This window comes from Pipistrellus hanaki (genome assembly GCF_964339955.1).
Source record: "Pipistrellus hanaki genome assembly, chromosome: 1".
In the NCBI taxonomy this organism is placed as follows: domain Eukaryota; kingdom Metazoa; phylum Chordata; class Mammalia; order Chiroptera; family Vespertilionidae; genus Pipistrellus; species Pipistrellus hanaki.
The window spans coordinates 21432976-21574281 of record NC_140503.1 but is presented as its reverse complement, the minus strand read 5'-3'; the positions used below and the strand labels follow the sequence as shown (position 1 = coordinate 21574281).

Below are 141306 nucleotides of genomic sequence, written 5' to 3'. Positions count from 1 at the left end.
ACCCTTTCCCTTTCCAGCTCCTTGAAACCTCATTCAATTGCTTGTCTCTTATCTTGCATTTCTTCCTCTCTGCTGCCTCCTTCTCATTAGCATTTAAACATGTTTGAGGTTCACTCCTTGAAGACAAAACAAAACAAAAAAATCCTCCCCCTTATTCTCAGTCTATCTCTATCTATGTTCCTCATCTATTGCTTGTATAACAAATTTGCCACAACATTCCAAAACTTAAAACAGCCAACAAAAACAATAAACATTTATTATTTCCTCGGGTTTCTGAGGGTCAGGAATCTGGGATCAGCTAAGCAAGATGGCTCCCTCTCTCATGAGGGTGCAGTCAAGATGGGCAGCAATTATCTGAAGGTTTGACCGGGGCTGGGGGACCTGCTTCCTTTGGGTTCACTCCTTTGGTTGTTTGTAGGCAGCCCCTTCCTTGTCATGTCAGCCTTGCAACATGGCAGCTAGCTCCCCCCAGAGTAAGTGATCTTAGAGAAAGTGGTTAAAATGGAAGCTGCAATGTTTCTTTTTATTTTTTTAAAATGTATTTTATTGATTTTTTTTTTTTTTTTTTTTTTTTTACAGAAAGGAATAGAGAGCCAGAAACATCTATGAGAGAGAAACATCGACCAGCTGCCTCCTGCACAGTGTGGATGTGCCCACAACCATGGCACATGCCCTTGACCAGAATCGAACCCGGGACCCTTCAGTCTGCAGGCTGACGCTCCATCCACTGAGCCAAACCAGCTTTGGCGTGCAATGTTTTTTATACTAGAATCTTGGAAATGACATTCCATGACTTCTGCTATATTCCATTGGTCCCGCAGATCAATCCCTGATACAACGTGAGAAGGGACAGCAAGGGTGAGGATACCAGGAGGTGAGGGTCATTGGGGGCCAACTTGGAAGCTGGCCACCGTACTTCACAGCCACATGTATTTGAAGAGTTGTGTGCACTGCTGTCTCCACATTTTGCTGCCATCTTTTCATCTCTCCTTGGATGTGAGTCCCCAGGGACTTCTTATTTTGAAATTCAATGGCTACTTCTCAATCCTTGTCTTAAGTGACCTCTCTGCAGCATCCCTCCTTGGGGAGCCCCCTCCCTCTTTCTTCCTTGGCTTCTGATACTGTTACTGAAAAGGGCACCTGGCCCTGGGGGTCTGCCTTGGGTTGGCTGGTAGTGTGTGGGTTCTCCAATGAAGGAAAATGTCACGAGTCCGGGTGAATTTTAGAGGACATTTATTAAAGCTGGGGACAGTGAAACGGGGAGGGGCCTAGGATGATGGGAGAGGCACTAGATGGGGAAATGAGTCTTGGGCGGGGCTGCTTTGGCTCACTGAGAAGTTCAGAAAAGGAGGCCTTGGGCACAGGTTCAGGGGGTTTGCTGGGATGAACTGCCATTGTCATTGCTGCCCTGGCTGCAAACCTCGTGGGGTTCCTCAGAGTTTAGGAGGTGGATGCCTGTGGGGGAGGAAGTGGGGAAGGGGGAAAGGGAAAGGGGGGCGTGCTCTTGTGTTAGAATCTTCGTTTTTGGGGGGTTTTAAAGGCTGGGAGTTTAGGGGGATCTTAGGGAAGGACCTTAATAGAATATTCATTAGTTTTATGCTGATGTGCCAAAATGAGATTTATTCCCTTAACTTCATCTGTCCTTGGATGTGGTTGGCAAAGGGCACTAATTGGATTTCTGCTATCTGTCTCCCTGAGCAGGGTGATTTAAGCTATTTACCCGCTGGTGGGAGAGAAATGCAAACCATTTACTTTTAAGTGTCCCTGGTTTAGCTTTGGCTTGTGTGGCTCAGTGGTTTGGAGCATCGACCCGGTCCTGGGTTTGATTCTGGTCAGGGCATATACCCACACTTTGGGTTCGATCTCCAGGCAGGGCATGTGCAGGGGCAACCCATCAGATTCTCTACCTCTCCTTCCTCTCTCTCTCAAATCAATAAAAATATGTCCTTGGGTGAGGATTTTTTAAAAAGTATACATGGTCCCTAACTAGTTTGGTTCAATGGATAGAGCATCAGCCTATGGACTGAAAGGTCCCAGGTTTTATTCTAGTCAAGGGCATGTACCTTGGTTGCAGGCACATCCCCAGTGGGGGGAGGGGTGTGTGTGTGTGTGTGTGCGCAGGAGGCAGCTGATCAATGTTCCTCTCTCATTGATGTTTTTAACTCTTTATCCCTCTCCCTAGCTCTCTGTAAAAAAATCAATAAAATATATATTTTTAAAAAGTGTACTTGATTTAGGGAAAATAGGATTTACTGGTTAGCTACAAACTGCTGTTTACCTGTCTGTCTCCATTTCCCTATTCCACTTGTCAAGGAATTTTCCTATCTTCTTACTATCTTGCTTCAATGCCACAGGCTCCTGTTTTTCTTTTTTTACCTTTTGGCCCTTCTCAATCGTATTCACCTGTCTGTCCTTTCCTTAGGTGGCTACCCCTCAGGGTATCCTGTAACCTCTGCTAACCTTTTCCCCTGACACTGCCTGCATCCCTTCGGCACTCTACCTACCATCCATACAGATGTCCCTGGGTGCCAGCCCTCTTCCTACTCCTCAGGGCTCCTCTGGCCAGTCTTGGATTCCTCCACTAAAGGGTGAGGACTGAAGGAAGAAAAGAGAAGGCCATAAATTAAGGGGTGTAGTAATGACACTCATCAGCCGCAGGTGGAGAAGCTTAGGGCTGCTTTGATTACTGCTTTCAAGTCTACAGAGGCCCCTGGCTTTGGGAATGATGGCCACTGCCCTGCCTCCTCCGAAGATCAGATAGGAGAAGGCAGATCCGGGTTAGAGACAGAGAAACATTAAATGCCAGGAGTTAGCTAGAGCAGTGTTTCCAAACTTTTGACCCCTTCTATAATTTTCGTAACATTGAGTACCCCTCATACTCATGAGAATGTAGAATTAGGCGCAGCTAAGCACGGTGCAGTGCATATCCCCACCAAACTCTGGTGCAAAGCATACCCCCACCAAACTCTTCCCGTACCCCTGGGAGTACTCGTACCACACTTTGGGAAACACTAAGCTAGAGCAATGTACCATGTTTCCCCGAAAATAAGGCATCCTCCGAAAATAAGACCTAGCACATGGAAAGATAAGACATCCCCTGAGAATAAGACCTAGCGCAACTTTGGGAGACAAAATTAATATAAGACACTGTCTTATTTTCGGGGAAACAGGGTAGGATCTGACGAGCAGATTTTTCAAAGCAGGTTAGGATTTGGCACATCTGAGGTGATTCTGGGGTCAACTGAATTAAGGCTGAGCAGGTAGATTGGGTAGCCCAGGACACCTCAGGATCCACACCTTCTGTGGTGCCATAAGGGGCAAGTTCAAGGTGGAACTGAGCTTAGAACCTGCTCTCTTGTCCATTTTCAACAGTGGAATGTGACTGCGGCAAACCTTGGGCTGCAGGAGGGCTGCATTCTGGCCCGCAGGGTCAGGGCACACCAGCTATTGCTGCCTGGTTGCACCAGGCCCAAAGAGGCCACAGGCTGGGGTTTTATGTAGGCAGAAGTGCTGTGAGGCCTGACTTGATTTGTATTTAGAAAAGAAGCACGATCAGTGAAAATGACATTGGCTAAGGAGCTGATTAGTGCATCATCTCCTCCAGGAAGCCCTCTCTGATACCCCCAGGCTGGCATAGGGCTTTTTCCCCCTGGCTCCCAAACACTCTGTGCCCTCTTGCTGCTTAAATGAACTCTGCAGCACTGAGATGGTGTAAGGGTTTCTCTCTCTCTCTTCATTAAACTATTAATCCCTTGATGACAAGAACCACATTTTGCTAATACCGTGTTTCCCCAAAAATAAGACATCCTCCAAAAATAAGACCTAGCGCATGGAAAGATAAGGTATCCCCTGAAAGTAAGACCTAGCGCAACTTTGGGAGAAAAAATTAATATAAGACACTGTCTTATTTTCGGGGAAACAGGGTAGCTGTCTCTGAGATGTGGTACAGGACATAGACCAGGGGAAGCACCGGATAAATAACTCTTGACTAACTGACCCAGGGGACAAGGGCCCCCGAGGAGACTTCAGGTTAGCCCAGGAAAAAGCGCTGGCTTTTGGGAACCACATTCCACTAGGATGACTGAAGAGATGACCTAGGGAAATCCGGGTTCCAGTCCCTGCTCTGCCACTTACCAGCAGTCTGACTTGGTTAGCACGTGGCAATCCTTTTTCCATGCCTCAGTTTCCTCATCTATCAAAAGGGGGTGATGACCCACAGATCCACAGGGGAACTCGAAAAATCAAAGGAGATCATGGTTGTGCAGGTGATAAGAACATCTAGAGAAAGGTCTTTAAGACTTAACCAGAGGTAAGAAGCTATTCATAGCCTCATTATTATTCTTACCCAGAATGCCCATGGAAAAGCAGCCTGTGGCAGCCCCAGCCCCCGAGCCCCACCCTTCCACACTATTTCTGTCCCTGGAAAGCAGGTTCTTGGCGAGGTAGTCCCATGTTGCCACTGTGGGGAAAGGGGTGAATGTCGGGTAGAGCTGTCACCCTCTCCAGCTCTCCGTCCTGCCCCTCCCGACGGCTCTCACTCAGACAGCGGCACACCAGCCTCCGGAGGGCTGCAGGCAGCGTCTTGTCTCTGTAATCAGATGTGATGCTGGTGGTGCTGGAGAGGTGCTCCGTGACCCCCCTCTTCACCCCAATCTGGGTGCAGGGAAGCAGCTTTCGTTCCTTTTCTGCATCTCTTTACCCCCAACCCACAAATACATTTTTTATTAATTTCAGAGAGGAAGGGAGAGGGAGAGAGAGATAAAAAAAAAAAAAAAATCAGCAATGAGAGGGAATCATTGGTTGGCTGCCTCCTGCATGCCCCCTCACTGGGGACAGGACCCACAGCTTGGGCATGTGCCTTGACTGGGAATCGAACCATGACCTCCTGATTCATGGGTCTATGCTCAACCACTGAGCCACGCCAGGCTGGCCCCTTCTGCATTTCTGAGGAGGAGTGAGCAGCTCAAGGAGGCCCATCCTATCTCTCTCCCTATTCTTCTCCCCATGGCACAGCCACTGCCTGCAGCCCACCCTGCCAGGGGGGTGGGGAGCTGTGGGTGGGAGTAACCCGGGTGTTTCTCCTCCCCCACACCCACTCACTTCCCTGCCGGGCCAGGGTGATGCTGTGTGCACCAGCTGGCCCAGGGCGCGGGAGCAGCGGAGAGAAGCAGGTGGCTTGAGAACAGGGAGAGGAAATCCCGATGGGTGGGGTCTGATGGTGATCCCATCCTCCATAAAGTTGTGGGAACAGCATCCAGGCTCTGGCAGCCGGCAGAACCCTCCAAACTGTAAGCAGGGCGCTGACCACATTGGGGCCTCATCTTTCATTTCCGTGTCCCTAACACTCCCCTGGGAACGCCAGCATGGGGGCAGTACAGATCTGTAGAAGGGGGGTCTTCACTGGCTTTGAGAATTATCAAAGCCGAGGGTCAGTGAAACAGTGGGGGGCGGAGAGAAGGTCAGGAGAAGGTGTCTGATGCCCAGGGAAGGCTGGCATCTGGAGTGAGGTGGCAGACAGAGGCCCCACCAGCCCTGACCAGGCTCTGTCCCCAGGAGGAGAGGGCCAGCTGGGGTGATTACCCATCTCATGGGGATGGGCCATTATTAGAGAGATGCAGCCTGGCTGCTGTGAGGTCTCCCAACTCAGCAACTTAGCCCCCCTCCCCACCCGGCCAGCCAGGTCTGCTCGCTGCTGACATAAAACGCTGCCCTCAATTCTATCTTTAGCTCTGGCTGCCGAAGCCTGAGTGACAGGCAGGGTGGGGGCTTGTGCTGGGGTGGGGAAAAGTGCAGCTACCAGGTTTGCTGAGAGGGTGGCACCATTGTAAGGAGCAGGGCCCAGGTCTGCTCACCCTGCAGCTGTGGCCAATGCAATGGCAAGCACAGGGCCCCCACCCAAACTGCCCGAGTGGATGGGCGGATGGAGCAGAGGCCCCAGAGGGAGGATGAGAGCAAGGCCAAGTGGTCACAGACCAAGCCACGGACCCTGAAGGAACTCTGCATCGTCTTAGGCAAGCGACTCCCTTCCTGACCTCAGTGTCTTTGTTTGTAAAAGGGAACCCGGTAAGTAGTTTTCAGACAACGTCCATGGACCACCACCACTACCTCCACCATCTCTCACCCCCATCCCACTCCGTGAACAAGGCGCTGCTGCTGGGCTTGGCTTGGACAGAGGGAAATGATGGACTGAGGAGGCTCTCTTTCCCCTTCCTTTGGAGTTAAGTCATTAAAAATCTATATCTATATCTATATCTATATCTATATCTATATCTATATCTATATCTATATCTATATTGATTTCAGAGAGGAAGGGAGAGGGAGAGAGAGAAACATCAATGATGAGAGAGAATCATTGATTGGCTGCCTCTTTCACGCCCTTTACTGGGACTGAGCCTGCAACCCAGGCATATAACCCTAACTGGAATCGAACGCAGGACCCTTCATTCCACAGGCTGACATTCTATCCACTGAGCCAAACTGGCTAGGGCTGGGGTTAAGTCGTTTTTATCAGTTCTGGGTAGTGAGCTTCCTGGAAAGAATTCTGTAGACCAAGGGCAGCTCAGTTCCCCAAGCGCATCCAGACTTGAGAAGCCAGAATGAAATTGCCTCTTCAGCAGGTGGCAAGACTAGCCCCTCCGCTGCCTCTCAGAAGGACTGATATGAAAATCTCTAATCCCAGCAATAAAACAGTGGCAGGCTCCTATGCAGCCAATTCTCTTTTCCAATAAGAGAAGGTGAGGTGTCCAAGAAAGGTTGGGGGGAGGGAGAGGCCCTTGCAAGGCAGTCAGAGGGTAGATTGGAAGGAACTGATTCGAGGACGATCCAAACCAAAGCCGGACTCTAGGGGAGAAATGAAAGTAGGGCAGGGAGAGGCCAGAGGAAAGTGCCAGGGGAGGGAAGTGAGTCGGATCCCTCCTCTCCTGTCTGTCCTGAGGTGGGCAGGTACAGCAGGCTTTTGTCTGAGTTTGGGGGGGGGGAGGGGTTAGCAGCCTGGTGTCCTGGGACCTGGAGGCCTGGGGGTGCTGACCTTGGAGCTCAGGGACAAGGTTATTAGCAAAGCAGGATGGCCCCTGGGGAAAGGAAAGCCGGATCCATGGAGCTGCCTGGGCCTGCCTCACAAAGGGACAGGGGTGTGACTGGGACCTCAGGCAAATCACTTTAGTCCTTCAGCCTCCATTTTCCTACCTTGCTATATGGGAATAACTTTGACCTAGGAGATGTTCTGATCAAATCAGGTTACAGATGTAAAAGTTTTGTGCGTGTGTTTTTTTTTAATGTTAAATCTGCTTTACAGGTATTGTTCATTCCATTTTTTAAAGTTTACTTTTATTATTTTTATAAGTATATATTTTTATTGATTTCAGAGAAGAGGGGAGAGGGAGATAGAAACATCAATGATGAGAATCATTGATCGGCTGCCTACTAGGGTTAGGCATGCGCTCTGACCAGGAATCAAATTGTGACCTCCTGGTTCACAGGTTGATATGTTCAACCACTGGGCCACACCAGCTGGGCTAAGTTTAGTTTTTATTGTTGACATTATTAAGGTGTCCCCTATTTTCCCCCGACTTCCCTCTCTACCCAGCCTGGGCCCCACATTTTTTTTTTTTTTTACAGGTATTATTCATTCCTTTTACTTATTTATTTTTTACAGGTATTATTTGTTCCTTTTTAAAAAAAAAACCAAAAAAAAAAACCCAGGTATTATTACTCGATGGCCAGAGAGCTGGGGTTTAACTGCAGGGCCCTGTTTCCTCTAGGCTCTTCTTCCTCCTGCTCCAGAGAAGCCCAGGCCTGCTTCTCTCCTTCCTTTGGCCTTCCTCCCTTTCTTCCTCAAAGCACCCTCCTCCCACCCCCTTTCTTTCCACAGCCGTTCCCCTGGTCTGCCTCTGGCACTGAGCTCCCAACAAGGCAAACTCTGCTTGGACCCCTGTTCCAGCCTCCCCGCTCCAGCTCCTTCAGGCGAGCGTCCACATTAAGCCCGAGTTACTCAGGGAGACCGGCCAGGCCCACTCTCTCTTCACTGACCCGACCAGGCCGGGCACCGATCCGACCAGCCAGGCCCCTCTGTGGACAACCAGTTTTCTGCATCCTCCTGCCTCCAACCATCCCCTCATCCACTCCCCGAACTTCCTCCCTCTTCCTGCTAAGTCAACCAAACACACGTTGAATAATTGGTCAAACATCTCCTCCCCTCCAGGAAACCTTCCCCAAATAACCTAGTGAAATCTAGACCTCCCTTCGCTTCCAGGAATAGGACTGGCATCTCTGTAGTGTGTGCACATTGAGGTGTGTCTGTGGCTTCTGGTAAGTTCTGTGAGGATCGTCCCTCCCACAGGCACCATACCCTCTGGCTCCCCATGGTGCGAACAGTGCAGGCTGCTGACCAACAAGCAGACTCATTGTGTAGGAAGGTGACCAGGTCAGGCTTGGTGTTGGGGAAGATGGCAGGATGGCAGGGGCAGAGGCCACAGTGACCTTTATCACAGCAAGACTTCCCAGCAGGGGCGGGGTCCAGAGGTCCTCTGTGTGTGTGTGTGTGTGTGTGTGTGTGTGTGTGTGTGTAGCATAAAACCAAATCCATGAAGTCAGTTTAGGTCAAATTGCTAGGGTCCCCTTTAAAATTACTGCAACTGGCCAAAACCGGTTTGGCTCAGTGGATAGAGCGTCGGCCTTCGAACTGAAGGGTCCCGGGTTCGATTCCGGTCAAGGGCATGTACCTTGGTTGCAGGCACATCCCCAGTAGGGGTGGTGCAAGAGGCAGCTGATCGATGATTCTCTCTCATCGATGTTTCTAACTCTCTATCCCTCTCTCTTCCTCTCTCTAAAAAATCAATAAAATATATTAAAAAAAAAAAAAGACTTCCCAGAGCCTTTTCACTAAGACGGCCCCAAGGCCGCCTCCTCTAATGCCGCTCTGCACTCATCGCCTGCGAGCTGTGGCAGGGGCCAGGGGTCGTAGCCGAGGTGCAGACATCCCCACCATTCCCAGAATGGCAGGCTGGCTGGTTCTGCCCACCTGCACAATGCCAAGGGGTAAAGGCCCAGGGGCCACCTAAGTGGACACACAGGGCTCAGCACCAACCGTGGCCTCTGGGGGCCTTACGTTCAGAGATGGCAGCAGCAGTGCTTTTGTTGCCAAGACGTCTGGCAGTATAACCCACAGTAACCTTAGGTGCTTTCCAACCCTGCCATTTCATTCTGTATTGTTCTGGTTGGGAAATGAAAACCCTCTCTGCCAGCAATTAATTTACCAAAACAAACACGAATTCTACTTCTCGTGACAAAGACGGTCCCTGAATGCCAATCTTAGGGCTGCCAGATTGCAATTCTGCAACCAGCGCGGTTACCATTTGCAGGTGATTTATCATGGAAGTTATGAGAAAAGGAGAAGACGCAGTCTAGAGGGGCGTGGAGAAGTATTGCGTAGATCTTGCCTCATCTCTAACTTATTTGGCAACAAATCTCATGCCCTTGACCCTCTCTGCCTCCCCCCCCCCCTTTTTTTTTTGTTTTGTTTAACCGCAGATGATTCTTGTTTTTCCATTCTATTCTATTTGGCTTATTTCCAGCCCTTTTCTGACATGAGAGCAGCGTGGCCTGTTGCTTCCAAACCACAGCACTGCCTGCTGGTACCTCCCGTGCGTTGGCTACCCAGGACCCCGAGCTTGCTACATTTTGTCAGTGGGTCCGATCCTTTCATCAGAGAGCTGCCTCTGGGATGATTGATGCATTATGCTCTTGAAAGAATAATCCAGACTACAAAGATGCAGACTCGCCCCTTCCCTGTCCCTGAACACAGAATGCAAAGGGGCAGGGGTGCATTGGAAAGTTAGCGAGCGAGCAGGCTTGGATCTGAGATATAGAGGTGCCAAGGAGCTGGAACGAATTTGCTCAGGTAGGCAGAGTGAGGGGCCCGGGGGTGGAAGCTCGAACGACACCAGACAGGGACCATTAGAGATTACACTGGAGGAGTTAAAAGCAGCGATTAAGTCTGAGAACATTGTCTCCTTCATCTCAGCCCCTGCAGAGAATCAATTCCAGTAATCACCATTCCTAGTCCCACCGCTGCTCCCCAGCCTTCCTCACACACCTACTGTTCCAGCGTCCTGCTACCTACTGCCTCCCTCTGAGAACTTTGCTCGTCACGGCTCTGCAATTACGATGGTTATCTTTGCCAAGAGTCCATCTACGCTATCCCTAGGATTCCCTGGGCTGGACAGTGGACATGCACTTGGTTTCAAGGTGCCTTGTTTTAAAAACACACCCAGCCCCGACTTCAAGGAGTTCATAGTTTCTCCTGGAGTCAAGGTAAACAAGATAACAGTGGAAACACTCAGAAACAAGGGAATCGTTTCCTTATAGACAATGGCAGGAACCTAAATTCTCTTGTACTTTCTGCCTTCATCTCACTCTTGCTGCCTCCTCCTTGTCTCTCCCCCCACCCCCACCCCCCCAATTCTTTCATGGAACAATTTGGACACAACACTCCCTGAAACTTCTTTATTTAGAGCCTCTCCAGAGAGACACGGAAGTGGTCCCGACTCTCTCTGGAGGAGCAGGAAGGCAGAGCAATCTGGATAATGAAATCCAACGAACAATTTAGACCAGACTAAGAGCTGTTGAGTCAGTTCAACACTCAACGTGCAACTACTCTGCCTACAGGACGCTGTGCTGGGTCTTTCCGGAGTGGTGGGTGGTACAAAAATGATCAAGAAGAGTTTCTTAAAAGCATGTCCTCCAAGCATTTCTAGCAATCATGGATTGACAACCCCTCCATCAGACAGAATCCTTTGGAAAAAAGCACTTTAAGATATTAACGCTTCTCACACTCTTTCATGGCTCTACCTCTAAAATCATTAGCATCTTTAGAAGTCTCATGAATTTTCATGCTTTTATGAAATTATATCCTACTTAGTACTGGTTTTAATATAAAACAATGATCCTTTCCTCCAATTCGTTAAAGTCTGGTTATAACTGAAACAGTGTTAGCGGCAGAAATAGAATACTGGGGACTAGCTACAGTTATAAGAAATATTAATCATGCTCTGTTAACCATGATGGTTCTGTTCTGATTAGAGAAAGCACTTTCTAACCTGGCTGGGAGTTGTACGCCCTGGGACATGGGAGCTAACATTGGAATGCAGTCCATCCTCCTTTCCTGAAAACTGCCCATCATTATGGAAAGATTTAAAGCCTCCTGGCTGACACAATCTAGTCCTGGAGGTACCCACCCTTTGCAAGCCCCAGCTCTATTGCCTATAACCATTATATCCTATCTGCTTTCCCATGTCTATAATTCCTTCCTTCTTTCTTTCTTTCTTTCTTTCTTTCTTTCTTTCTTTCTTTCTTTCTTTCTTTCTTTCTTTCTTTCTTTCTTGTAAAACCATTTTCCTTTTTTTGGTTTCAATTTGCATTTTATTTATTTTTATTTTTTCTTTATTAAGGTATTACATATGTGCCCTTAGCCCCGCACCCCTCCCTGATTCTCTCCACTCATGCCCTTGGTGTCTATGTCCATTGGTTAGGCTTATATGCATGCATTCAAGTCCTTTGGTTGATCTCTCCCCCTTACTCCTACCCTCCCCAACCTTCCCTTTGAAGTTTGATGGTCTAATCAGTACTTTTCTGTCTCTGGATCTGTTTTTGTTTATCAGTTTATGTTGATTATTATATTCTACAAATGAATGAGATAATGTGATATTTATCTTTCTCTGATTGGCTTATTTTGCCTAGAATAATGCTCTCCAGTTCCATCCATGCTGTTGCAAATGGAAAGAATTCCTTCTTTTTTACCGCAGCATCATATTCCATTGTGTAGATATACCATAGTTTTTAATCCACTCATCTGCTGATGGGCACTTAGGCTGTTTCCAAATTTTAGCTATGGTGAATTATGCTGCTATTGAACATAGGGATGCATATGTCCTTTCTGATTGGTGTTTTTAGTTTCTTGGGATATATTCCTAGAAGTGGGATCACTGGGTCAAATGGGAGTTCCATTTTTAGTTTTCTGAGGAAACTCCACACTGTTCTCCACAGTGGCTGCACCAGTCTGCATTCCCACCAGCAGTGCACGAGGGTTCCTTTTTCTCTGCATCCTCGCCAGCACTTGTCGTTTGTTGATTTGTTGATGGTAGCCATTCTAACAGGTGTGAGATGGTACTGAATTGTCGTTTTGATTTGCATCTCTCAAATGACTAGTGACTTTGAGCATGTATTTATATGTCTCGTGGGCTTTCTTATGTCTTCTCCATGCCTGTAATTCTTACTTTCCCATGTAATCTTTGCCTTTTTACCCAATATAAGCAGCTGGTTTATGGGGAGAGGTAGAGCAGACTCTTGTGGAAGACCTTCTGTTCTCTCATAGTGCCGGGATTATTGGAATAAATGCTCATATATAATTCAACCTTGTCTCTACTTTGAACCTTGGCTCAAGTGGTGACAGGCAGCTGGGACCCCTTGGTTGTCCGGTTACAACAGTAGGAAATGGGACAGTTATATCCTGTAGTTTTGTATCCCTGCACATTATCATATACCCATACCCAAGGGACACAAATATCTCTGAAGGACAAGCCGGGTAACAGATACTCTGTACTTATTTATCAATTCTCCCTCCTTTCAGGACACCTCCTAGGTCTGACCTTGCCAGGCAGCTTTGGTCTCTCAATTTTTTCTTCTTTGGCCCTCCACTCCTTCAAGCCAGGAGCCTCCTTGTCCTGGACATCTTGCACAGTCTTTCTTAAAAAAAAAAAAAGAATATATATATTCATATATATATATTTCAGAGAGGAAGGAAGAGGGAGAGAGAGGTAGAAACATCAATGATGAGAGAAACTCAATTTATTGATTGGCTGCTTTCTGCATGTTCCTCACTGGGGATGGAGCCTGAAACTTCGGCATGTGCCCTGACCAGGAATTGAATTGTGACCTCCTGGTTCATAGGTCAACACTCAATCACTGAGTCACACCAGTCAGGCCTACCTTCTTTTTGTGCTTCAATTAGAGGAGGCTCTCTGTTCAGTTCTTGTCCCTGTTTTTATGTTTGGTATTGTTTTTAGTTTTGGACAGATTTAGGCCCAAGGCAAGTAGTCATTAATCATCCATTAATTAATTCATTAACTCATTCAAAAATATTTATTTGGCCACCTTTTCCTTAAACTAAGAGTGGTTAGACACTGGGAATACAGTGATGAGCAAAGTAGAAATGTTTTCTACCCTAATGGTGAGTACAAATTCCTGGAGAGACAGACATTAATCAAATAATCTTACCACATGGAATTCTGAATTGTTCAAGGAAGGGAGAGAATAGGAGGAGGCTATGAGAATATAGAGCCAAGCACTCGCTCTGATCTGGCCGAGGTGGTCAGGACTGCTTTCCAGAGGAAGAGACATTTCCGAAGAAATGTGTAAGTTGAGTAGGAGGTAACGAAATGAAAGTTAATGCCTGCTGGTGTGGCTCAATGGTTGAGTGTTGACCCATGAACCAGGAGGTCACATGTTCAATTCCTAGTCAGAGTACATGCCCAGGTTGTGGGATTGATCCCCAGTAAGGGGGTGTGCAGGAGGCAGCCGATGAATGATTCTCTCTCATCATTGATGTTTCTATCTCTCCCTCTCCCTTCTTCTCTGAAATCAATAAAAATATATTTTAAAAAGATAGTTAACTAAGTGAGGGGGGAGCATTTCAAGCAGAGGAAACAGTATGTTGTAAGAGTCCCGTGACTGGTGGGGAGGGAGCACAACCAACTTTAGGAACTGAAAGGAGCCAGTGTGGCTAGAGCACAGACAGGGAAAGGAGAAGTGGGTCAGATGGGCTGGGTAGGTGGGGGCCAGAACTCTAAAATCCAAAGAGATAAATTTAGCTGGATATTTATATATATACTGGGTGCATAGTCAGGACATAACCAAATATGCGTACTTACTTCCACAGAAAATGAAATAGGAGGAACTTTAAGTAAAAACAAATTAACTAAGCCCTGGCTGGTGTGGCTCAGTTGGTTGACCACTGTCCCGTGCACCTGAAAGGTCACCAGTTCAATTCCGGTCAGGGCACAAGCCCGGGTTGCGGGTTTGATCCCCAGTCAGAGTGCATATGGGAGGCAACTAAGTTTCTCTCTCTTTCTCACTCTCATTCTCTCTTTCTCATATCAATAAAAATATATTTAAACAATCAAACAAAAGAAGTAAAAAAGAAAAAAAAATGAACCAAGATCAATAGTTCAGGAGGAGGTAAATTCACTACAGTAAATATTCCCCCCCAAATCTCAGAAGACAAAGGTCAGGAATATGCTTGTGGAATGAATGAAAGAGTCATAAGTGATGGATGAATAAAGATCTAGGACAGTGTTAGATATCTCCATTTCCGGTCATGCTGCCAGCAGAAGCCCCTGCCCTGGCTCTGCCCCTTCCATGACAAATCGCCCGTAGTGCTCCGCCTTCAGGCGGCCACGGGATTCTGCACATGTGACTGTTGTGGCGGTGTCCCACCATATTCCAGGGATGGTTTGCTGCTAGTCTCTCTCACTAGACTTGGAGCTGCTTGGAGTCAGGGACATTCATTTTTTCATCCCAGAGCCCAGCATAGTGCCTGGCACATACTAGATGCTCAGTACGTCTTGCCCGAAGGACTGTACAGGGTCCCGCCCATATAAATTTAACTAGACTGCATGGTGGTCAGGATAATAGAAGTGAGCAGTTGCCTAAGCCTTCTACACCCTCAGGACTAACAGCTGCATTAGACATCTGTTTTGTGGCCAAATCTTAAACTTGTTCTTATAGGTATCAAACCGAGGACCTTGCTGTGTGTGTGTGTGTGTGTGTGTGTGTGTGTGTGTGTGTTTCCAATGGGTGTGTTCAGTTCATCAAGTCAACAGGAACAAAGCCGGAAAATCCAAAGGATGAATTGTCTGCCAATCTTCTCCGCTAGCCTCTGATATGGAAATTCTTACTGCGAGTAGCCTTTGTTTTTCCAAGCTACAGGCGCACACCCGTCATTTCCTTTTGTTCCTTCGACACTTCTATGAGGTATTTAACTAAAAGTGGTTAAATGATTCATCCAAGGTCAGGGCAAATCAGTCAGGCCAACAGGCTTTTCTCCTACAGTCACTCAATGCCTTTGTTTCCTACCCAGCATTTCCCCTGGTACCCACCTTGCAAGAAGATGGTTCTCAGTGGCCACAGTCGGGGAGATGCTCTGGATAGTTCCTTGGGCCTTGTTCCTGCTGAGAAAGCTCTGGTGGGGAGCCGAGGGGGTTCTGCCAGGGGCTGCAGAGATTCAGCGTCCCAGAGAGGGGAGAGAGTTGGGTAAGCCAAATCTGCTTTCTCTCACCCTCTCAGAGGGAAGCTGATACAATATGCAGCTACAGAGCCATGACCCAGACAGGGGCAGCCAAGAGCAGCTGGGTGGCGGGAGGCTTGCTGAACTGAACTGGAGACAGACAGCAGCCAGGAGGGAGGGGGGGCCATTTCCTCCTGATCCCAGGGCCAGGGAGCCTGCGGGCTGGAGACAAGCTAGTGTTGTCAATGAGTCCTAGACACAGATGACAGCTGGCTTCTACAAGATGTGAGCTCAGGTCCAGTTCTAGAGCTGCCCACCAGGATAGGGCACTATGTGCCCTTCGTCAGAAGAAAGAATCCAAATCAACGGGTAGCTTCCTGTCCCTTTGGACACCAAGGTTGCTATAGGGTCAGATGCAAAACCTCAGGAATCATGATGTTTTTTCATATTGGAAGAATTCACTAAACAACTGTTGAGTGCTGAATTCTGGGCATTTACTTAAAGATGCAAGGGCAGTCTCTATTATTTTTAATGTTTACAGTGTAGAAGGAAGGTGAGCTAACACACAAAATTATACATGAACATGAATGTGGTTAAATGTCATAAAGAGAGGATTAGAGTTCACCTCAATGAAGGCCAACCACAGGGAGGGCCGTCAGGGTGGCTACAGTCTTGAAAGGCACCTGGGATTAAGTCTGGGAGACAAATCCATGGCAAAGGCCTATGATTCTGGGCCACTGAGCAGTTTCCATGGCTGCAGCCTTCTTTTCCTATCTAGGAGGATAATAATAATCAGGTGCTTATTAGAGTCAGACACTGCACTAGCACTTTGCATATACCACCTCAGGTCATCATTAAACCACCCCGAGGTGGGTACCCTTATCCTATTTTTCAGCTGAGAAAATTGAGGACTTAAGAAGTTAAATAAAGACTAGTTCTTAATAGTACTTATCACACAAAACCAAGAGTTGTTAAATAACTCATCCAAAGTTAATCAGCTAGAAACAGCTGGAGGTGGGATACAAAGCGTGCTTATATTGAAAAATTGAAATGTTATAGAAATCTATAAACAACTACTATGATCCGACAGTGAAAACTTCCCCACAGGCGCTGGGGCAATGCTCAGTTGCCTATGGAGCAGTCCAAATTCTGGGTGGCATCTCTCTCTCTCTCTCTCTCTCTCTCTCTCTCTCTCTCTCTCTCTCTCTCTCTCTCTCGTGCCAGGCTCCTAGACTCTAAGCTGCCTGGGAGGGGCAGAGACCAACAACTCCAGGCGGGAGAAGGCATGATTAGCAGAGAAATTCAAGACTGTAGATTTCAGAATTCTGGAGAATCCGGTGAGAGTCCCAGAGGTGAGCTAGGTGAAAGTCCGCCTGGACTCCAGGGATTCTCTTTCTTCTGACAGGTATGGTTAGTCTGTGTTTGCTTGCCCCTGGTGTCCAAACTCCCCTTCAGTGTCTTCCTGAATGAAAAAGGGACTAGGTCGCAAACCTGGGCACTATCTGGGATACCTGACAAGCCCAATGACCAAAAAACCACACTGATGGTCTGATCCTAAACTCCTGACTGGGCAGACTATGGCAGGCAGTCACGCCCCAGGCCTATCGCTTCCTTAGCAAAGGCCAGTTTTCACCATAACTGAGCTCTGTCCACTGCTCTTATGCATGTAAGATAACCTGCCTTTGAAATGTCCGAGTAATTTTCTTTTCTAGACCCCTCAATGCAAAAGCACAAGGCCGCATTGTTATCTTGTTCCCCACATACCATCTCCATGTGCTATAAATGTTAACTATCCTGTGCCCACTGATGTGAATAAAGCAGGTGTTTCTCCATTTTTAAAAAAAATATATTTTATTGATTTTTCACAGAGAGGAAGAGAGAGGGATAGAGAGTTAGAAACATTGATGAGAGAGAATCATCGATCAGCTGCCTCTTGCACACCCCCCACTGGGGATGTGTTCGCAACCAAGGCACATGCTCTTGACCAGAATTGTACCCGGGACCCTTCAGTCCCCAAGCCGACGCTCTATCCACTGAGCCAAACTGGTCCCGGCTCCATTTTGTTTTTTATCCAATTTTACAGATTTCCCCCCGCTTTGCTTCCTTAACCTACCACCAATGGATTTCCTGTAACCTTCCTTACATTTTCTCCTTCGACTCCAATGTATAAAATAAGCTGCAAATATATAAAATAAGCTGTAAACACTTGCTATTTGGGGAGCATTTTCTCCATCCTTTGACATCTTGCTTCTTGGCATGTCCTTAAAATTTGGTTCAAATCAACTCGAATAAAACTTTCCTATAGGCTGGGTGTTCTTTTGTTGACAGTCTCAACGAATCAGAAGCTATTAGTTCTGACAGCAGCTCTAGAGGTTATTGAGCCCAATCTCTTCAATGTGGAGAAAACTAGAATGCTTTCTCTTTGTTTCAGCAGGTCGTCTTACCACTCAACACGGATGACAGTTATTTCCCTTGATTGCAAAACCCAGAAAAGAACCTTCCAGTTATTGTGTGCATCCTCTGAGAGCCCCTGTCAAACCTGTCTTTCATATTTATGCCATTTGCAGCACCCCCTTTTGTGATAGAGGCATGTGGGTGCGCAGGGGTTTGAGAGCTGCAAACAGAGACTACTGTAGCCTGCCTGTCCTTCTGCATCTTCCCCTGGAAGCCCCAGCGTCTCTGCCGTGTTCAAGGCCAGCAGCCATCCATTTTGTCTGCCAGGCTCCTTATCAGCCTGACCCACTGGCGGTCAAAGCTAAGCGGACTCTTTCACCTCCCGGCTGCTCATCTGAGACACACGATGTGTGGAGAACAGGCTTCCATGCAGAGAGGAACCAAGACTTTCCTCTCGGAGCGTAAGCCGATGAGGAGGAGGAGCACGGGCATGCTAGGAGCACCCCAGGATCTCCTGCCCTTACTCTCCGTTTGGGATAGCAAACATCTGAGCTCTGTGGCTTCCTTGTGGCAATGAGCAGAGGACAGGTGGGGAATGCCACAGAAAGGGGGACAAGTCCCTGCTCTTCTTGCGTAGGGGGCTGGCGAGGCTCACCACACTGCTCACTCTCTTCCGGGACCGACCGGCCAACTACACAGCCCATCTTCTGAGCTCCACCCTCTGCCTTCCCCTCCACTTTTTTGGAACCAAACCCCTGATATCGAGAGCATGGTAGGTTCCCATAGCAATGGGACTTTTAACTGTTTCCATGGCAACCAACACCCAGACCATTTAGTTGCTAGTCAACTGACAGCTGTAAATGAATAGGATTCAGTTTAGAATTCAAGGGATAGGCCAGGAGATTCTCTTCTTAGAAAGAAAAAGACACAACCACCCAAAATGACTCAACTTGTCTAATGATTCTTTAAGGCAGCATCTGTGGAGATCCAGCGCCACTTTCAAACTCAGGTCACACACCACTGCCCATCCCATCACACACACACACACACACACACACACACACACAAACCCCTAAACTGAGTATCCCAGGTCTTTAAACACCCAAAACCCTAGTTCCTGTTCTGTGTTTTCTCCAAAGGGCTCGTGGGAAAACCACTTGTCAAAGATGACTATTATGATGGTGACATTTCTCACACATTACGCTTTCCTCTGGGTCAGGCTCTTCCTGTGTACCACAACCCTGTCCTCATAACCAACCCAGTCACGTAAGCAACACTGGCTTTTTGGATTATCTGATGTGAATGGCTATTTCTAGATCATTTTCCCTGAGCCTGAACCTCACCTGTGTCCAGCCACCCTCCCTACATTGTGGGTGTTCTCAGAGAACAGACTGTTTTATCAACCTTTGCAAAGCATCATTAAGATGAATTTGTTTCCCTTAAGAAGTCAACTGAGATTTCAAAACCAAGGACTGGAAATTATTCCATGCTTTTTGCTTTTTATTGGCCTGATGTGACTAAATGCCAGGCCTCCCACCTAGCACTCCACCAAACTGGGGATATTAGGTATTGTGCTCCCTTTACTCCGTCAGCAGGGGTGCCTCTCATTTATTATTATTATTTTTTAATGATTAGAGTCTGGAATTCATACAGGAGAGATGTTTAAGCCTCCGTGGCTTGCTCAGTGAACGAGAAAAGTATGAGACTCTCGCTGGAAAGAACATGACCTTTTTTATACAGCCTGAGATTCAGTGCTTCTCCATGTTTTAATGACTCCGGGGGCACCTGTGAACAATCTGTACTGAAGATGACCTTTCAAACTAATCCCCCCACAGGAGCACTAACTAGCTCACCGCTGCTGGATCCACGTGGCCTCACATTGGCCGGTAAGCAGGTATAAGCTGTCGTGTTACCCTTCTGCTCTGACTGAAGGGTCCAGGTTAGCGGAACTATTCTTCTGTCGAGTCCCAGATGAAGGTGGGAGTATGAAGTGCAGGGCGGGTAGCCTTTAGCCTCTAAGGAGCTCAATGACATGAAGAGTCTCCTGGGGACGGGGAAGAGAGCAGACACGCCCGAGAACTGAGCTTTCCTGGGCCCCTCACAGAGTTCCGTGCACAGAGGACAGCCTCATCTTTCCAAGGTGACATACCTCACAGCAGACTGAATTTGACATTCCTGATATTTCTAGGTGAAGAGCAATGCCTGTCTCCCAGAGTAACTGCTAACAGGTACTAAGTCTGTGCTATGCGCCAGGGATCATTCTACATGTTTTACATGCATCCTTTCATTTAATCCTCAGAGCCCTATTGTAATTATCCCTATTTAACAGGTAAGAGACTGAAGCACTTGAGAGCACAGGGATTTATAAAGATCGCACTGGTGGTCTTTTTAATTGGGGAAGCCAGGATCCAGCTACTGGCATTCTGAAGCTGGTGACCACAGAATCCCTTTGGAATTCTTACAAGTCTGACATACCCAGGGTTCGTCAAGGGGAGGCAGTGTGGGCTGTCCCTCTGGTCACCATGTGATGGGATACACAAAAGGTCTTAGCTTCAGAGGACAGTGGTTGAATGGCTCCGGGAGTTAACTAGAATATCTTGGCTGTTGAATAACTTTATTCCCAATCCCTGGCTGTCCCCTGGTGGCTTTCCTGGGAAACTCACCAGCCAAAGAGATCCCAAGTGAAATGAGTGGGGTGAAAAGAACTGGACCAAATGACTTATTTACTGTACAAACACCCTAACCACAAACAGGTAAGCCTTTCAAGGTCCACATTACTCAACTCACTGGGACTAGCAGGTGCTCCCCGTGACGGCTACAAGCTGACTGGCAGTACACTGATTAAAACGGGCAGCAAAATCTATGTTCCCATGATTACACTTGTACTTCAAAAGCAGGAATTAACAAGATTTAATTAATGTAGCCATTACTTGCAACTTCACGTGTCATTTTTAAGCTTCCAGGCTTGCCTCGTGGAAGGTTCCCAAAAAACTATAATACTACGCTTCACGCCAACTTGCAACCAAACTGCTCACCACCCCCTCCCGCTTCAATTCAGTTCCCTCGACCTTTCAGATGTTGTTATTCAACTAGGTGATGTTGGCTTTCACGGCTTATACCACTTGGTGGTATAAGATTATGCAAATAAAGCAGAACAAGGTCACTTTCTACAAAATACTAGTAGATAGGTGAGGTCTAACTGGGCAAGAAGGGGCAAACGGAAGTTTCTGAGAGCTGTGTCTTTACTGCTCTCTGGGACCATGGGCCTGAGTATCCACCTTCCACGCGTCTGGGGAAATTCTCTGAAGGAAGCAGGTGACCTAAGCACAAATGCAGAGACTGCCAAGCTTTTATTTACTCCAAGGGACAATTCCAGGTGCACAAAGAAGTCAAATTAATGTTCAAAAAAGAACCACACCAAAAACCAAACATCTGCTAATCAAGTGTTGAATTTAATGAAAACCACCTAAGACAAAAAGGAGAAATGAGATAACCACGGAGAACCAGTTGAGTTTCTGTCGCAGACCACCTCCCTCTCTGCTGAAACGCGGGACGCCACTGGAGACCAAGTCATTACTGTTGAGGCAGTGGAGCTGGAGGCGCTGTCAAGAGTCAGCAGGCTTGTGGCCGACTCAGTGATGCACTGAACTCAATGAGGCACTTGGAGATGTAAAACCCCAGCTAGAGGAATGTGGTTTGGAACCTGTCCTCCGCTAAGAGGGCCAATTAACCCCAGGGCAGGTTATCTAATATCCCTAAGAACCTCACTCGGCTGGACCCTCCTTATTCCAACAGCATAAAACACTGAAGACAATTAAACCAACCCCTACACACGCTCTTCTCTCCTTCAACCCTTTTACAAAATATATTACCAGGGCAGCAGTTCTAAGCTCTCCGGAAACAGTGTCTGAGATACAGTTGGAGGCTGAGAGGCATAAACAGTAGTTTAGAAATTCCTTTCCTCTTTTGGCACTGATTTAGGTTAGACTTGCTTTCTCCTCTCCTCCCCCCACTCATGCTCTCATCCCCAGACAGACGTACTGGCATCAACTAGCTCTAGTTTTCAAGCTGTACTGGGATTTCCCAGCAGAAGAGACTCTGGTCTTTGTCATCCCGAAGTTCCCACTTCACCACCAGTTTTATCTGGAGAAAGAGAAGAAGAATTGGGAAAAATGAAACTAGGATCTCATCTCAATCAGCACTGGTTTAACTATGAATCCTAGGAGTACAGTAAAATAAACTGCCTAATTCCTCATGCATTTTTTCTTAAGTCATAGCATCAGGAAAGCTGTTTGGGAAGTGGGCACAGCCTGTGTATTTAAACTTTAGATAACTTAAACCTAGTTAACTTATCAAATATAATTTCTAAAGCCTTTTTTTCCATAAATGAAGGTTTACATAAAAAATAAATTTTACACTTAGACAATTTCTCTTGTATTTGGCAATCTGATTCAGCTTTTTCCAACTGTAACCATGAAGAGCAGAGATCATTAAGTATAAGGAAATTTACTTATTAAGCTATCAAAGCAGAAAGGATATCCAAAGAAGTTTACTGTCATTTGAATAATTTCAGGAACAACAACCCTTGTAGCATATGGTTTCAGTTAAATTCTCTAAACTGCTTTTTAAAAAATTGATTTTAGAGAAAGGGGGGGGGGGGGGGAGAGAGAGAGAGAGAGAGAGAGAGAGAGAGAGAGAGAGAGAGAGAGAGAGAGAGAGAGAGATAGGGACTGATGTGTGAGAGAAACACTGATTGGTTGTCTCCCACACGTACCCTGACTGGAGATTTAACCCGAGACCTTTTGGTGTACAGGATGAAGCTCCAACCAAAAGAGCCACAGAGGCCAAGGCTTAAACTACATTTTTATTTTATATCTCATTAGAGATCTCTGCCTTGGCTTGCTATACTCATGCTATAAGCTGTCCCTTCTAGTTCTTTTTTTTTTTTTTTTTTTAGTTCTTAATAAATTACTGACACTTAGCCAGTCCTTTCTTATATGGACATTAGCTTTCTTGTTTTTTCCTCTCTTTTGTACTCAACTGCTTACAAAACATTTGAATGACAGTGATACCCAGGTTTCTCTAAACTTGGTTTGTAAGTTTTTTAAGAACAAGTACACATTAACTACTGTTTCCCTTAGTGCTTACATTAACATAGCTTAAGCTGTTTTTCAAATAAATTTAATTCCCTTAATAACTACCACATAGAAAGTGCCTACTATGTATCAGACCCTAACTAGATACTCTGTATAAATAACTGAGGCTCTGAAACGCCCACAATTATAAGGCTACTTTGCATATTAATCTATAAACCTGTAGGGTCTCTGACATCTCTTACACATGGACTCCCTACATTAGAGACTTTTTAGGATGTTCTTAATTACTTGCCATTTCTAGAAAATAAATGGCCAGATTGCTCCTGGGTTCTATTTGATTGGAAAAAAGTAATCCCTTTATTTCCTCCATTCTTTTCAAGATACATATTTTTAATACAGGTCCATTCTAGCAGGCTCTATCTTATGAATGTTTAGTAGAAGAAAAAGTAGGCATAGCAGGGGAGTCAGAGGTGAAGGTAGGTAGAGGGCTAGGGTTAGAGTTAGAAAGAAGGCAGAAAGAGTGGAAAAAGCTATTTCTCTGCTATGAACCTAGCAGAGATAGGTAGAGGGTTAGGGTAAGGGTTAGGGTTAGAAAGAAGGCAGAAAGAAGAGTGGAAAAAGCTACTTCTCTCCTATGGACCTAACAAGCTACTTCTCTCTTGTTAACAGATTAATGAAGAAACCTAGATTTTCTGATGATAATGCTATGACAACGTGAAATCTTGAATTACTTGATAGCTGGCTAAAATCTTTTGACACTTTACAGGTTTTGAAATCACAAGACCTGGCTCTAAGACTAAGCTGTAATATTTCTTTGCAGAGTGGACTCTGTTCATATTGCATAATACTGGAGCCTCAAATTTCTTCATCTGTAAAAAAGGGATAATACCATCTCTACAAAGAGTGGTCCAATGAAATATCGTGTATAAAAATGGCTATCCATTAGACTATAGACAAAGAACCAATGGCACTAAAAAATATCTGTGCATCTTGTGATTCCTAACACTCCAACTTATCTCCTTCCCTCAGGCACTTTTCCTTCAGAGTAGGACTCCACTCCACTCTTTTCTTCCTGTCCCCCACTGCCCCACCCCAAGCTATCTATCTCCAGTGTCCTCAACAACAAGGCCACTTACTGAGGGGTACGCACTCTTCACTGGCAGTTTGGCTATGTAGTTGTAAGTCTTGTTTTTTTCGATGGGGCAGGTGACTCCACTCTTACAACCGTCAGGCTCAGGAATGGCAAAGGCAATGGGGACGCCCATCACGATGCCATGTACCACGGCTTTGCTCCCTTGAGACTGAGTACCTGAGGAGAAAAAAGAGAATAGTGGTAGAAACAGCCTATTTCTAAACTCTAAATAAAAATTCAGATATATTCTCAAGCAACAGCATTGCTATGATAGCAAATCGTAACGTTTGCAGCTCTTCATTCCTAGGGCCTATTTCTCTTTGTAGTTATGCTTTGTACCCTCTGTGAATGCAGAGCAAGCATTCACTGCAAAACTTGAAAAATTACTGAATTACGCAACAACAACAACAAAGGGTGTCAGTGCAAAAAACACAGAGAATTGTTTTCTTTGCTCTTTATCCAACCTTGCCCCTCCCTGCCTTTCATAGTTTCTCAGGAGAATCAGAGCTACTGGGAAAATAATAATCTCATTCAATAAAGTAATTGAATTTTGGCCATTAACTTTCTATTTACTACTTCCATCAGCTTCTGTCAAAGTGGATTATGTATTCTAAAGAGTTTTAGGAGACTGGCCTCTAAATTCTCAAATACTCCCACACAAAGGATTCCATTAGAAATTCAGAATAAAATAGGAGGCAATGCAGAAAGAAGGAATACAGAATCTATATACACGCCATGAATATTTAGAAACTGGGTAAGATTGGAAAGAGGTGCATTTCTTGCTAAGTTCTACCTTCCACATAAAAAGATGGGTAGGCGGAATAAATATAATAAAATAAGGGCAACCAGAATTATGAGCTGTTAGGTCATTCTGCAGATCGCGAGTACTGGCTCTGCTTTCTGGGTGCTAATCAGCTCTGCTCTGCACCTCCATGTCTGCTTTGCTCTGCTTCCTGCCAGTCTGCTCTGGTCTGCTCCTTCAGCTCAGCCGGGAAGACCCATTCTCCAGTCTTCCGTGCAATGGGAAAGTGTGCTTTGATATTTCTTATTAGACTGTCTAATCTAGTTCCAAAGGATAGAAAATAAAAGAAGGATTCAGGGTAGATACCTTCCTAGAAATAAAGATTATGCAGTTATCTAGATTCCTGGAAATCTGAAGGTGATGAATGTGGTACCAGAAAGCAACAGGTTTCAATATTTCTTGAAGTTGAAGCAATTTCTCAGATTTCTTGATTGCTTCTTGGGTCCCCAGCGAGTTCCCTAAACCTAAGTATTAATTACTCTTGTATTCTGAGGAAGAACACACACTTAACAGCTAGAAGGTATATTGCCTAAAATAACATTTGGAGGAGTTCCAAAGTCTACAGAATCGGGGTCTGTACTAATACTCTGCACTCTGTAGCTAAACAGAGCTGTCATTTCCATAAAAGCCTACTGCGCACCATGGTCCGAAATAGGGCACAGAGAGCCGAGCTGCCTTCTCTCACCTGTGAACACACGGAAATCTCTTTGCTTTGAGGGAGTCTGGAGTTTGGGAAACAGGCATATGGGAACCACGTATGAGAAGGATGTTTAAGGATGTAGCGAATCCTAGCCATACACAGGCTGGAAGGGGGGTGAGGGTGTCACAGTGTGGCGAAGCACGGGATTTGGTTGGAATGTCTGTAAGGAGGATTCTCTGAGGGGACCTTGCCGAAGGTGGCAGCTCTTACCTTGACTTTTCCAAACAAGTGTGATCTCCCGGGGTGTTTTGCTAGAATCTCTACGTTTAGTTTTTAAGGACTCAACCTTAATAGAAGCACATACTTTCTCACGGATTCTTATAAACTTACTGTATCTAGAGACTGATTTTAGTTCAAGCTGTTATGACAATAAAAGCCAGAGGAGGCAGGCGAACAGGGGTACTCGGCGGTGATAGCCAAGTAGTGCCTTAGCCCTCCCTTTCACAGAAGCGCGTGTTAGAGTAATCCTTCACCCACCGTTCAGGGTCTGCCAATCAGCCCGGGCACGGCATCACAGAATTCTTGACTGCAATTCCCCTCCCCAATCCCCATGCTCATTCTAATACTTGAGACTGGTGTTATGTTTAAGATGAAGTTGAAGGCAGGAGCCACTTTTACTCACTACTGGTGAAGGTGACATTGACCGCATAAGAATGTCCTTTCTGCAGATGGCAGGGCTGAACGGGGCACGGGATCACATTCACTTCCTTTATAACTCCAACCCCCGAACCTGCAAAAGAAGAAAAATAAGTTGAAAAAGGAGAAAAAATAAAGCACATAGGCTGTCCCTTCCTAATGTGAAGAAGCTCTTTTCTTACTTGACCACCAATGATCTCCAGGGAACCACTCATATTTGATGCCTGAAGGGGAATTAAGGAAATTATTAAGTTTATATACCAGTAGCCACTCCACCGCTCTGTAACCTGGGAGGTCTATACCATGAAAAATCACACGCCCCCTCCCCGTTCCTCCCCTCAACCCCTCAGGGCAGCCCAACCACGCACAGTATTTTAATTAAAAAAAAAAAAAAAAAAAAAAAAAAAAAAAATATATATATATATATATATATATATATATATATTTTATTGATTTTGTACAGAGAGGAAGGGAGAGAGATAGAGAGCTAGAAACATTGATGAGAGAGAGTCATTGACCAGCCGCCTCTTGCACACCCCCTACTGGGGATATGCCCGCAACCAAGGTACATGCCCTTGACCGGAATCGAACCCGGGTCCCCTCGGTCCCCAAGCCGACGCTCCATCCACTGAGCCAAACCGGTCTCGGCTATTTTAAAACAACACACATAACATACAAGTGATGGCTCAAGTCCCAGCACTACTGCTTCCATTTGGAATCTTGACACTGGCTGCTTCCAAACTGCCCTCCCTCACCATCTTTCAATCCAGTATTGGTATCTCTTTAAATTAGTGATCTCCAAGTTTTGTATACGCCCACCAGTAAGAACTTTAAGCATTCATCTGCAATATACAGATGTGTACACTCCACTTTGGAAACCTGTGTTCTTCAAAGTAAGTATTTTGGGAGCAAGGTATGCGTCCTTTAAAAAAAAAAAATTCAGTCTGAAAAAGGACGCAAGTGCTGTTTGTTCACCATAAATGTTTGATCAGAAACGGTTAGGTACAAGTCGTTAAAAATCCCATCATCTCATTCAGGCCCCAATACTGGACAGCTGAGTGGGAGAGAATGCAAGTGAACTGCCTGTTAACACTGCCTGTAACAGTAAGGGCAAGCTCTGCAATTCAGCCACCACTGCTGAGAGGTAGACTGAGACCTGATGCCTGGGTTTGAAATCTTACTAATCTCAACAATGGCTCCATTACTTACTGTGGGAACATAGTCATGCTATGCAGTATGTTCCCTTTATCCACGGTTCTCCTTCTGCGGTTTCAGTTACTCAAGGTTAACTGTGGTCCAAAAAGATTAAATGGAAAATTCCAGAAAGAAACAATTCATAAGTCTTAAATTGAGAATAGCATGTGTCACCCAGGACATGACTCACCCCTTTGTTTAGCAAGGCACTTAGCATCTGACTGTCCCCGTATTACAGGGCTTGTGTTCAAGGCACCCTCACTTTACTTAATAATGAGATGGTCCCCAAAGGACAAGAGTAGTGATGCTGGCAATTCATATATTTATATATGCCAAAGAGAAGCTGTATAGCGCTTCCTTTGTGTGAAAAGGTATGTACTACTATGTATAGGAAAAAACATGGCATATACGGGGGGAAGGAGGAACAAAAGTAGGTTTATGGTTGTAGGTACACAAAACACAGTTTATTCTTGTATTACTATTTATAAATTATTGTATTATTTCCTATATGAACACCTGCAAACCTAGTTTTTCCCACCTTACATAGGGTTCGGTGCTATGCATGGCTTCAGAAATCCACTGGAGTTCTTAAAACATACTTCCCATGGATAAAGGGGAGCTACTGTATAATTTTTTTTTACTAATTATTTTAATCACAGCAGCATTCAGTCCATACATTTAATCTAGAATAGCTGCTCCTGGGTGGATTAGCATGTTCCCTTTTGCCACACAAGGTGGGCATCTCAACTCAAATATACTTTGTGGGTGGAAATTATGGATCCAGGAGATAGAACACTCTGTCTCTAAAGTAGAATGCATGAAGACAGAAAGCAAACTGAAGGCTCAGAGCATGTTATCTGCTTTATAGTCACCAGGTTAGCGCCGTCCTGTAGGATAGGAACTGAGCAGCTCAGGTGGATGGCCTCTGCTTTCTCAGCCTGAGTCTGCTCTTGGGTGTAACAATCATCATACTGACCAACTCTGCTCCAGCTAGTACCTCATCCCCAGCTTGCTTCCCCATCATGGCCAAGTTCTCAAACTCTACCCTCAAGAATTCTCTTCTCTAAGCACTCTGTTCCACTCTCTCAGAACCTCTATAGTTGGGGGAATGGGGTTAAGAGGGGAAGATCCAGAACTTTAATCAACAACCTATTGAAAACCAGTGCTTATAGTATTAAATTCAAAGCTTTCTGAATTTAGCTTTTCTGCCTGCTTCTTTCAAGGCTGAGTCACATGATGCAGAAGGAACTGAGTAAAGGATAATACTTGTAGCTCCTTCATCCACTTTTTCAGCCGACAAGAGGTTCTTGCACTTCCAATGTCAATAGAACAAACTCCGCGGTCCTAACCTGCAAAAATTGCAAAACTCGTTTGCTTGGCTCTATTTCTCACTTGAGGAGATGCCACTCCAGGGAAAAGAAGCCATACAGTCGAACTCAAAAAACTTTTGATGTGGGCACTAGAGTTTTCACATTGTATTTCCCAATTCAAAAGTAAATTGAAAATCTGTAATGGAAACTCTCCTTCCCTTAAGAAGTTCTTGCCATAGGTATACACCTGCTTTTTTCAAAGGAGTAGAACAATGTTTGGATTTAATTCCCCCCCCCCCCCAAGGTTACCACTGAAACCTAAAGTGGCTCAAAAACACACACTGGTTTCTTACTGCTCACTAGTTGTGAGAATGTGGGCAAGGTATTCTATGTATCTTTCCTCATCTAGAAAACAGGTTATGAGGGTTGAACGCAGCGTCTTCCTCCAAACTAGCCCCTAAATTTAATGGAGGGCAAGTTAGTAACCTGCCTTTCAAGTGTTAGTATCCTCGTTCTATCAGCAGTCTATTCCTTAATCAATCTGTCTCCCCTAGCCCCCGACTTTGCTTTTGCTTCAACATGAATTTTGATGACAGTGGAAAGAGTATCCTCTCATTTACTTTTCCAACAAGTATTTATTAATATTTACTATTACTTGGGAACTGGATATACAGGAGCAAACTTATGCTGGTTCCCCATTCTACTCTGTTACTTTGGTTAAGTTTCCTACCATCTCTGGAATTCAATGACTGACTATATATGATCTCCAAGTTTCCTCCCAGCTCACAAATTATATAAAATCAGTTTCGTGCCGTTCATTTATCATTATATATCTCTTCACCCCAGAAAAGCTCAGCAGGAGCAATTGCCTCTACAGACCTGACTGAACGAACTCACAACTTCTACACCCGGGCTCCCCTTTAACTTCCCAACAGGACTCCAACCACAGCGGCGAGAGGGGGGTATGTGTCACACGCTGCGGCCAGAAACGCGAGATCCATAGGCAGGAAGAAATGACACCATTCCACAGCCCCCAGGAAATGCTAACGGAATTCATCGTGAAAAGGAGAACTGATTTTTGACTTGTCAGCAAAAGCTGGGTTAAAAGAGAAAAGCAAACACAGTGAGTGGGAAGGGAGAGGTCACCCACGGTTCGAGGCAAAACTAAAAAGTTCTGCGCCGCTCCCCTCCCTTCCCCTCCCCGCCGCGCTGTCCATGGACCTCCAGCCGTCCGCCCTACAAACTTAGGGAAACTCCAGCAGGAGGTCCACCCATGGCCAGGGGCGTCCAGGGACTCCCCGCACGCGTTCCGAGGACAGAGACATCGCCGTGAGAGGCCGCGTTTCCTCGAGGACGGCACTTTCTCCCCGACCCACCCCCAGAGGGGTCCGAGGCTGAGCCGGGCCGCCGACGGGGACCCGCCCCACCTCGCTCGGCTCTCAGCGCGCGGTTCCGGCGGAGGAGGCTCCCGCCGGCGAGAGCGCGGCACCTGCGGCGGGTCCGGGACTCACCGCAGTCCTTGAAGCGCACCGGCTCTGCCAGGGCGGAGGGGCTGAGCGCCAGGAGCAGGAACGCGGCGGCGGCCACGTAACACATAGCTGCTCAGGGACTTCCAAGCGCCGGGAAGGAAGAAGCGGCCGCCGGAATCACAAGATAAACCTGCCGGGGCGGGGCTCGGGGAGGAGCTCTATCCGGCGACCCGACACCCGCAAACAAGGCCTCGGCCCGCCCACGCCCACGCCCACGCCCACGCCCCGCCCCCGGCTGCTGGGCCCAGGCCCCAGTCGGGCTCCGCCCACACAGAGGACTGGGATACATCTCCGCCCCGCCTCTCTCTTCCGTTCCCGGCTCGGTCGGTGCAGTCTCGCTTCCGCAGTTGGGAGCGCTCCTAGCCAATGAAATGTCTCCGCTTCTCGCACCACCCAATAGGCGCGCTCGGAGGCAGGGTCTCTGTAGGTTCCGCCTCCGAGGCGCTGGAGGAGTCGGGGATTGGGGAGACGCGAGGGGCGGGGCTTGCTGAGGAAGATGGCGGCCGCCAGGGGCTTGTCCCTAACGGCGGCGGCCCTGCGAGCGGCCACCCCCTGGTGGAGGAGCAGGTACCAAGTCCAAAAGGACACTGGGGGAGTGTGTTCGGGTTTGTGACTCCCAGGACTAAGCGGAAACGAAGGTCCTCGGGGGGGAGGTGAGGGTGGGGCGCGAGGCTGTCCTGGTGGAGGTCGTCGGGTTTGTTGTGAGGATAGTGCTGTGGGCGTTGTTGCCAGGTTTGGCGGGACGCTGTCCAGGTGGGGGTCGCCAGGTGTCCCTCTGCTCGTGGGCTCATCGTCCTCCCTCGTGGCAGGTTCTTCGCGGCGTCCGCCCGACCTCCGGTGCCTCGGGAAGCGTCGTCCTCCAGCCCCGAGGCTGGCGAAGGGCAGATCCACATCACCAACAGCTGCGTCCAGGTGAGTGGGGGCCTCCCCGGGGCCCACCCTTTTGTCTCCGGTTGCCTGGCATTCCTGATCCCCTCTTCCTGCATTTCAGAGGCTCCTGGAAATCACCCAAGGGGCAGAATTCCTCAGGCTGGAGGTGGAGGGAGGTGGATGCTCCGGATTCCAGTACAGATTTTCACTGGATACAGTGATCAACCCCGATGACAGGCAAGGAGGAAGGGAAGGGGTGTGTGGGAGGGATAAACGTGAGTCTAGTTTCAGTTGCACTTTTATTCCAAATGTAAAAAGTTTGCTCAAGACGCGTAACACCACTTTTCCCACACCAGGGTGGGAGACAAGTGAAGATGTTTTGTCTTGTTTCAAAAGAACCAAGTTATAGGAGGAAGATTGGCCTTCCTGGGTCCATAGGGTAGTTCGGCTGGATTAAATGCCAGGTCTAAATTTCTAAACATTTCCCAGTAGTCATTCCATTGAATCTTTTTGCCTCAAAATCAGCACCTTTTGGAGGCAATAAGGAATGCTTCCTCTATTTCAGAAAACTGAGAATGCACCCCTCTCACATCAGGGCTCAGAGTGTCATGTTTTTGGTGTTTATGACAGTCATTAATGCTTTTCTCCTGTGTGTGTGTGTGTGTGTGTGTGTGTGTGTGTGTGTTTATTTTTTTCCTCCCAGGGTATTTGAACAGGGTGGGGCACGAGTGGTGGTTGACTCTGATAGCTTGGCCTTCGTGAAAGGGGCCCACGTGGACTTCTGCCAAGAGCTGATCCGGAGCTCATTTCAAGTGCTGAACAACCCTCAAGCGGAGAAAGGCTGCTCCTGTGGCTCTTCCTTCTCCGTCAAGCTTTGATGAGAGGACAGGTGACCCAGAGGTGGCTGCCATTGGTACCAATTTGAGGAACCTGGAATGAGTGGAATTTTAGTGGTTTCCTTCCAATCATGTCCCTCCCACAATTTTATTTCCCACAATCCAGGAGTGTTGTGTTTCGCCACTATTTTTTTTTTTTTCAGAATGTGAAGCAATCTTGACTCTTGACTTCATTTCTCCTGCACAATTCTAAGGCCAAGGCTTAGATGCTGTTACCTAAGGTTTAATGACTAGTAGTTGAAACCCAGTGTAATTTGTAGAGCCTCCAAGGTTCCAAAATGTGAGTTATTTGTCTGGTCTTCAGAGCTGCTTGTACATATATGTATAACTGTGTATAAAAGCTTCATTTTAAAGCAAGTCCTATTTGCTTGTGTTTTCAATCAGAGTCACAGGTAAAATAGCGTGAACACTCATCACTAGGCCAGAGACGATGAGAAAGGCAACTGAAATTCTCATCTTCATCTCACCCTTCCTGAATGTGCTAGTTGACTTACTCTTATTTTCTATGCAGCTCATGCTCCAATTCCCATGTGCCAGGACAGATAGATTTTCTTATCACACTCAGAATTCTTTATTTTATTTATTTTTAAAATTTTATTTTATTTTTTTACATCACCATTTATCCCCTCTATCCCTCTTACATACTCAGAATTCAGATTCACAAAATCAAAAGCCCATCACTCAGAAAACAGACCCAACTCCCACTGATACCGTAATCACTTGAAAAATAGCCTCCACATTCCTACAGACATTTCAAGATTCTGTGATCATTTAGTGACTGAATCTTTTAAGGATATGTTGCTTCACTTACCTTATGGAGTAAATCGCCTCGGTCTCACACATAAAAGAAACTGGTCCCTTTGTTGGAATAGATAATAGATACTCAGGGATTTTCTTTTAGGTTGAATTACCAGATAAAGTGCAGGATACCCAGTTAAATTTTGAATTTCAGATGAACAGTAAATAATTTAAGTGTGTCCCAAATACTGTATGAGACATACTAAAAATTCTTCGTTTATCTGAAATTTAAATTTAACAGGGCATCCTATATATTTATTAGGATTATTGAAGTAAAAGCATTTTAAGCCACAAATTCCAATGAATTTTAAAGTTCTTATTTGGGCCCTGGGTGGGTGGCTCATTGTCCCATACACCAAAAAGTTTTGGGTTCAATTCCTGGTCAGGGCATATATCTAGGGTGTGGGTTCAGTCAGGCAACCAATTGATGCTTCTCTTCTCTCTCTCTCTTTCTCTTTCTCTCTTTCCTCCCCTCCCCCTTTCTCTCTAGAAATCAATAAAAACATATCTTTGAGGATTAAAAAAAAGTTAAAGTACTTATTTGAGTATAGCATTTATATAGGCTAGAAATTGTTGTGGTGTGTGTCTGACTCCTGGGGGGTCCAGAATTGCATGGACTGACAACTAAAAAAAGACAAAATACCACCCCCATGATGAATGATTTATAAATGCTAATATTGGGAAACTGACTCAAGTTGATTCTGGAAGAATTGTTGGTTAAACCCACCTTTTCTTCCAAAGCCTACTAGTAAAAGTTCATTATAGCAAAAATGTGCATTTCTGGGCTGGATTGGACCATTTCTAGACTGAATTAGAATTTAGGTCATTCAATAAAAGAATTTACCATTAAAGAATGGAAATAATAGACTTTAACGACAAAGTATCTGAGATAGGAACTTAGATGCTTACATATTTAACATGGGAAAATCTAGGACTTAGAAAAAACAAACCAATCGTGTGTAGACAATGTGTACAAAGAGGGAAGAAGGGGACACTCAGAAACCTGAGCAGATTTCTTAGCAGATTTTCACGGGAGGAGGCAGAAACCAGTGTACCGTGGAAGCATCTGTGTGTAACTTTGCCAAGACATTGAAAATTGCTGCCAGTACCTGGCCCAATATTTTCAGCTCAGTCTGAGTCCTTTCATCCTCCCTCAGAAAAGAGATCTTGCTATATTTTAAGTATTAGAAGTATTCTTCCAGAATATTTGTGTGGGTTATTTATTGATTTTAAAATTTATAGTGAGCATAAGCATAATAGCATTAGTAGCTAAGTAAATCATTGAATTATAGTGGTTTATCAGGCAGAACAAGGTCTCTTAGAATGCCTATATGTAAGTACCTACTGATAGTGGGAAAACTGGAATTTTGTGTTTAGAAAGTGTATTTGGGAGAAATCACCTATTTCACACAGAAAGCTTTATGGGGGAATCTCAGATAACCAGAAGCCTCCTTTGGAGAGCACAGGGCATGGGGACAGTGGGCAGTTTGAGGGAATAAACAGCAATGTAAAACAGTTGTAGGATCTTTTGCAGGCACTTTCTGGCCAGATGTCCTCTTCCTGGCAGGCCATAAAAGCCAGCCGACAGTTGCACAAATTTTGCTCACTGCAGTTCATTTAGGAAAACTTTATACTCTTTTAGCATCGGAAGGTAGGTTGGTGTGTTTGTTTGTTTGTTTGTTTTTGCCTCCCTTTACTTTCAAAGGGAGGTTATCAAGGCCCTATTTGTTGCAGACTTGATTTTATTTAACTGTATATGCAGGCTAGTGAATGCCTGGGGCATCATGCCTACCCTTTGCTTGGCAAAACATAATAATGCAGGAACAAAGGCAGGGGAGCCCTGGATCTGCTTTATGTTGTGAATAGCTTATGTTGTTGCTCCAAAGAGGAGGCCTCTTGTCCAATGTCCAGATCTTACCTTGTGGCATAGTGCTTTAGTTATGTGATTGATAGAGACTAGAGGCATGAAAACTATAGGTTTCCCACCCTCCCTTTGCTTCTCTATGATTAGGAGAAAATAGAAAATACTCTTTTTTTTTTTTTTTTTTCCCCTGAGAACTGAGTACTATTCTTTTGGCCTTTTGTTATTTTTGTTATAAAGCATCCTAGTAGAAGGGTGACATTTGGCAGGACCATCCTGTGTAGAGAAGTGGGCAGCACTGATGGTCATGGGCTAGCTCTCCCTTAAACTCTGGCCCCGAGCTGATGGCACACAGCTTGCAGTGGGCAGGGCCTAACACTGTCCACTGCAGCATTATGGTTTTGTATGTTTGTGTCAAGCAGGAAACTCTACTTTTCTATGTATCTAGGACATATTAATGATTGCTTTTTAAAAATTCCTCTGCCGATTTTCTATGAAAATACCACAGAACTGCTTAAGGGAAGTTTGCTTTAAGAAGTTTTGAATCCTAGCTGGTTTAACTCAGTGGATAGAGTGTCAGCCTGAGGACTGAAGGGTCCCAGGTTCGATTCTGGTCAAGGGCATGTACCTCAGTTGCATGCTTGATTCCTGGCCCTGGTTGGGGTGCATGTGGGAGACAACCATTCTTTGTGTCTTTCTCATATCAATGTTTCTCTCTTTGTGTCTCTCCCCCTCATTTCCACTCTCTCTAAAAAAATCAATGGAAAAATATTCTCAGGTGAGGATTACCGTAACAAAAAATAAAAGTGAATTTAAAAAAAGTTTTGAAATAATTATTATCTGGCTTTATTTGTAAAATATAGTCAGGGAAATATATAGAGAGACAAAACATTTAAATAGTGTATGGCCAGCAGCTGTATTTAAAAATATTTTATTTTTTTGAATAGGTAATACATATAGTACAAACTTCCAAGAGACACAAAAGGGGATACAATGAAAATGTATTCCAATCCTGTACCCATCCACCCTGTGTTCCTCCCCACAAGTTACCATTGTTCTTAAGAATTTAGCTCACAGGTATATAATCCCATAGAAATAACATGAAATAAGATTTGCACAAGAATAATAATTATAGCATTATTTCTAATAGCAACAGTTAGAAAACAATGGAAATGTCCACCAGTAGGGGACTGATTAAATAAATTACGATTTATCCATTCAATGGAATAGTATATACTTATAAAACAGGATGAGAGAGCTCATATGTGCAAGTACGTGTTAAGTGTAGAGAGAGTCTGGGAAGGCGCATGAGCTGATTGTCATCTGAGTCCAGTGGCATAGGCAGAGCCATTCCTGGAAACATACGTTGCCAGAGGCAGGTATATTGTCAGCTTGACCTTTAGCACAGGTGAAAGGGAGTAGGTTTCATTATCGAAGTTCAGCCAGGCACCAGGAACAGACATAATTATCTGGGCTCAGCCAGGAGTGACAATTACAAAGAAGCCACAAGAATGAAGAACTGTAGCTTGATCTTTAACCATGATTTCACATAATTCCCTTTGTCTTAAACTCTAGTAAAACTTACTGGTATCATACTATATATAATAAATGCACTGCACTAGCTCTGGGTCACTGTCTTTCCATTCGAGGGCAGCGTCCCACCTGGTCCCAGCTTTACTTAAAGTCTTTGTGTCTATCTCTTCTTTTCCTTTTCTCAATCCCCAGCCGCCCCTACTCAGGACTCGTCCACTCTCTAGCCGTGCTGGCCGAGGGCCAAGAGAGAAAACTTACAATTAAGTGAAAAAAGCAAGTGTAGGGCAGCATGCATAGCATGCTGTTTGTGTTTTTAGTGCATAGAAATGTGTGTATATGCATGGAATATCTCTGGAAGGGCAAGCAGTGTGGTGAGTTAGGAGGAGGGGCAATGGGAATAGCATTTAGGGAAGCACAGTGCCAGCAGGGTATACTGAGGAATGGTGAGACATTCTCTGAAATATGGGGTGTAAGATGGAGTTAGCAAATACCCAATTCTCCCCTTTCTTTAGACAAATAGCAGCATGTGTTACACGTTGCTATACAACCCTCCTTTTTCCCTTCATCTATTTTGAATATCATATCAAGGCATTTAGAGCCACTTTTTCTTTTTAGGGCTCCATGGCAATTAATAATAATTGTTTCTAATCTTTAGCTATTACAAATAATGCTATACCATAACCTCTTACATATGCCATTTCACATTTGGTGATAAAATAGCTGAAGATTAAATTCCTAGAAGTGGCATCACTGATTCAAAGAGTAAATGCTTTTATAATATTGAAAGACATTTCCATGTCCTCTTCAGAAGTTGTATCACTTTATACTTCTGTCAGCTATATATGTGAGTGCCTCTTTCCCCAGATGCTTGCCAACTGACAAGAGTGTCTCAGGGTGGTTTAACTTGCATTTCTTTTATTCTGAGTGAAGGTCAGAATATTTCCATTTCTAAGTTGGGAATAAAAATAGTAAATGGGATTGTTGGATAATTAAATGAAATTTGGGTATAGCACTCAACATTGCCTAGCACAAAGCAAGCATTCAATAAGTTATGTGATGGCTGACAATCAGAGCAGCAGGTAGGACAGGACAGATTAAATTAAGAAAATAGTATTCGTTTCCAAGTCTCCAGGCACAGGGAGCCTTGCTCATTTGCATTGCTGTTCACTAGAGGAATACAAAGTCAGAGCTTTGTCGTCTCAGAAGAGTAAAGGACCTTTTCCCACCGGGACCCAATCACAGGCTACTGGCAGAGTTGGCGAGATGTAGGCACAGCCTCCTCCCTAATATTTAGACTTAGCCAACATGGTAAAGAAATGTGGTTTTGTGTAAAACAAAAACAGAAGGCCCCGGATGTACATTTCTTTATTCTAACTAAATTCCCAGCTAGCCAAGGCTGGAGTGGGTCTTTCCTTGTAAACTCAGAGGAATGCCAGCCAGCCATTTTATGAAGGTTGAGAGGGCAGAGGCTTCTGAGAAGAGAGGAGAAACAGAAAATCTGGCTTCTCCCCCCAAATAGGACTACGCTGTATTCCACAAGCTAGAAAATAGATCTCTTTACTTTTAACACATCAAACTGGTGTCCACAAAAGGAGAAGCCAGGAGAAACGTGTTTTCTGTAAGGAGCATTATGTATTTAATACAGGTCTTCCGAGATAGGCAGCCTGTCTTGTGGCAGCTCCTGTGCAATGAGCTACCGCTGGGTACATTTTGAATATTTACTCAAAGCAACTGAATATTTTCTTTAGATTTGTATGAAGCCCTGGCTCCCCACCCCTTTTCTTTTTCTCAATTCCCTATATTTTTAATATTTCCCTCTTGCTTTCTCAGTCTTCTTGCTCCCCTTCATTTGTGTCTCTTACACTCAGCAAGCTAGTCTCAGTCTTGCTTTTCTGAGATGAGGGGATCTTCTGCCCCTCCCCGGGGCCACTGAAGTGGCTATAAGATGATGTGGCAAAATCTGGTCCGGATCAGACTGGCCAAGTGGCAGTGATGATTCTTGGTAGCAGGCTTTCGAGTCACTCCCCAGACTTTCTCTAGTCCTTTTGTGCTCCATAGATTCTGAAGGACCATCCTAAGGCAGATGTAGCCTCTGCCCCGGTTTTGCAGTCATAAGGATGATATGTGCATCATGGGTGGAAAAGGTAGTGTAAGGCCAAAGGACCTTGCACGTTTGCACAGCTTGAGGGGGAGATTGAGGGCCATCCTTTGGCAAGCATCTCATAGTAAGGCCAGGACAGATGGCGGACTGGGCCTCGTGGCCAGTGGCTGAAGCATTAAAGCATTTGGTGGTGTTTGAGCCAAGCAAAGGCATGGTGGCATGGAGGCAGTGACAAGCTCACAGCCCGAGCCTAAACTGGGAGAGATGAAAAGCAGGCAAGGCTGGCTGGGAGTGGGGCTGCAGGGCCTCCTGCCTGATGACTTCATGGCATCTTCCCAGCTAGGAAAGCGTCCTCCAGGCCACTGCCTGAGGCCCATTTCCAGGTAGCTGCTGACACTGGCCCCTCACTGCTACTCCTTGGCAGTGCAGTGGGGGGGCCCTGCCCCGGCCACGTAACCGGGGGAGCAGCGGCAGCGGTAGGAGCCCTCCGTGTTCTCGCAGTGACCATGGGCACAGAGTGCAGCAGGCCCGTTCAGGTCATCACACTCATTCACATCTAGGGAGAAGGAAGGCAGGAGAGAGATGGCAGGAGCCCAAGGCCTCTGGCCTGTTGCTTCTGGCCCTCTGATCTCCAATCCCGGCCCCCACCCTGCAGGGCAATCTTAGGTACAGCGGCCAGAGGCTGAAGACACTGCCCCAAACTAAACAACTCAAGGACACAAACCCATACTGTGCCCAGGAGAGTGACCATACTCTTGTCCCTGCCTTTTTCTGTCTAGGCTCCTTGATGGAAAGCTTTCTGAACACCGCATGCAGCCTTGCTTTGGAGCTTTCTCACCACCCAACCTGGCGCTGGGCAGCCTCACTAGGGGGCCACAGGGGACTTACGGACCCTAGTTTAGTGGTGCATCCCTAAGGGGAGCAAGGGGCCAGCCTGGCTTTCCCACATGGCGGCATCAGGGCCAGTCTGCCTCCTGGGCATTGCCACCCTGATGCCAAACTCACCCACACAGGCCATGTGGGCCATGTCCAGCTGGAAGCCCTCGAAGCAGTCGCAGGTGTAGCCCTCCCGCACGCGCACACAGCGGCCGTTCTCACAGCCGTTCAGGATGCCACACTCCTCGGCCTGAAGCCCTTCGAAGCCAGCCTGGAGTTCTGGGAGGAGGACAAAGGAGGGAGCTGAGGCCCGACCCAACCCCTGACCCTCATCCTCCACTACAAAGAATGGCCCCTGCTGAGTTCCTGGGGTGAGGGTGGGGAGGGTCATAAAACCTTCACAGAAAGATGCTAAAACAAAAGGCAATGCTCTTTAAAAATAAGAGTCATTTTAGATGGGGGTAGACCTTTAAATGAGGCCTCCTCGAAGGTTGGGATTCACTGCTTTCACAGTGCCAGGGCTCCTGAGCAGTGGGTATCTATATAGCTTTGGTTTTGTTGTGGTTGGTGGCAGGGTGTTTTGTTAAAACACTTTTTTTTTTTTTTTTTTTTCCCTGCTGGGAGGGTATTGGCAGCAAAAGTAGATTACTCTTACTTAACACAAAGCAAAACTACCAGGTCTGCCTAACCCACTTCTCTCTCTAAGCAACTCTCCACCCCTGAGAAAGACGCCATCCCTAACCTCACTGAGGTCTGAATCAGCCTGGGAAGGTGGCTGTGCCTGGGGCAGGTACACTGACAGGTGCCAGGCCTGACTTCCTCATTAGAATCCATCCGAGTCCCGAGTGCTGGGGTCATTGCCACCAGACCAAGTCACCACAGTGGGCCTTTAATTGTAGCCCCGCCAGCATGGTTCAGTGGCTGACCATCAGCCTATGAATCGGGAGGTCACAGGTTGGTTCCCAAGCCTGGTTTCAGCTCAGTTCCCAATAGGGGGCATGCAGGAGGCAGTCAATGATTCTCATCATTGATGTTTCTATCTCTCACTCCAGGGGTCCTCAAACTTTTTAAAGTGGGGGCCAGATCACGGTCCCTCAGAGAGCTGGAGGGCCGGACTATATGAACTACTAATTCCTACTGTAACACCTTGGCTGCGCTCACTGCCCAAAAAACCTGGCGGGCAGGATCAGACTCCCCTGGGGGCTGCATGTGGCCCTCGGGCCGTAGTTTGAAGACCCCTGTCTCACTCCCTCTCCCTTCCTCTCTGAAATCAATTAAAAAAAAAAAAAGTGATTGTAAATCCCACCCGGCTGGTATGATTCAGTAGTTTACCATTGCCCTATGAAGTTCGATTCCTGGTCAGAGCACAGGCCCAGGTTGCAGGCTGTACAGGAGTCAGCCAATCGATGTCTCTCATCAAAGTTTCTATCTATCCCTCTCCCTTCCCCTCTCTCTCTCAAATCAACAACAAAAAAATTAAATAAATAAATAAAAATAAATATATTTTTGTAAATCTTGATTTACATTTCGGGTCACAAGTTTGAACTTGTAGAGCAGGCTGTTCTGTATACCTAAGGGTGAGGGAGAAAATGGGACAGTACGGTGTGTCCCTGCTTTCTCTACCCGCTTTCTCCCACTCTCCACTTCCTCCCACCGGGAAGCTTTTGAGGCTGGGATGGGGGTGTCCTGTACCTCTGTGTCTCCGGTGCTGGTTTACCCGAAGGAGGTGTTAGGTCCAACGTGGGCATGCGGAGTTGCCCCTAAGTGACCCGTCCTCCTCCCTTCCCCGTCCTCACCCTGCTGGCAGTGATCAGCAGGCAGAGGAGATGGAAGTGAAGCAACTCTGGTGCCCACCTCTCCCCCAGTTTTGCAGGAACACAGACCTGGGTGGCTGGCCACGTAGTGGGGCTGGAGTGCTGAGGGCTGCAGGGGAGACTCGGGGCCTGGTACCCGGCCTCCTGGGTGGCTGGCTGTGTTGGGGAAGGGTGGTTCGGGGATGGCGTCCTCGGGGCCCAGGTAGTTGTAGAAGGGGGCCCCATCTGGGCCGTAGAGGCCGTAGTGTAGGTCCTCGGACCCAGGGCCATACTCATAGCCTGGTCGGAAGTGGACCCCAGCCTCCCGCTCTGCTTCGATCCGGGCCACGTTGCACAGCTGAGCATAGACCTCTGTCAGGGAGGAGGGAGAGAGGAAGCCTGGTGTGCTGTCCCCTGGCTCACCACCCCCACCCCCACCCCCGGGGAGAGGGAGCATGCTGGGACCTGCACCCTCTGAGAGCTCCTGGCAGTGCCCTGCCGCCTGCCCCACGTTATCCCCAAACAACAGGGACCGAAGACAGGCCCACTACTCCGGGTGCCCTGCTCCTGTCTAAACCCCCCTCCCAAGGCGAGGGCACTCTCCCCACTGCGGCCTAGCCGGCTTGCAGGCTCTCCCCTCCCTCCCCGCAGACACAGGCCGCCCTCTCACCGGAGCTCGTGGGGGGGCACAGAGCGCACTGCTGGCTCCAGGCCTCGCCATCCTGGCAGCAGCACTCCGTGTAGGTGGTGCGGCGCCCGTGCAGGGGTTGGCTGCACACGTAATTGGTGACTTTTTTCCAGCAGACGTCCATGTGGATGTCATGGTCAGGCAGGTCCTCTGGGGGCACAGACAGAGGCCCTTGAGCCCCCCCGCCCCACCAGTCCCGGCCCACGCTCCCTGCGGCCCCGCCCTCCCAGGCCCACTGACCCGTGCCGCGGGTGCTGTTCACGCAGCGCTGCCCGCTGAGGTCCAGGGTGAGGGGCGGGCTGCAGAAGCAGTGGAAAGAGCCCTCCGTGTTCACGCACTCGCCGTTCTCACAGGCCATGTCCTGGCACTCGTCATGATCTGTGGGGGCAGGAAGACGGAGGAACGTGTGGGCAGTACCAGGGCGGCTTGCCCACTTTCAGGGAAAGGAGTTTGCTTGTAACTGATAAGGGAGAGGTGGCACCCTGCTTCCCCCTCTCCCGCCCCCAGCCCAGCCCGGGAGACCCCACCCCAGGGACACTCTCCCAGCAAGTCCTCAAATACAATCCCCGACGTCCCCACAGCTCCCCTCACCTCAGACCTGCCTGCTGCAGCCAGCGGGCATCTGTCCCTGGAAGGGGACTCCCAGCAGGTCAGGGGCTGGCTGGCAGGGCTGGGTGAGCCATCAGCTGTGGGCCGGTGGGGGGGGGGGCGGGGGTTGGGGGTAGGGGGAGTGTATCCTCACCCTCACACTTCCTGCGGGTGGCATCGTAGTGGTAGCCAGGATTGCACAGGCAGATGTAGCCGGGAACCGTGTTGAGGCACCGGCCGTTCTGGCAGAGACCCGGCCCGAACATCACACACTCATCAGCATCTGTGGAGGGCAGGGCTGAGGTGAGGGGGGTGGGGGCTGGGGGTATCAAGAAGCAGCCCCTGGGATTCAGGGCTCCAAAGCCAGGCTCTGGGTTTGAATCCTGGCCCTGCCACTGACTAGCTGGGTAACTCCAGGAACTTGCTTCAGTTCTTGCCTCAATTTCCTACCTAAGAAAGTAGATAACGACCAACCTCTTAAAGCTGTCGTGAGGATTAAAAGATGAACACATGTGAGGTGCCTAAAATAGTGCTTGGTTTTCTATCGTTTCTTTCCCCAGCTCCGGGATAGGGTGCTCACACCTAAACCATCCGTGTGAGTATGGGTTCCCCAATGTTGCTGGCTTTGTAAGTGGGGCAGGGAGATAAGTGGCTGCTGCTGGCCTCCGCACAGGGCATGTCCCGCTCTTTCCCTGTGCCCGTGACTGGGTTAGGCAGTGCATCCCAGCTTGTTCCTGGAGGGTTCAGCCTCGGGGGAGCAGGAAAACCAAGGTGGGGTGTGTGAACACTCCCAGAGGAGCTCCGGTCAGAACTTCCAGCCCAAACTGCAGATCCCCAGCCCTGGGACAGGAGGGAGGGAAGTGACCTGGGAGTCTGGGCTTGCATGCAGCCAGGAGCTTCCCAGGACCTGCTGGAGGGCCCGCTGGGCTCACTCAGGTGAATGGAGGTTGTGGAGCAGGATGTGCAGGGAGGTTACCTGTGTACGTAGTCTGTCCGAACATCCAAGCTCCTTCCACGGGGACGTAGCCTTTACCACTGGGGCAGATCTCGCTGAATTCGACTGTAGGGAGGCATCCGAGCTCAGAGAGAGGAGGACTCGGTCCTCTTCTCTCGGTGTCTCCCTGCAGAGCTGACCCTGAGAGGCCTTAGGACCATCGGGGCTTTACCTGAGTCCTCGGCTGGGCAGGGGTCACAGGTGTCTCCCCAGCTGGCTCCCTGGGTGCAGCAGCACTCGGCCTGCGTGGTGTTCCGGCCCAGGAGGCGGGAGCAGGGCGGCTGGTCTTGGTGCCCAGAGTAGCATTCCCTGCGGACGGGGCCTGAGAGGTGGTCCCCGGGCGGGGCCTCGGGCATGCTCTGACCTGTGCGTGACAGAGGCCCCTTGTCATTGTCTGCTCATGGCCCTAGCCTTTACAAACTTAACATTTACATACCACTTCACAGGACACAAAACGCTTTTACCTATGTTCCCTCCCCTGATGCTCTCCACAGCTCCACATGGTGAGCATTATTACCATCAGCACCCTCTTACAGACAGGCAATCGGGATAGAAAAGCTAGGTGACATACCACACCCCCCAGCTACACTACCCCTGCCCACACTGCCCAGCCCTGGCCCAGGCCCCCTCTCAGGAGCCGGAGAGTGGTTGTGCTGAATGGCTGGGTGGGGCCTGGGGCGTGCTCACCTGCGGCCCCCCGCGGGCGGCAGTGCCCCTCCTGAGCGTCGTACTCTTCCAGGTCGCTGGCGCAGAGGCACAGGAAGGAGCCCTCCACGTTCTCACAGAGGGCTGCCCCGCACACGGCCAGCATGAGCTCACACTCGTTCACATCTGCCAGGCATGGGGACAGGCTCGTGGGTGGAGAAGAGGCAGCCCACGCCCTCTGCCCCTGCCTCCAGCCCCCCCGGTGGAGGGGGGCAGATACTTATCCCCTCAAGCAAAAGAGGCTGGGTCTCAGGGGAAGAGCAGGAGTGGGTATGAGCCAGCCAGAGGAGGAACAGATGAACGGCGGGCATGGGAGGAGGGAGAGGAGGGTGGCAGACAAGGGTCACGAAATGGACAGAGAAGAAGGGTTCCTCCCTCTGCTCATTCTCTGAACGACAGGCCTCTGGAGACCCTGAGGTCTCTGGAGAAGGGGGGGGCGCCTTCATGAATGTGCCTGCTCCCCCTGGAGGACTGTGGCCACGCTTCCCCTACCCGCCTGGCCCAGCGGACACCTCCCTTCCTTGCCCACTCTGTGAGGACCCATTAGGGAGCCGTGTGACCATGGCCGTTTCAGGAGGAGGGCCCAGGGCCTCCATCCAGGACAGCCATCCTCTGTGGAAATGGGACGAAGGGCCCGAGAGCCCCCCCTTCCCCGGCCCAGAGCCTCGCTGGCCCCCAGGCCTCTCACCCACGCAGTCCCAGCCGGAGGACGAGGCCTCGAAGCCCTGGTCGCAGAGGCAGCGGAAGGAGCCCTCGGTGTTGTCGCAGAAGCCGTGGCTCCCGCACACCGTGTCGTTGGCACACTCGTCTATGTCTGCGGGGCGGAGAGATGGGGGTGGAGGGTGTGCTCTCACGCACCCTCGTTACCTCTTGGGCATACTTACTGATTCGGCCTGGTAGCACCAAGATCTGTGAAAAGTAACTTCTAAACACGGGACAAGAAAACTCTAGCCTTCCTCTTCAATTTTTGGGCAAGCCCAGCTCTACGGAACATATACCAACTTTCAAACGGCTGCAGAAATAATGTCCTTGGGGAAAGTGAGAACTAGTGCTTCAGCCCTCCCGCCTCTGACCCCCCTCCCTTCCCCTCCCGACTCACCTATGCAGTCTCCGGAGGGGGCCAGGTGGAAGCCGGGCTGGCAGCCCTGGACGCAGCGGTAGGAGCCAGGGTTATTCTCACACCGCCAGGCCCCACACACCGGGTCTCCGTGGTCCTCGCACTCATCAATGTCTGTCCCCAGAGCCACGAGAGGATACAGGAGGGGCCAGGTCACAGTTCTGGCCCTGCCTTCCCAGCATCCCCAGGCCATGCCCCACAACCTCTGGGGTCCTTGGTCTGTTCCAAATTACTGTATCAGGTCAACCCCCAAACATCAAGTTCAGGGTCATTTTCCCTGACCCAGCAGGGGTGAACATCTAAAAGAGCTCTACACTACAATATTTAGAAAAGCACCGAGTTCTTAGCCTCCTTTCCCCCACCCGTCTGCCTAGAGTGGAGCACTTTATACTTCTCTGTATATAAAACCTTCACCCAAGTGTATTACAGCGAGTTATCTTCGTATCTGTCTCCCTTGTTCAATTTCAAGATTGCCTGTAACTGTCTATTTGTCCTGGAAAAAGACATTGGACCTAGCAGGTGTTTAATAAATGTCTATTGAGAGTCAGTTTGGCTTTAAAAGCGAGATTGTGAGCTCTGCTTGCACAAGGATGATGACTGTCTGCACTTTGTCATGCCCGCACGGTCTCTGAGTCAGCAGAGGCTCCATGAATGCATTAGCCATTGGGTGATGCATGTGTGGAAAGCTGCAGTTCCTGGTCCCAGGGACCTGAGGACCAGGCGGGGTGGGGGGTGGGATGCTCTCGGGGGGGGAGGGGGGTAGGAGAGGGCAGACCTGGGGCAGAGCCTGTCCGTTCCCTCCTGAAACCCTTACCCACACACTCCCCACTCTCGGGGGCGGGCTGGAAGCCAGTCTCGCACAGACAGTCGAAGGAGCCCTCGGTGTTGACACAGTGCCCTCCCAGACACCGGTCTGTGACTGCACACTCGTCCACATCTAAAACAGGGACATCTGTCAGCCGACCCAGCCATGCCCTGGGCCCTACGTAGCCCATAGGAGGGCCAGGGAGTGGCTGAGGGTAGGGAAGGGCTGAAGGTTTGAGGAAGAGTTCAGAGCTGGAAGCCAGAGGCCAGGCCGGGGGGAGGAGCCCTGGAACTGGGGTTCTGTCAAGGGGAGAAGGGTGACACTCAAAGAGTTCAGAGGGTGCAGTATGGTCAGCCTCCCATCCTTCCTTCCCTGGGTGGGACCAGGGGCATTTTATTCTAGCCTGTAGCGCCCCCTGCTGCTGACAAGTGGACACGGACAAGCTGGCTTCTCACCCTGGCAGCGGGTGCCTCCGTCGGCGCTAACAAAGCCCGGGGCACAGAGACAGAAGAAGGACCCATGGCTGTTGAGGCACTCGCCGTGGGGTGCGCAGTACTCCTCTCCCACGCACTCGTCCACGTCTGCAGGGAGAAGGTAGGCAGTGGGATCTCCTGGGAACGTTCCCACCTCCCCACACACTCTCTGGCCCGGGTCCCCGGGGGAGAGCTGAGCCACTCACCCGCACACGCAGTGCCATTGGCCAGCTGGAAGCCCGGGGAGCAGAGGCACTGGTAGGAGCCAACCGTGTTCTTGCACTCGCCTCCCCGGCAGTTGCTCTGGAGGTCTTCACACTCATCCACGTCTGCGGGGCCACACGGGAGGAAGGGAGCCCATGGCAGCACCGCCCAAGGGCAGACGCCAATGGGGAGGGTTCCAGAGGGCCTGCCACCTGCCCAGGAGCCTGGCCCCATGGAGGCATCACCCGATGACGGACGCTCCCTCCACTTCTGCCCCAGCCCGGCAGGCTCCGCTGTCTCGGCCTGGGCTTCCCCAGCTGCCCAGACAGTGCTCACCTTGGGGACACTTGGCCTCTCTCAGCAACCCGGCCTAGGATGGCCACACCCCGAGGCCCTTATGGCTCAGATTTTACTGAGAAGCAGTAGAAACACACATGAGAACTAAACCAGGGAAACAGATACACAGAACCTGAGAAGATAACAGAAACTAGATTCTTCAAGTTGGCCTACAGATCCCCTGGTACAGGCCAGTGCCCATCCTTAAGAGCAACCCTTGGGGAGCTTGTTAGAAAACAGATCCCATCCCCCACCCCATATCAGAGGTTAATTTGGCAGGCCTGGGGCAAGGCCTGGGAGCTGCACACCCCGTCCCTCTCCCCAGCGATGCCGATGTGCGCTGAAGCTTGTGACCCAGGGCTCACTGGCCAGGCCCCAGATCTGCAGGTGTCTACAGCTAGCCCCCCATCTGAGGTGGACAGAGCGGGGGCTAGCTATATGTGTCCCAGCGACTCCTTTCTCTAAGGCTGATGGCCTGGTCTCCCTCATCTGCCACAGGGGCTCTTACCTTCGCAGGTGTGGCCCTGGGGGCTGGGCCGGAAGCCCCAGTCACAGTCCCTGCAGGAGAAGGAGCCGGCAGTGTTGGTGCAGACTCCTGAGGGGCAGACTCCCGGGAAGGCACACTCGTCTAGGTCTGGGGCAGACAGCAGCCATCACCTGGGGGCTGGGGAGGGCTCCCTCCGCCTGGTCAGGCAGGAACCTCCCAGGCCCCTGGCCACCCTCTCTGAGCCTGCAGGACTCTCTCCAGGCCCCTGGGGAAGGGCAGCCCTGACTGTGGACCTCTGGGGCAATCTCAGCATCCCTTCACCAGAATGCTCCTGGGCAACTCTACTGTAAGCTTTCCTCTGGTCTCAGGCTCCCCTTTCCTCCCGTCCTCCCCTCTAAACTTGAGGATTATGACAGTAGAAGCTCTCCTCGGGGCAAAGTCCATATACAGGGTCTTCTAGCCTAGCCTGGAGACCCTCGGCATTAGCCCAAAGCTAGGGGATACGTGGAGTGTTCGTTGGGAGGGACTATATTGTGCTCTCTGCCACCCCCCTCCCCAGGGTTACCTTCACAGGCAGTGCCTTCTTCATTCACCCAGTAGCCACTCTCGCAGGCTGAGCAGGCGAAGGAGCCCTCGGTGTTGAGGCAGAGCCCTGTGGGGCACGAGGCCCGGCTGGCACACTCGTTGACATCTGAAACGGGCCATGCGTGCTGTGTGGGGCTCTGCGGGACAGACGTGCCAGGACAGCAGACTGACGGGTGGGTGGTGGGGACAGGGGAAGGGCCGGGCTTGCAGCAGTGTGTTGGGTAGCTTGGTTGGGATGTAGGATCAGGATGGGTCGGGAGTGTGTGTACAAAGGGAGGAGCTGCGCGCGGGTGTGCTGTGCAGGAAGCCTTGTGCTGTGCATCTTTGTACCTTGGCAGCTCTTCCCATCGGAGGCGACCTCGTAGCCCTGCTCACAGGAGCATCTGAAGGAGCCCTCCAGGTTGTAGCACCTCCCGTGGGCGCAGACCCCGGGGCTCAGACACTCGTTCACATCTGTGGGGAGAAGTCCAGGGTAGCCAACTGGCCTCCTCGCCGGCAGGCAGTCCCTAGTCAGGCTGAGAGAATCTCCATTAGGAGGCCCAGGGCCCACCGTGCAGAGGACCCAGAGGCCAGCCTGCGAAGGCCACGAGGTCATTCCTGCTGCTGGCCCCACTCACTCAGGCAGGGCAGGATGTCCTTCCCCGCGGAGCTCACTTCCTCTTTAACTAGTAGCACTGAGGACCCTGCATATGTCCCAGAAAGGGGGGCAGGCCCTCAGCCCTGGTTGGGCCCCTCCAAGGACACCCGGAGTGAAGTCTCTGAGACCCGTGACTCACCTTACAGTGGCCCTGAACCTCTCTGGCTTCTTACCTGCCAACATGCTATGAGCTCATGTTCCCAGCCTCACAACCAGCTCCAGTAGGTGAGTGGGCAACACAAAGAAAGGCCAAGCGCTGCCTGGGTGGCTGAAGGGCAGTGTCAAGGGCCTGGGAAATGTCTGCCCTCTCCAGAGCCTCAAAGCATCTATTCACAGCTCAGTCCCTCCTGCATCCCGCACCCCCGGCCCTCCTTCCTGCAGGGGCGGAGGGAAAAGAACGTTCCTCCTACAGCTGACACGCAGGCCCCTCTGGAGGGAGAAGAGCACCCACTGTCCACTTAGGCGGGGCTGTCTAGATACTGCTGTTGGGATGTAGGGCCTGGCTGCCAGCTCACACCGCCAGAGTCAGGCTCTTCCTAAGATGCTTGGCACTTCACTCTACCCAGGATCCAGCCTCAGAGGCTTCTGGGACCTTGGACTGCAGCTCCCGAACGGATGTGACCGAGGAGCCAAGCGGCCCCCACCCTAGCTGATTCAGAGAGCGGAGCATCAGTAATTGAAGCACACCCATCGCATGCCCAACGTCATCTGGGAGCCCAGCCGGCTCATGAAGGACAACAGCCTCCAGACCGCCTCCCTCTGCCCACCTCTATCTCCCCGTGTGTGGGCTCAACCAGAGGCCCCGGGGCCAAACAGTCCTCATAGTGCCTTGGCAAGCAGCCCTCACCTACGCAGCTCCCGCTCAGGCCCCTGTAGCCCTCCGCGCAGGCCAGGCAGCTGTAGGAGCCGGGGGAGTTGACGCATCTCCCATCGGGGCAGGTGCCGGGGTGACGGCATTCGTCGATATCTGCAAAACAGCAGCCCCTCCTTCGGTCATCCCTGGGAACCACAGCACGTGGGCAGGTCTGTGAGGAAGCAAACCCCGACCCTGCCCATGGCTGGGAGGGAAGAAGGTCAGTGTCTGTGCAGACGGAAAGTAGGAAAAAGTGAGTGTTGTCCTGTGTTCCCAACTCCGCTTCCCACCCACCGCCCTGGACAAAGAGAGAGGCGGCAGAGCTTTAGAAAAGGGAGATCCCCTGGGTGGGTGTGAGAGGCCGTGGTTGCCACTAGCTGTGGGGGGGTGGGTCCATATCCAGGGCCTCAGGCAATCTGACCAAGTTAGGAAGGTCCTAGCACAGGGAGAGACCTCTGCGTTGGGACTGCTTAGTGACTTGTGCTGTTGGAAACAGCCTTCTTTTAAAAAAAATTTAAATTCTTTATTGTTGAAAGTATTACATATGTCTCCTTCCCCCCTCTCCCCCATTGACCTCTCCCTGGCCGCTCCCACCCCCCAGCACATTCCCTCACTCCCTACAGTCCACGTCCATTGGTTATGCGTATATGCATGCAGACAAGTCCTTTGGTTGATCTCTTACTCTTCCCCTCTTCCCCTGCCTTCCCTCTGAGGTTTGACGGTCTGTTCGATGTTTCTGTGTCTCTGGATCTATTTTTGTTCATCAGTTTATGTTGTTCATTATAGTCCACAACTGAGTGAGGTCATGTGATATTTATCTTTCTCTGATTGGCTTATGGTATTTTGCTTAGCATAATGCTCTCCAGGTCCATGCATGCTGCAAAATAACAGCCCCTGGGACCTCTGGTTGGGATGATAGGAGTTCTTCCTTTTTTTTTTTTTTTACAGCAGCAGAGTATTCCATTGTGTAGACGTACCATAGTTTTTTAATCCACTCATCTGCTGATGGGCATTTAGGGTGGAAACAGCCTTCTTATTTCCCTTGCTGAACTCATGTTTTTTTATTTGTTTATAAGTGTTGACAATTACTGGGATTGTATGTGCTTGGCACAGCAAACCCCAGAATAGATCACCAACTAGGTGATGAAGGCAAATGGGCTTCCTGTACCAGAAAATGAGAACTGAGGAGGACCACTGGTCTCGGATGTGGCCAAGACCAGCCCTGAGGCTGATGCAGAGCTAAGGGTGGATATTGGCAAGATTTTATGCTGGAGACCAGACTTCTACCAGCCAAGGACCATGTTGAGCCAGAACCCACGCTGAGCCAGAAAGGATGAGTCCAAGCACCAACCAGACAAGCAGGGGAAGAGGGGACGCAGGAGGGAGAGGGGCAGCAGGCTGTGGTTACCACTAGCTATGGGAGGGAGAATAACAACACGGAGGAGGGTGGATATCTTGCTCCCAGGAACTGCACACAGGGTTCTTCCCCATGTGACTGGCTTCTCAGGAGTTCATATCCAAGCCCCCAGGGGACATGGCTGAGCTAGGAAGGTCCTAGCACAGGGAGAGCGCTCTGGGTTGGAGCTTCAGGAAGACACTGTGCTCCTCCAGCCCAGTGTCAAGGCTCCCGGTCCTGACACACAGGCTGACTGAGCTCCAGAAGAAACATGGGGGTTTACTCTCCCTAAATGGGTAACTGCCGTGGTCTTGGAGGAAGTCTGCCTGCTTATGCAGATTCAGAAACCCTACTGTTCAGGAGGAAAACCTACTCAGCCCCATGGAGGAAATGCAGAAGGGAGGGCCAAGGGTCAGACCCAGGCTTTCCACCAAGGGACTAAAGGCAGAAGATGTCACTATAGAACAGGAGCGGGGTACTGCAGTGAAGGATGAAAATGAGTGACTCCTGATCAAAGCCCTCTCAAGACCAAACTTTCATCCTGAGGGTCCAGAAGAAGAGGAAGACATTCCATTCACAGGGCAGGTGGTTAGTCAGATATCTGCAAGGAGATACTGAGCATGCCTACGTAATCTTGGGGACACTGAGACAAGGCTCATCTCTGTAAAGAGGGCAGCCAAGAGCTCTCGTTGAGTGTGGTGACACCAAGCTAAACTATTCTAAGGGTTTCTGTAAAGACAGAGGTGGAGAAAATGAGACAGAGAAGGAGGGGATGAAGGATCTCAGACCATCACTTTGGCCACCCAGGAGGCAGTAAACGGCACCATGGCCTGCTGGCCTTGGCAGAGGTACTGGAAGGAGGCTGGGCCAAGCCCCTGGGAATGATCCCTTCTTCAGGAAGGTGAGACTTCAGGGATAAAGGGAAGGAAAACAAAGGGGAGCAAGGATCCGCCTCCAAGACCACACTTAGAAAAATAATGAAGTCTTCAGATCTCGCCTACAGGTTTCAGGCAGTGTAGGAAGGAGGTTAGATTGGCCAGCAGCAAACCCCCCCCCCCCCCCCCCCCCCCCGAGGTCTGTCCTGTTCCAAATTATCTGGGCACATCTGCGGAGGTGGTGCACGAAGTGTGTGATTTACGGACCACGGCATTTAATTGTGTGCAACGGCTGCAGAGCGCTCTTTCTGTTCTATAATGACACCTTCTGGCCACATTCAAGGCACTGGCTATTCATTTAGCTTGGTTCTAGAGCTAGGAAACCCAGCTGACCCATGATGGGCATGGGGCATTGGTCAGGTATAAAGTTTGCTAACTTCTGGGAGCACTTGAGATCTTGCCCCCAGCATATGTCATCAGTTTGGCTCAAACTCATGAACTTTTTTTTTTTTTTTTTAAAGTTTGCTGTGTTCTAAGCCCTAAGATTGGAGCTGTTCGTTAGTGCAGTGTAACCTAGTCTATCCTGGGAGGCCACCGCTGCCTTCCTTCCTCAGAGCCCCAGCCAGCGATGACCACACCTGAGAGGTCTGTCAGCAAGTGGGAGAGGGAGGGCAGAAGAGCCGAGCAGCCCTTAGTCTCCACCTGAGCCAGGGAAGGCTTCTTTTAAAAGGGAGCCATTAGCTGACCAATCAAAAGGAGCCAGATACAGACTCTGCATAAAGCAGTTGCCACATCTAACCAGTCCCTGTTAGAGGCACTGTCTCCATTGTCACCAGATTTACTGAGGCTGTTCCATCAACCTTTTGGTGCCTGAAGTGGAGCCTGATTTTCTGCCTAGTCTAGGGTTTGAATTTTTTTTTAATATATTTTTTATTGATTTCAGAGAGGAAGGGAGAGATAGAAACATCAATGATGAGAGAGAATCATTGATTGGCTGCCTCCTGCATGTCCACAAACTGGGCTCAATGTACCCTGACCAGGAATCAAACAGTGACCTCCTGGTTCATAGATTGATGCTCAACCACTGAGACACATCAGCCAGGGCTAGGGTTTGAATTTTAATCTAAGATTATGGTATGTTTTGGTAGGTTTCACCCTGGTCATGAGGGTGGGAGCTATCGTTCTTACTTATTGTCCTATCCCTAGCCCATGGCTGGGACACAGCTGGCACTCCGCAAATGTTTGTGGGTCCAACCATGAGACCATGTGACTAAAACATCACACCCTCTTGGTATGAGGCTGCTGAAGAGACCCCAGACGATCCATGGAAACAGTCACTCCCAGGACCAGCTTGCCACCCTGCTGTCCACACGGGGAGAATTCCAGACCTTTTCCACCAGTGCCACAGCCTTCACACCAGGAAATGGAAGGGCATTCACCTCTGCTCCTTGAGAGAAAGCAGGGTGAGAGGTGCTTAATCAGGGGCTAGAGGCTCAGGTGACCTTGGATGTGGGTGGGGGAGAGCAAAGCCCTGGCAGTCTGCAGGGGAATGTAACCCCTTTCCATGGGAACCCCGAGTCTTACCATTGAGACTTTGGATGGGCTGCCGTCCAGACCACTCAGGCCTTCAGCAGAGACTTTGAGTTTCGGTAGAGAGAGTGGTTTCTTAGTTGGAAAAAGAAGAAAGAAGGAGAGAAATTGCCTGGGCTCCCAGGGTGCTGGGCCGGGTCTGTGGTTACTGATGGAAACCTGGAGAAGTGTGCAGGCTGCATCAGTCTTTCTTTCAACAGCTTCAGCGTCTGCCCTGGGCCAGGAGCTCAGCCTGGCTTTCCCGCTGAGGTGTGTGTCTGGAACCTTTCCTCCGGAAGGGGAGGGGACAACCCAGAGGTGTGACCTGGGGCATGGGGGCAGGGTGGAGGGGTCTAGATGTGAAAAAATAGGGCTCTCAGAACTTCTCTATGTTCACTTCTGCATGGACCTCATATGACCTATTCGGTCCTCACTAGAGCCTCTGAGATGGCCATGATGGTTTCAGTTTTCAGACATTGAGACAAGAGCCAAACCCAAGCCCACCTCCACCAGAGCCTGTGCCCCTAGCATGGACTGGTCAGCATATATCTGATCTGTTTTATGTCCTGGTGTTTGCTTGGTTCATTTCCTATAGTTTTGCATACTGTGATGCTTAAATGAGGCAATCTGACAGGTACCTAGCACACTACCTGGCCCATGGTAGGCACCCATCAAATGCAACTCCCGTCACTCTCCATTCTTCTGGAGGGGCCAGGCTGCCTGCCTCCATGGTGCTAATTAAAACAAGGGGCTCTGGCTTTGGTGGTGCAGCCCTGAGATTTAAAGGGGGAGCACGATGAGGAAGGCATTGAGAGAAGAAGGTAACATGGTGGGGAGGGAGCGTGCAGCACTGAGTTTTCTGTCCTACAACCCCAGCCACCTTGGCTAGGACCTTCCAGGACTCTGGACTTGCTTCTGTAGTCATGCATTTGGAATGGGGGCTCACCCTTCACAAGGCACACACGCTTACCCCTCACCTCCATGACCCTCTGAATACAGGCAAGTCTTGGCCAGGAAAAGCTTGGAGGAGGCTGGGCTTAACCTCAGATCTGGGGCAGGATTTCTCTCCAGAGAGAACCTTGATTTACCCTCATGCATTCCTTTCTCAGCCAGTCTTGGAAGCACATTAACCCAAGCCTCTTGCAAGCATTTGACACTCGAGCCTGGCAGGGAGGTGGTAGTGGCAGAGGTGGCATAATAGTGGCAGGTTCAAGCCAGTTGGCAATGCCACAGCCATCTTTTGGCCTGAAAAATGGAGTAAGGGTAGGGGCTTGTTCATTCATTCAACTAAAATTCGTTGGGGTGTCCAACACATAGACAATTAGTACGGGTCATCGAGGATGTGGTCCCGTTCTGAGGAGCTCAGAGCCTGCACGCTTTAGCAAGAAGGCCAAGGCTGAGGCCCCAGGTGCCTCCCAGGTAGACTGATTCCTCCTCTCTGCACAAGGCGAGTACTATGACTGGCGGTGAGGGGCACAGGAGTACATGGGGATGTTCCGGGGTCTCATGCACAGAAACTCGCTTCAGGGGGCAGACAGGATGCCAAAATATCACTGAGGGGATGGAAGGGCTCAAAAGGTCCCAGACAGGCCTCTGTCTATCGGAGTGGGCTTGGCATCAAGGGGCCCAGTCAGGGGCAAGCAGAAAGGGGAGTTGGGGCACTCAGTGCATGGGAGGGACAGGGGATGGAGAGGCGGCACCCACTTCCTTACCTTGGCAGTGTCCCTTCCTGACCATGATGTAGCCCTGATCACACTGGCAGTGGTAGGAGCCCTCCGTGTTGGTGCACCGCCCGTGACGGCATACCGCTGGCTGCTCACACTCATCTATGTCTGCAAACACACGGAAAAGGCCTGAGTTGGAGCCAGGCTGAGGGGGTTCTGGGACATTCCCTTCAGAGGACAAGGCCAAGGACACCCAGGAGGAGGGGAAGACATCCCTGCTGTGCCATGATTGGCAGGGGGTTCCTATGCCAGGGCTGAGACTGACCTCGCTCAGGCCCCTGCAGACTCTCTCAAGTTCCTTTCTCCGAGGAGAGCTACTTCTGGGGCCTATGGGGGGCCTATAGCTGTCTCCTCACCACAATGCCAGGGCTGGCCTTGAGGTCAGGTGGCCACAGGGCATGATCTGAGGAAGCCAACAGCCCCCCTCCTGACCCCAATACCTCCCCTGTATTGATCTGGTCCCAGAGTTCCTTCTTAACACACATACTAGTACAGGGGTGGACTCCAGAAGAGTCAAATGTGCCACAGAGGGCAAAACTATAATTTTAATGAAAGAACGTGTAGGAGAATAGTTTTGTGACTTAAGTGTGGGGAAGGACCTCTTAAGCCCCAAAAGCATAAAAATAAGACAAAACAGTGAATTTTGATACATCAGAATTAAGGATTTCTGTTTCATTTCTTTCTTCTGGGGATTTCTGTTTTTAAAAAAGGTGTGTAAGCCCAAGTCAGTTTGGCTCCGTGGATAGAGCGCTAGCCTGCAGACTGAAGGGTCCCAGGTTTGATTCCAGTCAAGGGCATATGCCTGGGTTGCAGGCTTGATCCCCAGTAGGGGGTCATTCAGGAGGCAGCCGATGGATGATTCTCTCTTATCATTGATGTTTCCATCTCTTTCTCTCTCTCCCTTCCTCTTTGAAATCAATAAAAATATATATGTTTGTTTTTTTAAAAAGGGTGTGTGAATAAAGACAATGGACAGAGGACAAAAGGGGAGAGCCTCAGTATCTAAACCCCGGCAAGTATCTGGGATATATAAGAAACCCCAAAAGAGTCACAAGGAAAACCAGCAACCACCACTGGAAAACTGAGCGAAAGACGGGAACAGGCCATGTCCAGGTAAGGAAACCCAAAGGCTAACCTACGAAGAGATCTCATGCCAATTAGAAAAGTAACTTATTTTATATATGTACTAGTCAAGCCATTTATATTCATCAATTATATTTACATCATTTGAATCCTAGAAACTGCACATTAATGACATAATTCATGAAGTAAGTAATTAAAACAATGACCCGTTGCTTTCTGAGACTGGTAACATTTGGAAGTGTTATCCTGGGCGAGGCCTCGTTAAGTGGCAGCCAGACCCCACTGACCCCAGCTGACCTTGAGCTCCTTCCCTCCTCTCCCCGCTGTTAGGTCGGCAGAGACATCCTGGACACCCAGGATGGCACACAGCACAACCCCTTATCTGGGCCAATCCTGGCGGCACCATTCCCTGCAGCAGCCAGCGCCCAGGGCTGGGCCTGCCGAGAGCAGAGCCTCTGGCCCACAACCCCTGCCAAGGCTGTGCAGCCCAGAGAAGCCCCTTGCCCCAGCCTCTCCCCTCGCCAACTCCAGTTATTGGGAGCACTGCTGTCTGGGTCCCTTCCCTCAGAGCCAGCTGACCGAATCGCCACCCTCTGCTTTCAGATCTCTGCGGGCTGCCACTGCCTGTGGGACAGCGTCCAAGCACTTCAGCCTGGCACTCATGACACTTCACCACTGGTCTCCGCCCCTGCCATTTCCTCCTCATGCCCCGCACCCCCGTCACACTGGATTTGGCATTGTTCCCAGAGTGTGCCAGGCCTGTCCAGGACTCTGCTCCCTGCAGAAATGGCTCCCTTTCCATGGAATACGCTCCACTCCCTCCTGCCCTTCACTCTGTGTGTAAGGGAGTGTGTTGTTGAAAGCAAAGCTCTGAGGTCCCTGGGCATTTCAATCCACCTCTCTGAGCCGCAGTTTGCTGAGCTATAAAGTGGGTATAAGGATTTCTAGTGCATAGGGTTGGGATGATGAGCTTCATAAAGTGCTTAGGACAGTGCCAGCACGTAATACGTGCTCATGAAATGGTTCTGCCCCAGCTCAAACATGCCCAGAGGGAAACCTTCCCATTCTCCCACACAGAACCAGTTGTCTCCTCACTCCCTGGGGCCACCATTTACGTCTTACTCTCCCCACTGCCCCTGGAGCTTACACGGCTCCTGGTACATGGTGCTCAGTGCTTGGGGGCTGAATGAATGATGCACACAAGTCCGCCACCCTTCGGTTAAAGAAGTGATTTGTCTCCTCTACTCCCTTCCCCCCCCCCAACCGGTGAGGGGACCAGATCCTTGAGGGTTAGAACCCAAGGGAGTCCCTGGCAGTGGGAGGATACACAGCTTTCCGGAGGGGCCCTGGAGTGACTGCCAGGCTGCCCGGGCCAGAACCACAATGTGGGCCCCAAGAAGGCAGTGCCGTTCCCCAGGAGAAGAACCCAATTGTGTTAAGAATCCTAAGTCCCAGCTTGGAAAGCGCCGCACCATATTCTCGGTGGTCTCTTCTGTGACAATGCAGGCATCACATGATGCATATGAACGGGCCTGTGTTGGAAGCCCTGTTAGCCCTGCAGGCCCTGCTTGGGAAGCTCAGAGCCTGGCACGCACCGGCTGCAGAGGACCCCAAAGGCATGGGTATGGATCACCTCCTTATCACAGGAAAGCAGCTCCTTGTCACTCAGAAGTTGGGGACCTGGCTGTTAGCCCTCCTCTCCCTGGAACACCCCTCCCCCCCCCCCCCCGCCCCGATACACACACACACTCTTGGCTTTAGCCACAGTTCCCTGAGCCTTGGGCATGCTGCGGCTCTTCAGATTCTCAAGTTCGGTGCCAGGGCAGTCGGCTTTCTCCCAGGTCTAGCTCTGAGCCCTGGTCTCGGTTCCCTGGGCCCCGCACTCCCACACCGCAGAACTGAGTGCCGAGGCTGCCTGGATCCTCTTCCACTTCCGCTCTCTGGGGGTCCTGTGCCCATCTGGAGGGCTAGGGCTTACCTTGGCATTCCTGCATGGTTCCCGAGGTGGCCGGCGTGTAGCCAGGGTAGCAGAGGCAGGAGTAGGAACCCACGTGGTTGACACAGCGCCCTTTTCCCAGGCAGGGGTCCCTCAGACACTCGTTGTCATCTGAGCAGAGGGGGGAGGGAGGAAGATGAGGGGAGCCTTTCTCTGGGCCTGGGCCAGCACCTGCCCACGTGAAGGGCTGGACAGGGGATGGTGCTGTGGGGCCAGAAGAGGGTGAGGGAGCAGAGGAGGCTGGAGAGATGAAATATCTCAGAGGCTGGGAGCCATAAAGCCAGCCCACGGGGCCCACCAGGCACCAAAGGCCTGGAGTGGCTGCCCTTTGCCTCCTCCCTGGCCCCTGGCTCCTTCTCCTGGTGGCCCCGTGATCACTTCCTTTCTCCTTCAAGGCGCAGTGATGTGTCCCCTTTGTGTAATAATATTGGGGTGACAGGGGGCGGTCAGGCCAACCCTTGATGATTTGTCTTGGCCTTCAAACCTGTCTACCAGGGATGGCCTTGGTAGAGACATTTACAAAGACAGACCTTGGTCCGCCCTGCAGGCAGCAAGATGGCCAGTTTGGGCGGGGGGGGGGGGGGGGTGGTGGTGGTGGTGGTGGTGCTGAACTCAGAGCTCCTCAGCTCTGAGGGCCCTGGGGTGGCTTCCCACACTCCTGGAGTCCTGGAGATTCCTCAAATGCTGCCCCCAGAGGTTGGTCTCCCCAAGGTTAAGGTCAGCTTTGTCCACAGGGTCTATGCTCCTCCTCAACCCACCGACCACACAGCCTTCTGCTGCCTGGACTGTTGACTCTGTCCCCTAGCAGTCCCGCTCCCATCCACCCAGACCCTGAGCGAGCCCGGACTCCCAGGTGAACACCTGTGCAGTGGGTCTGGCTGGGGTGCAGCCGGAAGCCGGGGCTGCAGACGCATCTGTATCCATCTGGCAGGCTCACACAGGTGCCCGGGCCACAGATGTTGTTGGCTCCAGCGGCACATCTGTCAATATCTGTGGGAGACAGAGCAAAGCCGGAGTCATGGGCACAGGGGAGGGGCCAAGGTAGTGGGGCAGAGTGGGAACAGTGTGGGGTCAGGGTACCTTGGCCTCAAAGGACCCACAGAAACCTCATCTCACCCTTAGTTGGGCTCTCCCACATCCACATGGCCTGTATAAGCTGTCCCCTTTCCCCCACCTACTCCCAGGGCCTGAGCCCCACCAGGACGAAGCTCTCAGGAGGGAATCGCTCTGGCTAAGATCAAGCAGTTGCCAATGGCCCATGTTCTGAGTCCCTGCAGGGCCCGGCCCGCTGAGGTCTCCAGCCTCAACTTACCCTGAATGCAGGCACGGCTCTCACAACAGTGCCCAGCGATTCCATTCCCTGGCAAATCCTGCCCACTTTCCCCTGGACAGACAGACAGGCTGACCGACAGATCTGGTGAGCAGGGTGCTGGGAAGAACTGCAGGGCAAGCGGGGTGGGGCCAACCGAGCAGGGCCTTGCATGCTGCCTGAGACATGCCAGCTAGGAGTCACACAAGGTGGGGTGTGATCAGAGCCATCTCAGAAACACCACTCATCTCACCATGCCACCTTGCTCAGCAAGATAGGAAGGGTGGCACAGGGGCCCTTAGAAACCAGGACCGCGTTGGGTGGTGCAAGGGGTGACGTGCGGAGACGGGTGCTGAATGCAGACACAGTTTGAGACTCACCAGGACTCAGGGCTGAGGCTGCCTGAGGGCAGGGACCCTCGCTTTGTGGAGCTGTGTCCTTAATACTAGCAAAGTACCCAGCACCCAGCACCCAGCACATGCTGACCGGACACAGCCCTGACTGCATGAAGGATGCGTCAGCCTCTGTGTCCGCCCTGATGTCCCAGCGGGAAGCCCACACACCCTGGACTCCCTGCCCGGCCCCAGGGGAGTGGGCTGGGATGAGGCCTGCGATGGCGCGCAGTGGGGCTTCACAGCGTTTGCTAAACTGGACGGAGCTGAACGTCCACGCTGGCCTGTTTGCAAGGCTGCCCTGTAGCTCACCCGGCTTCAAGTGTCCGCCTCAGGACTCATGGGGACCGCCAGCCAGATTCCAAATGTCCTCCCAGAGGGGTGAGGTTGGGGGGTGACAGGGAAGACGGGGGATCAGGCACAAGGCTTTGGGAGTGGTTGGGCGGACCCTGTCCCCTTGAGAGCTGCGGCTGGGCCTGGCCTGGCCCCTCCTGCCCTCTCCTCTGCCTCGGCTTCTTCCTCAGGCCCATTTCCTATGTCAGAGACTCAGTAGGACTGAGCCCCTTCCCCAGCTCATCTTGCTGTGGGTGGAGGGGGGACGTGGAGCAGTGCACTGAGCCCAGAAGAGAGGGCCTGAGAGGGGTGCCCTGGTTCAAGCCCAGGAAGACAAACCCCGACTCCACCCCACATTTTCTGGACTTTTCCACGGGGCTGCGGGGTCTCTCTCGTTGCCAGGGGAAATCCAGAAAGACCTGTCTCTGCCAAGGTGGCCTCAGTCTGCGAGGTTAAGAGATAAGCAAACCTGGACACGTGGGAGGCCACACACGGGAGCACACGTGCGCTGCCACGTGCGGGGGGAGCAGCAGGTGACCCGGCCTGGCTTCTCCTGAGCCAAGTCCCCAAACAATGAGCCTCGAGGAGGGCACATTCCAGAGCGAGGCGGATTTGCCAGGAATCTCCCCTCCCGCTCCCCCCTCACCACCGCGGCAGGCTCCCCGGCAGTTAAGCACCCTGGAGAACCCGGCCTTCCCGAAAGCCGCCCCTCCCGCGGGCAGGAGGCTGCCCGCTGCCAGAGCACTCAGGTGACTCAGAGTCAACAGCCTGGGAGAGCCAGGCTTCCGGAGGCTCCCGGTCCTCCAGAGGCCCCTGGCTCCTCCCGGGGGGGCTCTGAGTGAGACCCTCCCCCAAGGTGACCCTTCTCTTTCCCCTTCCTGGCTGGACCCCTGCGCCACATGGGATTCCTGTGCTCGCTAGGGCCCTGTGGTCTCTGTGAGAAGAGCCGGGGCTGAGCCTGGGGGCAGTTGCTGCAGACCGTGTGTTCATTTGGTGGAGAGGCCCAGTCACACCCACACCTTGCAGGGCTGGCTGCAGGTACCTGGGGGGCCCAGGGTCACCAGCACGTCGGTGGGGGTGGCCACTTTCTCTTCTTCTGGGGTCTCTAGACTCCCCTGTCCAGGCAGTGGTGGCGTTGGTCTTCCTGTGGCGTCTCCTGTGGGGGTTTGGGGGAGGAGAGGGGAAAGAGGTGGGCATAGCCCCTTGGCCAGCCGCCTTCCCACCTGGGACAGCGCCCCCTCCAGGTTCCTGGCAGTGCCCTTCGCTCCTCTCTGCTGTCCCAACTCCAAGAGCAAGGGGTGGAGCCTCGGGCGGGTCACCCCTCGCCTCCTAGCCCCCCCGAGGCCTGACCTGGCCCCAAACAGAGTCAGAGAATCTGAGGGCTCATCGGGTCTCGGAGCCCCTCGCGCTCCATCTCACAGGCGGGGAGACGGAGCTGGCAGAAAGGGCCACTGGTGCAGGGCCACCTGGCTTCCGAAGCCGGACTCCTAGTCCCCACGCCAGCATTCTCCTCCTGTCTGCAAAGCGCTTTGCCGCTCACAGAGCTCTGCCATGAACATCCACACCCCATCGGCCTTGGGAGGCAGCAGGCAGGTGTTCGTGCCCATTTTAGAGTGAGGACGCAGGGGGCCAGGTCTCTGACTTCGGAACAGCGCCCTGTCCCCACCCCCGGCTCCTTAGGTGCACGGAGCTCCTGGAAAAGCATTCACAGGTCACATTGTCAGCCAAGACCTCATCGGATTTGAGCCCCATGTATCAGCTCCCAGGTACTGACTCCACCACTGGATGAAGGTCTCTCCCTCCCTCCCTTCTCTGTGAGCTGGGAGCCGAAAGGAGGAGGGACTCACCTGGGGCCCAGGCAGGGACTTGAGTAACGCTGGTTGTGACCTGCACAGAAATAAGAGACTGTTTCTCTCGGTTCGGCTGTCACCCCCCCCGACTCACTCCCTTCTGCCAGGCTTCCCATCCATCGCACTCACTCATTTTTCATGCATTCCTGGTACTACGTTCTTACCACATGCTGGGCATTTTGCTAGGCACTTTATGTCCACATCTTATTAATCTCAACTCTCCTGTCATAGTAGGTTGTAATGATTTTAAATGCATGCAATGTGCCAGTTCCGTGTCATCTCAGCAAGTGTCACATCAATGCTGTGACCTCGGAGACAGCAGCAGAAGTGCCAGGGGTTAACTAGTCACAGGGCTAGTGTGGTGAAGCGGGATCCCAGGCCACACCTGCTGTCCCTCACCACAGCCCACGGACAGAGGTAGATAAGCCATGGGCAACCAGGAGGGGAGATAGCAGAGGAGGAGAGAGGATCAGGAGCATAGCTCAGGACGGTGAGGACGTAGAAATGGAACTTCGGTCTGAGAAGGTAACACATGGTTCTCCAGAGAGAGAGAGAAGAAGCTCATTAGAGAAAATGTTTGGGTAAGTGGTTGAGCATCGACCTATGAGCCTGGAGATCACGGTTCCATTCCCAATCAGGATCAATGATTCTCTCTCATCATTGATGTTTCTACCTCTCTCTGCCTCTCCCTTCTTCTCTGAAATCAATAAAAATGTTTTTAAAAATAAATAAAAGTGTTTGGGGAGAGTCAGGTTTGCAGGTTGGAGGGGCGGGGACAGGGAAGGGATTGGTGGACGCGAGGGGAGGAGCAGATTCAGTCTGGAGTGGTTTTCTAGGCGGACGCTCAGTTCTTTACGGGGACTGCTGGGCACAGGGGAGGGGGTGGGATCCCCGTTTCTCAGTGAAGCGGTTTGAGGCTAGCCACAGCTCTGCCTCTACTTCCCACTCACAGAGGAGACCTTGAGGTTTAAGCAAATCAAGCTCAGAAAATGCCAAATCTGAAATTAATCTAGAACCAGTTCTAGACCTCGTCTGCTTGAGTGACAGCCAGAACTAACAGGACACGTGCCTACTTCCTTTCTGAAGGGGGCCCCAGGCCACCCCAAGTGAAAAAGCATAGAAGCTACTTGATAAGCAGCAGCTAGTATTACTTCCTTTAGGATAAAACTGGTCCTTGGATGAACCCTCCACTTCAGCATCTCTCCAACTAAAATCCTACATATACTCCGTCCTTCTCCCTTTCCTCCCTCCTAGGACACTGCCCCATGGCCTTGGTGGCTACCAGGTCCCCGTCTGCCACACTTGCCCAATTCCCTGGTGAGAAGACTCACTCACCTGGCCAGCCTGAGAGTCACCTGGGAAGGAAATGTGAGAACATGAGCTCGTGGAGGGTGGTCTGGCCACCTTCTCCCCTCTACCCACAGCCAGGGCTGGTTCCACCCGTGACCTCCTGACCTTGTCCCCAGAGGTCAGCAGTGGAGAGAGCTTAGACTCTTATGCCTGCCTCTTCCCCTCCTGCCCCACTGGGACTGGCCAACACAGACCCCAGAATCCCAGATCTGAGGGTCTATAAGGTGTGTCACTTGGTGGGAGGAAACCTACTTCCCTCCAAGGCCTCCTGTGATGGGAGTCCCACCCACCTGGGCCAGTCCACCCTGCGGTCCTAGCTGTCACCCTCCTCCCTCCCCAGCCTGCCAGTCACACTAGGTCACTCTGCCCCTCCCTCTCACCAGGGGAACAGTTCCAGGGAGGAGAGGAGTTGTTCTTCCCTTAGTCAAGGTCTAGTTCCCATGATGACTAAGGCTCTGTCCTGACTTCCCTCTCTCCTGGAGAAATTTTGTCCATCACATAGTTCTGGTCCTACTATAACCCTGGCCTCCTGCACTCTGTGTTACCAGTGACTTGGGCATGCCTTCTGCCTGGTTTCCCAGGGCACCTGCCAGGGGCGCCTCAAGCCCAGGCTCCTCCCAGCCCCTTGCCTCCTGAGGCCAAGGCAGTTGAGCTGGAGTTCGTGCTTTGACTCTGAGGTTAGAGTTGGGGATCGAGAGCACCCAGACTCCCCAGGATCCACCCCTCAGCTCTTCCGGCCTTGAAGCCAGCACCAGCCTCAGAAGCTGCATGGCCAGGGGCCTGGGATGGAAAGACTGAGGAGCTGGAGCGGGGGCTGCTGTTGACCACTCCCATCTCCACCAGCAACTCCCTGGGATGTGGGCACCTCTTGACCCCACAGGGGAGAGGACGTGGGTGAGGCCTTCCTGTCATGTGAGTCCCAGGGCTGGCTGCTGCTGCTCCAAAGCCCCTTTCCTAAGACTCCAGAGATGGATGCCATGCATCCAGGATAAACTCCCGGTGGTTCTTTGAGGTGCTCTAATCCAAGTGGAAGAGGAACCCCTCAGGCATCTCCCCAACCCGGATACCCTTGTCAGGAATGGTCCCGGCCTCCAGCCAGGTGCTGGTGGCCGCCCGGAGTGGCTGCCTCTCTGCTGGTCTGGACTGGGTCCCACTGGTCTTCTGCCCTTGTTCCCCTGAGGGCCTGGCCAGCTCCTCCTCCTCGGCTTTCCTCATGGTCAGGCGGATGTCTGAGCTCGAGTAGGTGTAGCCATGGCCGGCAGGGCAGATCTCTCTGAAGGCCTCTGCAAGGTCAATGGTCAGAGACACACACTGAAGATGCTGTTCCTGCAGAGACCCAGGCCCCTCCCCTCATCCCTTTGGGAGACAAGGCTAATGCAGCAGCAAGGAGGGAGGGGCCCTAGGCTGGGTTAAGGAGTCGAGCAGGGAGGAAGACTAAGGTCTTCTGGCGTAAGGTTAGGTCCAGGTGGGGGAAAACAGCTACCGCTTATAGGAAGCTCGAGAGGGGACAGAGGGTTACCTGTGCCAGGCAGCGGGCATTTCTCACACTTGCTGCCCCATGCTTTGCCCACTCGGCTGCAGCAGCATATCTGCTTGGTGATCCTCTGGGTCAGAGGCAGGTCGCAGGTGCCTGGCCCCAGTGACCGGTAGCACAGCCCCTGCTGCATGGAGACAGCCTTGTCCGCTGAAACAGACATAGCAGGTGGGGATGGGCAGGTGGCCGGGGGAAGAGAAAGCACAGGCAAGAGGGCAGAGGATGGAGGAGTGGCTGGTCGTGTGCTCGGACTGGCCTGGCCTGCGTCAGTCTGGGAGTTTGGGGCCTTGAAAATGCTCACGAGAATGTTAGGAAGAACAGCGGCAGTGGAATGCTTCAGCACCTCCTCGTGTTACCTGTGTGAGGGGACCCTGATGCCTACCCACATGGAGAACCTGGTTACAAGCGCTGAGTTACAAGGGTTTGCCAAAGTTCAACACGGGCCTGGGTTGAGTGGGGAGCAGTGTGTTCTGAGGGCCACAGACGAGGTGAGAACCAAAGGCCTGATGGGGACCTTTCAGGGCAGGGACACTGTCATCTTTGTAATCAAGCTCCCTGCCCAGCGTCTGATGGATTGATGGATGGCTAGATCCATGAAGCAATCCTGTGGACCACAATGAGGGTGAGCTAGTCTGGGTTTCAATAATAACAATGCCACTACCATTGTCCCCTTGCTTGTACTTATTAAAATATTTTTTATTGACTTCATGCCGGGACCGGTTTGGCTCAATGGATAGAGCATCGGCTTGGGGACTGAAGGGTCCCGGGTTCGATTCCGGTCAAGGGCATGTACCTTGGTTGCGGGCATATCCCCAGTAGGGGGTGTGCAAGAGGCAGCTGATCGATGACTCTCTCTCATCGATGTTTCTAACTCTCTATCTCTCTCCCTTCCTCTCTGTATAAAATCAATAAAATATATTTAAAAAAAATATTTTTTATTGACTTCAGAAAGGAAAGGAAAGGGAGCGAGAGATAGAAACATCAATAATTAGAGAGAATCATCAATCAGTCGCCTCCTGCCCACCCCCCACCGGGGATGGAGCCCATAAGCCAGGCATGTGCCCTGACCAGCAATCAAACCATGACCTCCTGGTTCATAGGTTGATATCCAACCACTGAGCAACATCAACCAGGCTCCTTGCTTGTACATTGATAGTAAATATTATAGATTATTCTCTTATAAATTACCTCAAAGGAAGATGAGGAGCCATGCCTTACTGGAAGAGACTGAAATCTTCAGAGGGACGGATGAGGGGAAGAGGTGGGATGAAAAGGTCAACACTCAAAGTTGAGGAATTGATGATTCTGGGAGTCCTGTCAGGACTCTTCAGCCCAAGTTCAACTTCCCTACCCACCATGAGCTACATGACCTCCTGGGTCTTATCTCCTTCATACTAAGGGCGATGGGTGGTGCATGAGTTTATTTCTGCCTGTCCCTCATTCTCTGGTAACAGCATCCTGGTTTTCCTGTGGGATCCACCCTTTATTCCCTCGGCCTTGGTCTCCACTTCCCAGTTGAAGGAGTATAGTCCATATCCTTCTCACAGTGATTGAATCAGGGATGGGCACTTGATAAGTAGGCCCATGATGTTAATTAGCTTTGGGACTCTTCCTGGATTATTAGAAAAGATGCTTTTTATGTTCCTATTTATTGTTCTTGAGTTTCAAGGGTGGAAGGTTATAGGCCTAGAGCAGTGATCGGCAAACTCATTAGTTAACAGAGCCAAATATCAACAGTACAACGATTGAAATTTCTTTTGAGAGCTAAATTTTAAATATATATATATATATATATATTTCATTGAGTTTTTACAGAAAGGAAGAGAGAGGGATAGAGAGTTTGAAACATCAATGAGAGAGAAGCATCGATCAGCTGCCTCTTGCACACCCCCTACTGGGGATGTGCCTGCAACCAAGGTACATGCCCTTGACCGGAATCGAACCTGGGACATTTCAGTCCGCAGGCTGACGCTCTATCCATTGAGCCAAACTGGTTCCGGCGAGAGCCAAATTTTTTAAACTTAAACTTCTTCTAACGCCATTTCTTCAAAACAGACTCGCCCAGGCCATGGTATTTTGTGGAAGAGCTACACTCAAGGGGCCAGAGAGCCATATGTGGCTAGTGAGCCACAGTTTGCCGACCACAGGTCTAGAGTGTCTGGTGGGTACCTTTGAAGGAATAAGAAATCAACAACACCGAAGGAAGAGAGCAAGAGACATCCTAATGACACTGTGGTGCCTGGATCCAGGCAAGCCTGAGGCACACCTACCTCTGGACCTCCTAGTTGTGTGGACCAATGAATCATTTTTGCTTTCAGTGGTTTGAGTTGGGTTTCTGTCACTTGCAACCCAAAGACTCCTGACAATAAACCTTCTTCACAGTGAAATATGAGAAAGGGTCCTGTCCAAGTCATGTGCCAGACCCGTCCCTGAACCATGGTCTCCAGGTCCAGTCTCTGCCTCCAGCAGCCACTTCCCTGGGGCTATCGTAGGGAAGGGTGTGGTCCTTTCGAGGTGACACAGCTGGGAACATCAGCAGGCTGCCCAGCGCAGAGGGCCCTTGTAGCTGTTCCACTAGCCCTTTGCCAAGAAGGGGGTCAAAGCTCAGAAATGAAGGGAAGAGAAACTTAGTACTTTCCCTACCCACTTCATAGATATGAGTCATCAGAGGAGGCTGGCTGGGGAAACAGTAAGGAAGGGAGAGGGAGAACACTCAAGGGCCGCCTCTGCTTCCCTGCATTAAGGCTCTTTCTGGCACTAATATGTCATCTCTGATGTTAAATACAGTGGTGGGTGGGGTGGGGAGGAGAAGAGCTGTGTGCCCCTCAAGGCCTTGATTGCCTGTCTCTGTCACCATGAGGTCTTCTGAGAGCTGCCTGACATATCCTACCCACCCTGGGCCCCGCCCTCGCTGGGTGTCCCCTCTCAAGGCTTTAACCATCTCCTATCCCTGAGGAGACACACACGGGGCTGAGGCCTCCTTTCACATGGGCGCTCCCTCTGGGTGGCGCTGGAGTCATGTCCATTCTGGGGTCTCCTCAGACCCGGTGCCTGGCCGTTTGCAGACTGAGGGAGCTCTGCTGAGTGGGGTGGCCAACCTGACCTGGGCTGTCCCTTGGCAGAGGCCAGTCAGTACTGGTTTCATTCAGCTCTGGCCAGGCCTCCCTGCCCCAGGAAAGCCCCGTCCGGACCGTGGCGTCAGCTCTGCCATCGGAGAGGGACTGTCGGCCTGGGCCTCTCCCCGCTGGAAACCGCAGAGGTCACTGGAAACAGCTGCCCGGGTGTACACGCACGCACACACGGACACGATGCCAATAGGACTCGTGACACGTATGTGTTCGCGGATGCAGAGACACACGCAGAACCAAGGGGATCACAGGATTGTGGGGAGGCTGGGGCTGGCGGCAGTGGCATTCCTGCTGCAGACAGGCCCCCTCAGGCGCCGAAGAGGCAGCCGCTGCTCAGCCAGATGTTAGGACAGAGGCAACACACATTCCCCGAAGGAAATGAGGCCAAAGACGGAACAGAAACGACGAGAGGAAAAAAACAGGAGTAGAAAATCCCAAACTGCAAAGTCCCAAGAAATGCCTAACGCCCGAAGTGGAGCAGCAGCTGCCTGTCCCGGCAGGAGGGGATGGACCTGTTTGTGTACACCGGGCCCAATTCCAGGTCAAGTAGCAGCCTCTGGGCCTGGGGAAGGGGCCCGGGGGAAACTTCTGCTCTGGGCCTTCCCCGTGAACCCCAAGGGTCCCATCTTGCCGCCTGGCGCCCCCCACCCCGGTTCCCCGCCCGCACTCACACACGCAGCGGCTCCTGGACGGATCCAGCATGAGGCCGGGCCTGCAGGTGCACAGGTAGCTGCCCCTGGTGTTCACGCACTCCGCGTCCCGGCACAGGCCCAGGGTCAGGCACTCGTTGATATCTGCAGGGTTGGAGGAGACGACCATGGACCCGCCCCGGGAGGCCTGACGGAGGGAAGGGCTGGGGCAGAGAGCTTCTAATACTCTCTCCAAGTGAAGGGACAACGACAAAAGGGCTGCCCTTTATTGCGCTGACCCCTCTCTCTGTGCCTCACTCTCCCATCTGTAAAATGGGGTTCAGAAGAACAGCTACCACCTGGTCTCACATTAGGAGGCCAAAACAAATTAAAAAAATGGCAAGTCACTTGGTCCTGGAACTGGTCATAATGATCATGATATGAAGAGCTAATGTTTACTGAGCGTCTCCTCTGTGCCCGGTGTGTTACACGTGATGCCTCATTCAGTTTCACAGAGTTTCATCAAATAGGTCCACATGTCCTCATTGTATAGGAACGGAGACGGCGGCTCCGGGAATGACTTGCCCAAATCCACTCGGCTGGTGGGTGGCATGCTGGGATGCAAACAGGGGAAGCGGATAAGGGGACAGCGGGGGGTAAGGGGGGTGTTGGAGGGTGGAGAAAGGACTTCCGGTCCCTCCCGCTCAGCCTGCCTCGAGAGCCCCAGAAGCAGCTCCCAGGCCCACATCTGGGGAACAGGCACGCAGCGAGCTGCAGGACGGAGGTTCCGGCCAGGGGGAGGAGGAGGCAGGTGCTGAGCCACCGTTTAGGTGTCTGTCTCCACCTGGGGCCGCAGCCATGCCTAAGCCATCCCTGTGTACCAGCACCTGGCACAATGCATGCAGCTCAGAGGAACGCCCCAGAATTACCCTGTGGGAGCAGCAGAGAAGGAAGGAGTGAGAGCAGAGGTGGCGCATGCGGGTGCAGAGTTGGGTAGGTTCCTTCGCAAACATGGAGACCACCGCCCTGGCCTCAGGAAGGGGGAGGTTTCAGGGGCAGGGCCTCCTGGGAGGGCCCCTGAGCATCCTGTACCCCGGGGCTCAGTGGCTGGAAAGCAGAGCTCATCTGAGGTTCTGGAAATAACACCACCTTCCCCGGCTGGGAAGCCACTGGGCACATTTAGGTATGAACAGCCTTACCGCACCCTCCAAGGGCAAAACCAAGATGTCTCCACACCACAGTCCGCCAGGCCCTCAGCTCACTGCCCCTGAGGGAGGCGGGGCCTGGGCTGGGCTGGGCTGGGCTGGGCTGGGCTGGATCAGACATCTGCCCTTTTGCCTGATGCAAGCACCTTTCTTACCCACAGGCCGGAAATCGCCTCTGGGGCCTGGCATCCCACAGGCAGGTAGCCCAGCCACCCCAGGGCATCCTCAGGCTCCAGCCTCAAGGGGGAAGGTCCCTAGGAGGCCACTTGGGTCTCCAACCCAGCTTCACCCAGAGCAGCCACACAGACAGCGGTGCGTGCCAGGCGGCCTCCCCTTGGGGAAGCTCAGCTCCTCGCTGACCCCCGCCAGCCCCAGCAGCCTCTCCCAGCGGGAAGGCCCACTCCTGTCAGACCTACTGCCAGGCCCACCGCCCGCAGGCTCCTCACTCAGAGCCAGGGCTGCTGGTGAAGCCTCTGGACCCCTCCGTCCCTGTCCCACTGCCCACCCCACTGGAATCCCCTACAGAAGCCATTGCTGAGCCCCTCTCCCACCCTCTGCCCCGAGGGGCCCCTGGGCCTGGCTGCTCTGGGGCTTTCTAATGCAGAGCGCTCTGGGCCTCCGCTGGCCTCACAGAGTGTGCCAGCCAGGCCAGTCCAGCAAGGCCAGGGGTGTGCTTCATGGTCCCCTCTCCTCCGCCTGTGCCTCCTCCCCACCCCTAACCCCGCCCGGCCGTGGGTTGAGGCAGGGGAAGCCCCAAAGGTGCCTGTTGGGCAAAGTCCACAGAGGTCTCTGCTAACTCAGGCTGACCTGGTCTCCCAGCCTGGAGTCCAAAGTCCTCCCATCAGGGAGGTCAGCCTGGGAGGTGAGGGGATGTTCGGGGAGTGGGGTGGCACCCTCAGATATGGCACCACACATTCCTGGAGAGGCACGTGGCCCCGGTCCGGGAGAGGGTGGGTGGAGATGGGGAGGGAGGGATGGGCTTGGCTCCAGGTCCTTTCTCAGGTGGATCTGGCCCATCGCCTGATTTCCTTAAGTCTCTGGAACCAGCAAACCCCAAAGTTTCCCCAAGCTGGGGTCTAGAGATCCCCAGTGGAGACCACGCAGGCAGTGTCCACTGACGATGCAGGGTGGGCAGAGGTGTTCCTGCATCACCAGGCCCAGCCGTGGCCCTGGTCATCCTTACCTTGGCAGTGAGTGAGGTTGAGTCTCTTGTACCCCTGGGGACACTCCAGCTGGCCATTTTCAATCACAGGAGAGGCTGAGGAGTGAAGGTACAGACAGGTCTCAGTGAGGGCCCTGGGGTTCCTTTGTCACCCACGCTGGGAAGGGAGGTGCAGTCTGGATGTCCAACTGTGTCTCCTTAGCTGAAATCCCTGCCCTGGCTCCCACCGGGCTACTCTCAGTCCACCTTGCCCTTAATAAAAATGATACTAAGTCCCTATATATTTTGCATATGAATATATTACATACCATATATATTACTCTGTATCGATGTAATACAATATCACATATGATTGACACGTTTACTACTTTTTAAAAAACTTTTTGTTATAGGTTTGCAGGAAGTTGCAAAACAATAGTCCCTGAGTATCCATCACCCAGTTTCTCCTGATGGTTACATCTTATATAACTGATGTTTTAAAATATATTTTTTATTGATTTTTAGTGAGAGAAGAAGGGAGCTGAAGAGAGAGAAACGTCGATGTGAGAGAGAAACATTTATCCTGCATGCCCCCAATCAGGGAACGAATCCAATATCCAGGCATGTACCCCTGACCGGGAATCGAACCAACAACCTTTCAGTGCCCGGGACAATACCCAACCAACTGAGCCACACCAGCCAGGGCTGTTTTACTATTTTTTTTTTTTTAAACATCTGGATACAATTCACACCCCAGCTCAGTTCAGTCTATTTTGATCCTTGGTTTAGCTGACAAAGTATCCTAGATCAAGAGGGAAGAAACTCATTAGTGAATGCCTTTATAAAACCATGACATTTATTTTTCGCTCACATTTACCAATCATGCGATGCTGTTGAAATCTGGCTAGTAAAATTCCATCTTTCCGTAGGGAGGTCGGTTAGTCGTTCTTACAAATTAAATTGTAAGTCAGAAAATTCCAGCTCTCGAGTTTTCCAAACGGAGATGGCTTACAGCATCCCATAATAAGGAAATGATTCTCAGTGTTTCGGTATTGGTACACCTCCTGCCTTGATCTCACAACATTCCCCTTTATGGAGAAATTAAAAACTTTTTAATTAAAAAAAAGAAAACACAGGGAAAAGTCTCCCTTACTTTGGAGGGACAGACGAGGGTGTCAACCTCGCTGAAAAGCTCTAGCAGGTAGCAAACTACTGAGAACCATCTGTCACCACCGAAAAAGGCAGCAGATGTAGAATATCCATCTTTTTGGTTTTTAACAAAGAATAAAAACCAAAATCCATCTTGAAGTTGGACAATTCCTCTGCCAAGAAAGACTCAGGCAGTAATTCTCAAAGGGCTCAAGGGATTTTCACAGACAGTATTCCAACACAAAGCTGCAGAGAGATACCATCAGACCGTAAAGGTCTTGTTTTGTAAAGTTAGCTGCGTGATGACTTCCGGTAGCAATTTATCTTCTGGCTTTAACTCGTTTACAGCCTGAGCTGGCCCATGAAGTCTGCAGTGGAGGAATTTTACATCCGATCCTCTCCACCGCTGTTACCTTCCTAGTCATAACATCAGTGGGTGAACTTCCAAAGCTGTTCAGTAAAGCTTATTTTTATTCACGAAGTCCTTTACTGTCGAGATTATATGTCCTCCGGTTCATCCTTTCTTTAATGGTTCTTGCCCTGCCTGGGTGGCTCTGTTGGTTGGAGTTCATCTCACACACCAAAAGGTTGTGGGTTCAATTCCCGGTCAGGGCACATACCTAGGTGTGGGTTCAGTCCTCAGTTGGGCAACTAATCTATGTATCTCTCTTCTCTTCTCTTCTCTTCTCTTCTCTTCTCTTCTCTTCTCTTCTCTTCTCTTCTCTTCTCTTCTCTCTTCTTCCCTTCCCTTCCCTTCTTTTCCCTTTTCTTCCCTTCCCTTCCCTTCCCTTCCCTCCACCGCCCCCCCCACCTCTCTCTCATTCTCTTTCTCAAAAATCAGTAGACACACTCTCTGGTGAGGATTAAAAAGAAAGATAGTTGTTTATATATTTTATTGTTGAAATGGATCCTTGCAAATACCAAGAGACGGGTACACCTATAGAGCAAAGTTTGAGTGGCTTGTTTTTAAATGCTTTTTTAAATTAAACAGTTTGACTCCTGTCGTTACCTGCTATCTCTGGGCATATCTCATGGCAAGGTCGGAAGAGCTAATAAGATGCTGGGTAAATTTGCCACAATGTATATCACTGAAGGCCACGGCCTTTTTCGTCATTTGGTGAGGGTTGCTGGTTAAAACTAGACGACATCATTGAAAGACCCCTGAGCCCAGCACTGCTGTGTGCTGTGTGCTGTGATTGGCCGGACAGACAGGAGCATCTGCCCTGTGCTGTGTGTGCCAAACATGACCGCTGACCGTCTGATAGACGGGTCAAGTGAGGACATACATGAGTAAAGCATCATTTTTTAAGATAAAAGGAGTGTGGATTTAAGTTGTAATCTTCATGCCTGCTGTGGACGGTCTTGTTCAGGGTTTGCATGTTGCTCCACCGTGGGGGCTAGGCTCAGCCTAAAGTACCCAAGCTGTGTGATTCTCAGTGAACAGGGAGGGCAGGTATCCCCATCCCTGACACCTGCCCCCAGCCCCCGCCCCAGGCACGCCTCTCCAGTGCTCCCAACACACACAGGCCTTCCCTCGTCATAGCACTTAACACGGGGGGCTGTCTGCTTGCCTGTCTCCCCCCATAAAGTGTAAGCTCCGCGAGGACCAGGTCCTTGTCTTCTTCCTCGTTGCTATGTCTCTGGAGCCGAGCGCAGCAGAGGGGACCGTATGGCACTCAGTCACAGTGGAATGAATAATCACAGCAAACGCTACAACAGCACTCACCAGGGGCCAGGCCCTGCTATGAAGGCTTTTCCTATAGAAACTTATTTAATCCTCATAACAGTGCTGGAGGTACTTACTATTATTATCCCCATTTTATAGGTGAGCAAACCGAGGCACAGAGGGTGAGGACACATGCCCTCGGTCACCCAGCAGGTGGCTGGAGCCGGGATTATGATCCCTGGCATCTGCCTCCAGAGGATAAATTCTGAACCATTCCTCTCCACTGCCTCCAAATAAGTAAATGATGGACTTCACCGCAGGCCTTAGCAGGTGTGTAAGCTGAGAATTCTAGGGTCTGGAGGTCACAGGAAGACGCCTGGGACCCTCCCTTTTCCTTTTTTTTTTTTTTTTTTTTTTTTTACAAGGGATCAAAAGGAGGAGGTAGAGGAGCTACAATAATTAGATGCTGGGCAAATGCTCTACAAGGTGTAGAACTGAAGGCTCTGCAGGACCGATAAAGGATACGGTGAGGAACCTGTGCTGCCCTCACGGCCTCTCAGCTCAGGCATCAGAGAGCAGACAGAGAGGGGTTTGTGAGACCTGGACAGAGAGAGAGAGAGAGAGAGAGAGAGAGAGAGAGAAAGAGAGAGAGAGAGAGAGAGAGAGAGAGAGAGTGCCTGGTAACCCATGATTTCCACGGAGACACTTGGAATCTGCAGGTGACCTTGCATTTGGGACTTTTAGACCCCAGTAGGCCAAAGCAGCTCCTGAGCAGTCAGCTGGGATCACCCTGAACTCCAAGGAGTCTGAATCTACAAAATACCCGGTAATCATGTAGGGCAGACGTATGTGAGGAAACGGGGACATGTGGGCCTGGAACTCAGGTCTTCCGGCCTCTGACCCAGGCCCTGTGCCTTCACTGCCGGGCCTCAGCCTGGGCACACACCGGGAAGGAAGCAGAGGGCCACTGGCGGCAGCCTGCCCCTGCCCTGCGCATTCTCCCCCGTGGCTGACGAGACTCCCAGGAAGGCCTCAGCCAGAGCAAACCAATGGCTGGGACAGTTTTGGCCCTGACCCCATGACAGAGCTCAGGGAGGAGGAGGTGGAGACATAAGTCTGGCCACAGGACTTTACAAGCCGTGCCGAACTCTGCTGTGATGACAGATGGCCTGCCATTCACCCCTCTGCCCAGAGAACACACACACACACACACACACACACACACACACACACACAGATGAAGCTGAGCTCCATGTGTAGGGGCACGTGCTCAGGCTGGAGCTGAACCCCCCCATTTGTAAACCTCGGGCAGGTAAGCTGGAGAGACACTTCCACACCCCAGAGTGGGTGAAAGAGGGTGGGTGCTGGGGCAGCCGGACCCGCATTCAATTCCTGGCTCCAGTCTGAAGAGCTATGTGACCTGAGGCACATCGCTTATCCTCTTTCAGTCTTAATATCTCTCTTCTGTCGACGTGTGGACAGACACTCAGTTCGTGGGCTGTTGTGAGGATTAACTTGACTGAAAAATCAATGCAGTCTAAGCTAGCGCAGCCTGCCACAGCCTGTAGGCGCTCCCCAAGGATTTCTCCCTCCCTTCCTCCCTCCTTCCCTCCCTCCCTCCTTCCCTGTCTCCCTCTCTCCCTCCCTCCCTTCTTTCCTTCTTTCTTTCCTTCCTTCCACACAATCTGAAGGATAGCCTGCTGGAGAGACTTCTCAACTTCTCTGAGCCTTAATTTTTTTTGTCAGTAAAATGGGGATGAAAATTCCTTCCTTTGGTGGGTGAGGGGGGGCGGGTATTGTGAACACTGAACAAGTATGTAAAACTCAGCACGATTCTTGTCACATGTTGGTAATTATCATAATATTCATTGTTCCAGACCTTCCTCCTTGGTGAAGTCCTAATGGAGCCTCCCAATCATTATAGAAGTTCTGCCCACAGATGGGCTCTGACCGCTTCCTCGGGTGGCACTGGAGCCAGAGTGGGCATCTCAGTCCCCACAACAGTGAGGTGGAGAGAGGTCTGGTCCGAACCCTGGCTCAGACGGTGCCATCCGGCCACCCTCCCCCGTCCCGTCCTGGAGCTCCAGGCCAGAGGCACCACGTGTCAGGGACTCTCTCCCGCTTGTGTAGGGAGGTGCTAACATGATCCCAGGCTTAGTTCCCAGGATGCTCCAAGTTCCTTGGAGACGCTCTCAGAAAATCCCCAAGCCAAAGAAATAGTTTTGTTGTTGTGTTTTTCAGCCCAACAACTGAAATTCTGAAAACCCCATTTTCAAAGAGCAGGAAACTGGGTATCTCATCCAAAATCCCAGAGAAGAGGAACCCCACCCCAGCACAGCTGCTCCCCAAGCTGGGTACTCTAACTGAATGCTGTTAATATATTTTTTATTGATTTCAGAGAGGAAGGGAGAGGGAGACAGAAACATCAATGATGAGAGAGAATCATAGATCGGCTGCCTCCTGCACACCCCCTACTGGGGATCGAGCCCACCCCCTGGCATGTGCCCTGACCAGGAATCGAACTGTGGCCTCCTGGTTCATAGGCTGATGCTCAGCCACTGAGCCACACTGGCTGAGTTCGCTCGGTCCTCTAGCAAATGCCAAGAACACAAGAAAGCAGCACGGACAGGAGGCAGATTAGAGAGCGGTTAGAAGCAGAGGTCTGAGGTGTTATAGACCTGAGGTTTCAGGCTCAGTTTCCTCATTTGTAAAATGAAGATAGTGAGCTCGGAAACTCCTAGAGATGTTGTTAGAAGACAACAAAACGAGGAAGTATGGGGCGTGGCACTTAGGATATGCTCCGGATAACGACGACGATGGTGACAATAATGACATTGCCCCTGTGACCGGCCCATGTTTCTTTGCTCCAACCCGGCGTCATGCCCACATCACCCCCATGGGGCTGGCCTCCCAGACTGTGCCTGCCACACTCCTCGTGGGGAAGGGCCCTGACAAAACCAAGCCACACCCAAGCTTTCTTTCTATTGAGTGTTTCCAAGAAACTTTCAAATGTATACACTGAATGGCCAGATGATGACGACCTCTGAACACATAATCATCTGGCCACTCAGTGTATTCGTATCTCCAATGGGTACACTCAAGACTTTAGCTGCAGACCAACCACCTATTTGTCCTGAGCTTTCTATCAGCCAGTGCAAAGGGGAAAACTGATCAGGCGCACGATGTATAGTATCTTTGATAACAAATAAATGAGGTACTCAGAGAAGTACACGGAGTGGCCAGATGATTATGCGTTCAGAGGTCATCATCATCTGGCCATTCAGTGCATATAAACCTCCATCCCCCGCAAAATCAATGTCCTTCTCCAACTCCTACAAACCTTACTAAGGTAAGCACACTCCTCGTGGCGGGGAGCTCGGTACTTCCGGGCACACCCCATCATATTGCTGGGCAGTTTTGTTTTGTTTTGTTTTGTTTTTTTTAATTCTTTATGCCTTTGGATATAGGAGTTCCTTTTGGCTCGTCGTCAGGTGGTTCTGTGAGGTGATTATTCTCGTTGAGTTGTGATGTGGATGTGGCCGTGGGAGAGGCGAGCGCAGCATTTACTTGCTCTGCTGTCTGGACCTGAAGTCCCAGCTGCCGGGGGGCATGGGGGCCATGAAGAACCCGAAGGAGGTGTTTTAACACGCTGCTGCTTTGAGTTGCTCTCTGCTCCCCAGAAACATCCACGCATCGGCCTTCGCCCTCCTGAGCCGCACGGAACGCGCCTCCTCGCTTCTCCCTGCGACACTTCTCGTGCGTCTCAGCCAACGCTCAGGCCTGGGCTGCAGGTTGCTGCCTGGCCTGTCTATCAACCCCAAGGGACATTGTCCTTCATGCACACATAACTCATGGAACAATCCCGGGTGCGTCCTCCTGTCTGTGAAATTATGGTTTGGGGTCCTGGTTTTCGTTGTCTGCAGGCCGGTCCAGGCCTTGGTCAGAGTTAGGGAGACCTTGGTCAGCTGAGAACCAGGCGCGCTGTGGTGTCTGAACCCTGGCTGCACTTGTCCTGAGTGTGTGGTCTTGGGCAAGCTCCCCAGCCTTCTCTGAACTCCGTTTCCTCACCTGCCCGGTGGGATAAAGAGCCTGAGCTCGCAGGTGGCGGAAACAATGGAATGAGATCATGCCCGGGTTGAGCCCAGCGTGGTGTGAATGTTTGGAAACGGGTGGTGGTGGTTGTTTTGAAGACGGGAAGCTGCAGAGCGAGAGCCAGCTCTCCTTGGAGATGCAGGGAGGGGCCCGGGCTCCGAGGTGAACTCATCCCGTGCCAAGCAGAAGGAAAGACGATCTCGTGGCAAGAGCTGGAGCCACCAGGGCCGACCTCGAGCTGTGAGCCCGCCCTGCTGCCCAGCAAACGGACCTTGGGGTGGACAAGCTAGTGCCAGGACAGATGGGGCAGCGGCCAGCTTTTCAGTCAACCCAGATGTCTGTCTTAGATGAAAACTGGAAATGTGGCTTCAATCAAAGTGGCTTTTAAGGGCCAGGTGCTCTCCCGACCCTGGCAGGGGGACTTGGAAGTTCTGAGTGGGGACCTTTGATAACGCCCATGGGGTCAGGAGGGTCAGCTGCATCTGCCATGCAGTGAAGGGACCAGGGGGACCAGAGGCTAGTCTGGATCCACTGAGCCATCCCCCTGAGAAAGAGGGCCCTGGGGAATGTTTCTGGAAAAAAGGGGATTTGTCTGTGCCATGTCACTGAGACTTGAAGGCAGTCCTGTTTCTGTGTCAGAAACAGCAGCATTCTGACATCAACGATGAGAGGGAATCACTGATCGGCTGTCTCCTGCACATCCCCACTGGGGATCGAACCTACAACTCAGGCATGTGCCTGGACCGGGAATCGAACTGTGACCTCCTGGTTCATATGTTGATGCTCAACCACTGAGCCATGCCAGTCAGGCATTGATTTTAACTCCTAAGTGTTTCTGAAATTAGCCTTACTCTTCTATTTCTGCTACTCTGATCTTTACTTTTACTTATTATTTTTTTGGATTTTCATAAGAGTGTATTTGGGAAGCAAGATCTTAAATGCTTCCTGATCTCTACTTTTAATACACACAGCTACATTACTATGGAAGTTCCAGAAGAAGGAGGAGGAGGAAGAAGAGGAGGAAAAGGAGGAGGAGGAGGAGGAGGAGGAGGAGGAGGAGGAGGAGGAGGAGGAGGAAGAAGAGGAGGAGGAGGAGGAAGAGGAGGAGGAGGAGGAGGAGGAGGAGGAGGAGGAGGAAGAGGAGGAAGAAGAGGATGAGAAGGAGGAGAAAGAGGAAGAAGAGGAGGAAGAGGAGGAGGAGGAGGAAGAAGAAGAGGACGAGAAGAAGGAGAAAGAGGAAGAAGAGGAGGAAGAGGAGGAGGAGGAGGAGGAAGAGGAGGGGGAATGGTATTCTACAGGGACGTTCCCACAGTCCAGCACAGAGTCTCAGAAGCCAGGTGATTTAGGAGAAGCAACAAAATCGCAGGGCTCGCTCACTGCAGGTTGTATCATCCCCCCACCCCCATCCTGCTAGACCGCCTCGTTGAGGATGACAAAGTCCTTCCCTGAGATGCAAAGCCTTATTTTATCGGAGAAATAGAGGCTCAGAGGGGCAAAGGCACCAGGGCAGAGAATGTTCTAGAACCCAGAAGTTTTGCCCACTATTCCCAATCCCAGCCCAGCCGCTGGCCTTTCTTCCTCCCACTCTTGCACAGTAGCTTGTTTGTCATGCCTCCTTAAAGAAACATCCCCAGCCTGGCTCTGGGCACGGAGCTAGGTGTGTGGCACTCTGTCAACACAAACAAGGCTCCCTGCTCTTGCCCCTTCTCCCTACAATGCCCAGCTGCACTTTAATGTGTTTGAAATGCTTACATTGCCCTGGTCCTTGTTATTATGCTCTTTGGTGTGCTAGAATGCTCGCCATTCCAGGGCCTGCGCCCTGCGCCCAGCTTGCTGAGTGTGCTGAGCACAGTGGGGGTTGGAGGGGGTGAGGGCTCAGCCTTGGGTGTGCTGTGCGCCAGGAGGTGTTGCTCACTCTCTTGGTCTCACCTGCATATGCAGTTTCCTCGGCTCAGTAAGCAGTTCCCCGTGTCTTTGACTGGGATACTCTGATAAGCCTTCGGATCCCATCCTGAATGTCACCTCCTCTAAGAAGCTTCCCCTGACTCACCAGTTTGAGCTAGGACGGCCTACCCACAGTGTACAGGTGTGCGGGTTGTGCCCTGCATAAAGCACCACGTTAAGGGGCACATTGGCATCCTAGATCTGTATGTTTGTACAGACTGTTCGGAGCAATGGAAGGCGGACCTTTCTCTGATTTGCACGGAGGTGCTGCAGGACCTAACAGTCTCTGGATCTGCTGTCTGTCCCCACTGCACCTGGCACTGTCTAGTCTCTGACTAGCATTATTTTTCTCTTTCTGATGCCCATTACCTGCCTTCGCCCTCCCTCCTCCCCTCCCCCACTAGGCTGCAGGCTTGGGGACAGGAAGCAGTGGGCACTGCCTTTGTGGAATTCCCCACGGTCTGTCCACTGGGGCCACTTAAACTTACTGATGGCTGGCTGAGTGGAATGTGGGATATGGGAATCTCAAGGGTCAGCTAGCTGGACCAGAAGGAAAAAGGAAAACGAAGGAAAAAAGAAAAGTGGCACGAGCATCTTTGGCCTGCAGGGGGCGGTGCTGAGTAGCCTGACGGCGCTCTTCCACGTGAGGCAGTGGGTCCATTCCCCTTTCCCTTTTTGGAGAGATCTTTCTAATAATACTATTAACAGCTACCATTTATGGACCTAACACTAGGCACATGCATCATCTCCTGTACTCTCCAGGGCAGCCCTGCGAGGCTGGCACTGCCTTTGCAGAGCAGAGACAGAGCGGAGAGAGGCCAGTCAGCAGGCAGAGCTGGGACTGACACCAGCTACGTTCAAGCCTGGGAGCTTCATACAACCTTTTGGTGCTTCACCAACAAGTCTATTACCCGGCGAGACCGTCACACTTATTTTTAGTTAGGAAAACACGGTCCCTGCTCCAAAGCCGGGTCTGAAGTTAAGAGCAGCCCTGCCCCTCCCACCTTTGGGCTCCGGTCCAGCCCCCCGACAAAGCCAACTCACTGAGTCGACTGCTGACAGGCCCAAGAAATACACGGCAGGCCCGGGCCCGGGAGTGAGGCCTGGAGGGGCAGACAGGCTGCGTGCGCAGAAGCCCTACTCAAGGCACAGGCACCTTGACACAGCCTCCCGCCTGCAAAAGCAGTGCCCGTGAGAGCAGCGCTGTGCTCACTCCTGAATTCTCAGAGCTTGGCACACGCAAGGTACCCAGCAGGTATTTGCTGAGTGAGTGAATGAATGAATAAATGAATAAATACATGTTGGGTTTTTCCACTATCCAAAAGAGGGCAGGGAACTGGGTTTTCCGTACCCAAGGCTGAGAACATTCTGGGACACACACCCAATTCCGGATTCAAAGACTGGAGGCAGGAAACAGGAGGCGAGGAGCAGGCCTGGGGGCCCCTCCGGGGAGAGAGCAAAGGAGACACCAAGTCACCAAATCAAGACGCCGGGGCCCCTGGTACCTGGGCAGGGGGTATACGGAAAGGGGCGCAGGGATAGATGAGGGGATGGGATCCCTAAAATACAAGCAAGAATGCTGGCAAGAGGGAGGGACCTTCCCAGGAACTCAGATGGAGCAGGCAGCCCAGGCTGAGTCCTCAGCAGCCTCCGCCACCAGCCAGAGGCAGCCCCGAAGCAGACGTGGGAAGGCTGCCCCGTCTATCAGTGTTTGCTGCCTGCCTGGCCCCCTAGACCCGGTAGGAGATGGGAGGCGGGTAAAGCAGAGGCCAGGCCCTGGGAGAGCTTCCCACACAACCCTGGGCCCTGGCACCCAGCACTCACCTGGTCTGGGCGGGCAGGGGGCACACAAGGTCACCCCCCAGAAGGCCCCCACACTGCCACAGCAGTCTTCTTGGGTAGTCAGCTCCAGCAGGGGGTTGGCACACTGGAAGAAAGGCCATTGGCACGTGTCACTGCTTCCCGCCCCTGCTGTGCACGGAGACACGTGCTCCCTCCCCCCACACCTTGCCAGAGGATACCCCCACCCCAGGGAGGGGATAGGAAAGAGTCAGCTGATGTTCCAGAAGGAAGCTGACCACCCTGCAGTCCACTCAGCAGACCCAAAACTTGAGGGGTGGGACTAACTCCAGGCAAACTGCTTCCTACATGCCTCAGCCCTTCGATGGGGGACCCCAAAGGATGAGCTTTCCTCTGTGCCAACTCCATGATCACCCACAGTGCCAACCCCACGGGGATGGCCCAGGCTCAGGGACACCACCAGCTGAGGGGCCAGGGCGGGTCTGGGGACTCAGAGTCCCTATCCCTTGGTTACTGGCGGCTTCCTCCAGTCCCCTCAAGTCAGGAGGGATTTCTGGAAACACCAAACTGCAACCCCCAGAAAAACCATCCTGGGTCTGGCTTAGCTTCTGTACTCAGGTGCCTGAGCTCAGAAAAGCTCATCGGATTTTCCATCACTGACTGTGGTTGCTTCCTGATGGGTGCGAGGTGACTCTCGTCATTGTACCCCCAAAGCGTTGGGGCTTAACCTGCATTTGCTAATTCCTATGACCCTACTCTCAGCTGAATACCAAACTCTCGCCAGATTTAAGGGCCCCACTGTCCTTGTACCAGGGGCCCCTGGACTCAGCTCCCGGAGTGCCCAGGATTCACCGGGGCCGAGGACCCTGGTGCCCTGCTCTGCGTGCACTGACAGGTGCCTGGTGGAGCCCAGGAAGGAGGCAGGCCTGTCTGCACTCAGCAATCACAGGCCTAGTTTTCTCTCCTGGGGGACGGGAGACTCTAAAGACACTTATGTTCCATAAGAATGAGGAGGAGAGAGAAGGAGAAGGAGCAGAGTGTGGGCGGGGGCAATCCCTGTTCTGGAAGCTTCCAGCGCTTTCTCACCTGGCCGTTCACACTGCTCAGGTAACACCGGCCCAGCAGCCCCCGCGGCCTGGGTGCCGCCGGGGGCAGCGGCCGAGGGGCCTCTCCGTGCCGCGTGGGGATGCTGTTGCTGTCCCAGTGGCCGTGGCCAGGGCTGGCGGCGAGCCGGGGCCCAGGTCTGGTCTCCACGCTGTTCTCCTCCGGGGCCTCCTCGGCCTCGCCCCGCACCCGCGCCACCTGGTGCACCTGCACGGAGGCCTCGGGCGGGTGGTGGATGTGCACCTTCACCAAGGAGGGGTTCACAGAGGCTGGGCACAGGGGCTGGGGTCAGCATTGGGGAAACAGGGCCCCACCCTCTGAAGAGTGTCCTCTAGCCCCTGGCCGTGAGTGGCCCCCAATCCTCCCTCATATCTTCAACCTCTACCCAAACTTTAGCACAATTCCCTGGTGAGGGGGACAGGATGAAGGACAAGCTCCTTCACGACTTGCCTTTCAACGAAGGCCCTTCATTATCAACGTCTAAGCTACCTTCCTGCACCTTTCCCATGGACCTGTGCACCCCTGAGGTCCAGTGCACTGAGCCTGCGTGGTCTTTGATCATGCCAGTCCCTCCACAGAGGGACCCCTCCCCTCCTCTCTGTGTAACCAAAGGTGCCATTGTTTAAGGCCTAACCAAGGTCTACCTCCTCCATGCAGCCTTCCCTGAACCCCCTGGGCTTAGGGCGCTCTCCATGCCCTGACTTCCTCTATTTTTGTACCTTTAATTTGGCACCTAGTCATGGAAGGCAGGGGAAATGAAGTGTTCTATAAAGCTATCTCTTTCCTGCCCATCCTCCTCTGTTGTCCAGGTTCCTGGGTTCCTTGAAGGCAGGACCTTGACCTCATACTCTTTTGATTCATGCATAGCACTCGTATGCGGCAAGGGCAAATACATTGCTGAATTCGGATGGGAGGGCAAAGAGCAGTTTAGGGATAAAATGGAGGCCCGAGGGCAGAGGAAGAGAAGGAGGGAGGTCTGACTGTGAAGAAAGGCCTGGAGGCCGGTCCCCTCCACCACCATGCCCACTCCCACCCTCCGGGCAACCCAGGGCGCCCAGCCCCACGCCCCAGCCCTGCACTCACCCAGCTGGTTGGAGAGCGGCAACGTGAAGGTGGACTGCCTCAAGGGGCCCTCCGGCAGCGCCCGGAGCCGGGAGCCCCTCTCCCCAAGCTCCCTGTCCAGCCTTGGGGCAGGCAAGTGACAGAACTTGCCGGTGGAGTTGGAGGGGCACCAGCACTCGTCCCTGCCGATGCAGCGGCCTCCGTTCAGGCAGGGGATCTGGCAGAAATCTACAACGTGGACCTCACAGTGACCGGCGGTAGAAGAACATAGCAGCACCCCCACCACCACCCACACCCCTATGTCGCAGTGGGTGACAACGAAGCAGAGTGCGGTAGAACTCCAAATCTGTACAGTGTCGTCGCCTAAAATGCAGGGACTTTCCAGGAGGCCCCCGGGGGTGAAGAAAGGGAGATAAGAACAAGCCCCTGGCTTTTTAAAGGGCCCTGTCATGCCTTTCCTCGACCCCCCAATAACCTGGGAGGCAGGGCCAGCCGGGAACTGCCGTCTGAGGGCAGAAGGGACTCACAGATGCGGAAGCCGGACTTGGGGTCGTGCCCGTGGCCGCCCTGGCTGTACAGGGTGGTGGTGTCGCCACGCTCACAGCTGTTGGCACAGTGCCCATAGGCACAGGTCTGCTTGCAGATGGTAGGAGTGAAGATGATCTTGATCTTCTTGATTTTCTCCGTGAGGTTCAGCCCTGCAGAGAGAGGGCTTGGGTCCAGGGGGCAGGGCTGAGAGGCACAGCTGTGACCTCCAGAGGCTGGTTGGACAGGCCCGGGGACCAGGGATGAGTCCATCCCACGGGCATTTGCTAAGCACCCACAGGAGACAAGGCCCCATTGCTGGGGCAGGGTGACACCTGTGAGAATCTCCCAGACAAGCATTGACTGAGGGACGTCCATGTGCAGCCAATGAGCTCATGCTTTATGCACTTCGCTCTTGAGTCTTATTTTAGGTTGAACCGTTAGAAGATGCCACAAAAGTGGCAGGTTAGGATGGTTGAAGATTGGCAGTGTTCCTACATCCAAGCTAATACTTCACAGGTAAGGAAACAGGCTGGGAGAAGGTTGGGTTGTAAGAATGTAGCTCAGACCTGCTGGAGTGCAGCGAGTTCCAGAAGTAGAGGAAGATAAAGCCCGAAAGAACGATTGGAGGCAGGTTTGGGGTGGGAGGAGACTGGTTGTCAGAACAAGGATGGGTGCTTTATTTGGTGGGTAGTAGGAAGTCCCTGAAGAGTCCGGTAAGGGATCAAAGAGGAAATGTGGGGGGAGAATGTCCTCCCAGCTGGTGTGCAGGTGGAGCGGAGGCAGGTGACCAGGGAGGGAAGCCACCCAGCGGTGTGAGCTGAGGTTGCTTCACTTAGGGGCGGTAGCAGCGGACTGACGTTCAAAGGAGGGGTGTTCCTGTGGTGTGGGGAGCCCAGAGAGGGAAGCGGCGAGGCAGAGGGATGGAGGAGGGAAACTGTGAAAAGTGTGTGCGGTCACCCGGTCAAGAAGCTTGGCTAACGGGAGAGGAGGGAGAGAAAGCCAGAGAAAAGGGGAGAAATAGTCTGTGTGTACCTGCTAGAAGCTGCCGGAAAGGTACAGGCTAGGAGAGGCGCAGGTTGGAGGGGAGGACAGAGGGGCCAAGGGGAGGACCTGTGAGGCCTAGCTTTCCAGAGCAATCAAGAAAGAAGGTGTGACCCAAGGACACAGACAATAGGATGGAGAAAGCCTAGGGTGGAGGGCCGGGGGATGGCTAGAAAAGGTCAATGGGGGTGGGGGGAGACATATGTAATACTTTCAGCAATAAAGGTTTTAAAACCAAAACAACAACAAAAGAAAGGAGGTGTGTGTGTGCCTTCGACAAGAGGGACACCCGCTTTTCAAGATGATAAGAAAAGGGGTCATCTTGAAAACATCATACTAACTTAAAGAGGCAGCCATAAAAGGCCACATTTTGTATAATTCCATTCATATGAAATGTCCAGGACGTGCAAATCTCTAGAGACAAAAAGTAGATCAGTGGGGCCATGAGCTAGGGAGATGGGGAAAATGGAGAGTGACTGCTTAATGCCTATGAGGGATTTGGGGTTGTTGTTTTTTAGAGTGATGACAATGTTCTAGAATTAGTTAACAGTGGCAGTTGCATCAGATTGTGAATATCCTGAAAACCACTGACGTGTACACTTTAAAATGTTATCTCAACTTTCAAAATGGAACAAAAAACTGAAATCAGCATGGTCAGGGGCGGAGGGGAAGGGGGCGCTGTGCTTGTGGCGGGGCAGGAAGGGAGGAAGGCTGGAGCTCAGGGCAGTGCAGGCATGTCCATGTGCCTGAGGGTTGGGACCGGGGAGAGTGGGAGCAGCTGGAGTGGCTGCTCTGGGGACTGGGAGAGAGCGTCCAGGGACACAGGGGAGGACTGCTGGGCGGTGGCCAATCATGTGGGGAGGAGTGAATCCACAGGGACCGCCGGTGGTCTCTCCTCTGGGAAGCAGAGGACCAGTTATAGGCGCTAAGGAAGCAACTGGTTGCGCTGGTCCAGGAGGTTTATAGGAAGGATGAGTTGGAAGGGCCAGAGCCAGGGAGGTGAGGTCATAGCTGGACATGAAGGAAGTGAAGGCAGGACAGGTGACAGATGGAGCAGAGATGGAGCAATCCAAGTCCAAGGGTCTCAAAGGGATGAAGCCCCGATCAGCTGGTTTGGGACCCCGGGGCCTGGCACTGGACAATTGCTTGTTGACTGGCTGAGAGGACCAGGGACAGGTGACAACTCAGCCCGTGAGGGAGAGTGGAGGAGAGAAGCAAGATGGGGAGACGAAAACCAAAGCTTTAGGTGCCCTGCTCTTCTAGGGCCCCAAGAGAGGGCATCCTTACCCCAGGGGGGTGACAGGTGGTCCAGATATGCTGCCTGCTGGGCACCATCCCTCCGCTCAAGGCCTGGTCCCGCGGGCAGGGCGTTGGAAGTCAGCTGGCCATTGGCTGCGGTGGCCGGGTAAAGCCTGACGGTCCGGGACAGCCCCACGCGCTGCTGGGAGGGGTGGGTCTGGCTGAGCTCACTCTGGCTCCTGTGGAGACAACCGAGGCATGGGCGGGTTTTGTATTGGAGAGCCGTGTCGCTGAGCAATCCCTGCTCAGAATGCCCGCCCCCACCTGCACCAGAATACTGCTCTCTCTCTTTGGCTGCCAAGAAAATGAAGGTGCCCTGGCAGAGGACTGTGCTAAGGCCAGCCAGCTAGGTTAGTGGGAGTGCCTACCCATATGTGGAATACCAGGCTCTGGCTGGGTATTCTGGGTAAGTCACTTAACCCCTCTGTGCCTCAGTTCCCTTGGCTGTAAAATGAAGGTGTTAGACTGGTCCCATGTATAATAGCTCTAACATTCTGAGTCTTTGAGACGCTATGGACCAGCCCCTGCCTCCAAAACAAGTCCTGTGTCTACCCACTGCCACTTCTTCTTTTTTTCTTTATCCTCACCAAGGATATGTTTTGAGAGAGAGAGAGAGAGAGAGAGAGAGAGAGAGAGAGAGAGAGAGAGAGAGAGAAATATTGATGACATGAGAACATCGATGGGTTGCCTCCCTTACACGCCCTGGCCAAGGATTGATGTATGGAACAACACTCCAACCAACTGAGCCACCTGGCCAGGCTCTCTGCCCTTTTTTTTCACCCTTGTTTTGTTTTGTTTTTAAATCCTAACCTGAGGATATCTCTTGAGTTCTAGAGAGAGTGGAAGGGAAGGAGGAGGGGGAGAAATAGAGAGAGAAACATCAATGTGAGAGAGACACATCAATTGGACTCCCACATGTACTCTCACTAGGGTTGGGAACCTGCAAGTGAGGTATGAGTACTTGACGTAGAATCAAACTGTGACCTCTTGGTTTATAGGTTGATGCTCAACCGCTGAGCCACACCAGCCCTCTGCTACTTCTTAATGCAACCTTTCCAGCTCACCTGTGGCATAGGTGCCCAACATATACACATTCACAGATAGATTCAGGAGCAGAACTTAGACTATCCCTTTCATTTATTCTGTTGCAAAAAATAATATAACAGCAATATTCAAGGAGAAAAGAAAATGAATTCATCACCCCACTCCAAAAGAGCAAATAATTTTGCATATTTCCTTTCAACCTTTGCTCAAGTATATGTTCTTAAACTTTTGTCATCACCTGTAGATTTTTCACTTAGCATGCTGTCACTGGTTTCTCTCATTGGAATCCCACGCTAATGGCCCCAAGATTCCTGAGCTCAAATCCCTTAAGGGCCAGCTGAAGACCAGCAGGGTAACCACCAGCTTGCCTGGACAGTACATCCCCATAATGATGTCCCTTAGTTAAATGTGATCTGCCTACACCCTGCCCTACACTCTCAGGTGTTCAAATGGCAATGGGGAAACAAGTGGGTAAGAGGCTCTGTGCCCTCCCCGCACCGCTTCACCCTCCACCCTATCTCATTTACAAATGGGCGTTCATAGACGATTTTGCTTGGTAAGTACTCTGCTGCCAAAAGGACATTTAAAACATCACTGCAAGGGTATGTACGGGGGGGGGGGGGGGGGCAATGTTAAAATATGTACACAGATAATAATTTAATTAAAAAATAAATTAAAAATAAATAAAAAATAAAAAATAAAACATCACTGTAATGTGGGTAGGACAGTTATAGCTACCATTCATTGAGCACTGATTCTATGCATCATCTTACTCATGTTATTTCATTGAATTAAAAAAAAAAGGAAGTTGCAGAACAAAGTGGATAGTATTCTTCCAGTTTTGTCTTTTAAGAACACTTCTCTCTTCCCCCCCACCCCAATCCGCCATCGGAAAGGTCTGGAAGGACCTTTGAACAGTGGCTGCCTCTGGGGAATGCGGGTGCCTGTGTATGTCTAACTACTGTTCTAAATGTTATATGTTTCTACATCTGTGGAATTTTTTCAGTAAAATTTTTTATAGGGCCGAAACCGGTTTGGCTCAGTGGTAGCCTCGGTCTGAGGACTGAAAGGTCCCGGGTTCTATTCCGGTCAAGAGCACGCAAGTTGGTTGTGGGCACATCCCTGGTGGGGGGTGTGCAGGAGGCGGCTGGTTGATGTTTCTCTCTCATCGACGTTTCTGGCTCTCTATCTCTCTCCCTTCCTCTCTGTAAAAAATCAATAAAATATATTTTTTTAAAATTTTTTATAGAAAACATGCATTCTTTCGTACTAAAAATAAATCTCTATTTCTCCCAGCAACTCCATTTTTTAGATAAGACAACTGAAGCTTGGGGAAAGCATGGCAAACGTGTGTAAATAATGAGGATCCATGGTGGATTAGGATGGCTAACAGAGGTGTAGGAATTCAGATGTAAGAAAGACTGACATCTGAACTACCCATTCAAGAGATGGTTAGGAATTTTACAGTAAAAAATGAGGAGCAAGACATAAGAAAATGGATGGAGGCATGGGCCATATTTAAGGAAGAATAATGAACACAGTTAGATAAAGCACAGAACTGAGGAGAGAAGAGGGGAGGGAGATAACATCCATGCAGCCTATCAGGCAGTGGCCTGTGCATGCTATGTGCTTTACATAATATATAATCTACCTGTCCGAACAACCCTATGATCAAAACCCTAGGCTTGGCCAAAACCACCTTCAACAAAGTAAAACGACAAAATGAGAAAAATATGCACAACTCCTGTATAGGAAATGACAAATTTCCATAAAATATAAAGAGCTTTTGGAAAGAAAAAAGACAGACCAATAACCTGAAAGGAAAAAATCAGCAAAGGAGTAGGAACAGCTCACAAGAAAAAAATACAAGTTTTCCTAAACACATGAAAATTGCTCAGTCTTTCATATTCTAAGAGATGTGCAAATGGAAACTGCTCTGAGATGACATTCTGTAATCCACCAGATTAGCAAAAATCCAAAAGTTTAATAATAAACTGATTTGATGAGATCATAGATTATGCCAAAACAGGCACCCTCGGATGTTGTTGTGAAGGATATAAATTGATACAGCTCTTATGGACAGCAATTTGGCAAAGTCTACCCACAGCACAGTGCATCTCCAGGGGTCTTCAAACTACGGCTCTCGGGCCACATGCAGCCCCCAGGGGAGTCTGATCCTGCCCGCCAGGTTTTTTGGGCAGTGAGCGCAGCCAAGGTGTTACAGTAGGAATTAGTAGTTCATATAGTCCGGCCCTCCAGCTCTCTGAGGGACCGTGATCTGGCCCCCACTTTAAAAAGTTTGAGGACCCCTGTGCTTTGCCCCTCCAGTCACACCTCTGAGACTGTGCTGCAGATGAACCTGCTGTGGTGGGTGCTGCAGGTGCCCAGCCCAGGTCCCCATTGGCTGCTTCTGAGTCCTGCTCTGGGCTGATGGCAGCCACTTGACAGGCTCTGCCCACTATCATGACCACTAAGCCAATGACTGTTGAACCAGAAGCTCAAAAGGCCCACCCTCTTGCCTCGAGGTGGGACCACTCTGCTCGCTACACCCTTAATCAGGTCTTGGCTTGATTTCTCCAGGACCAATTCTCACTTTGTTCTTCCCACCTGCCCATTCTTTTCTTTCTTTTTTTTTATTTAACTTTATTGTTGAAAGTATTTCAGATATCCCCTTTTCTCCACCCATTGATCCCTTCTAGCCCACCCCTGGGGCCTGCCCCAGGCCTTCACCACATATTGTCTGTGTCCATATATGCATATAAATTCTTTAGTTAATCTCTTCCCACCCACTCATCCATGCCTTCCCTCTGAGATTTGACAGACTGTTCCATGCTTCTATGTCTCTGGATCTAGTTTGTTCATCTGTTTATTTTGTTCATTAGATTCCACATAGGAGTGAGATCATGTGATACTTCCACCTATCCACTCTGCTTCCCTCCCTCCCTTCGCTCTCCCCCAGTAAATCACTAGAATCCATTTCCCAGCTGCACCTCCAGGGGACTCTGACCTAAGACACTTGCAAATGTCAAAAATGGTGGATGGGCGAGATTATTCATAACAGCGCTACTCCGTAATAACAATATTTTGTAAAGAATAGAAACAACTTAAGGGCCCTGCCTTAGGGGGTTGGTCGAACAAACTAGACCACCTCCACAGGATGGAGTCATCTGCCCTCAAAACAAAAAGCAGCAGCCCCTGGACACCGTAGGGAAGGTGTCCGAGATGCACTGAGAAGTGGAAGAACAGCCCCAGATCTGGCCCTCTCACTGTGCTTGCATAGACAGTGAAACAACTGTCATCTTTGTACATTTTTAAATGGTTGAAAAAAATTCAAAAGAAGAGGAAGGATATTTCATGACATGAGAAAGTGATATGAAAATCACACTTCAGTTTCCATAAATAAAGTTAATTGGAACACAGCCGCACTCATTGTCAGAGGCCGCTTTCCCTCAGTGATGGCAGAGCGGAGGAATCGCAGAAACCATCTGCTGTTCAAAGCCTAAAATATTTACGAGCTGGCCTTGTATGGAGAAAAATCTGCTGACTCCCCGTGTGGGACATGTAAACTTTGGGGTAAAAATAGAGAAAATAAGGACACCTGTTGCATTTATTTGCATCTTCATCGGGCAACTTTGGAAGGATGCCCTGGGAAGTAGTAACAGTGGGAAGTGGGTGAGTGGGGAGTGAGCTAGTGTTACAGTGTAATGAATACTCTCTCTGCGCCAGCCTCGGTGCCAGCCTCTATGCCAACAATGCATGCATCATCTCATGTGGGCCTCTCCACACCCCTACGAGTTACGCGTTATCCCCATTTCACAGTTAAGAAGACAGGGGAGGGATTTTCTATGCCTTGCTGAAGGTTGCAGAACTCCCAGGTACAGAGTGAGGTGACCAAACCAGGTAAGTTCATCCTTAAGCCACGCCAGCACTTGTGATTTCTTTATCACTGGTTTACAGATGAGGACTTTGAGGAGTTAAGAAGACTAAGTCTGGTACATATGGGGCAGGGCCTGACATGTGGGGGAGGGGTGCCTGGGCTGTCCTGGATGGGTGGGAGGGGGAGGGGTCCCTGGATAGCAGCCCAGCCTCTTTCGCTCATTCAAGAAGCACCCACTACGTGCCTTCACGTGCTAGGCACCGAGGTCCAGGGATGGCAAAGACCCTCTTACTCTGTCTGCTTCAATGGAGGCTTGGCAAAGGGACTGGCATCCCGGCAAAGGGGTGGGGGCACAGTGGAAGCCACCTATTAGCTGTGAAATATTCGTGGTCTTTAAGAAGGTCTAGGACACAATAGGATGATCATTACTCTGGGGAAAGATTACCTGGTGGTGGGTGGATCAGATTAGGGAGGACTGAAGGCTCTGGTCTAGGCTACAAGGACCAAGGGTGGTACCCAGAGGAAAGCATAGATTCAAAGGATATTTAAGTCCTAGAGAATTCCCAGCTGTGGCTTAGACAAATGGGCAGATGTGGGGGCGGGGAGGGAGGAGAAGGGGAGTCCAGGAGCCAAGATCCCAATGTAAGAGATCCAAAAAATGGCTCCATTTTGGACATGATGCGTATCGAGCGTCTCAAGATCGATCTGCAGATGGGAACACCCAGGAAGAGCCACTCAGGAGAGAGATAGGGCTGGCGGGGCGGGAGAGTCAAGTGCAGAGGAAGTGGTTACAGCAAAAAGGGGTGACATCACTCAGGGAAAGTGCGCAGAACAAACCACGCTTCAGGGTTCCTTCTACTGTTGGACTGAGGCAGTGACTCTGCGAACACGTCCCGATTTCCAGGGAGAACCGTGTCAATGAGCGGACTGGTCTCCATTCTGAGTTATGTTCCCATTCATCCGTCTCTGACCTTTGGTACTTGCTCCAGCTTGTCCGCCAGCACGCGATAAAACACACGAACAAGCCGTAAGTGAATATCAGCGGAACACATGGCAACAGCCCACCGCACTGCACTTGACAGCTTATTCTACTCGAGTGTGCCCTCAGCCAGGTCTTTTCTTTTGCACATACAGACGATCGTCATAGTTTCTGCTAATAAAACGGTTCCCAGCTCTGATGGTGGAATTAATTACACTGATCGTTTATGGTATTGCTTATGACTTCCAGGTGCTCTGACACCTAAACACTGAGAAATATAGGAGTAGAGAGAGTAAAGAAGTGGGGGAGAGTCCTGGGGGCCCCAACACTAAAGGGGCAGGCAGAGCAAGAGGCTGTGAAGGTGCTGAGAAGGAGCAGGCAGAGAGGGAGGAGGGGGGCAGAGAGGAAGGAGGGGGGCAGAGAAGGAGGAGGGGAACAGGAAGAGAGCTTCTGGCTGAAGGGACAGAGCTGGCAAACATGTCCTGGTGCCTTCCCGGTAGCACAGTCTCCCCTGAGAATCTGGGCACTGGCAAGAAATGGCCTGTCCTCCTGGCTGGCCAGGCAGGCCTCACCCCCAGGCCACAGTCAGTGCCAAACCCCCAGGCCACACATCCTGCCCCAGCCCTGCCCTGTCCCAGCAGGGAACAAGTGGGCACCCAGGCCTGGTGGGGGGGAGGGGGAGGGGAAGGGGGAGGAGACACTGTGTCCTTGGCACAGAGCCAGGAGCCTGCTGGTTCTGGGTGAGGCAGAGCTTGAGGGCTGAGCAGGTGAGACCCAGCTGTAGCCATTGCTCTCCAGCCTCTGGGGATCACAGGTACCAGCTTGGTGGGTTTCCTGTGGGGAGGGGAGGACTTGAACCCTGCCTCACTTGTCCTAGACAACAATAATGGCCTTTTGCTGAGCACTAATTCTGTGCTGTGTGTTATATGCCTTATGTTATCTAATCTTCACACCACCTTAGGGGCTTGGGACTGTTATTAACCCCACTTTTCATAAGAGAAACTGAGTCACAGAGAGGTTAAGGAACTTGTCCAAGGTCATGTACCGAGATCTACACTCCAGTGGGACTTTCTGTATTATGAAATGCTCGCTAGCCTGTGGTATCCAATCTGCTAACCACTAGCTGCTTGTGACTTAATATATATATTTGAGGCCCGGTGCATGAGATTTGTGCACTAGGGGGTGGTCCCTCAGCCTGGCCTGTACTCTCTCACAGTCTGGGACCCTTTGGGGGATGTCTGGCTGCTGGCTTAGGCCCAAGGGATCGGGCCTAAGCCGGCAGCCAGACATCCCTCTCACAGTCCGGGCTCTTGCAGTCCGGGACCCCTCACTCCTTACTGGTGGCCTGCAGCAGAGGCAGGAAAGGCTCCCGCCACTGCCGCTGTGCTCATCAGCCATGCTTCTGGCTGAGCAGTGCTCCTCCTGTGGGAATGCACTGACCCCCAGAGGGCAGCTCCTGCATTGAACGTCTGCCCCCTGGTGGTTAGTGCAAGTCATAACGATCGGTTGTTCCACCATTTGGTTGATTTACATATTGGAGTTTTATTATATAGGATTGTTTTATTGATTTCAGAGAGGAAGGGTGAGGGAGAAAGAGATAGAAACATCAATGATGAGAATCATTGATTGGCTGCCTCCAGCAGGCCCCACACTAGGATCAAGCCTGCAACCAGGGCCTGTGCCCGGACAAGGAATTGAACCGTGACCTCCTGGTTCATAGGTTGGTGCTCAACCACTGAGCCACACTGGCTGGGCCACGTGTGACTTTTGGGTACTTGGAAGTGCAGCTTATGTGACTGAGCAACTGAGTTTTACATTAAATTAAATTTAAATAGCCATCAACTGGACAGCACAGTAGAGAAAATGGAGGAGCTGGGGTTTGAACCCCAGAAGTCTACCTCGGCCTATAACAAAAGGGCTAGAAGGCTCCCCTGACTGCCCTCACTGCATGCTTGGTGCCTAGAAAGCTTCACTCATACCCAGGCGCTTGGGTTCCCTGCCTTTCCACTCCAGAGAACCAGCACCCTCCCAGCCTCACTGTCCGGCCCCCACACCACACTGTCTGCCCGCAGAGGTCAGCGGGGCTGTTGCAGGAAAGAGACCGGGTTCCCGAGGACAGGCCCAGCGCTGTGTCACAGGGAGCAGGGTCCAGCCCAGTGTGAGGAACGTCTTCTAACGAGCCAGAGCTGACAGCCACAGGGCGGCCCCGGAGAGGCGGGAGCCCCAGGCCCTGGAATCGGGGGCCTGTGTCCCTGTGTCCCCGGAGGAAGCCACAGACAGCCTTGCTTGGGGCAGGGCTGCAGACAGACAGCTTCTGAGAGACGGGTGGGGTGGATGCTCAGTGGGCAGTGTCCGGAGGACCCACCCCGCCTGCTGCCAGACACGCTGATGCAACAGCATCAACACCAGCACCATCACTCCCTGGCACCCTCCTGGAAGGGCCGGAGCCAGCCTCCCCCGAGTGCCTCAGACCTCCCCCGAGTGTCTCAGACCTCCCCTGAGTGTCTCCAGACCTCCCCAGCACTGATCCCGCTGTGTCCACTCCTCCAACTCCCCTGGCCTCATGGGTCAGCCAAGGCCCCACCCAGCCCGGCCGCCTGTGAGTCACATCCCCCTGCTCAGAGATCCAGCACCTCCTGCAGCCACACCCAGGTCTGAGGGTTTGAGCTCCTGCACACAGGTCCCAGGGGATGCTCCGGGCAGGTGGGGAGGGGTGGGACCTTGGGGAGTGTCTCCTGCCTGGACCACATCCTGCTGCTCAGTGGGGAACACAGCACCCCTGTTTCCTTGCAGTGAATAAGGCAGAGGTGGGCAGGAATGGTGCATGTCTGGGGGACTCTTGTGGGGGGGGGGGGCACTGAGGCCTGGCTTGGGGCCTGATCCCCGCCTCAGAGCAGTCCTGAAGCAGGGGTGCCTCAGTCTTCCAAGGATCCAGAAGCCCCTCTGAGCCTCATCGCCAAGTGAGTTACAAAGAGGCACATGATAAATGGCGATGACTCCCCACCCGATCAGACAAAGTGGCGGGAGGGCTGGAAGCCATGGAACGGAATGAAAACACCAGTCGGGGCCTATGGACACATGACAAGGGTTCTAAGAGGTCAGAGGAGGAGGAGGAAGGAGAGGAGAGGCCTTGAGGCTGAAGGGATAGAGCTAGGATCATGTCCCAAAGCCAGGGAGAGCTTGGTATATGGGCATCTCACTACCACCAAACTGGCATGAGACGCCCACCTCCTGAACCCTTGAGTTCCCAGCTCACGGCCTTTTGGTACCCCTCACAGGGGCCAAGCGCCTTTGGGGCTGACATCCCCCACCCTGAGGCTCACCCTCGGCCGTGACAGAAAACCTCGCCAGGGCTAGAAATAACCTTCAAAGCCAGACTTGTCTAACGGTAAGGCAGAAATGATTTCACAATTCCTCCCTCTGACCTTGACCCAAGAACCTCAAAGACAGAACCAAATGTGGAATCCATTTGTTTCCCAAGAGTGTGGCTTGGCTGAGGTCTCAGAAAGACACCCCCACTTCCTCCGAAGACCAGATTCCCTCCAGAGGCCTCTGATGCAACCCCCCGCCGTCCGTTGGGTGCACCTGTGGGCGGACATGTTAGTCGGCAGTCAGGGCTGAGGCTGGGAGGAAATGCAGCGTAGGCGACCTGCTGGGAGGAGAGATGTGGTAGCTCCAGAGGTTTTGATTTGCAGTCTTCGTTTTGCAAGGAATGGGGGTTTTTCTTTTCTAAGCACAGGACTTCCTTGAATTTTAGACCTTTCACAAATATTTTTTTTAGGAGGAAAAAAAACACACCACGAAATGCCTGTCACAGCTACTCACTTCCACAGTGAATCACAGACACAAAACCACAGCAATGTGGCTAACAAAAGAACTATGTGTTTGCACATCTTGTTATTGGAAATCATTTAGCAATAGTCACTATGTCATCTGCAGACAGACAGACAGACAGGGGTGCATACACACCCCTCTGGGTCCTAAGCAGCCAAGCTTACAACCATGGTCATCAGATGACTTTGCATTTAACCATTTTCCTTTTCTGGGAAATTATCTTGCAAGACCTAAACCTTCCTCCTTAGCCCCCCACCAGGGGTGGGGTGTGTGTATGTGCGTGTGCATGCGTGCACACAGGTGAGCTGGTGATTGGGGGAGGATAAGGAGGAATGCTGACATGTTGACTCAGCTTGACAAGTGGAAACAAGTATACATGTTAGAGTCCCCTGCTGTTACCATAATACAACCTGCCTCCGTATTCATGGGAGATTGGTTACAGGACGGCTCCTCAGATGTACCAAAATCCATGGATGCACAGGTCCCTTGTGGAATATTGTGTCGTATTTGCACATAATCTACACATATTCTCCCATATACTTTAAAGTCATCTCTAGGTTACTTATACCTACTACAATGTAAATGCTATGTAAATGGTTGTTATACTTATACATTATTAGGAAATGATGACAAAAAAAAAAAAAAAAGTCCGTACATATTCAGTACTGACTCAGGCCTGTCATCAACAACGTAATTTTTTTTTTCTGAGTATTTTCTATTCATGGTTGGTTGAATCTGCGAATGTGGAACCCGCGGATACAGAGGGCTGACTGTATCTTTGGCACCACTTTATTTCGGGAAAGTAATTTTCACCCAGGAAACGCACAGTTCCTTTTCTGATGGTGGCAAATCAGTTAAGTGGTGGCAGATTGAGACATTGTGTAACTGGAAAAACTACTGGAAACATGCATCCAAAACTTCCTCTACATTGTGAACAGGGGTGAAACCTGGTATATATTTGAAAACCTTGAGCTTAAAAGGAAAATTCACGGGACCTGAAAAAAATCCATCGTCATTTTTGAGCCATGATCTCTCAGCACAGCTTTTCCCCCACACCCCACCTCTCTCTCTCTCTCTCTCTCACACACACACAAAACCCTCCCCACAACCACCACCACCACCACCACCACCACCACCACAAACCCAGAGGCAGCACTGGCTGAGCAGCTACGGTCTGCACAAAGCCCCCGGATGGAACAGACATTCCTGAGGCATCTGAGAATGAGTATTAACTGTCTTTCCATTTCCTCCTTGTTTCATCTCTCCCTAACTCTTTCTTTTCAAACAAGAATCCTGGAGGATTAGGTCAGTCGAATGCTATGAGTACAGCCACAAGCTTGAAATGTTTGTTGTTACTAATTTTTTTTCAAGCTGGATGCTGGAAATTGCATACATTAATGTTCTAATGACCCAGCAAGCTCCATACACACGGCCGTGGGGAATGCTGCTCCAGCCTCTGGCCAACATTCCACAGTTTCCTGAAAAAGACCCCGGATGCCATGCCGGCCCCGGTCCTCTGCAGCCCCCACCCCAGGCTTGCAGGCCTGCACCTGTCTCAGCTCACCTCGCTAGGGGCTGCTTAGCAAAAGGACTGCAGGCATGGGTTCCAGAGTCTTGGGCAGAGCAGTCACCCTGTCTCAGGTTCCTCACTGTGGAGCGGGGGCAGTAGGAGTCTCCTCCTCACCAGGTCACTGTGGGGCCTGGCCAGTGGGCTGGAGATCTCCTGCCTGCCCCGGCCCACGTGGGACCCAGCAAGGAGCAGACTATGGATCTCTCCTTTGGGCCACTGCGGGCAGGCGGAGGCCGTGTTCCTCTGCCACAGGCCATAGCCCTGTCGTGGCCCGATGGCCAGAGCCACTCTGGGTGTCAGTATCCCCTGCTCCCTGTCCCCTTCAGACCTGAGGGTTAATCAAGGGCTTCCCTACAGAGCTCCCCCCGGGCACCCCATCCTTTGTTGTTTCCCCTAATCCTGTCTGTGCCCTTGCAGACAGGCCCTCTATCAAACTGTCCCCACTGAGGGGGTCATCTCTTTCCTGCTGGAACTCCTGATGGGAAGGGTATCAGCTATCAGGTACTGAGCACTTAGCTATGTGGCTTAGCACTTTATCCACAGTATTTTCTTTTACTCTGACGGCAACCCCGTGTGTTATTTTATTCTGTCCAGTATTCGAATCATCAGTGTGTACTGAGACTCGGGGAGGTGAAGAAACTCAGATGTAGGGCGCCCTTCCAAAATGTATACACGCGCTTGGAATGATTATAAAGGCCGTGTTTATGACAATGCACTTCGTTTTCAAAACGGAGCTATGAGCTGCTACAGTGTGTATACATATTTTAGGGGATGCCCTGGTGTCTCAAACAGCTAAGCAGCGACAGAATCAGATGAAACTGAGGTCTGACTCATGACCCATGCTCTTCACCACGATGCCGTATTATTCCCAACATCAAATTAGGTGGAGCCTGTTAAGTGCTTCGCATAGTAGGCCATCTGACTCAATAATGCTCATACGTGATAGGTTAAAATAACAACCCTACCATGCTGGAAAACCCACAGTCCTCCGTTCCACTGTGACATAACCCTAACCCAACCCTAACCACCACCCTTGGGCTATAACCTCATTCTAACACCACACCAAAGTTACCCTAACCACCACCCTGTTGTGAAACACAATGTCACCTCAACCATAACCTTAGCCCCCGCAGTCCTGGCCCAAACACTCACCCCTGTCACCACAATTCTAGGCGCCCCAGTAGCTGAGGCTAGGTCAGGGCTGTGGTGAGCTCCGGGAGGCTCTCTGCACCTCTGGTCCTCGGTGCCTGCCCCCATCCCAGCGGCAGGTGGAGCCCCACCCTCACTCCATGCACATGCCGTACTTGGGCTCAACATAACTGGCCACAAGACATTTGTGCAACATCCATTTCCTGGATGCCACTGAGCTGGGGACTGTGGTGTGGGGAGGAGAGGAAAAGAGAGGAGAGAGGAGGGCGAAGCATCGAGTACAGTGCCTGAAACTCAGAGCAGAGTGCAGTGAGCCCTGTGGGTGGTGATGAGGAGGAAGGGGAAGAAGAAGAGGAAGGGGAAGAAGAAGAGGAAGAGGCTTGTAGCTTTCTCCATCAACTGGCTGCAGCCATGGCTACATCAGAGACTGTGGAGGGCTGGGGTCAGGGCTGGACTGGGAGGAAGCCCCTCTCTGGTACCTCACCTAGGGAAGCATCCTGATAATCCTCAGCTCTGGGAGAGTCCTGAAAAAGGGGGTCATGCAGTCTTCATCAGAGATCTGAGGGCTGTCCCGGGCCATCTGGGCCAGATGTCCGTGTTCAAGCTTAGAGAGGGAAGAAGGCAAGTATGCAGGAAGCAGACACTACTTCCTTTGACTCTGCCCACTTGCTTTGTTGGGGGGAAGCAAGAAGGCCCGGGCCCCCTTCTCCCCTGAGCACCCAGAAGCCTGAGCCTGGCATCTTCGCCAGCCCGGAGGGGAGTGCCCTGGGCAGAGCATGGCAGAGGGAGGAGGCTTCCAGACTCTGCTGCACAGAGAGCACATGGGCCTCACCTTCCTCGTGACCTAAGGGCCAGATTGAATGCCCAGCTGCCTCTGCCCAGGGCCCATGTCTTCTTGCTATTCACACAGGCACCTTACGGCTAGCTATGCCCTGCCCGGGCCCTGAGTGCCATGGCTCTCAGGTATTTGTGTGTGTGGGGGGGGGAGGGGGGGCGGGGGGCGGGGGGAGAGAGGTACACATTTACACATTAACACTCTAAACAGTCCCAGAGGCCACCTTCCTTTCAGAGAAACCTAGAAGGGGCCTCCGCAGCTAAAACCAGCCAGAGAGGATGGCCTGGGAACAGTGTGCTTTGTGGGGGACATGGGGGACATTCCCTTTGGGGAGAAGCGGGTCCAGGTGCACCCACATACAGGTGCACAGGCTGCGCAGCGCACAGGCTGTCACAGAGACTACGCAGTGGCCGTTGTCTCCTGCTGTCGTGTCCAGCACAGAACAGCCTGCCTTCCCCTCTCCCCGCGGGAATGGGGTGCCTCGGACGCACCCAGTTCCCCCCAGATACGAGCACAGTGGGCGGGGATTGAGCACCAAGGGACCCTGCAGAAAGCCCATCTTCACTCCCAGAACTCTCTGCAGGCTCAGGGTGCCTGCCCATCCCGTGGGCAGCGAAGGAAGTCCTCACTAAGGCACAGGTCCCTCTGCCCTTTCAGAAGCAGCGGCAGGGCTTCCGTGACCTCAGGCCTGGGGCAGCAGCACCCTTTTCCTTTGTTCTGGCTGGAGGCCCAGCGTGAGCATCTCCAGAGGGGTGCTCTGAGCCCCTCTCTGCCAAACCCACAACCCCAGAGAAGGGGCTCATGGGACTCTTTTAAGGCCCAGAGATGCCACAGCCCCGCCCCAGACTGAAGGGTCTGCCAAGCCCTGCTCTGGCTGCCCTGCAGTCACTCTCGGGAGAAAAGTATGACCCCCGAGGCCAACGGGCACAGGGTGGGTGGGCACCCACCGGTTGGGGGCATTGGGAGAGACCCTTCCTGATGAGTGGCATGCTAGGGGGTGGGCCAAGTGCAAGCTCAGAGGGAATGGACCTATGACCGCCATCTCTGCTGCAGGCAGCGGCTGGGGATACACTGCGGCAGGATGCTCATTCAGTAGCTGCTTATTAAGAGCTTGCTCTACGTCAGGCTGCTCTGGGAGCCTGGGCTGCAGCTGAACAAAACAAAGATCCCTGCCCCCGAGGAGCTCATACTGCAGTTGGGGAAAAACAGGCAAAAAACATAATTAGTACATCATGTCGTGTTAGAAAGTGGAAAATAAAAAGAGCCAAACGGGGACTCTCCAGTCGGAAGTTTACAATATTAAACAACAGGAAAATGGGGGACAGCTCCCTCCGGGTCACAACTGCTGGGTACCCGTCCCACAGACTACAACCTGAGGCACCGCTCCTGGTGTCTATAGTGGCTAGGGTTAGCCTTGAGGTCAAAACCTTAAAAAGAGGTCCAGGCAGGGCCTCGTTGAGAAATTTCTCCTGAAAGTAACCCACTTGTGTATAGGAGGTGTAAGCAGATGCCTCAGTCCACTGCCAGGCCTGCTGAAGAATTACCCACACAGTGTTAGTTCCTCCTCACAACCTCCCAGCGAGGAAAGAATCAGCCTTTGCATTTTACACAGACAGCAAGGTTAAGGGAATGAAGTCCCCACAGTCACTGCGCTAGTTAGTAGCCCAGCTGGAAGCAAGATTGGATCCCCTAATTCTAATCTTTTCAAAGTGCAGTCGAGGTCCTAAGGATTGGGAAATTCCAGAAAAACTCCAGGGGGCAAGCTTGGGGCTCAGAGTTATAAAAACAATCAGAAAAAATAAAATAAAATAAAATAAAATAAAATAAAATAAAATAAAATAAAATAAATCAGGAAAAAAAAAAAGAAAGAAAAGAAAAGGAAGGAAAGCAATCAATTCCCGAGTCCCAAGTCCAAAAGCTTGACTCAGTCCTGATCTTAGGGTTGAGTAGGGTTGAGTCAACACTGCAGGGAGGCACCACGCAGTGGCCCCAGGAATGTGTGGCACAGCACCAAAGTGGCGGCTGCTTAACCCATCGCAGCCTTGCCAGGAGGACTTGAGGCCGGACTGTCAGGGACAGCCAAGGGCTGCCCTAGTGAAAGGCATCTTATGCCCTTGTCACAACCTTGGAAGCGGTAAAGGGGGAATAAGCACATTTTCCCATGTGAGACATTGAATAGCCAAACTGGAGGCCACCAGCCGAGGTCATAACTCTTTGTCCCTTCTGTGCCCAGCTGTCCTCTCCCCGGGGACCTAGTTTCTGATTCTGGGTCATCAATCTCCTAGGAATATCCCTTGTCATTCTGTCGGGATGGGGTGCCTGGGCCCCCCTGGTAGAGGCTCCAGGTGTCACTGAGAAGGAAAGACCAGAGGGGAGGAAGCAAGCCATGTGTGTTGGTTGGGGAAGTGCTTGGCTGAATTGTGTTGAATTGTGTCTGCCAAAAAGATATGTTGAAGTCCCAGCCCCCAACCTGTTAATGTGACCTTATTTGGAAATAGGGTCTTAGCGGATGTAATTAGTTAGGTTTAGAGGTGGTTATACTGCATTAGGGTAGATCCTAAATCCAATGACTGGTGCCCTTATAAGGACATCACACACACACACACACACACAGGACCCTGTGACAACAGAAGCAGAGATTAGGGTGACGCAGCTATAAGCTAAGGGACTCCAAGGATCAGATGCTAGGAGAGAGGCATGGAACCGATTCTCCCTCTGAACTTCCACCCACACCTTGATTTCGGATTTCTGGCCTCCTGAACTGTGAGAGAACACGTTCCTGGTGTTGTAAGCCACTCAGCCTGTGGTAATTTGTTATGACAGACCTAGGACACTAACAGTGTTCCAGGGGGACACAGCAAGTGCAAAGGCCCTGAGGTGAAAGCATGTGTGACACATCTGGGGGAAAACCAGTCGGCTGTGTGGCAGCAACAGTGTGAGTGAGGAGAGCAAGAGGTGAGAATTGACATCAGATCATGGAGGGCCCCCCTTGTGGCAAGCCCTTGACAATGGAGCTGCCACACTTCAGATAGCGCTGTAATGCACTGCAGTGGGTGGGTGTGCCTGGCCCCCACGATCTTTATCCCCTGGTGTTATATCTTTGGACATGTTGCACGAAATGGCAAAAGGAAATTAAGATTGCAGATGGAATTTGGGTTTCTAATCAGCTGACCTTAAAATAGAGAAATTAAATTGGATTTTTCAGGTGGGCCCAATGTAATCACATAGGCCCTTAAAGTAGAGTCAACTAGAGCCTGTGAGAGAGATTCAGCCAAAGAGGAAGCAGAGGGGATTCAAAACATAGAGTTCATCTGCCATTGCTTAAATTTGAAGGTAGGAAGGTGGCCACAAGTCTAGGAATGTGGGCAGCTTGTAGTTGCTACCACAAAGGAACAGGGACCTCAGTCCTATAACTGCAAGGAACTGAATTCTGCTAACAACCTGAATAAACAGGAATCAGATTCTCCCCTACAGCCTCTGTGACACCTTAACTTTAGCCTGGTCAGACCAGTAACAGATATTTGAACTAGAGAACTGTGGCAAATTGCTGTCTCAGCCACAGAAAATTAATCCAGGGGGGATATAAAGAGAAGAGCTGGCTTCTGGAGAAGCAGCCCACTGAGAGCCACCACCATGGAGTCCACAACGTTCTAGACATCTCCCCGCCATCCCATTTGCTTTGCTCAGCACTGTCTTCCAGGCCTGTGTTGCCCAAGTACTGACTAAACAGGCTGAGATGTCCCCAAGGGTCAACCTCTAAGTCCTGGTTGACTTAGGTCAGGCTAAGGAGCAAACCCCATGGAAGTCCTTCCCATTCTGAGAAAAGTCATTAAGCCTCACTTTGACCCCCATCTGCCATAAAGACAATGAGACTGGTCCTTATGGAACAACCAAGCTGGCACAAAGCCACCACTGGTGCTACTGCTGCATCTGCTAGTAGGTCTGCACACACATAAACACATGTATTCACATGCACACACACATGCAAGGCCATATGTATGCACCCTGGCTCTCTATCTGCTCTTTGCCACAGTCTTCTATCCATTCAAGTCCCCAAGGCAAAGAGAACCAGCCAGCTGATTGATGGTTAACGGGTATTGAACACGAACTCAAATCAAGCACCATTTGACGTACTCTACCCATATGACCTCACATAATCCTCTCTGCAATCCTATCAGGCAGAGACTAATGACTCAGAGTGGCCAGGATGCTTGCCTAATATCACGCAGCTGATGAGTAGTAAGAAAATCCCAGGACTGGAACACAGGATTGTCCAAAAGCCCAGGCTAGGACCCTCACTACTCCAGGTGAGGTATATGGACCAGCAGCAGCAGCATCACCTGAGACCTGACACTCACCCAGACCTGCAGAATCAGAAGCTGCATGTTAACAAGTTCCCAGGTGATTCACTTCCCTTTGCAGAGCTGAGAAGCACTGTTTTCCCAGGTCTGCAGGTTTCAGGTTGTTGTAAACACAACCTCCCCCAATCTCTTAAGGCCCTTCCTCAGCTGCCCGGCTCTTGCTCCCCAGGTGGGAAGGCCCTCTGCCCAGACTCGGGGAACAAGCCTGGACCGAGAGCTCAGGAGCAGTCAGCTCAGGCCACAGCTGGACAACATCTAGCCATGTCTGGCTCTCATAGGGCGTGCTGCCTTCTGCCTCCAACTCTCCTGGCCCCTCCTTCTCATCTTCTTTCTGGGCCACAAGTCTTTTGGCCTCCATCTAAGTCCCTCTTAAAGAGGGCCTCTGGCTGTCACCAACCCTTGCAGTGTCTCCCCCTCTTGGACATTTGTACCCCTTTCTTGCTCCTAGAATGCCCCTGAGTCATGTCACTCCCTCTAGCTGGACACCGAGGGCCTGTCCAAGTTGCCACCAGGAGAGAGGCAAGCGGCTGCTTGGGAAACCTGGCTATGCTCACAGGAAATGTCTGACACCACAAGGCAAGCAGGATTTGGCCTCCCAAAGCAAAACACAGCTGGGTCGACAGCGGGCCACTCGGACTTTCCCAGATTTCATGGCACTGAGGTCCCAGAGCAGAGAGACTGCTGGCCTGGAGGCTACAGATCATTAAAAACATCACAGTAGCCTCTGGTCAGGGAGCCTGTGAAGCTCAAAGAGGGTGGCCCTGCTGTGGGCCACGGTCCCTGGGCCTTCGCTGCGCCCCACCCCTCCCCAGAACCGCTTGCACATGCGAAACCTTCGCTGGGAGATCAGGGGCTCCCTAGCTCATCCTCCTTTCTTCCCAGCTTCCTCCTCTCCCCAGCATCAAGCCTCATTCATTTATTCATTCAACTTCTGTTGGTTGAGCACCTGCCTTGTTAGGTACCAGGGCCACGGTACCAGTACCGTGTCCTGTTCATAAATGAGCAGGACACAGAGTCTTGCTCTCAGGAGCTCCTGGTCCAGTGAGCAAATAAACAAACCACCCCAAGGCAGAGTGAAAAATGCTACACAGGGAGGCAGGGGCCTCCCCTTCTCCTGCATTCTGAGCCAAGCCCTCAGTTCCAGGCACAGGGTGAGGGTTCCATGCCAAGCCTTCAGTTTGGACCGAGTGATAGAGTACAAATGCAGCCCGAGTGCTTTCTATAAGCTAGGGTCCCGGGAGGAGCTGTGGGGAAATCCAGGGTGTGAGGCGGAGTCCCTGCCTCCAGGTCACACAGGCCACACAGACTGACTGCAGACACAGGGCACAGACCCACAGAGATGCATGCCAAGTGTGTGTTGCAGGAAGGCAGGCAGCTGGGTAGAAGTGACTGGGAAGGGGAGGTTTGGAGAAAGCAGGAATGGGCCTTGAAGAATGCAAGGAGCAGGGTGGTCTGGCAAGATGGGGCAGGGATGTCACAGCTCTGACTCAAGGATGTGAGTGGAGCATGACCTGCCTAACAACCACCCTCCAACACTTGCATGCATACACACACACACACACACACACACACACACACACAAGATCAGTGCATCATGAAATGAATGAATCACACAAGCCGAAAGAAAGCTTGCCGGGAGCTCAGCTGAAAGGACTCTGCTCCCACCCTGCCCCTGGTTGGCCCTGGAGCTGGTACCACTAGGGCTCCCTCAAGTGCCTTCCCACTACCTGGGACCCTCAGCTGGGACAACTCAGAACAAGGCACAGGCCCTGCCCACCAGCCCCTGTGTTGTCCACCTAACTCTGCCCCTCTCTCTGCCCAGCATCCCTAGGCCTGGCCCTAAGGGTTTGGCTCTTCTGGTTTTGACCTTGGCGCTCTCTAGGCTTGGATCTGAGTTTATCCTTCAGCCCTTTCTGCTCCTGGCTGTCTTTGGAAACCACGTGCTTGGATGGTCGGGCCTTGGAACCCCACCTTACCAAGACCCTGGTCAGCCCAGCCCCTCTTCAGAGTTGCTAGACAATCTGAAGCTCCTTTCCTTTCTCTCCAGAGCTTTCCACTGGGGACCCAAGCTCCCCATCAGCCTTCTCTCCCTGGATCTCCTGGCCTCCAAAGGGCCAACCCCCTTTTTCCCCTTAGTTCAGCAAGACAAGGTTGCAACATTTCACAAAGAACTTAAACTAAGTAGAAAACGAATGGAAAAATTAACCTGAGAAACCAAAAGGAAAACACAGCTCTCTAGAAATGGACCAGTTTACAAAGTTCAGATTTCCTGCCCTGAGCTAGAAGAAGTCTAGCCAGTTTAGCTGGCAAGCAGGCCAGGGAACCCTGCCCGTGAACACTCCCTTTGCCCACTTTCTCTTGTACTCCCTTCCCCCACATGCTCCTGCTTGGCCTCTCCAAGGAGAAAAGTTAGTGTTGGGTGGGCGAGTCCTACCTGCATCAGAAAGACCACAGGTAGAGAAGGGGGAAGAGAAGGCGAGACATTTATAAAGAGTTTACTATGGGCCAGGCCCTGTGCTAAGCCCTTTTCTTGTGATAACTAATCTAATCTTACTGCAACTCAATGATGATGGTTATCATCATTGTCTCCACCCCACTGAGGAGGAATCAGAGAGGTAATTTGCCCGAGGTCACTCATCTTGGAAGTGGCAATGCCAGGATTGGAAATAAGAGAGCCTGGTCACAGGGACATGCTCTCCTCAGCTTTCTTCTACCTCCCACCTCCCCTTTTCACCTCAACCTGGCAAAGCCTATGCCAACCCCAACCCCAACCCCTGCTCTCCTGCTCTCCACACCACTGGTGGCGGCAGTGAGAGGGGAAGGAAGGGCAGCTCGGCCTTCTCTGAGATTGTCACCAAATGGCCCTAAGGAAGAAGCCCCAGGCCCCACGTCCCCCTGAGGAGGGGACTTACCTGGCTGGTGGCAGCTGTGGTGTCATTGGCCGTGCTCTGGCCGCTGTGCTTTCTCTGGCTGTGCTGCTCCTGCGCAAGTTGTGCGAACCCTCGGCTGAGCGTCGGGGAGCTGGCCTTGAGTTCTGGGGGTCAAATTCCTCCTCAGGGATGACCTCCTCACACCGGGCTCCGCGGAAGCCAGAGCGACACACACAGAGCTGGGGCCGGCTGCAGGAGCCCCTGTTCTGGCACGGTGGCTGGCACACAGCTAGGGAGACAGGGAGAGGGGTGAGGGCAGGGGCAGGGGGCCTGACACCCACTTGTCAGAAGGGCCCCTTGCCTTTTGCTGCTTGGCCTCCTCCACTCAGACAGGAAGCCATGTGCTGGCCTCCCAAAGCTCCCTGGCCTCATTTCTCTCTCCCCGCCACCCACAGGCCTCCGGGGGAGGTTTGCCTGTCATCTCTGGACAACCAAAAAGGGAATGACCATAGGTGTGGAGGCGCTCACACCGCCACTTCTAGCAGAATCTCCTGGCATTGTGCTCTGCACTCAAGAGCCCACTTTTTGTTGTCTGTCTCTTTACCATGAAGGCAGAGTTCAGTTGTTTTGTTTTGTTCCCTCTGGTAGTTCAAGAACTCGGAATAGAGACTGTCTCAGGGTAGACTCTCAATTAATACTGAATGAATGAATGAATGAATGAATGATGAGTCTGTTTCATGGGAAAGGGCTCAACACTGGCCTGAAAGTTGGGCGTTTGAGTTCTTGGTCTTCCATGAGTCATGTGATCTTGACTTCACTGGATGTCAGTTTCTCATGAATCCCCTGAGGATGGGCTAAGGAGGCTGGGGGTTACTGAGAGTCTTCAGTGTGATAGTCCCTCCTCTTCTTCCTCTTTTGAAATCATCTGCTCTGAAGCTCCCACCCTGCTGAGCAAGTGGCAGTACTCCTGCCTGGGAGCTGGGAGGAGTCTATCTCCTAGGCCCTGGGTCCAGCCTGGGGATGGATAAAGTGGGGCTGACCTGGACCCCTTCCTCCAAGCCATCACTGCAGCAGCCACTGGCCACAGGGGCCATGACTTCTCTTCACTGCCCTTCATCACCTTGCAACACCAGAGTCACCTCCAGTGACCAGTAACCAAGGGAGAGTCATATACAAGCACCCACTGGAGGGCTAGGCCCTGCTCATCTCTCCCAGGACCTCCCCTGGGAACAGGTGGGAACCCGGGAGAGCACAGTCAGGCTCATGCTGGATCCTCTAAACCCAGTGTCTCCTCCGTCTGTCACTCATTCATTCAACAAATATTTGCTGAGCCCCTACTGTGTGCTAGGCACTGCAGACCAAGTCTTTGCCCACATGGAGCTTGCAGTGGAGTGAGGACAACCAAGAAGAAACAAGAAAAACAGTAGCATAATGTAAGTTGCAACACCTTAATAATGTTGTTTCAGGCAGTATCCCGGGTGACGTAGTGGTCTGTGTCCAAATCAGGAGCTTTAGAGGGAGGGATCAGAGAAAGCTGCTCTGAAGAATGAGGTATGACTGGTGCAAAAGAGGTGGACGGACAAAAATATGAACAGACTCTTTCAGGCAGAGGGATAGGCAAGCGCAAAGCTCTGGAGGCTGCAAGGAACATGGAATTTTCTAGGAATTGTTTGAGGCCCAGGGAGGCTGGGGTCTGGAGACAGAGTGGGAGGGTATTCAGTGAGGGAAGCAGAGGCATATTTTGCAGCCCCCACCTAACTATCTGCCAGGTCCCTGTCACTATCTCCCCCGCCCCCGCTCCCTGGAGACCAGCCCCACAGCCAAGCCAGGGCCAGTGACCACTGCAGAAGGAGGTATGTCCAGGCCAGTCTCTGCCTGGTTTAGGGAGGGAGCAGAAAGGGAAGGCCTGCGTGGTTTTATGTGGACCACAAACGCTGTATCACTCCTAGTCCCTCAAAGCCACCCCTCTCTGCTGACCAAGACTCACAGCCTGGCGTGGGCGAGAGGAGGTCTGCAGACTCCCCTCCAGTCTAGGTGTTGCTTCCTCCTTTGAGTGGGTGGTCCCTGCTTTTAAGTTGGCCTTTCGAAACCAACCTAGCTTCCTCCCTTCCCTTCCTAGGCTCTGAGGACAGCCCGTTCCTGACTTTAACATCTTCCATTCTCTAAAACCCAAGGCCCCAAATCCCTGACTCACGGTGACTCGCTTACTTCTGGCTCTGCCTTACTTGCCAATACTTTCTGCAAACAGCAAGCACCCTTTTGGCCATAGTGGGTGCTGGGGATGCAAAGACAACCAAAATGGTCCTGCGTGGAACAAGCTCTGCCCTGTGGTGGGTTCTCATAATGACGGAAGCCCCGTGCCACGCAGGGAGTCAGGTCCTCAGGCAGAGCGGGGTTGGCATGCTTGGCTTGGTACAACGAACAGCTCATGGAAAATGGGTAGTTGGGAGGAGGGGGTCAGGGATGGACTATAAACATGGCATTTAATATGTACATAACATTGTGGTAAATAAAAATCCTAAAAGGGTTCCAAGCCAGCCGGTTTGTTGGCAGAAAAACCTCCTTGGGAAGATAACCTTTCTGGATCAGATCTTCTAAGAAAGATTTTTCCAGCAAGTTTCAGGTTTTCAGAGGTGCTGAGCCAGCCCTCCCGGCTTCATTTGCATCTGCTCTTGAGTTGTTTTCATAAGTCTCAGCAAGAACTGACTTCCGCACTAAAGTAAACACTTCAGTTTGGGCCTGAGCTGAGCCTCTGCACTATGAGATCGGAGCATAAACTCCTCTCCTCTCTCTCCATTCCCCGCAAATCACCCCAGAATGGCCCCAAATGGGGGCTCCGAGTGCCTATGAAAGGGTACATTCTTACGACAGTTTTTACTGGTCTGCCATAAAATAAGGGAAATAAAAAGAGTTTCCTGAGCTCTTTGTAATGCCTTTCCCCCCATTTAAAAATGTCTTTTATTTTGAAATTATATAATTTCTTCTTCTTCTTGTTTAATTAAAATGTTCTTTTTTAATTAAAGGTGGATGGCAAGTGGTAGTTCGTTTTTCTAACACCCTCAAGTGGAAAGCTGGCTACTGTACTTCGGTGCCGAAGATGTTTTTGGATATTTGACTGGTGCTTGAAATCCAAAAGTTAGGGACACTTTGGGCAGGAGGGGGCAATAGTGGTCACGTATCCTTTTGTTTAAAGGAGACTGAAGCAAAACGTTCCTCTGTCAAGTGAGCACCTATTTCAAAACTGAAGGATCTGAAAGGAAATCAGCCAACTCAGAATGGCCTACGGCAGCGGCTGCTGCTGAAAGCATGTAAGGGAAAGCCGAGGCCCGGGAGAGACAGTTCCATGCGGCGCTGTGGGGATTTTAAGAGGGAACACTCCCAAACACAGCGGGCCCAGAAGTTTTTATGTTTTACTTTTAGAGCCTCATCACTTCCATTTTTCCTCAAGAGCAGAGACTGTGCCTTACACTTGAAAAATGGCCCCAAGATGGGGGATGTGGCTTGAGTGAGTCTTCATTGATTGATTATTAGTGCAGTGTTGGGAAGCAGGAAGCCACGATGTCCAGGCTTGATTGATTATTGGTGAATGGTTATCAAGCATGATGCTGCAATATCCATGTTTAGCCATCGAGGACACACCCTGGCCCCTCCCTGTGGAAAGCCCACATCCTCAGACAACCGAAAGGTGATGGATGCGGTTACCAGCCTCCCTGTGCCCACTCGCCCACACCAGGCCTTGGCCATTCATAATTTGGACTCCTCCATAGCCCCCTGGCACGGTCTTCCTCACTGAGGATTGGGCATGTGGAAAGTTTCAGCTTTGGGAGTTCAGCTCCACGGAGTTAGCACAATGCCAAAAGAAAGGGGAACAAAAAGAAAACTCTCAGAATTGCTTTGAAAGTAAGAAATAGAAGGCATTGCTCCTCCAACCCCCCGCCTTCTGGCTGTGCCCCTTCTACCTTCACTCTGCTCCAAAACAACCAAGCAGAGGTTTGCTCAGATTTTCCACACAAAACCCCCACCTTTGGGAGGAGACCAAATTTGGAGTGGGCAGGCCTGGGGAAGGTTCTGGAAAGAGCTCCCACCATGTGGGCTGCTCCTACCATTCGCTGAGAGCCTCTGCGATCCACCACTTGGGAGCAGTAAGAACACGGGGCTGGGTGTCAGTGGGATCCAGTTTGACTCCAGCTCAGCCACATCCCAGCTGCGTGACCTTGGGCACGTCTCATCGCATTGAGATTCCCCAACTGGTGCCTCAGTTGTCTCGTCCTTAAAGTAGGTCTGATAATTCCTGCCTCAAAGAGCTGTTGTGAAACTCAGTAGAGATCATGGATGGGAAAGTACTTCGTACTCTTGAAAGCTGTGCTGTCCAATAGTGTGTAACACTGCAGCCGCGAGCTGCACGTGGCTCTTTAAGATGAAATTGGTTAAAGTTAAATAACATTCAAAATTCAGCTCAGTTGCACTAGCCACATTTCCAGGGCTCAATGGCCACAGGTGGCTCATGGCCACCGTGTTGAACAGAGGATAGATGGCACATGCCCATCACCGCAGAAAGTTCTATTGGACAGCACTACAAAGCTTTAAAAACAAAAACAAAAACAAACAAACAAAAAAACACAAAAAACACCATAACCCCAATGGGAGCATCAAGGGGGCTTCTGAACTTCTCTGCCATGACCCTTTTGCCAGAGAAAGGCAATGTCAATGCAGGCTCTGGCTAGAGAGCTAGACCAAGCCCTATGGTCCAGAAGGCAGGGCTGTTCTCCAGGTGTTAAACTCAGCCAGTCCCCTCTCTATACCTGCTACCACCTTTTGTCATCAGCTCTCTCTCCTGGACCCAGGGACACCTCCTCCCTCCATCTATAACCCCTTAGGGGAGGCACTGACTTCAGAGTGGTCCCCTCAGGCCTGTGGCCTCCTCCAAGGTCTCCAACGCCACTTTCTCTTGTCTGGAAAACGAACCTCCACTCCAGACCAGACTCTGGGCCCATACCACCTTCCCCCACCCACACCTGAAGTTCAGCTGCTCCCCCATTGAACCTCCATCTCCTCTAAAATCTGTGTCAGTGCGCCACATAGGCCCTACCCACAGAGCTACCCCATTCCTCCCTCACAGAAAGGAGACCCAGATGTCAGAGGTCCCCATCCTTGTCTGGCCCCCACACCTTAGAGCCCACCAGGGGACGGGTCCTCTACACTCCCGAGCTGTGCCCAGGATCTGTCTTCAGGCCCTGACCTCAGCCCCCAGCCCCCGGGCAGTGGGAGAAAAGTCAGGCCCTGAGGGACGCACCCCGCTCCCACCACAGCTGTGCTGGGGCTGCGGCACAGGATGGCTGGAACAGCACTGGGGCTCAGGGGCCAGCCAAGCGCCCGGCTCCAAAATAGCAGTTGTGTTCACATAAAAGCCTCTAATGAGAGAAAGATGCCGTTCTTGGCCCCTCGCGCGCTCTCTGCAGACGCTGTCTGGCAGGCTGAGCGGGCCTCTACCGTTTGGCAGAGCGAGGGGAGGAAAGGGAGGTGTGAGTCAGACCTTGGCCCCCGGCCCCTCTGCATGGACCGCCCTGCTAATTGCATTAACAAATGCCTCGATGCTGGGCCAGTTGGAGGCCAGGGCCAGGGAGCAGCCCCAATTCCCACGGGCTCTAGCAGGCATGAGGAGGGGGACCACGGGCAGGGCTGTGGCCCAGGGCTGAGGCATGGGTTTGCCTCCAGCTCCTGCTCCAAAGCAGAAGAGTGACTGTCCACCCTGTCACAGCCCCAAGGGTGGTCTCCTTCCAGAGCGATCCTTGTAGATGAGAGAAGGATGGGGTGGGGTTCTGGGAAAGCCCCCATCAGGGACGAGCCTGGGGACCAGTCTTTTCCAGGGGAGCAGCTTCAGGGCACGAAGGAGAGTTGTGTGCAGACAGGGAGCCACCCAGGCCCTTCCACAGCAGCCCCAGCTCCGTGCCCAGGGCCCAGGAAGGTCGGAGGGTAGAACACCATCCCCACGAACAGCACAGCCCAGGCCAGGGCAGAGTGTGTAGGAGAGAGTGGCCTTGCTTGCATTTGAATTCCCACCGTGCGACTTTGGGCGCGTTTCTTCACTCCTGTGAGCCTCAGCATCCTCATCCAGAAAATAGCTGTGCATCCGATATTTACTATGTGCCTACGATGGTAAGCAAGACAGACACTGTCCTCTTTCTCTAGGGACCTTTCAACTTAGAGAGACTGCCACAAGACAAGCAGAACAGAAATCTGGTGGAAATGGTGCTGGGGAGGGGGGTGAGATCCAGAATAATGGGGCTGATGGCAGAGGGGAGAAGCTCTAGATTGAATGGTGAGGAGGGGAGCTGGAGATGGAGACTGGAAATATGGCAAGAAGGCAGCCTCATGAAGAGTGGAGGGAAAGCAAACCAAGAGAGCGGCATGTACACAGCCCGGAGATAGCACATTCCATCCAGGAGCCCAGGCTGGATTCGGAGAGTGAGAATGGGGGAGGGAGGTGGTTTGAGTGCTGAGAGGCCAGGCTAGCTACACCACAGCAGGAAGGTTCACAGAGGGGTGTTTTATGATCTGATTCATGGAGAACGAGCTGGAGAGTAAGGTGGGCAGGAGGTGAGCAGCCCACAGGAGGCTGCCATCTCCCAGAAGAGGGCGCTGGACTAGAGGGCCCAGGACTAGAGAGGCAGCAGGGGAGGCAGAGAGAAGCCGGCAGTTTCCCCGGAGATTTAGGGAGTAAAACCAACAGGGCTCACGACAGTTTGGCTATAAAGCTTGAAGGAGAGGACGGTGTCTCAGAGGGTCCCCAGGTCTCTGGCTTGGGCATCCAGGTAGAGGGCGATGCCTCTCACCAGGGGGGTCAGACCTGCCAGGGAAGCTGGCTTCGAGGGAGGGAAGCCGCGAGCTCGTTTTGGACACGTTGGGGTGGGGATGTCTGGGAGGCATCAAGAGCAGATGTGGAGGAGGCAGCGGGACGAAGGAGTGTGGAGGTCGGAGGAGAGGTCTGGCTGGAGATATATATAAATCTGGGCGTCGTCAGCCCGGAGACGATGTTTACATCCATGGGAATGCATTAGATCATTCCGGGAGCAGTGCGGCGAGAGAGCAACGGAGAGGACCCAGGACTCGGCTCCGGGAGGCCACGTTTAATTGTCGGGTAGAGACGCGGCAGCGGGGACACAGGAGGGACAGGACAGAGAGTGACATGATGGCCACTCACAGGGTGAGGGGGATTGAAGTGTTCAGTGCGGTCCCTGGCACAGAGAGCTTTGCACTGTCGTTGTTGCATGCTGATTATGTGGCAGAGTCCCTACGGGTGGTCAGTAGTGGGGAGCAAATACTGCTGGCTGGGCTTCCATGGCCCCCTCTTTCTGGGGAAAGTCCTGGGGTGGCCCAACATGAAGATGCTGGGTAAGGAGAAGCCAGCCAAGGAGCTGAGAAGAGGGAGCTGGGGATGGCAGGAGGAAACTACCAGGTCACCCAGGAGATCCTTCACCCACTTGGTCCCTTAGTAAACATGAGCCAAGTAGGTAGAGGGGGCAGCGCCACGCTGCTGTCAATAGACACAGCACCCGACTTCAGGAGGCCCCTGGGTAAGAACATCTTCTAATGAGATCGTCAGGAGCCGCACCTGCTCACCAGGAAGATCTCAGGTGCCCGTAGGTGGCTGGGGAGAGATGGATGTTGCTCTTGCTGGGACTGCACCCTTCGTGTTAGCTGGGTCTCACTGAGGTCATGTGAATATTCCCTGGAGCTACCTCCTACCTTCCTCTCCGCCACCCTGGCTCCCGGTGGCTGGTAACCAGTCAGGGAACAACCTGCCAATCATACCCCTGCTCTGGCTCTTTTCCTGAACATTTGTTCAGCACTTACCATGATGAGGCCTGGGCTGATTTCTTTACCTGGATCTCTTTTCTTCCTTCTTATAACTGCTGTAATATTGTTCTCATCCCCGTTGGACATGTGGGGAGACTAAGGCTGAGGGTGGCCAAGCAGTTGCCTGAGATCACCATGCTAGTAAGGGATGAAGCAAAGGTTTGAACTCAAGGGATCTGGCTCAAAAATTGGGATTTTTAACTGTTGGGTTGAGGTCATTTTAGGGCTGGGATAGGTGGGCTAAGGAAGCTCTGAGATGTGGACCAGAATGAGATTCACACAGAAGCTCTGGACCGAGGAGGCAGGAGCAAGTGCCCAGGCCACTCCAGGATCTCCCGAGGGGCTCCTGAGCACCGTGGGAGTGCTCTGGCAGGGCTGGCAGACTGGGCTACAGAAGGGCCAGAACAGCCTCAGCCCAGACCCAGGCGAGGCCCTGTATTACTCAGTACATACTTACTGGGCTTTGACTTTGTGTCCAGTGAACACTGGCGACCGAGCGGCATGCTGGGGGCCAGGAGACACAGTCCTGTTGTCAACATCAAAGCCAAATGCGGAGCACAGAGACATGCCAGGCCTTGAACTGAACATTTGGCGTGAGTTACCTCGTTCGTTCCTCACAACTATGTGAGGCAGAGACACAGGGGAGAAACAGAGGCACAGAGAGCTTAAGCATCTTGCCTGTAGTCACGTAGCTACGTAAACCCAGACTGGCAGCACAGTCTCCCGGATCCAGATGAAGACAACAGCTAAACTTCCAGGCTCTGCTGGTTCCCAGCTGCCAGGCTGGGACAAATACCTAACCTCAAAGGTAAATGGGAACAAAGATCAAATCTAGTTTATAAGGTTGTTGTGAGGACTAAAAATTAATAACACAAAGTCCTGGCTCACGCTAAGAGCTACAGAGCTATAACAATAATAATTATTATTATTAATAATCTCCCCAAAACAACTCCATATAGGTTACTATACCCATCGTATGGAGGAGGCTCTTTGGCAAAAGAGGGCCAGCCACTCGCCTGAAGACACAGAGTTGAGGTTCAAACCCACCCCTCCTTGGATCTGCACCAAAATTTGAAGCACATGCTCTTCATATTAAACCTGGGGTTTGGAAGGAGTGACCCACCTAGGCCCCTCCTCAGCAACAGGGACTCCCTCTGCCTTCCCACCCCTGGAACAGCCCCTGCCCTGGGCAGTAGGCTGAGATAAATGAGGATTTAAGGATTTCTTCAAATCCTCTTCCCAGTGTGTGTGTGTGTGTGTGTGTGTGTGTGTGTGTGTGTGTTGGGGTTGTGATGAAGACTGGACAATCTTCCAAAAGCCCTAATTATACACAGGACCCACTCACCCCAGTCTACAGTCCTTCCCCTCAGTTGTGTGGGCCAGGTAGGCCCCAGTCCTCACCCTCCATAAATGCATAAATACATAAACCGCACGGCAGAGAGGGCAAAGCCACAGAAGGCCAGGTAGATACCAAGGTGAGAGGAGCAGAGAGGACTCCGCCAAGGTAGAGGGAATAGCTGTGGCTCCAGCAATGGCCACCTACAGATACAGTGGCTCCCCAAAGTCCAGTGACTGGGCAGGGGGGCCGGAAGGGGCCCTCCAGGGAGGTGGGCTGGTATGTTACAGCAACTTCAGATTCTGTGAGAGGAGGCAAGAGGCAGCAGGGAGTGGCCCCAGAGGCTCGGGCCATCATCCCCTGTACGCAGGCAGTAGTAGGACCCACAGATATCTCTGGGAAACGCCAGAGGACAGACTGAGTCTCCACGCGGTTTGGAGGCTGGCGGGATGTCACACACCTGTCCTTGTCAGCCCTCCCACCTGCTGTCCAAGGAGTCACCCCACACGTGTGAAACTCCTGGGACAGTCATGAGAATTCCCCCTTGGCATTGGCAGTCTCCGCTCCAGCCAGAGGGGCAGCTGTGGGGAGGGGAGAGGGAGCCGGCACACCATTGGGGGAGGTAGGAGAGCCGGCTGACAGGGTGTGCAGCCAAGAGCCCTGCATTCTACAGAGCCCAGGACCCAGTCGTCCAGAGTCAACGCCCATTGGCCACACGGTTCTCGTTAGGCTCATTAGCAGAGAAGCAGCAACAAGCAAGCAGCACAGGGCCCAGCTAATTAGCACACAGGCCTTCAGTGGACAAGCCGACTTCACGTGGGAAAGGCTGACGCCCACTGGCAGTTCCTCCGGGAGAAGCGCCAGCCCGTGTGCGTGGGTCAGGGGGTAGCCAGGGAGCTGCGGGATGGGAGGGTCCGGGAGGGAAGTAACAGGAGCTGAGGACCCCCCAGCGGGGAGTGGGGATTGGCAGCATTCTGGGGCAGCCCCCAGCTGGGGCACGAGGGTGTACACACATGTTGGTTCTGACAATCTGCAGACTCACCCAACTTGGAGTTTCCAATGTCGAAACTCCAGTTTGGCAGAGGCGAATGCTGGAAAATCACGTGCAAGTCGGGAAACTGAGAACCCCGGGGACCGGAGGGCAGAGCAAGGCCCTCGGGCAGCTGGTGAGAAGCCCACCCCCTCTGGAGCCACTCTGCTCCAACTCAAACCTCAGCAGCACTCTGCGAAGCTGGCTGAAGCCTTCCAGCCCTCCTCCCAACTCTGACCCCAGGCCCTTCCAAGGCCTCCCGAGTCTCCCAAGGCCCAGCCACTCAAAGTGTGGTCTCTGGACCAGCAGCAGCAGCATCCCCTGGGAACTGTTAGAAGCACAGACTCTCAGCCCTGCCTGATGTGTTGAATCAGAATCTGCACTTTAATAAGATCCCAGAGGATTCAGGGGAACAATCAAATTTGAGTTGTCCCACCACCACCACCACCCCCCCCCTCCCCCGCCACCAAGGCAGATACTCCTACGAGTAACCCCAAACTCTCAGTGTCTTCGGCTCTGGCTCGAATCACCTAGGGTGCTTTAAAAAAAAAAATACCAAAAACCAGAGCTTCTGCTGAGTATAAAACTACCTGCTACACACCCCTGCCTTCTCTGCCCAGGGAAGGCACTGATTTTGAGTCTCAAATCTTCCTCTAATGAGGTGTATGCCCTTGAGCTAGTCACCACTTCTCTGCATCTCACTGTCTTCATCTTTAAAATTATGAGGTACCCCTCTCCCCCAGCCACAGACAGCCTGTCCTCTGAGAGCCCACACTAATCCAGGGTCTTCGAAAAGGCAGGAATTTCCAGGAAGACAATGTGACTTGCTGCTTGTTTTTGAATTTGGGGTTTTGATTTCTTAATCTGCAGATCCTTAGAGAGGCCCAAGATTCTGCCTGAGCATCATTGTCTGACTGGGAGAGGTCAAGGCCATGAGGTCGGAGACAGAACCAAGAGCTTGGCCAGCCAGCATCCCCATCCCCACAGGGTGGAAGCAGCCCCATCTTGTCCCTGTCTCATCCCCACCTTGGGGGAGGGGGTGTGAGAACCAGAGATGAGGGCCTCCATCAGGCCTGGGAACACCCTAAGTTTTGTCAGGCACCTGGATCCCCGGAGGTTTGTCATTGGGCAGGAAGGGGTGCTGGTGAGCCTGAGGACCTGCAGCCAGGTTTAGGGCCTCCAGGAGGGACAGTTGCGGGGAGATCCTAGAAATGCCATACAGAGGTGGGGAGCTGATGAGAGCTTACGAGGGGCCTTGGGTGTGAGAGAGGAAGATCCAAGGGGCTTCTTGAAACCCACACACCTGTCATTACATATGGGGATTGCAAACTCCAGGAGGCCCCGGCCTCAGTTGGTGTTCAGAGGGAACAAAATCTCGTAAAGAAGAGTGTGGGGTTTTGGAGTCAGACTGCCTGGATCCAGCCCTCGCTCCAACGCCTGGGGTAGAATATCCTTGGCCATGTTTTCCAAATAACTTGAGTGGCTTAATTAAAATAATATATGTGAAGAGCTCAGCACAGTGCTGGGAACATAGTAAATCCCAAGCTATTAGCTAGTAGTTTAGTAGTAGTAGCAGCAGGAGTGGTAGCAGTTGTGAGAGTAATAGCGGTAGTAGTGGTGGTAGTGGTTGTAATAGCAGCAGTGATGGTGGTGGCAGTGGCAGTCATGGCAGTAATAGTTTACTGTCTTCCCCACACAGATGTAGAAAGTGAGGCCCAGAAAGTAAGACATTTTGCCAGGAGGGTGTAGTGATTAAGAAAAGGGACCCTGGCCTAGCTGGCATGGTTCAGTGATTGATTGTGGACCTATAAACCAGAAGTTCATGGTTCCATTCCCGGTCAGGGCACATGCTCAGATTGCCGGCTCAATCCCCACAGTGGGGCAAGCAGTAGGCAGCTGATCAATGATTCTCTCTCCTCATTGATGTTTCTCTCTCTCTCTCTATCTATCTATCTATCTATCTATCTATCTCTTCTCTCTCTCCTTCTCCCTTCCTCTCTGAAATCAATAAAAATAATTTTTTTTTTAAGAAAAGTGACCCTGGAGTCAAGTCACCTGAGTTCAAATTCTACTGTTTCCAGGTCATGTGACCTTGAACAAGTGACGTCTATGCCTCAGTTTTCTCATCTGCCTAATGGTACTACCTACCACAGGTAGTACCACTACCTACTGTAACTGCACCACACACATAGTGAGAACTGCCTGGGTATTGGCTCTTGCCCTTGTTACTGCCTCTGACACCATCAGTGGAGGCTTAGATGCAGACTGCCTGGCTCCTCCTGCCTCACTACTTGGTTCCCACCTAACTAAGAAGACTACTCTCTTTTCTTTTCTTTCACCTGAGCCAGCCTGCCGAGGTTCAGAGCAGTCCAAAGGAAGGCTGCTCCAGACACGGGATCAGAGCCGCATCAGACCATCCTGGCAGGATGCCAGACAGAGGCCAGGACCAGAGGGTGGATTCCCATAGGACACAGCGTGCATGGTGCCCGGGAAATGTGCAATTCAGAGGCTCTGGGGCCAGCCACATCCTACAACCACAGGGGGTGGGCACTTCAGGAACCTTGCGGGCACTGCAAGCGAGACCCACACAGTGGGACAGCAGGAAGAAAATATAGGAAGCTTAAAAAACATAAATGGGGCTTTAATTTGAGAAGTTGTTTTCAGTCTGGGGCATTTTATAATCTCCTCCCTTCCAGGGCACGTTGCCTCTACTCCCTGAGAAGAGCTTCATTGGGGGAGACACTCCAGGTCTGGCGCCCCCATGCTCGAAGGAGAGAGAAGGAGAAGGGCAGGTGGGGAGGAGGCACTCACGTTTGATGCAGTGGTTGGTGCTGTTTGCTGTTGTCCATCCCGGGCAGCACTTTCCTCCGCAGACGTTCCTCCTGTGGAGTTACCAACACGGGCTCAGGTGTAAGGATGCTCAGAGAGGACCATTCCCACAGTCCCTCTCTTGGTCCTGCCCTCTGCAGAACCCCATCACGCTGTGCAGACTGTCCCCCGTACCAAGGGGGGCGGGCTGGCCTGGGGCAAGCACTTCGGGATCCTGCAGATCTAATGTGAAATCCCCGACTGTCATTCTCTGCATGACTTTGGGGAACCTCACTCTCTCTATCTGTACAATCCGGAGCCCACTGGGTCAACAATGACAGTGATCATGACGATGACCAAAATGCAAGTCCAGAGAGGTTCAGTCACCTGCCAGGGCTAACCAATCAGTGAGAGCCAGAGCCAGGTTCAAACCTGAGCGGGCCCAACTCTAAGTCACGCTCCGATGTCCCATGGCCTCCCACCAAAAAATAAGCACCACAGTCCCTGCCCCGAAAATGCTGACAGCCCAAGGGGAACAGGAAGACACACATAAAACTGTCTGAAGGACATACATGTGCATCGCCCGCCCACACATGCACACTGGGAGGAGCCTTGGCCCACCAGCAGGCTTACACAGTAAGGGTGAGCTCCGGGTCCTAGCAATTCTATTTCAGCAGGGCTCGTGAGGGAGCCAGCTGCTAGGAAGGTGGGGCTGGGGACCTGGGGTAAGCAGCCTCTGCTTAAGGAGCACTCTGTTTCAACTTGGGCAGGCCGATGGAACTTACTTTAGGGGACACTGTCCTTCTCCCAGTTCCTCTTTGGTGCTGGCCCTGGGACCACCCATAGGAAACACTGGCCTGCACTAACCACTGGGGCACTCACCCAACTCACCGGAGCTGTGCTTTCAGTTAAGGCCCCCCTGCAGCACCAGCAGCTGTCACCAGCCCTGGCTCTCCATCTAAAGATCCAAATGCCCGGATCTAGGTGATTTCCCTAGAGGGGAGACCTCTGGGAGCCTGCCTGCTTGGCTCAGGCTGGGCCTGGGCCCGGGCCTGGCTTCCTGGACCCCATCATTAGCATCAGAAATCATCTACTGAGCACTCACTGAAACTCGGGGTGAGCATGGTGGCCAAGGCACAGAGCTGGAGAGTCAAAGCGAGGGACAGAGCAGGGGGCCGTCCCTGTGACCTCTTGGCCAGCATCGTGAGCATCTGCTCCCACTTAGGAATTTGTTTGACATTTGAGTGGACCCCAAGGCTGTGTGGTTTTGGAACCTTCCAAAACATTCAAAATAAATTCCTGCAGCTTGGAAAAGCTGAGGTTCTTTCCTGGCCCTTTGGCCCAACCTCCAGGGAGCTCCCAGAATGTGCCCCCAGCCGAGGGCTGTGCCATTCCGGCCACCTCGAAGCCTCTGGCAGCTTCCTGGCTCCATGATGGCCTCCTCGCCATCAGGGCCCAGGCACCGGGTTCTGGGGAGGGGCTAGTTCTCATACCCAGGGTTTCTGAATGTGTGCCCTGGGAGAAGGGGGCAGCTACATCCCAATTGGTAAGTCATCACCCCTTGTTGAGCAATGATGCTGCATATTGGGCTAATGTGCCCAGGATGCCTTCAAAAGGCCCAGTACGTCTTCAAAAGGAAACTGACTGCACTCCCTGGGAGTTTTCTAAGAACTAGGGCCTCTGGGAGCCCAGATAGCATGAACTGAGAGGCCTGCCTGGCTGGGCAGTCATGGCATGGAGCCCTGACCAAGGAAGCCCCTAAGCCAGCTGTCACCTCAGGATAGCTTTGCAGCTGACTGTAGGCAGCAGCGGAGCCTCCCTTGCCTGCCCGTGGTGAGACCCTCAGGGCCATCGGGAGGGTTCCAGAATCAAAGGCTGCCAGGCAGTGGAGATGGGAGGAGCGGTGTGAGACTGAAATCCTACTCAAGAAGGACTCGGGCTCTCCATGAGGGCCTCTGCAGGTCCTTTATAGGCCGGGATTGGAGTCTTGAGTAGAGACCCAGGGAGGTGGCCATTCAGTGGGCTCTGCCCAGCTAGTGAAAGCAAATGAGCCTGACTAGCTGGAGTATATGACTCAGTGGTCTGACTTCCCGGAAAGTCCCCCTTAGAGATCATAAGAGCCCAACCTTCCAGGTGACACCACTCTGCAAACATTAGCCCAACATGCAGCATCACTGCTCAACACTCAGGGGCACTTCTGGCTAACAGCTTGGGACCGTTGCTGTTCCACCTGGAACAAATCTGACCAGACTAATCCTTTGTTGAAAACCTCCCATACTTCTCTTTTGGCCTCTACAAAGCTCACCAGGCCCGCACCTGCCTCTGCAGTCTAATTGTCTCCATCACCTCTCCCTTGTCTCCATGACACCCATAACCAAGGCTGTGATCCTCCCAGGACATAAAGACTATCATCTGCCAATTGCACTCTCTGTGGTCACATTTTGATGCCTTTGTTTAAGCTGCTCTCTGCCTAGAATGCCTTTCTTCTCTCCTTTGGCAATTAAAGTCCTTTGCACTCCAAGACTTCCAAATCAAATGTTACCTCCTTTGTGTGAAACCTCCCCGGACATCTACCCAGCCTTCCCCATTCTCCGTTTGCTGTGCTCTTTAAGTACTGATTGTCTCAGGATGTTGGTTTTATTTGACTACCTTGAGGGCTCTTTCTTATTACTCTTTGTGCTTCTGGAGTCTAACACAGTGCCTGACACGTGCGATATATTTAATACTTCTTTGTTTCAGTTCTTCTAGTATTTCCAAAAAAAGCAGAAGAGTAACAATGAGGGCAGGGAAGTGAGTGTTAGGTTTCCACAATCACAGCATTCAACAATCCTGAGTCACATGGTGAGAAAGGGATTCCCATTTCAGTGATTTGCTAGCCTGATTGGGTCAGTGAAAAAAATCTGCCTCAGGCTGAGTCCTTCCCCCTGCACTTGTCTCTCCCCCTTTTAACAGGGAGAACACACCACCGGGTTGAGCTTCTTAAGATAATGATGTCTGACTAGAATATGAGAACATTTTATTCTCATTTCAATTTTCCTACAGTTATCTTCTCTTTGTGACGAGTGGTATTATTTTCAACGTATGATAGTGATACCAAGTTTCCTTGAAAATGAATTTATTTATGTAGAAAAATGAGGCAAGCACTGTTTGTAATAGAAAAAAAAAAGTGTAACTCATCTAAATGTCTCAAAACTAGGAGAATGGATAAATAAACTGTGGTATATTCAGACAGTGGAATAATATACAACAGTTCAAATGAATATAAACTTGGGTTAATTATATTAACATGTTTAAATCTCAAAACTCTAATGAGGAGGAGGGAAGCAACTTGCAGAAGGATGATACAGCATGGCATCACTTATCTATGTTTAAAATATGCAAAAGAAATTGTTATTTTGTGGATGCATGCATCTGCAGTAATAGTACAAAAACATACATTGGAATCATAAGTAACTTTAGGGTAGAGCTGGAGGCAAATTTATAGAAGAAATGGCAACTAAAAAAAATCAGAAGCAAACTGTGCCAAAATATTAAGGTTTGATAAAGCTAGGTTGTGAGTTATATCTAACACCTTTTTGTGTGTTTGTACAAAATTTCATAATATAAAATACTTTAAATTAAGTAAAACACAAAATCCTGTTGTTTTAACAGTCTATAAATTTAAAGAGAAATAATAAAGCAAGTGATAAAAGAGGAAAATATTATGAAGCCACTATGCCTTGGGGCTAGTTCATGAAACTCTGAATGTTGAGAAACAATGGCTTCAAAAATCCCCTGTAGACTGAAAGTTTCATTAGTGCAGGAATTGTGTCTGCCCTGCCTTGCTGTGGTAATAAATCCTCATTACATTGCAAGTTCCATGGAGACAAAGGCTGTATTGGCCATTGCTGTATCCCCACCATCCAGCACAGTCCTGGCATAGAGGAGGCCTTCCAAATATTTGTTGAATGAATGAATGAATGAATGAATGAATGATCAATCCCCAGCAATAGTAATGTTATTCCAATCTCCACCAGCAGGTGGCACTTGATCCTTGGCCCTAAGGAGCCCACAAGAAATTGCCAGAGAGGTCAGCCTGGCCAGGAGCCATTAACCAGAATAGACCTGGGTAGACAAAGCCCATAAACAAGACTGCCACTCAACCAGCCCCACCCCGCAGCTGACTTGGAGTGGCTGGCTGGAGTGCCAGAGGAGCTCACCCTTTATCAAAGCTGCAGAAAATAATCCGGGGAAGGAGCCAAACCCAACATGCGATATCCTGTCTCCATCTGCATACAGCAGGTGCCTGTGGATGGCACCCTGCCCCACGTTCTTACACACCTGTGCACATCTGTGCACAGCCTTAGTGCGGTAACCATCTGTTTTGCTCATCACTACCTCACCCTCCCACCCCTACCCTCTGCTACCCCACTTTCCCCCTAACCCTCACCTAAATGCCTGTAGTATAAGCTCCTCCATGATCCGGCCTAACCTATGCTCCCAGCCTCAGCCCCTGGCTCCACTGCAGTCCTGCCTCTAGGCCAATGCCAACGGTGAGAGGCCCTTGTCCTCGGGCAGAGCTTCACCTCTAGGCCCTACTCCTGGCACCTCCCCTCTGCCTCCCCACCCGCTGCCCATCGAGCACCAGGGACTCTGGCTCACAGGGCCTCCTTGTCCTCTGAGCTCCCCAGCCACCACTGTCCCATTCCTTTATACTCAGCACGAAGCTTCTGGTACTAGAAAGCACATTCCTGGCACATATCTGTCCATTTCTCCAACTGATTATAAGGAATCGAGTTGCTCCCCCAGCAGGAACAATGCCTTTTTCTCTGGAACCCATTCCCCCGTCCCTGTGGTCGGCAAACTGCGGCTCATGAGCCACATGCGGCTCTTTGGCCCCTTGAGTGTGGCTCTTCCACAAAATTCCACGGCCCGGGCGAGTCTATGTTGAAGAAGTGGCGTTAGAAGAAGTTTAAGTTTAAAATATTTGGCTCTCAAAAGAAATGTCAATCGTTGTCCTGTTGCTATTTGGCTCTGTTGACTAGTGAGTTTGCCGACTACTGCCCTACCCTATGCTCCCCACCCTTGCTTTTAGGCAGCATGTAGTCACTTGCACAGGTCAGGAAAGGAAAAAAAAAAAAAAAAAACACAACGGAAACACGGTTGGTGCTTCATTAGCCATCGCTGACGGATTCTGTGTATGAGTGACTTGGCAGCCGTGGGTCTGCTGCCCGCCTGCTTTAAACTTGGCCTTCCTCGGGCAGCAGGGAGATCATTCACTCCTTCAGCAGGCACTTAATGAGCACTGCATACACCCAGCACGCGTCTAGGCAATGGCCACACGGCCACGAACCAAACAAAGCCTGTGTTCATAGAACTGACATTGGCACGAAACACAAACAGATACATAATATGTCACAGGAGACTACCTGCTATGAAGAAACATAAAGCAGGGCGAAGGGAGAGAGTGGAGGGGGGCAGGAGGAGAGCAGAGATCTGAAAGAAGCAAGGGAGTCCTGCTGAAGCCTGGGAGAAGGGTGCGGCCAAGGAAAACAGCCGGTGCAAAGGCCCTCGGAAGGTCCTGGGGATAGAACTGGGGGTGCCAGCCCTCCCTGCTGTGCACCAGGACTACACCCATGGGTCCATCGGGCCCAGACCAAAGGGCTGCCAGGGTTCCTCCCCACCAGCCCCGCATCGCCCAAGGCTTTCTGCCCTCCGTTCTGGAGACACCTGATACACCCACAGCGCCTGGCAGCCAGGAGGACCCCGGACTGAGGAGCCGCCCCACGCTGCGAGGGCGCCCCCCGGCGGGCAGTGGGTGGGTGGCGCCTGGGGAGAGGGGAAACCGTACATCGCTGGGCTGGGAAGAACCTTAGCCCTGCAAAGACACTTAGCAGCACAGGCAGACACACAGACCGGTTCCCAGAGGTCACTGCTGTGCCCGCCGCCCCGGAGGGGGGCGGGAGGGGGCGGGTTTCCTACCCAAAGTGCTCCCGAGCCAACGCCCATCCCCGCGTCCAACCAGCCGTGTGCCCGGGCCAACCTGCGCCCAACCCAAACCTGCGTCCCCGTGCGCGGGTTTCGCGGCCAGCCCCCTTCGCAGAGACGCATCTGTCTTCCCACTCTGGAGGCGCCCCCCCTCCCCCAATATCCTCCACCCACCTGCGCTCTGTGCCCGCTCACACACACACACACACACACACACACACACACGCGTCCTCCCTGGATCTGAAGCACCTGGGACGCCCCCTCCGCTTCTCCTGCCCGGTTCCTTCTCGGACCCCAGCAGCACAGGTTGGCTGAGGGCGGGCCAGGGAAGAGGCGCATCAGGAAAGGATGTAACGTCGGGTCTCGGCGAGCTGGTACCCAAGAGTGAGGACGGCGTTTCTCTTCTCCCCCCCCCCCCCAACTTTTTGAAAGTGGGTCAGACTCCAGGCCCCGGCTCGTGCTGGCTCCCCGCAGCTCTGAGGCCAGAGGGACGGGGAAGCAGAGCCCGGCACCCCCTCCTCTCGCCTGCACATCCCTCCAGGAATGCGCGCACAGCCCCACTCCCCCCCCCCCACACACACACACACATACACGCTCTCCTCTGGTGCTCACCCCGTGGGCCGCCCTCGTGGCGGGGTCGGGGGCGCAGCCCGGGGCCGCTGCGGGGTCCAGAGGCGCGGGGGAGCCGCGGCCGCCCTCGCCCGGGCTGCGGGCTGCGGCGGGCCCCGGCGGCCGCTCCTCCCGGGCTGCGCAGGTGGCCGGGCCCGCGGCGGCTGCTGCGCTCGGGGCGGCCTCCTGGCCTGGGTCTCGGCGGGCCTCCAGGGGCTCCCCCAGGCGGGCTGGGCCGGCTCCGAGGGCGGTGAGCCCGGGCCGGGCGCGTCCTGCTCCCGGAACAGACTGTACACCTTGGCTGCGGCCGCGGCGTGGTGGCCGCCCCCCGGGCGCCACAGCCGGCTCGCGTCCCTGCCGACCGGCGCGAATCGTCCCGCCGGGTCCCTCTGAGCGCGCCCCACGCCCGCGAAGAGCGCCAGGGCGAGCGGCAGGAGGCTCCTCCAGGGGTTCCCCCGGGGGCGCGCGGGGCAGGGGGCCGGGGCTGGCGGCCGCATGGCGCCGGGGCCACCGGAGAGGAGAGCCGTGCGCGCGGGGCTGGTCCGGGGCTGGCGGCCGGGTCCCCGGGGCGCCGGCGGGCTGCGGTGGGGTCCCCTCCGGGCGGCCCGCTTCTCTTCGTCTGGGGCCCCCCGAGAGGGCGGGAGGGCGGCCCGGGCTGTGCGCCCTGCGCCCCGCGTCCGCGCCGCGTCCCCGGCTGGAAGCGCACGGCGGCTGCTGCGCCTTCGCGCCTTCTCCCTCTTGCTGCAGCCTGAACGGGAAGGCTTTTATTTTTGGAAACCTCTCCCTGGTGTTTCGTCTCTTTTATCCACACCATGCCCCCTCCTCGGAGGGGACAGCTCAGCCCCCCTCATTACGGGAGAGGGAGAGAGGAATTCCAGCAACACCCACTTTGGCACCGCGGAGCGAGCGGGCGGCGAGGGGGGTTAACCCGTGAGTAGCTGGGGGTGGCTCGGGGCTGACCCGAGCGCTGGTCCGGGAGGGAGGTGCCGCCTGCAGGAACAGCGGCACCGGAGCCACCTTTGCTCGTGTCCTGGGCGAGCTCGAGATGCTGACCTGCCCCGAATTCATCTCCCGCCCCTGCCCTCAGAGACAGACTCTGGGTTGGATGGCCAAGGCTGCAGCCTCGAGGGCCTGAAGGAGACCCGACCGGGGGCCTGAAGGAACCAAGATCGGCGTGACAGAATCAGGACCGTAGGGACCGACGTCCCAGCCCTTCGCTTCTCGCCCCGGCCACTGGGGGGCGTCCGCCGGGGTGCGGGCTAGAGCTGGGACGGCGCGGGCGAGCACTGGAAGGCCGCCTGGGGAGGCGCGCGCCCTCTAGTGGAGTTGGCCGCGTCCTTGGCCATCCTGCCGCTTAGAGAGGACCTGTGGCTGCCAGACACCTTGGCTCCCTATTCCTGTCCCCTTTCTGTTGAGTCAAGGTCAAGCCTGGTGGCAGGTCCTAGAAGAAGTGTTCTCCTTTTTCACAGAGGGTAGACCTGTAAGATCTGGAATAAGGAAGGTCATTCAAGAAGACAGCGAGAAGGGAATGAAACCCTGGCTTGCTGCCTGGGCTCAGAAGTCCATCCCTCCCTCAGGAATTTCACCCGAGAGGGATTTAATTTGCCTCTGATTGATCTGGTGCTCACATCTTCTTGCGCTGGCAGCGAGGGGACAGGGACGTAAGAATGCCAATTGCCACCGATCTGAGTGCCTCCGACCATCAGCTCATCACTCACACCCCTGGCCCCCTGTCTTAAAGCCTAAAGGCCTGGCAGCCATGGCTGCCCCTGGTGCATTTCTGTAGCCTACTATTTTATAGAGAGACAGAGCATCAGGAGGGCACCTGTGCCAAAACCGGTTTGGCTCAGTGGATAGAGCGTCGGCCTGCAGACTGAAAGGTCCGGGGTTCGATTCCATTCAAGGGCATGTACCTTGGTTGCTGGCACATCCCCAGTGGGGGGCGTGCAGGAGGCAGCTGATCCATGCTTCCCTTTCATTGATGTTTCTAACTTTCTATCCCTCTCCCTTCCTCTCTGTAAAAAATCAATTATATATATATATATATATATATATATATATATATATATATATATATATTTTAAAAGAGGGCACCCGTTCGCAACTTCCCACACCACACAAGGGTCAGGCATAGTTACTACCCAATGTTGGAATACGCCCTCAACTCCTGACCTTGGCCTACAAAGCCCTGTCTGACTGGCCCCCTAGCTGGTCTGACTCGCCTCTGACAGGGGCACTCAGCACTGCATGCCAGCTGCATTGGCCTCCTCTCCACTCCTTGAATAAGCCAAGTGAATGCCCACCTCCCTGCCCGGAACATTCTTCTCCAAGATGTTTACAGGAAGCTCCTCCTCACGTCTCTCAGCTCAAACATCCCCTCCTAGAGTGGCCATCCCTGGACGACCCCCACCCCCCTGCAACCTACAGCAGCCCTCCCACTCCCAAGGCATCGCTTTCTAGCACATCACCATTTTGCTCTCGTGGCTCTAATGACTAGCCGAAATGATCTCATCTGTTCCTTCACTTGGATAGCTGGCTTATAGGATGGGCTGAATCTGACTGAAGACATTGGGTCTTAAGGATAATCAGGAAACAGCCATAGTGTGTTTCTCCCCTCGTTGCCTTCAGCCATGTGATGGTGAATTTCCCTTTCCCCACCCTCAATCCCAGAGCTTTTTGGCTTGACCTTCCGTAACAGCCACAAGAACAGTTTCGCTTCTATAATTAAGACCAATTTTTCAGGCACTAAAAACTCTGGTCCTGTCCAAATAAAAAAAATAACCCTTATCCACTTTAATCAATCGAGAATCCAATTCAATACTCATCCCTGCCCCCCATGGGACTGTCCCCTGGCTGGAGATCCGATAGTGGAGAGAGTGGAGTGTGGTCTGTTTTTCTGACCATCCTTTTCGGGGCTGGCTCCTCTGTGTCAGGGTCAGGGGAGAGGTATCAGAGGACACATGGCAAAGTCTTACTAGTATGTGACAGGTGCCACAGGCTGGCACAGGTGCCACAGGCTGGCTCCTTCATAGGCACATTTGTGGATTCCTGGGAGGCCCCCTACAAGACCTCCACCCTGCACGGCTGTAACAAAACCATCTCTGGCCAGCCTCTGGCAGATCCCTGTATCCTGTGCCCCTCGCAGACTTTCTGTTCCAGGCCAATAAGCCAGTGGCGAGTTGGCTGCTCCTCCCTCGGCCACAGAAGCCACTCCAGCCAGGCTCCACAGTCTGGACTCTCCAGACAGGGAGTATCCACAGTCTCTTCATTCCCGTTCCTCCCCAAACCCTAAAGGCACATGCTGGGTTCTCCCAGCAACGTTCCTGCTGTGCTTTGGTGCCTTGGGGTGCTTCCAGCAACTAACTCAGCCAGCACCAGGGGAGGGAGAGCTATGGGGAGTCGTGCCGGTTTCCTCTTCTTGAAGGCCCCCAAATTCTGCAGCTGGTTCTCTTGGAGCCCTTTTTACTTGATTTGCATTGGGGGGTTCTCTACCTCAACACTTTTTTTTTTAAAAAAAAAATAGATTTTTATTGATTTCCGAGAGAAAGTGAGAGGGAGAGAGAGAAAAATCTATGATGAGAGAGAATCATTGATTAGCTGCCTCCTGCATGCCCCACACGGAGAACCGAGCATGTGCAGGAATCGAACCATGACCTCCTGGTTCATACATCAAGACTCAACCACTGAGCCAAGCCAGCCAGGCTCTGTGTCAACACTTTTTTCAATCCCTTTCATCCATAGACTGAGGGTTATGGCTTGATAGTTGTTGAACTTGTTCTGCTGTTACTAAAATGTGAAGGACCTCTCTTTTGAATGTGGGGACATTTATTCCTTATTGTTCTATCCTTGTGGCTTCAGCAAAAATTCAGGACCACAGGAAAAAGCCTGCTCAACAGCTGAAAAAAATCATTATTGCCTGACTTCCCAAGCCACAATGGTAGCTCTAAAGGAATTGATATCTTGTCTCCTCAACTCAGCACTGTTTCCCCAGAAGCTAGAACAGTGCTTGACTCTAATAAACAGCCCAGAAATGTGGGTTCAATGGATGGCTAACTGAATGGATGACAGAATAACCCCATGAAGTAAGGAGGGCTGGTATCATTAGACCCATTTTAAGAGAGAAAAACTGAGTTGTTGGCAGTATTACTGGTCCAAGTTCATGTGCTTACTGCCTTGAGGGATGGCCCTAGGATCTTAAATTCTTTGTCTTGTGTTTTGGGATGAATGCCATCTTGATTCCCAGAATGCTCAGTTCTCCCCCGGAGACGTTGCTCCTTCCCTGTTATTCACCCAACTCTTTAGTTCCCGACTCCTTTCCTCCCCCCACTACCTGCCAATTCCTTCAGGAGCTTTCCTCTTCGTCCCTCAGTGCTCACCTCAGATCCCCATGAGCCTCCCAAGGCCAGAAACCTTGGCATCATCTTTGTCCCTGAGTTATTTTTTCCTCCCGTGTGTCCAAGTCATTATTACTGCTCCGTCTCCTCCGTCTGCACTTCTGGAAGTCTGCCGCCCATTCAGCCTCTCGCCGCTCGGCCCCAGCCAAAACCCTCAGGCAGACACACTTCCCACTCCGCTAGGCGCCCCTCCTACTCCTTGGTGAGTACAAATGGTCCTTGGAAATTCCCACCCCGTTCTCCTAGGAGCCCACAGCCTGGCTAATCTCCCCTACAGACTGGCATCTCCTACTCCTCCCAGCCCAGTGCCACCCTCCTGTCCTGTCTCCCTCTTAACTGCCCAGCACTCCCGTCCCCTGTAACTATTAAGATCTGTTGATGCAACTCTTCAAAATCTCCAATCCCATAAATGCCTGAGGTTTTTCTTCCCTTTTTTTTTTTTAAGCTGCCAAAATTTATAGAGTTTACTAGGGTTCAAGCACCGCATTAAGCATGCTACATAAGTTGACCCCTTTAACCAAATAAAGAAGGCATCGTGATTTCTGCCTGTACAAAGGAGGAAACTGAGGCTGGAAATAGCTACTGTTTTACACAGCTGATAAGTAGCAGACACAGGATTCATGGGAGCCCAAGCTTTTAAGACTGCACCATCTCGCCTCCCCCTTAGGCTTGTGACTCTGTAACCCTCCTCTCACTGAAGTGGTATTTTTCCCAGCCGCCTCTGCTGCTGTCACCACCTAAGTACTGTACATCCCTTCAATGCTTCTTCCCTGCCTGCTAGCCCACAACTCAAGTCCCTCTACCCTCCCTGCCCAGTAACGAAAGAGGGACTAGACCCAAACCGGTTTGGTTCAGTGGATAGAGCATCAGCCTGCGGACTGAAGGGTCCCGGGTTCAATTCCAGTCAAGGGCACGTACATTGGTTGCAGGCACATCCCCAGTGGGAGGTGTGCAGGAGGCAGCTGATCAATGTTTCTCTCTCATCGATGTTTCTAGCTTTCTATCCCTCTCCCTATCTATAAAAAAAATCAAATATATATAATATATATATAATATATATATTATATATTTTTTTTTATTTTTTTTTTAAAGGATGGATTCCAAGGTTTAAAAGAAGAAGAAAGAGGGGTTAAATATTTCCACCATGGCCCCTGGCTCACTGTGTGTTACTTCTCTACTCCTGACCCCAGCTCCGCCCCCATGAGGCGCCGATTGCTGCTAACCCTACTCACCCTTCTCTTGGGTCTGGGGAGGGAAATCACCTCTGGAAAGCCCTGCAGAGAGAGTCCCAAGGGCTTGATAAGAAGGCTCCAGTGGGGAAAGGGTTGCCAGGACACGTACGCCACAAGTGGGGAGGCTGGACACCCAGGGCAACCTAACTGCTTTCCCATGTCTTGCTGGAATAATGCTGGCAGCCAGGAAGCTACCAGAACCTGAACTAATTTGATAAACAAGGACCAAAAGCAAGGACCACATGTCAGCTCCCTTTGCTGAAACCCAGACTCCCAACAGAATTCCAGGGATTTTATTTTATTTTTATTTTTTTTTCCTCCTTGGAAGTGACTGGACCTCCAGCCCCGAATTCTTCTCCCCAGGAGAGCTTGTTACCCTGCTCGGAACAAACAGCACATTTCCTGGTTAATCAGTGGGCAGAACCGCCGAAAAGGAAGGTTGATTGGGCCCCAGCTTTGCAGATGGGAGCAGCTCAGGGGCTGGGATGCCTTTGTCCAGACACGGGGCAGCTGGGACCCCTCCCCTCCGGTTTGGAAGACACGGGCTGTGTGAAGAGGCCCCGGCTCCCTCCTGCACGAGGTTTTCAAGGCCCACAGAGGCTGCCAAGACCACTCCACCTCAGACCCCATGGCCTGGCATCGCCCCCACAACTCACAGCCACTCTGCCCTGGACGTCTCCTCCCAGGAGCAGGAATGTTTCTGTCTTCTGCAGACTGAGCTCAGTTCTCAGCTACGCCCGGGCTTCTATTCTCTTATCTGACGATAGAGATACTGATGCTCTTCTTGCCACCCCACCTTCGGGGCAAAGTAGATAACCAGCCCCATCTCCCCTGCGATGGGAGGGGGTCCATGACTGCTACTCCATTTCCCAGTGGGTATTTCTTGAGCCCTGAACATGTACCAGGCGCTGTGCTTCGAGTTCTGCAGACATTTTCTCATTTAGTCTTACGGAGGAAGTAGCCGATGAGGAAGTGATTGCTCACAATTGCAAAGCTAGTTGAGTGGCTACACTCAGATTCCCCCCCCCCCCCTGGTTTGTCTGGTCCCAGACACGAAGCCGGTGCCAGTGTCTAGAGGAGCCTTTCTGTGGAGATGCAGCTCTGGCTGCCTTTCTCTGAAAAAGAAGCATTCACAGCTATTCGTGGTGTGGCCAGGGGTCCTGGTGGCCACATGGAACTGCTGTCACATCACGAGTTGGCTCACCAAGCACATGCCACCCCCTATTTACAGCTAGTGGTCTACTTCGGGTCAAGGGCAGACAAAAGTCATCACGGTGAGTTTCAGTGAATCTGACTTCCACTCTCCAAGGAGCAGGAAAGAAATCAAGTTTGCCCCACATCAGATTATTTTTCAGTTGCTGAGAAAGGCTCATCTTAGCCCTCAGCCTCTCTCTTAGGACGAGAGAAGTGGCAGGAACAAACATCTCCGTGGCCCGGTGTGGTGGGCATTGTAATCCCCATTTCACACGCGCAGAAAGGCGAAGGCTCTTGCTCAAGGTCGTGCAGCTAGAAGTCGAGCCATTGTTCAACGAAAAAGTCCAACTGGCTCCAAGGTCCGTGCTGTTTCCACTACAGCGCACTGTACTCGCTCCAGGATGTCCTGCGGTGATGTGAAGTGGGCAGCCCTTCAAATAGCTGATTTTACTTGTTTCCCTCCATTTCCAGTCCCTGATGCAGGGGTGGGCTGATCTGAAAGCTCTGTGCATTTAGCTCAAAGCTCAGACAACACTGCCTACTTACCTGCAGGAATTCCTTCAGCCTCTGCAGAATCTTCTAGAACTCGTGGGGGCTGTAGCATTACTTCTCCCCCAGAGACCTGAAGGCCTAAGCAGGAAGACAATGTAAGTGGGCAGTCCAGAGGCCTCCTTCTCTGAATCCTCCCAAGTAAGACCAGAGGTTCTCGACTGGGCTGGGGTCCGCATGGATGGGATGGGGTGACACATTGTATTATCCTTTCAGAATCTCCAGGGAGAAAGTCCTATGGGCTGAAGGGCTGTGCAGATCTACCCCAGATTCTGGGATGGCGGGCAGGAATTTCAAGACAAGGGGAGCAGGAAGCAACTCCCCTTGGCTGTCATTGGGGTCTCCCAGCCTGTCCCCACCTTGGTTTCCAGCCAGGACACAGCGACAGCCCAATGAATAGAGGTTGTGGGGACAGCGACAGGGGCTGCTGGAGGGTTGTTCCTAAATTAAGCTCTTCCAGAGAGGACTGGAAGCAACTTCCTCCTCTTCATTATCAAGGCAAAGAGAGGATGACACCTTCAGCCACCATCTCCTGACCTCCATTGTCCCTGGGATTAAAGATTAAGAGGTTTAATTAAACACTCAGTGAGGTTTGCCCTGCTGCCTCCCACTACTCTCTAGGACCCCAGACCCTTAGGAATAGGCCCAGACCCCAAAACTGCCCACAACAGGACACAGACACCAGGCTGGTGGGGGCGGGGGTAGGTGCAGCCCCGTCCCAGCCGGTCTGCCATGACTCATTCCTTGTTTCCGTCCACTCTGGTCTGAGCGCCTTGGCCCAGGGGCCTCTGGGAGGCTGTAACACAGGCTGGCCCCTCGCCCATCAGGGCTCAGCAGACAAAAATTAAATATCTCACTTCTCAGGAACTCACACAGACAGCAGAGGCATGCTCTGTGCTCTGCCTCACCAGACCAGACCTCAGGCCGGAGGAGGATGGAGGCCAAGGGAGGAAGGAAAGGCGTCTCCGCGCCTCCCCCTATCCTGTTCCCCCCACATCCAGTCACGAAGCCCTGCCCTCTACCCACTCCTCCTCAGGTCCCTGCCTGAAGATGGTACTGCTCCCGGCACCTCATCAGCACCACTGCACTCCTCCCTGCCTCTGCCTGAAGACAGCCATGACGGAAATAGACTTGAAAGCAACTATCAGGCATTTTCTGGCAGCATTTAGGACAGGTCATGGCAGGGACCACAGACCCTGGTTGTAGGCCACATGTGTCCCAGGGCCTCCCTCCCTGATCATGCCCCTTCCCCTCCCAGGGCCTCAGTTTCCTCATCCATAGGGAGGATTTTACTAGATGAACTCACATTTATGTCAACACTAAGATTGTGATTTGAGGAGCAGACAAGGCAAGCGGTGGGTATGGATCCAAAAACTGCAGGAGGGACCTCCTGAGAGATCAGCCAGCCCATTCCTTCAATCTATATGGTGAAGGAAACTGAGGCCCAAAGGGCTTGTCCAAGGTCACATGACTGGTTATTGGCAGCACTTGAACCAGAAACTCCTGACTCCCAGGCCTCTCAACTCTTTCTCTTTCAACTCCCCCAGGAAGCTGGGAGCTGTCTGACCCTCTTGGCCAGGGAAGCCACGAGTGGCTGTGCGTGTCAGCAGCAGGGCCTCAGAGCCTGGGAACGTCTCTGATGGGGTAGGTGCAAGTGCCAAAGCCGCTGGTGGAGAGGGATGGGGTTGGGGGCCGGGGAGGGTGTATCAGAGATAAGCTGTCAGCATCTCCCTTCTTCCAGTTGGCAAGAAGAAATAGAGAAGTGTCCATGATGATTGAGGGGAAACAGTCCCCATTTCTGATTAAGCCATTGTTCCATGAATTATTGATATCTGTTTGTCTGTCTATTTCTCTCTCTCTCTCTCTATCTCTATCTCTTATCTCTTTCTCTCTCCTCTCACACTCTTCTCTCTCTCCTCTCTCCTCTCTCCTCTCTCCTCTCTCTCTCTCTCTCTCTCTCTCTCTCTCTCTCTCTCTCTCTCTCTCTCTCTCTCTCAGACACACACACACACACACACACACACACACACACACACACACACACTGTTCATGTCTAACTGATGAAACCTGCCACCTACAGCCTTGGTCTCGAGATGTATCTTGATATTCTCAGGTGCACTATCTGGTGGGGCCTGGAATTCCTGAGATGCTTCTAAGCACTGCCTACCTTCTAACGTTCAGCCTGCTTGGCTGGAAACATGATGCCCTTCATTCCACACACATTTTTTGAGCACCTAATAAGTGCAAGGCACTGAGGATGTGCCAGGATAGCCTCACTGCCTGTGTGACGGTAAGTGCTTCAATGGAAGGACTGACACAAGGACTAACACAGTCTTTCTGGCTCACCGAAGAACTGCCCACCATGGAGGGCGGGGTTTGAGCAGGGAGCATTTCTCAGAGAGTCCTGACTGGCACTTAAACATTGAAGGCTACGGGAGAGTTCACTCTGTGTGTATGATGCGGGGTTGGGAGGAAGACAAGGGGTGGGCGTGCTAAGGAGAGGCACTGCATATGCAAAGGCATTGGTGTAAGACCAAGTTGGGTCTATTGGGGGAATAACAAGCAGTTTACAGAGCCGGAGTTTACATAGGAGCAGGGGTTATGTAAGGGATAAGACTAGAAGAAAAGGTTAGGGTCAATTTAGGGGGGGCTTAGCTCTAGTCAGCTTAATTTCTCAGAAGGATGGACCTGTGCCCTGTATCCACTCCACCAATTGAACTTGGAGGGGTCAGATTATTTATCCGGAATTCTAAAACTCATGTTCTCCAGTCAATAGCAAGGAGATAGTGTGTGTGTGTGTGTGTGTGTGTGTGTGGCGGAGAGGGGGCAGGGGGAGGCTTGAATGCCATCAGCCCATCCAAAGTCACTCCAAATAAACACTAATCAACACAAAGCCAGTGAGCTTGCCTTGCTTAAAAGCAATCCCCAAGCTCTGCTTCCAACCAGTCTGTTCCTCCCCACATGGCTCCCTTTTTATAGGACTTACTAGAGGCCTGATGCACAAAATTTATGCAAGGGGCTTGGCCCTCGCAGGCCCGCCTGCTTCGGCTGGCCTTTGCAGCCCCAGCTTTGCCCAGAAGGTTGTCCGGCTGTTCTGTCTAATTAGCATATTAGCTCTTTATTATTTAGGATGGAGCTGCCGATGTGGCAGATCTGGCCAAGTCTCTGGCCTCCTGCTGCCATGACCCATCAACCTAACTGCCCCTTCTTCCCCAGCCCTTCCCAGGTATCTCCACTGTCTGAATTCCCCGTGTGTTCTGGGCCAGTTTCCTCTGGAGACTCAACCCCCCAATCAGGCTTCTGTCTCCAGTCCCGCTCAAACTTGGCCTCAGGTTCCTCTCCAATTCCACAAGCCCATGTTGAAGTGTCATAATACGCATCTCCAAGCCCACCCACTCTGCTGCCTCCCTCAGAGCTTGGCCCATAGATAAATAAGCCATATGTCTTTGACATCACATGGAGAGCCATCATTTATTGAGCACCTCTTTGTCAGGCCACCAGTGTCGCCAAGAAGAATAAGGATTAGTCACTATCCTCATGGAACTTCCAGTGTAGTGGGAAAGGCAGCAACACCTATCACAGTAAGTGCTGTGATCGAGATAAGCCCAGAGTACAAGGTGAATACAAGGACAGAGCACTCTAGGGTGGGAATATGAGACACCTGATCAAGGAAGATCCTAAAGAAGAGGCTGAGTGGGGTCTAGAAGGTAGGGCCAGTCTCAGCCTGAAGAAGGTGGAAAAGATGGTGAGGAGGAGGCACATCAGTGATTACGAGATTATTTTTGTGGTTTGCAAAAATTAAACCGCACCAGGGTCTACCCCATTTCCCTTTTCACTGGGGTCTGATAAGAGAAATTTTACCAGATATTTGAATGATAGTCATATGAAATTAAAATGATATTCAACATGGCTCAGCCAGCATGGCTCAGTGGTTGAGCATTGACCTATGAACCAGGACAATGAAGTTCAATTCCCAATCAGGGCACATGCCCAAGTTGTGGGCTCGATCCCCAGTAGGGTGCATGCAGGAGGCAGCTAATCTATGACTCTCATCATTGATGTTTCTATCTCTCTCTCCCTCTCCCTTCCTCTCTGAAATCAATAAAAATTGTTTTGTTTTGTTTTTAAAGTGATATTTAAAGTGGATAGGCTGAGAAAATGTAGAATACACAATAATACAGTTAGATATATGTATAGATGTTTAAACAACAATTCCCCACATTGAAGACTTGGATGGAGGTCATTGAGATCTCCATCACGAGACAGGGCTGGGATCTGTACAAGACTTCACACAACTTGGATGAAGTCAGAGCATTTTTATCAAATTTTCACATGACATGGAACTGGATAAATAAATGATAAATCTGGATGATAGGAGTATGATATAAAGTGATCTATATAAGTTGAGATTTAATAAAAAATAAGTAAAAAAAAATTCTTGCATGTTGGTCCAAAAAAAGCAATAATTAATGACTGAGAGATATTTGCTCTGATAGTAGTTCATGTGAACTGACCTTATGTGGGTGGTGAGGGGGGAGGTGAAGTGAGTTGAAAAAGGAGATCCTAGTTAAGCAGTAGTTTGAAATAAACTAACAATGTAAATTTCTAAAAGGTATAGTGCCATCTTGGATAAAATCCAGGGCTCAGAACTTGGAGGATAACAGTGTACTCCAAATTGTTGAGATGCAATGGCAGTTTTGTGCTTGATTCTGCTACTATGTTGTAAATGGTTTATTAGAATCTTTAAGTATGTTTATGAGAAGGTGATCTGATGGAGATAAATACAACCCAAGAGGAGCAATTGAGATACTGGAGAAGAGAAATCTTGGGAGAGTCTGGCAATCTTCAACTATTTGCAGGATTATCAGGTAAGAGAGGGGTTTGGTTGTTCTGTGTTTTCATCAGTCATAACTATAGTGACAGCACCCACACAGTCAATTTATGTTTGCTCACACCAAGCAGAGCACTGATCCACATGGTCATGTGGGGCCCAGGATGCTTTATTCATGGAGCTCCACTAATAGAGATTCTTCTGCCTTCTCATTCAGCCAGTAGATAAATAGAGAAGGGTAAATGTGGAGGAATGCACAAGCTTCTTAAAGGCAATGTCTGAATAAGAAAGAGGCAAATATCACTCTGTCCACATTCCATTGATTTTGAATTTGGTCACATGACTATACCTTACACAACAAGGGGGCTGGAAATGTAATCTGTGTGCCCAAGAGAAAAAGGCTGTGTGTGGGGTGTCGGGGAGGGAGATGGATTTGGCATTTTGGACTTGGAAGAGACTGTCTTAAGAATGAGAAGAGCCAAAACCGGTTTGGCTCAGTGGTAGAGCGTCGGTCTGCGGACTGAAAGGTCCCAGGTTCGATTCCCGTCAGGGGCATGTACATTGGTTTCGGGCACATCCCCAGTAGGGGGTGTGCAAGAGGCAGCTGGTTGATGTTTCTCTCTCATCGACGTTTCTGGCTTTCTATCTCTCTCCCTTCCTCTCTGCAAAAAATCAATAAAATATATTTTTTTAAAAAAGAATGAGAAGAGTTCAGGGTTTAATATATCCACCTAACAACTTACACACAAATAATGTAGGCTTAGTAGCATTATTCATAAAAACCAAAGGTTAGCTATTGGCTAAATGCCCATAGACTGGTGAATGGACCAATAAAATCTGATATATTTATACAATGAAATACAATTAAGCAATAAAAAAGAGTGAACTACCAATACATGCTACCACATAAATGAAGCTCAATATTATACTAGTACACAGTGAAAGAAGCCAATCACAATATCACACATTCATTTATATGAAATATAAAAAGGGCAAAGCTATAAAGATAGCAAATAGATTCAAGGGACAGGGGTAGGAGTGGGGTGGTTAACAGTAAATGGGCACATGAGATCTTATTGGAGTGATAAAAATGTTTAAAACTAATTTATGGTAATGATAACACACTTGATAAATTTATTTAAAAATAAATGAATTGTGGCCTGAACCAGCTTGGCTCAGTGGGTAGAGCGTCGGCCTGTGGACTGAAGGGTCCTGGGTTCTATTCTGGTCAAGGGCACATGCACAGGTTGCAGGCTGGATCCCCAGTGGGGGGGTGTGTGGGAGGCAGCTGATCAATGATTCTCTTTCATCATTGATGTTTCTTTCTCTCTCCCTCTTCTTTCCTCTCTAAAATAAATAAAAACATAATAATAAATGAATGAATGAATTGTGCCTGGCCGGTATGGTTCAGTGGTTGAGTGTCAGCCCATGAACCAGGAAATCATGTTTTGATTCCTGGTCTGGGCACATGCTCAGGTTTCTGGCTCAATCCCCAAAAAGGGGCATGCAGAAAAAAAACCAATTGATAGTTCTCTCTCATCATTGATGTTTCTATCTCTCCTTCTCCTTTCCTCTCTCTGAAATCAATAAAATCATATTAAAAATAAATTAATTACACATTTGAAAATGACAAATTGTATAATATGCAAAATATGATTCAATAACATTTTTTGTTAGGTGTTAGGGTTTTAGTACTTTGAGATTGGGGAAAGGAGAATAATCCTACAAAGGGAATGAGAAAGGAATATCCAAATGGAAGAGGAAGTGACACAGAATCCAAGAAGAAATTAGATTTAAGGAAGGAAAGCAGAGCCAACTCTAGTTACTCTAAGTTACTGAGCTGTCACATGAGATGGAAAGCTGATGGTATTGTCCCTGCCACAGTAGAGTTCACAGTTTTGTTCCAGAGCCTGAGTCAGGAATAAGAAAAAAATGAGAACACATATTTCCACTTACAGTGAGTGCAACATTGGGGCTGTCCAACGGCAGGGCAGATCCCATTTCTGAGTCATGAGCCCTCTGATAGTGGAAGTGTTCAAAGAGAAGCTGGATGGGCAATGTAGAAAGGATTTCTACATGAGAGAAAGACCTCAAAGGAGTGTCTGAATCTATGAGCAGTTTACACCAAGGTCAGTACAAAGAATTGAGTAATCATGGGAGATCGGAGGAAGATAGACTGAAGGACTAGAGAGATGGCATGAGAGAACCAGTGCTCATTTTTAAGTATGTACATAAAAGCCAATCCTACAGCTGCCTTTGTGTTACTGCCTCACATTTGACTCATACTCCCCTAGAGGTAAGACATGAAAAGGAGAGGATACAAGATGAAGTTCATGTTAACCATGTGAAGGGTTCCTGAGATAAGTAGAGAAGATGAATTCGCAATACAAGGAACACCCATATATCAACCATCCCTCTTAAAAATATGCTATTATTTTAACTCTGGATGGTGGGCATATGGTACAATATGCAGATCTTGTAATATAGAAACCCATACCTGAAACTATA

At 51.5% G+C, this 141306-nt stretch overlaps 3 protein-coding genes and 1 long non-coding RNA gene across 5 annotated transcripts in view; 2 read left to right on the top strand and 2 right to left on the bottom strand.

The window, feature by feature from the left end:
* Positions 1–21107: 21107 nt before the first annotated feature.
* NPC2 (NPC intracellular cholesterol transporter 2) lies at positions 21108–30390 on the bottom strand. The gene is made up of 4 exons (XM_084893792.1): positions 30056–30390; positions 26027–26134; positions 23907–24079; positions 21108–21817 (listed from the first exon to the last, which is right to left on the bottom strand). Exons 1-4 carry the CDS (start codon positions 30138–30140, stop codon positions 21731–21733), a joined length of 453 nt encoding a protein of 150 aa, XP_084749918.1. The 5' UTR covers positions 30141–30390; the 3' UTR covers positions 21108–21730.
* Positions 30391–30505: 115 nt separating this feature from the next.
* On the top strand, positions 30506–33170 carry ISCA2 (iron-sulfur cluster assembly 2). Of its 2 annotated transcripts, XR_014795897.1 has the most exons (5): positions 30506–30640; positions 30883–30985; positions 31065–31180; positions 31647–32119; positions 33128–33170. XR_014795897.1 is itself a non-coding variant. In XM_084893773.1 (4 exons), exons 1-4 carry the CDS (start codon positions 30570–30572, stop codon positions 31819–31821), a joined length of 465 nt encoding a protein of 154 aa, XP_084749899.1. In that variant the 5' UTR covers positions 30506–30569; the 3' UTR covers positions 31822–32189. The 2 variants fall into 2 exon arrangements, 1 of the variants encoding a protein (XP_084749899.1); XM_084893773.1 differs by lacking the exon at positions 33128–33170 and having other exon boundaries at positions 31647–32189.
* Positions 33171–35413: 2243 nt separating this feature from the next.
* On the bottom strand, positions 35414–127427 carry LTBP2 (latent transforming growth factor beta binding protein 2). Its single transcript, XM_084892072.1, is given in 37 exon segments — positions 35414–38688; positions 39138–39287; positions 40892–41173; positions 41472–41639; positions 41730–41867; positions 42232–42360; positions 43054–43137; positions 43244–43435; positions 43759–43902; positions 44465–44590; positions 44876–45007; positions 45708–45830; positions 46154–46279; positions 46378–46500; positions 47220–47345; positions 47764–47889; positions 48114–48236; positions 49268–49387; positions 54826–54945; positions 57899–58027; positions 58778–58906; positions 60993–61106; positions 61798–61837; positions 63136–63155; positions 64218–64433; positions 64670–64834; positions 68484–68606; positions 70830–70904; positions 81463–81565; positions 82525–82811; positions 83626–83832; positions 84132–84302; positions 86461–86651; positions 107034–107280; positions 120026–120096; positions 126602–127352; positions 127355–127427. Coding segments are annotated over 37 exon segments (5775 nt in total). The 5' UTR covers positions 127413–127427; the 3' UTR covers positions 35414–38542.
* An 8088-nt stretch (positions 127428–135515) lies between these two features.
* LOC311627460 overlaps positions 135516–141306 on the top strand; it is a 7826-nt gene continuing 2035 nt past the window's right edge. The window contains exons 1-2 of the long non-coding RNA XR_014795916.1: positions 135516–135611; positions 138731–138835. This is a non-coding gene — a long non-coding RNA (uncharacterized lncRNA). The remainder of the gene's footprint in view (positions 135612–138730; positions 138836–141306) is intronic.

Bases quoted from the DNA above. Each gene is read 5' to 3' on its own strand.
- NPC2 (XM_084893792.1), bottom strand. From the start codon at position 30,140: ATGTGTTACGTGGCCGCCGCCGCGTTCCTGCTCCTGGCGCTCAGCCCC. The intron at 24,080-26,026 runs GTGAGTAAAAGT...TTTTCTCCTCAG, and splicing joins CAATGTCACCTTCACCAGTA to GTACTCAGTCTCAAGGGAGC. The intron at 21,818-23,906 runs GTAAGTGGCCTT...CTCTTTCTCCAG, and splicing joins TGAAGAGTGCGTACCCCTCA to ATAAAACTGGTGGTGAAGTG.
- ISCA2 (XM_084893773.1), top strand. From the start codon at position 30,570: ATGGCGGCCGCCAGGGGCTTGTCCCTAACGGCGGCGGCCCTGCGAGCG. The intron at 30,641-30,882 runs GTACCAAGTCCA...CCCTCGTGGCAG, and splicing joins ACCCCCTGGTGGAGGAGCAG to GTTCTTCGCGGCGTCCGCCC. The intron at 31,181-31,646 runs GCAAGGAGGAAG...TTTTCCTCCCAG, and splicing joins GTGATCAACCCCGATGACAG to GGTATTTGAACAGGGTGGGG.